The 144,179-nt window shown below is 35.0% G+C and overlaps 1 protein-coding gene across 1 annotated transcript; it reads left to right on the top strand.

The window, feature by feature from the left end:
* Nucleotides 1–104,878: 104,878 nt before the first annotated feature.
* On the top strand, nucleotides 104,879–107,083 carry LOC149572826 (BSD domain-containing protein). Its single transcript, XM_089813900.1, has one exon. The coding sequence runs from the start codon at nucleotides 105,130–105,132 to the stop codon at nucleotides 106,606–106,608; it is 1,479 nt and encodes a 492-aa protein (XP_089670026.1). The 5' UTR covers nucleotides 104,879–105,129; the 3' UTR covers nucleotides 106,609–107,083.
* The last annotated feature ends 37,096 nt before the right edge of the window (nucleotides 107,084–144,179 follow it).

The following is a 144,179-nucleotide window of genomic DNA, read 5'->3' as shown; positions in this document are numbered from 1 at the left end:
TGACCAAGATGAAAAATAAACAATTTGTGAAAGAATCAAGTTTTTAGGCCAACACATTTGAATTTACAGATGAGTCAAAATGTGTAAAAGATAGGGATTGATGAGATAGCATATTTAATGTGTGAATTGAGTTTGTTAAGCGATCTAAAGTGAGGATATAATGAGAAGTTTCAAAAAAAGGAGGAAAAAATGATGGAAAAAATGAAGGGTAAAAGCATAGATCAGTGTCACCATTTAGGACCTTTAAACCGATTTTGATTAAATTTCATTTCTCTATCAAAACTCAACTTTTTATAAAAACTAAAAATATCCTTTTATAGACCTTGGATTCAATATCATCTTTATATAAATTTTATAGTGTTTTGATTAGTTATAATATGTTATAATTTTGAAATATTATAAGTAGGTATTTTAACACTTTAGAAGATGCTCCCTCAAAAAAGGGAAAATTTTGTAGTATAAAAAATAAATAAAATTATATTTATCCCTAGAGGAGAGAGTCCTCTTCAATAATATGTAATTTATTTTCAAAAAGGCGTAGGTTTGATTGGAGGGTTTTGACAAGAGGAAAATATTATTGGTTTCTAATAAGGTTAACCTCTAGTACTTATAATAAAGAAATTATACATCAAAACCCAATATTTCTTTTTTTGTGCCTTAGCTATACATGTCATTTATAACATATTTTCAAATCAGAGCAAAAAGAGATGATTTGCATATACTTGTTTGATGGGAACTACACCATCTATTTTTTGTAGTTAAAAAGAGGACTTAAAAATAAATTAAAAATAAATAAATTCTTGCTCAATAAATTTTTAGAAAATTATAGGCATAAAATTCATCCAATTTCACATGTTTCATCAGTTTACACCATCTTCAAATTCTAAACACAAATGTCATTTTTATGTCATTAAAGTTGAATAGTTTACGTTCTAGGATCCTTTTTCTTTAGAAAAGTTGACAAAGGTTTGTGCTTTTACCTCAATGAATCTGATCAAACCCTAAGATCTACAATTATGTCCAAGAGACAAAAGATTAAAAATGTCTATTTAAGGAGACATAAGAGATGTTTTATATTTGTTGTTGGATTGATGAATTTGTGGAGAACAAGTGAAGAACGAAGTTGCAAGGGAAAAGTGAGAAGTTGGTATAGCAATATTGCTTAAAGTGTTACCAAGCAGATAAGAGATGGAGAATGTGATTAAGTCCTGTCAAAAAACTAGAAATGAATTGAATGGAGATTTGAACTTGCAAAGTGAGTTGTATTTTATTAGATCAACCTAGTTGTTACCTTCTAACCATTGTGACAGTAAAATCCTTTAATCAAGATTGACCTAACAGTTCATATTTTAAATCCTTTAATCAAGGTGACATTCTAATGTGATATTTCAATAACCTCTAGCAAGGCCACTCCTAACAGGGTGATTAAATCCTTTAATAAGGTCACACCTAATAGTGTGTTTAATAACCTTTAACAAGGTTGACTCTTAACAGAGCTCACTTTAGAAGAGTGAAAAGTGGTAGCATGTTACTTGGTAGTTTTTCCCAATTTGGGTTTCCACATTAAATCCTGGTGACATAATTGTGTGAAAGTTGTTTTCATGTTTCATGCTATTTACTATTATATGTTTCTGTTATTCGACATATACTAAAACAGAGAGCTAAGTGATAATATGATAAGTTGGATTACTGATGAATTTCTATATTGGTCAAGTGGACTTATGAGTTTGATTAAGTTATTTGAAGTTGTTAAAAATTGTATTGGTACATCTGGACCTGAGGATAGCATATTGACCCCCACCCCGACTTTTAGTTATTTTAATCATTCTAACACACGACATGAACCAAACGAACCACAAATCCTAAAACATGCATTATTCCAAGCTTTCTACAATTCTTTATCCTTGCAAACCTTAAGTCTAACTTGCCAACATGTTACATTCAAAATACAACAACTACCTTTGGCATATAACTACAACAAAATAGGTCAATAGCGCCTAAATTTGTGTCAATTTTTAGTGCATTTTTTTCTTGTAAATAAGCCTCTATGACAATGACAAAGTTTGTGTCTGAATACATTGAGAACTTAGCGTCATATTTATCCTTGTAGGCTATGCCACATTTTGTACCGAATTTGATGCCAATTGTTGTACCACAACCTTGTGCACACAATTTATTGCACTAATAAAAGAACTGACCAATTATGGCACTTGGTAACATGTATGATGCTAGAAATGACACACGATTTGGCATCTGATTTCACATCTCTTGGTGCTTTTGGATTTACTTCTAATTATGCTTCATTTTTTTGTTCTTGTCATGTTTCTAAGTTTTCCTTCTATTATAATGTCTCGTGTTGCTTCTAATTTTGTATATATTTAGCTTCTCATTTTGATTATGGGGTCGCTTCAAAATTGCTTTCATGTTTTCTGTCCAGTTATGCTTCTATCATAATGTCTACTATTTATTTTGGTTTTGATTTTGATTTGGCTTCCTATTTTTCTCTTGTTTGGCTTCCACTTTATTCCCTACCATAATGTCATTCGTTGTTTCTCATTTTTCTTCCTGGTTTTCTCTCCATTTGCTTCTACTTTTGTTTCCATTATAATGTCCATTGATTCTTCTAATTTTGCACCACATTTAGTTTCTCGTTTTACTTAAATTTTGCTTTTATTGTAACATTATTTTTTCTTCAAAATTGGATTCCTATTTTTCTTCTAGTTATAGTTCTAATTTTGCATCAATTTTGGCATCCCATTTTTCTTTTCTTTTTTGCTTCCACTATAATGTTATTTATTGCTTCTCATTTATTTTCCAAGTTCACTCCCCATTTTTCTTTTAGTTTTTCTTCCATTATAACTTTTGATTTTTGCTTTGAAGTTGACTTCCACTTCCAATTTGACACCTATAATGGTGTCGTGTGTTATTCACTCTATTACTTCCTATTTGACACCTATAATGGTGTCATGTGTTAGTCACTCTATTACTTCTAATTTTTCTTCTGTTTTGCTTCTAGTTTGACATGTATTATGGTGCCACTAATTACTTATATTGTTGCTTCTAATTTTGCTTCTTGTGTTGCTTCTAGGTTACTCCCAGTTTTGCTTCCAATTTTTCTTTTCACTTGGCTCCCTTTTTGCTTTCATTTTGCAAGGCCAATTTTCCTTTTTAACTCCCATATTTTCTTATTTTATTGATTCTCATTTTGTTTCCATTTTGATGTTTTTTGTTGCTTCTAAAATTGCTTCCAATTTTACTCCTTTGTTTGATACTAGATTGCTTCTATTTTGGCTTCTAAGATTGATTCTGCTTTGGCTTCATTTGTTACTTCATTTTGCACTTCTTAAAAAGTTTCATAGATTATGTCCATTTCTATTTATTAATATGATTTTACTCATGAAATCCATGTCAATACCAAGAAGGAGCACATCAAAATATTTATAATTTAATTAAATATATCCATCCTCAGTAGAAAAATAAAATCATCATATGTAACAAATACATCCAAAACATATTGACCATTTTGAATATATATAAATTGACAAGTGAATTATGATAAGATCATCATGTATAACTAAAACAAGTGAAAGTCAAATATGCTAGTAGATCAAAAAATTTCAAAATGTCACATGTCCAGTAGTCAACATAAGTAAAAATGATATCAGTATAAATGATATAAATAAAAATGATAAATTATGTAACTAAAAATTATACAAGTCAAGATGATATATTGAAATCATATAACTCAAAATGGTACATGTCCAAATGTATCAACTCCCCAATATGGTACTACAAGCCATGAAAATGGTGCATATGATGGTAATCATGAAAAGAGGTATCCTAATGATATATCAGCAGTTGTCAATAATGTAATATATATGATCATGAATATAGTTGGCTACTAGGAGTAACTGCCTTATCATCATCATTATCACCATTATTTCCATCCTCAGCATGATCATTGTTGTTACCACCATCTTCATCGGCTTTGGTGTATTCTGCATCAACATCATCATCATCATCCTATTTAGCATGATCTAGACAAGAACCATCAAATTCAAAATCTATATCTTGATGATAATAATCATCTTGAAAGATTACAGTTCTACCCAAAAATTTATTCTTTTAGTAAAAATTTATTATTTATGTAATTCAAAATAATAGTTTTTTGTTATATATCTAATATGAAAATAAATGAAATGAAACTGTAATAATATTTCTCGAGTCAACAACTAAATTGGACTGAGACATATTAAGATAATTGTTGTTCTTAGAAAACAAACTAGAGGTTACTATAAATTTCCTTGGCTACAGGAATAGTCACATAATATAATTCCAATGGTTGTAGGAATACTAGTTACAGAACAAAGTTCATGTTAAACCATGAAAAATTCAACTCATTCTTATTGTTATCTTACATCATGGCTTATGGTGAGTTTTCTCTCAAGAATAGACAACAAAAGAACCATATCAATTATCATTTCACTAAGAACTAAATCCACTTGAGAATTTTTGTTAGGTGGAACTCATACATGTATGTATATTTTATAAAAAAATCATGCGAGCCTTGTGTCGGTCAAAATGTCAAAAATAAAATCAAAGGGGAAAAAAACATATGTTATTTAAAACACCACAAGAAAAGTAAATGCAAAAGAAACCTTTAAAAAACTTCAATGCTTAAAATAAGAATTTTATGAAATATTGTTCATGGTTGCCTACATGATAGGCATTAAAGGACTTGTATTCTTTGTTGATTGATTTGGGAAGAGTCAATTTTTATGATTATTATTGAATGTCAGTTGGGAAGAGGAAATAAAACCAAAAGATGTTGGAAGCTTGTGGTGGAGTATTGGAAATTTGGCAATTTGCTAGTCACGCCCTCACTAATATTATGGAGGTTACCTCCTGGTGGTTATGAGACTGTGTAGCAGTTCCTAGATTGTAATAAAGTACAAGGTGAGTTGTAAATGTTCCTAGACATGTCAAAAGTTGGAGATGTCAAAGGGTAAATAGATGTTTCCTGTCGCATCCTCATGATAGTTTTTGAAGGGAGTCACTTGCACCCACAACCCCACAAGTTGATGTTTATGATGATCATGATGGTTTCTTGCATCATCATCATGATTAGTGGGGAAAATATTTTCCATTTGTGAGCTTGTGAGGAAGAATAAAATTTCATTGTGTTGATATTTTATGGGACTCAATTTTCATTTGTAGAGAAGCAAGGATTATATGTGTGGCATGCATATGATGGATTAATGCATAGTATGGTTACATGCCATAGTTTCATAGGTTTAAACTACATTTAGGGTGGACGGTTGTCAAGGATGCGATGAATAAAAGGTAACTCGTGATGAGTTAGTCACAACTTTGCGATAAAATTTTAAGACAATTCTTTAAACTCAGTTGTGCAAAGTGGTGACACATGTCTAGGGAATTATTGAAGGGAGTGAGTAAATTTTGGAAAATTAGAATGTAGATTGACCCAATTTTCATGTCTTTTGTCATGTGAATCAAGACTACCATGCTATACAATTCTAGACTTTTTTACTACATTTTAGGGATTGCATGGTTTTTTTCTTGTATTAATCAAAGTTGAAAAATACAAATAATAATAAATAAATATGGGTTTCATAAAAGAGACATCTGAAGGGCATTGCATATAGAGAATCATTACACCTTGTTGTCATTCCTTTTACGAGATGTTATAATACCCAAGAATGTTTTCTTGAGAAGATTTAATAGTTGTGAATTTCAGTATAAAGATTGCTTGTATTAGAAAGTTTTGGTAGTTGGTTTGAAGCCTAGAGGAATGTTATTTATAGGTTATTGTGGATGATATTTGTAGTTGTTTCCTTTTGGTTAGATAACTTTCTGTGTGTTTGTGATGTTGATAGTGAGAAATTTGATGAGTGGGGTTATATGTTGCTTGAGATTGATATGTAGGATTTGAGCAAAAGTGCATAACAAATCCACAAAGCCGAAGAAAACCTACATGCAGAAAACCTGTCACGGAGAAGAAAAAGACAAGAAGAGGCAAGGGTTTGATCTCAAAAACTCAGATGAAGAAGAAAAATATTAGTCAACAAATTCTATAAATTTACAAAGAGATCAATCCTTATAAAGGAGATCAAAACTTGAAAAGGGTAACCTAAAAGCCTAAAAAAGCTAGGTTGTACAATATAATTAATAAAATATTAATTATATGTACCTACAAGATAACTTAAGCAAACTAGAGTAATAGGCAACTTAATGAATTAAATCAAGGTGATTTAATTAATAAGTGAAAACAACTAATTACTCTAACACCCCCCTTAAGCGAAGCTGAAGAGGTAAGCTAACTTGGCACAGCTATGAAAGGAGAAAAGTGGGTCCTGGCAACAAGGCCTGATTAGGTATCCAATACAAGGAAATCTCTGTAAACCGAAGAAATAGAGAAAACCACATGGGAAAAACCCTACTCCAAAAAGAGATAGCAAAGAATGTTCTAGAAGAAGGAACAAAGAGAGATCACGAAGAGAACCACTGAAGCATGAAAGCTATAAAACTCTGTCAAAAGGTGCTAATCTAAAGAACCTCCATGGAAATAGAAGGCACAAACTAAGTGTGTCTATATGGTAGATGATCCATCTCATCGAAATGCATAGGTATCTAGCCATTGCAATCGCCTAGTATGTAGGATCAGGTACTAAATACATAGCTCACACTAATGAACCATCGAACCAAAGAAGCATTAGAATCAACAATATAATGCCCCCTTAATACAGACAGGGTGAGGTGATAGGCAACTGAAAAGATGGGCCAAAAATCTCCTACAACACAGGAACCAAACACATCAAGAGTGAGGTACAGACACCGATAAAGGCACGTGTCATCGACACATCATGGGGCTAATTTCATGGAAGGGACACTCACTTGACAAAGGAAGAGGGCCTAAATGACAATCAACTATCCCACCCATGGCACTTTATAAAATAGTGTGAGTACAACAAATCACAATGATGAAAAGGATCTTGAAATGCAAGAGTGGCACTTTATCTCAGTGTGTTTGCATAAGGATGCTTACAATGAATATCAACAATGATTAGAAAAAGCATAAGGCTAGTATAATAGAAAGTACAAGCCAAAATGAAGCATCTAAAGCAACAAAATCGATCCCCAGACCTGAAATAGCCAGGATATCCACTAGCATGCAAAAATGTAGAAGGATGAATAAAATGTGCCTAGAGCAGAATCTGGAACAACAACTAGCATCACTAAAAAGAGCATAGAAAGAGCTTTCCAGTGATATAAAGAAGTCTAAAATTGGAGATCGGATGCTCAAGATACACCTCCCAGAGTGCAAAACAAAACATCCAACTTTGACTGCCAAAATAGGCAACCAAACTACATCAAAACTCAAAAACACCTGTACAAATATCTCCATCTTGGAACCAGCTTTTTGACGCATTTTTTGGATTGAAAAAATACGTCTGTATGCTCAAGTTACGAATAAAAAACCGCTAGGCCCTCTGAAATGCAAGAAAAATTATTATTTTTTAATAATAAATAATAATAAACAAAAAAAAAGGCACCAGTCCCGCACCACCAGTGGAGCGGCAGCCGGGTTGGCGAGAGGGCGGAGGGCCACCTCAAGCGAAGCTGCAGCAGGAGCCACTGGCAAACCACCAACGATAACTGATAGCGGTTCCGCCACGATTTTCTAACCATCGTGGCTAAAAATAGAGCAAAAATAATTTTTTTGCAATTTAAAAAAAAAATACATGCCTTAGAGTGCGTGTAGAGGTCATACGATGTTGCACGATAAAAAAATTTGCCTCCCAGATCGACATTGTCCAAATCGAACAAATTTTATATAGAAACGGGGGTTCTGACACCTTCTGAATCCATACGTGATGTCTATTTAGCCTCAAATTACGTTGAAAATTAGTGATCTCCCTATTTTCTCAAAAAAAATTGAAAAAACACCAGATCTGATCTGCCAAACCCTTGTTCTCCCTTTTTCTTGAAACATCGAACAAGCTACAACAAATCTGGCTCTGATACTATGTAGGATTTGAGCAAAAGCGCATAACAAATCCATGAAGCCCAAGAAAACCTGCATGCAGAAAACTTGTCACGGAGAAGAAAAAGACAAGAAGAGGCAAGGGTTTGATCTGAAAAACTCAGACGAAGAAGAAAAATATTATTCAATAGATTCTATAAATTTACAAAGAGATCAATCCTTATAAAGGAGATTGAAACCTGGAAAGGGTAACTTAAAAGTCTAAAAAAGCTAGGTTGTACAATATAATTAATAAAATATTAATTATATGTACCGACAAGATAGCTTAAGCAAACTAGAGTAATAGGCAACTTAATTAATTAAATCAAAGTGATTTAATTAATAAGTGAAAACAACTAATTACTCTAACATGATATAGAGGAAGGTCATGTTGCAAGAATTATATAAAGATCATGGGTTAATGTTGCACTTTGTGATTACAGGAGTTGTTTAAATGTTGAGGGGAATTGTAGGGATTTTTTAAACTTGATAAGCCCTTTGTTGATGTAGTGCCTCTCATGTTTGTAGTCTGTACCTTGATGTTATTTTGATTCAGGAGATACTTGATGCTCTTATTATATGTACTTTGTGATGACCTGAGGATCGAATGTTATACCTTGATTCAGTATCATAGATATTATACTACTATGTTGTTCAGTTTATCATATTTGCATGTTGATGCCACTTTGAGATGATAGTAGATCTATGATGATATCTGATTATCTAGTATTTGGACATGTTTTCTGATTATGTTATGTGATGGACTTTATGCTATGGTGATTTACTTCATTCTTGTCTCTTTATGCTTTATTCGAACATGAGTGATGTAGATGGATTAATTAGGTATTTAATGCATTATTACTTTGGTTATGATATTAAATGCAATTGCACTTGATCATGTGTTTTAGTGTGCAGGAATTATATCCCTAGTAGTGGCACATGGAGTTAGTGATTTAGCTATTCATATTTTACCAATTTCATCCATGTATAATTGACGTATCCTTATTTTAGTTTTAAAAAAAATGCCAGTGATTATTAAATCCTAACTCATTTGCATTATGTGATTAGACCAAGAAGTGTATCTGTGCATTTAGAGGTTCGCATTGTGACAAAGGTTGTTTAGTGATTTTTGTGATATTGGGTTTTTAGGCTTTAAATCTTCTCAAATTTAATTTCTAGTAGCTTTTCCTTAGGAAAATTCATGTTACGAGGAATAACATATTTTCATTTGGGTTGATTCAAAGTCTAGCTAGTCTAACTGGCTATTTACCTTAATCAACTATTCACTCAAAAAGTGAATAAGTATTCAAAAAGGGATTTTATCATTCACTTCTCATTTTTTGAAAATAGAAATTTGAGAGCTTTTTTGAGAATCCTCTTCTAGAGGATCATGTTTTTGTTCATTATGAGAGCTATGAGTATGGGACCTTCATGAGGTCAGTCTTGTTGGATTCAGTTCAGGGAGACCTTGCTTTGTCGTCACTTTCGGCAATATCGATAGGTTATTTATTTTATCGACTGATTTTGGTTTTTGTCCTTTTTGCTATCAGGTAGGGCCTTTCCATTTTATTGTTATGGTAGCAGTTTGTTAGGAGGCTGAGAACTAGTGTTCCCCTTCATTTTTCTTTGCTTGTTCTGCCTAGTTTGTCGAGTATGAACATTTTTTCAATTTTTGGGATGAGGGTTTGGGGTTTTGCATCGTTATGTTGGTCATTTTTGCATATGGTGTTCGAACCCAAATATTAATGGATTTTTGGGGGTTTTGTACCCAAAGATCAAATGGGTTTTAATTTTGAAGTTTTCCAATTTTGAGGGGTTTTTACCTCATTTTGTATGTCGTCCTATTTTCTCGAGTTTTTTTGGCATGAGTTGGGTCATGGACCTAGATTATCCATTTGGATGTCAGTCAGACCTTTATTGCACTTTTATGTTACATTAGGATTTGTGTTGCATTCGTCATCCCTATATTGTTTTGGTTGAGTAACTTTCTGAATTGCGTTCTCATCTAGTCCTTATGTTATGATCTTCGTGATGGCGGTGCACCACACACGAGTACATGCATGTACATATGTTAGGTGACTTGCGAGGCTCGATCTTCTGTGGTACTTTTGGAAGTTACGATCATTGGAGCTAGCTTGGGAACTTGCATGCGTACGGGCACTTATCATTGGATGAGCATGGGTAGGGTAGGGTAGCATATGGAGGGGGCTTCTGTCTCACAGCCTAGTGATCATGGAACCATAGGTTGGCAGAGGGAGCTTTAAGTAAGTGATAACTAAATAAAATACTAGGTGGTAATAACATTTAAGATAATAAAATAGTGATTCAGTGTGTGAGCCTTCTGTTGGGGAAGTTGACTCCACATAGATTTGAGCTTGGGCTTGTCATTGCCAAATGACTCTCCATGATGTCAGCCCCTACTTAGTAGCCCATTAAGTGTCTAACCAGAACCTATAGTTATGTATTGTCTATGTTTTGGGTTCAATCATCATATTGTCTAGTGTGAGTGTTAGCCATGGATGTTTGTTTGTGTGTGTTTGTGGTTGGATCATTATCTCCATCAGCACAACGGGAGTGGACCTATGGGTGCCACGTGGTTGGGAGACGTAGCTACCCATACCACTGCTAGGGACTGGTGTACAAAGATGGTCTATTATTCTAGTGCAATCGTTGCTATATGTTTTCACTTGGTACTTCGGGCTCTAAACTATGCTTTCTTGTGATTTATGCTTTCATTAGGATGCTTGTATATCATGTTTAAATGATGTTAGTTATTGCCAAATTTCCTTATTATGATGATTAGCAAATGATAGATGATGTTATTTGTATTTGTAGGATTATCTTATGCTTTATTCCTAGCATGTTAGATTCCCTTATGCTTATGTTGTAGCATGTTTTAGTAGTGACGTCCTTATATGGTAGTACTAATGATCTGGTCGGTAGCTTAGGATGTTACATGTGGGGGATGGCTAGGGTCCACGATGGCCTTATGATGTTATTATGGTTGGGAGGAACCATGTACTTAGTTTGGTTGTATTGTTCATTAAGATATTATTTATGTTTATTGCAATGTTGTTTTAAGTACATTGCAATGTTACCTTTTGTACTTTCCTTTACTGCTTATTAGATGGTTAGATTGTATTTCCATCTTTCAGTATTGTGTTTGAGTGTTCACACCTCAATTTGTGGATTTGGTACTCCCTGGTGTGGAGGTTCTAAACTCTCTTCACCCCTTTTGGTTGTCCTTAAATGTCTCTTGGATTTCTTGGGCGACCATGTGTCACCATGGGGTGATACAATAAAGTGTTGCACACCCATTAGAGTTTTGTCGTGCGTTCCTTGATTGTGTTGCACACCTCTTAGAGAAATATCATGCGATACTTTCCAATATCACACCACATTGAAGAAGCATCATATGATACTTGTAAAGTATCACACACCCTTAGGAGAAGTGTCACTGAAACCCTGAAAGTGTCGCACCTCTTCTTGAGAAATGTTGTGCGATACTGGAAAGTATCGCCTAGTGTTGATTTAAATTATCGCTTAGTATTTGCAAAAACCTATCTAGGCATATAGTGGACACTTTTCAGTAAGATTCAAACTTTTTGGAAAGTGTTTTGGCTACCCTCTTAGGTTTTCTTCAATCCTTTAGTGTCACATTTTGGATTCAGAATATTTTGATTCAAATTTAGTTTTGCATCTTTTGTTGCGATCTTTGTGATCCTCATATGTTGTCTTTCATGTGCATTCATACTTGTTAATTTTTTTTTATCTTGGCTTATATTTATCCTTGTTTCCAAGGATCTCCAGGCAGGGCATTACATCTAGTATTAGAGCACATGTTGCAACATTGGGATCTCTGTGTTAGGCTTCCACTATGGTTTTTTTTCCATTGTGTATTGTTATATTATGGTTGATACTTTGATATCTTGTCATTTCATGGTTTTGACTCTTATGCTCATGACCTGGTTGTTTTGAAATTATCTTGTTTTTCCCATAGTGATGCCTCCTACACATAAACCTGGTGGTCGAGGTCATACCCATAGTGGTAACGGCAAAGAAGAACACCAAGAAGAGGGATGTCAAGAAGGAGAGGGAGAACAGGGTAATAACATTAATTAGAATGGCATGGGGGCATTGATGTCAGTGCTTTAGGAGATTGTTTCTTGGTTGGGCCCTCATGTAGAGGAATGCCGACAGGATCATAACTAGGAGGAGGGGTCCTACCATGGGGATTCCCATCACTCAGAGCATAGAGAGGAGGAACATGAATGTGAACGTGAACATTCTCTTACTTCACTAGGTGGCAGAAGGCACCGTTGAGGTGGTAGAGACTACATCAGTAAAGATTACATTGAGTTGGATATCATGAAGTCTCTTCATCGATCCAAACTACCATTGTACGATAGTAATGGAGGTGGCCTCAAGGCAGAAACTTGGTTATTGGACATGGAGTATTGCTTCACCATGTACCCATATGGAATCGACTTGAAGGCACATTGTGCTATTATGTAGATGAGAGACCACACATCTATATGGTCGAATATTGAGAGTCAAAAGCTCCAGATCAACATTGTAGATCTCACCTTGAAGATCTTTGAGGAGAGGTTCCAAGAGAGATTCTTATCTCCTCAGTTTAGAGTGGCTCGTGCTAATGAGTTCCATGTAATACGACAAGGGAACATGATAGTGGATCAGTAGAAAATCTTGTTCTTTGAGCTTAAGCAATATTCTTGTTACAACTATGATGATTTACTCTTGGCTCATCATTTCATCTGAGGCCTTAAGGATACCCTCATTGGAAAAGTCTATACGCATCAACCTAGGACTCTTGCTCTCGCTATCGAGAAGGTACGTATAACAAAGGAGAATTTGGCTAGAGGTTTCAATAGCAGATCTAGTTCTTAGAACTAAGGTGGCCGCGAAACAGGTTCCAACTTTGTAGGAAACTATTATTCTTGTAGCTAACCTAGCCATAAATCTTTTGAGTGCTCCATCAAACCTTCTTCAAGACCTAGTATGGATGCAGCTAGATCTGAGCCTATTGTAGGAGATGCTGGTAGGAATCACCGAGTCTTTGTGGTGGTTAATAATTGTCAAGTAGATCATTAGGTTACAGTAGTTGAGGCTACAGGTACAGCATGTTATTTCACTTCAATTTTTTTTGACTCTAGTGCTTCAAATTCTTTCATATCATCATCTCTTGTTCAACAATGTGGGCTAGTGGCAGTGCATCAAGTCAATAGGTGGCAGGTAGAGTTAGCCACAAATTCCAAAGTGGTTGTTGACTCATTGGTTAGGAGTTGTGTTTTGAATTTGGGTACGTTAACCACCATAGTGGATCTATGCATTCTACCTATGGGATTGTATGACATTTTGTTGGGCATGGATTGGTTAGCCACCCATCAGGCGAATATTGATTGTCATTGTAAGATGATATAGTGCATTGATGACATAGGTGGGTAGGTGTAACTTTTGGGAGTCTCGAGACCAGTTTCACTTTGGATGATCTTAACTAATCAACTGAAGAAAAGTGTGTGGAAGGGTTGTCAATTATTTCTTGCTTTTTTCAGTGATCTCGAGGAAGCCAAGAGCCATACGATGACACTTGATGATCACCCACTTCTTCATGAGTATGTAGATGTGTTTCTTGATAAGATTCTAGGTATGTCACTGTAGCGTAACATTGATTTCTGAATTGATCTTGTACCAAACACGGAGCTGATTTCATGAGCTCCTTACTGCATGACTACTCAGGAGTTGAGTGAGCTTAGATTGCACTTGGAGGAATTGTTGGCCAAGGGCCATATTCATCCTAGTGTAACCCCACAGGGTGCACTAGTCATCTTCATGAAGAAGAAGGATGGTTCTTTGCATTTGTGCATCAATTACCAACAGTTGAATAAGGTGATGGTGAAGAACCATTATCCTTTGTCGAGGATAGATGACTTGTTCAATCAGATGAAGGAAGCATGAGTGTTCTCAAAGATTGATCTTAAGTTAAGATACCTTAAGCTTCATATCTAGGAGGTTGATATTCATTGAACAACTTTTCATACATGATATGGGCATTATGAGTTCATAGTTGTACCCTTTGGGTTAACCAATGCGCCATTAGTGTTTATGAGTTTGATGAATGGTGTATTTCACACTTACCTCGATCAATTTGTCATTGTATTCCTAGATGACATATTGATCTATTCAAAGATTGTTGAGGAGCATGATGTCCATTTACATCAGGTGTTGCAGTGCTTGAGAGACCATTAGTTGTATGGCAACTTGAGTAAATATGGGTTCTTCTAGTCCAAGGTGAATTATTTGGGACACATCATCATTGATGATGGAATTGCAGTGGATCTAGAGAAGATTCATGCTATCATGGATTGGTCAGTACCCAATAATGTCTCTAAAGTTCATAGTTTCATGGGATTGGTAGGTTAGTATTGTCACTTTGTGAAGGATTTCTCACGAGTGGCTCATCCCATCACTTCTCTTCAACAAAAAGGGAAGAAGTATGTTTGGTCATACTAGTGTGAAACATCATTTAATGCTCTCAAGGAATGTTTGACCAGCACACCAGTCCTTGCAGTGCCTAATCCTGTAGGTGATTTCATGGTTTGCACAAACGCTTCATTGAAAGGCGTGGGTGCGGTGTTGATGCAGGATGGTCACGTAATTGCATATTAGTCTAGGAAACTCAAGGACTATGAGCTTAACTACCCCACTGATGATTTGGAACTCATAGCTACAATGCATGCCCTTGTCCATTGGAGGCATTTTCTTTTGGGACATAGGTTTGAGTTGCATAGAAATCATAGGAGCTTGCAGTATATCTTTACTCAACCAAACTTGAATGCACAACAATGTTGTTAGATGGAGTTCTTGTGCGAGTATGAATTTGATGTTCATTACATTAAAGGGAAGGAGAATATTGTCACGGATGCCCTAAGTAGGAGGTGACATGAGGTATCAATGATATCTTTGGGAGTAGATTTGCAAAGCTATGTCTTGGAGGCTTTGCCTAGTGACACTTGGTATCAGAAGGTTAGGGTGGAGATTGAGTCTAGTTTTTTAAGGTACTTGCTTGAGTCTAATAGGCTACTACAACAATTGGGGTGTATCTGTGTATCTGTGTTGGGTGATATTCATACCTTAGTTTTGTTAAAAGCGCATCGTGCACCATATTCCACACATCTTGGTGTTAAGAAGATGCATGCTAATCTCAAACAGTTGTACTTTTGGGCAAGGACGAGGCGTGATGTTTCTGATTTTGTTGCTAGATGTCTTTAGTTCCAGAGAGTGAAGGCAAAGCATCAACATCCGATGGGTCTTTTGTAGCTGCATACCATTCCAGAGTGGAAGTGGAATATGATATCTATAGATTTTATCACAGGGTTGCCTATGTCATCACAGAGACATGATTGTATTATGGTGATAGTGGACAAGTTGTCCAAGGTACCACATTTTTCACCCACGAGAACATCCTACACAGCTTCTTCTATAGCACATGTTTTCTTAGAGGATATTGTTTGTTTGCATGGGATCCCTCATCGGATTATTTTGGATAAAGATCCAGTGTTTACTTCTGCATTGTGGATGTTTTTGTAGCATGCTTTGAGCATGCAACTCAATTTTAGTTCGGCTTATCACCTAGAGACCGATGGTCAGACTGAGAGAGTGAATCAAGTTTTGAAGGATATGCTTCGCATGTATGTTATGGATAGGCAGGTGAAGTGGGAGGACTATTTGTACCTTGTTGAGTTTGCATACAACAAAAGATATCATAGTTCTCTTGGCATGTCACATTTTCAGGCCTTGTACGGTAGACCATATCGTACCCCTTTGAGTTGGGTTCGCTTAGAGGACTGAGTTCTTTTGGGTCCAGAGATGCTTTAGGATATGGAGCAACAGGTTGTTTGCATTAGGGAGCATGGTTACTGCTGAGGACAAGAAAAAGGAGTATGCATATTCCCATAGGTTGGATCAACACTTTTCTGTTGGTGATAGGGTGTTTTTGCGAGTGCCTCCAAGGAAGAGCCCCATCCATTATGGGAAAGGCTCTAAGTTGGTGCCACATTTTGTCAAACCATTTAAAATAATTGAGAGGACTGGTCATGTTTCTTATTGACTAGCATTTCCACCTAGCCTATCGTGCATCCACGATGTCTTTCATGTTTCTATTTTGAGGCAGTATATTCTGGATGTGACCCATGTACTTGATTGGGATGCTTTGTAGGTAGCGGAAGGGCAACTTACTTTGGAGCCCATTCATATCCTACAACATTGGAGGCTAACCTTGAGAGGTTAGGACATCGAGCAAGTAAGAGTCCAGTGGGACTTGAGTGATGAGACCTTTGCGACTTGAGACAATGCTACACAATTGAGGGGATTGTACCCTTACCTTTTATTTGGCTTCTAGGAGTAAGCTTATGCTAGTGGGGGAGGATGTAGTGCCTCTCATGTTTGTAGTCTATACCTTGTTATTTTGATTCGGGATATACTTGATACTCTTATTATATGTACTTTATGATGACATGAGGGTCAGATGTTATACCTTGATTCAGTATCATAGATGCTATACTACTATGTTGTTCAGTTTATCATATTTGCATGGTGATGCCACTTTGAGATGACAGTAGATCTATGATGATATCTGATTATCTAGTATTTGGACATGTTTTCTAATTATGTTATGTGATGGACTTTATGCTATGGTGATTTACTTCATTCTTGTCTCTCTATGCTTTATGTGAACAAGAGTGATGCAAATGGATTAATTAGGTATTTAATGCATTATTGCTTCGACTATGATATTATATGTAATTGCACTTGATTGTGTGCTATAGTGTGTGGGAATTATATCCCTAGTAGGAGCACATGGAGTTAGTGATTTAGCTATTCATATTTTACCATGTCATCCATGTATGGTTGAAGTATCCTTATTTTAGTTGTTTAAATTAAAACCTTTCGGTGATTACTAAATTCTAACTCATCTGCATTTTGTGATTAGACCAAGGAGCATGTCTGTGTATTTAGAGGTTCGCATTGTCGCAAAGGTTGTTTAGTGATTTCTGTGATTTTGGGTTTTTGAGCTTTAAATCTTCTCAAATTTAATTTTTGGCAGCTTTGCCTTAGGAGAATTCCCATTACGAGGAATAACCTATTTTCATTTGGGTTGATTCAAAGTCTAGCTAGTCTAACTGGCTATTTACCCTAATCAACTATCCACTCAAAAAGTGAATAAGTATTGAAAAAGGGATTTTATTATTTACTTCTCACTTTTTGAAAATAGAAATTTGAGAGCTTTTTTGAGAATTCTCTTCTGGAGGATCATGTTTTTGTTCTTTCTAAGAATTGTGAGGGTGGGACCTTCACGAGGTTCGTCTTGTTGAGACCTTGCTTTGTCATCACTTTTGGTGGTATCGGTAGGTTATTTATTTTATTTGGCTGATTTTGGTTTCTGTCCTTTTGTTGTCAAGTAGGGCCTTTCCGTTTTATTATTTTTGCTTTGTTTCAACTTTTTTTTTCTAGTAGTAGTTTGTTAGGATGCTGAGAACTAGTGTTCCCCTCCATTTATGTTTGTTGGTTTTGCTTGGTTGGTCAAGTATGAACATTTTTTTAGTTTTTGGGATGACGGTTTAGGGTTTCACACTATTATGCTAGTTGTTTTTGCATATGGTGTTTAAACCCAAATATTATTGGATTTTTGGGGGTTTTGTACCCAAAGATCAAATAAGTTTTAATTTTGAAGTTTTCCAAATTTTGGGATTTTTACCTCATTTTGTATACCACCCCATTTTCTTAGGTTTTCTTGGCATGAGTTGGGTCATGGACCTGAATTGTCCGTTTGGATGTCGATCAGAGCTTTATTGTACTTTTGTGTTATATTGGGATGTGTGTCACATCTATCATCCCAATTCTATTTTTGGTTGAGTGACTTTTTGATTTATGTTCTCATCTAGTCCTTGTGTTATGATCTTAATGATGGTGGTGGGCCACACATGAGTACATGTGCGTACATCTATTGGGTGACTTGCAAGGCCCGATCTTCTGTGTTACTTCCAGAAGTTATGATAATTACCACTGGGTTGGGAATTTGCATGCCTATGGGCACTTATCATTAGATGAACATGGGTAGGGTAGGGTAGCATATGGAGGGGGCTTCTATCTTGCAGCCTAGTGATCATGGCACCATAGGTTGGTAGAGGGAACTTTAATTAAGTGATAACTATATAAAATACTATGTGGTAATAACATTTAAGATAATAAAATAGTGCTTCAGTGTGTGAGCCTTCCATTGGCGAAATTGAGTCCACACATCCAAGCTTGGGCTTGTTGATGCCAAGCAACTCTCCATGATGTCAGCCCGTACTTAGCAGCCCATTGAGTGTCTAACTAGGACCTGTATGCATTATCTATGTCTTGGGTTCAGTCATCATACTGTGTAGCGTGAGTGTTAGCCATGGACATTTGCTTTTGTGTGTTTGTGGTTGGATCATTATCTCCATCAGCAAGGCGAGAGTGGACTTACGGGTGCCACATTGTTGGGAGGCATAGCTACCAATACCATTTCTAGAGACTGATGTGTAGAGATGATCTATTGTTCTAGCATGACTGTTGTTGGATGTTTTCACTTGGTACTTTGGGCTCCAGACTATGATTTCTTGCGATTTATGATTTCATTGGGATGCTTGTATATCATGTTTAGATGATGTTAATTATTGTTGCATTTCCTTATTATGATTATTAGCATATGATAGATGATGTTATTTGTATTTGTAGGATTATCTTATGCTTTACTCCTAGCATGTTATATTTCCTTATGCCTATGCTATAGCATATTTTAGTAGTGACGTCCTTATATGATAGTATCGACGATTTGATCAGTAGCTTAGGATGTTATGAATGGGGGACGACTAGGGTCCATGATGGCCTTATGATGCTATTATGGTTGGGAGGAACTGCGTCCTTAGTTTGGTTGTACTATTCATTATGATATTATTTATGTTTATTGCAATGTTGTTTTAAGTACATTGCGATGTTACCTTCTATACTTTCCTTTACTACTTATTAGATAGTTTGATTGCATTTTCATCTTTCAGTATTGTGTTTGAGTGTTCATGCCTCAAATTATGGATTTCGTACTCCTCAGTGTGGAGGTGCTAAATTATGTTCATTTCTTTTTGTTGTCCTTAAGATTCTCTTGCATTTCCTAGGTGACCATGTGTTAGCATGGGGTGATTCAATAGAGTGTCGCATGCCCATTAGAGTTTTGTCGTGTGTTCCCTAATAATGTTGCACGCCTCTTAAAGAAATGTCATGTGATACTTTCCAGTATCATACCACCATTGAAGATGTGTCGTACGATAATTGTAAAGTATTGTACACCCTTACGAGAAGTGTCACTTAAACCTTGGAAGTGTCGCACCTCTTTTTGAGAAATGTTGCGCAATACTAGAAAGTATCACCTAGTGTTGATTTAAATTATCGCTTGGTATCTATGAAAACCTATCCTTGCAGAAAATGAACACTTCTCAGTAAGACCCAAAAAATTTTGGGAAGTGTTTTGGCTACCCTCTTAGGTGCTCTTTAATCCTTTAGTGTCGCATTTTGGATTCAGAATGTTTTGATTCAAATTCAGTTTTGCATCTTTTGTTGTTAGTCATTTTGGTCAGTAGTGGCATTTGGAGATCCACTGGTGTCAGGTTGTTTGGTTAGTCTTCCATTGCGATCTTTGTGATCCTCGTATGTTGTTTTCCATGTGCATTCATACTTGTTAAGAATTTTTTTATCTTGGCTTATATTTATCCTTGCTTTCGAGGATCTCCAGGTGGGGCATTACAGTTGAGATCTATTACAAAACTTATTGAGTTTGTTGAGGTTTACTAGATATTTGCAAGACTTAGTAGTGTGGACTTGTCTAGTTTTTAGTCCTCGAAAAGTATTTTGTCATGTCTCTTCTAGATGGAGAGAAACATTAGTCTTGACAAGGTCATGATGAAGGGGATGACTCCAAATTCTTGATATATAAGGCTCATGGGTTGATGTTGCAATTTGTAGGTGAAGCGATTTCTTAAATGTGAAGTGTGACTAAAGGGAATTCTTAAATTTAAAGGATGAATAAAGAGATTTCTTAACTAAAAGGCACATCCATCAGTTGTTATGGAATTGGTAGGGTTTATTAGGTTTCTAGTCCCTTTAGGCTACCCCTTTTTTTCCCATTAGATCGAGGAGGAAATTGAGGGATGGTTGCAAACTATGAACTTGAGATCTATTATCTTGCTCCTCTTGTAAGGGGGAGATGGTGAGAATCATTATTCCTTTACCTCATCATAAATCCCTCTTCTTTTGTTTCTTTGGGAGCCAAATTATAAATACTATGATAGGGGTATGGCTCAAGGGGATGAATCACTAGCTTCTATGGATTCTAATTCCTCTCTTTTAGATTTAAACTTCATTGATTTGGATTTCATGCATGAAATTGCTTACAATATTCATCAAATAAGGTTTTTAATAGACTTTGCAATCATTTTTTATTATTTCATCCTTTATTTATCCATAGGTGAAAGGTATATTTCCTTTATCTCCTTAAGAATTAGAAGATTTCTCAAGAACAATATATGCATTTTCTTAATAGGGAAGTTTTTTGCTCATTTGTGATTACTAAGCAGGAAGAGAGTTAGGAGGTATAAAAAAAGGATTGAGAGGATTAGGAAGAGGATCACCAACTAAGGTCCTCACATAAGCCAAAGAAGAAATAAGCCAACCACATGAAGACCTAACCAAAGGTTTGAAAGAAGAAAAGGATGTATTTTTTAATATCATAATAGCATAAGCAAGCATGGAACGAAGAATCGTAGACACTAAAATGCAAGAAATTGTCATATATCTCATAAGAGATATAAAAAGATGCAAGACATCAAATATTAAGAAGATATCCATTCATCAAATCATTATAAAGATATTCATATTAACAATGCAAAGTGTAATATAAGAGAGAACTTAAGAGAGACAGATATAACTTCAAGAAAGGGGTATAGGATATTGGGTTCACCAATAGAGGTGAACACCCAATGCACACAATCTAATGTTGATAAGAGAGGGGGATATATTGGGTTCAACAAAATGTATAATGAAGGTGAACACGTAATAGTATGCAAGGGAGTTGGGGTGGGGGGGGATCTTACACCATAGAATAAAGATTTATCTTAGACAGGTTCACCAAAATGTATAGGGGTGAGATGGATCCACTACCCTATGCAAATATGAAGTGTGAAAACCAAGATTCACCTCCTAATATAGGCCCAATTAACACAAGAAAAAGTTTCAATTCATAACCTAAGCAAAAAGGGTAAATAACTTGGGATTACTTCTCCCTCACCTCTACAAAGAGAGGGTTTTATGTAGGTTGATACATAATGTAAATATAAATCTAAAGGAGTGGATATATGTATTGAAATAGAAAAGGGAAGAAAACTCACCTTATAGAATACAAACCTATAAATATGATGTTAGATGATATCAAAAATTGTTGAAAATTGGGTTCTAGAACTGAAACTATGTGATCTACAAAACTCATAAATCATTCAGCTTCGAGACAAAGTCAACATTTTGGGATGGGAAAGAAATGTGTCCTACTCTAAGGATGGGGAAGAAATGTGTCCTATTCCTTCTATGCTTGGTCATGAAACTAATTTCAAACCTCTGATATTTAGCAAAATGGGTATCTAGATCTATACTTTGTTATACTTTTAGAAGCGTTTAACCTACAAGAAACAAGGTTTTTGTTTGTTGATAGGGGGTGGGATTTCCTTGGTCAGACCCCATTTTAGGAATTAACCTTGAAATCGAAATACAAATAAAAATAGTAGCAATTAATAGAAGTAGATCTAACATGAAACAATGCAAATCTATGAATATGATCTTGAATTTATAATGTGATCAAATGTGTTGATACAATACCCTTGACTCAACTTCAAAACCCAATCAAAACTTCTGTGAATGAATGTGCTTGAAATTCACCTTAACAATGAATGTATATCTTGGAGAGATGAATGTAGAAGATGTAACAAAAGGTCTTAAATGTATCAAGGGAGATATTGGATATTGAAAATACCATGAAAGACCTTGCATAAACTCCTTCAATATCTTGAATGCTTGAATCCTTGATCTTCAATGGAGAATTTTCTTGAACACCTATAACACTTGTAGAATGCTTGAATATGTCTTCATGCTATTATGCTCCTTAATGCTAGATGAATATTGGATCTTAATTGATAATATTTCTTCTTGACACACACACTCTCTCTCTCTCTCTCTCTCTCTCTCTCTCTCTCTCTCTCTCTATATATATATATATATATATATAAGTAAAATGAAGCAATTTATTGTTCTTATAAAGGGATTTAGAATGAACTTTTTCTCGATGACCAACTGGGCAAAGAGATGATGTCACAAATCAACCCTAACACAAGGTCTAAGAAGGGGACCCAAAATAGGTCTTGGGACCGAGATGCACTATGTCCTAGTCCTAGGATAGGAATGTAATATGTCCTAGTTCTAGGGCCTAGAAAACTATGACATTCCATAATGTATTCTAATTTTGAAATATCTAATGCAGTCTTTGAGAAAAACCCTTTTTTGACGTGAAAAAGGTTTTTTATGATTGGAAGGTGAAAAAGGACATCACATACATAGGTCCTACCCCAATTTTTGTATCATAGAATAGGAATACTAAGGAGGATACATTAGATACTACCCCAGTTCCATTTAGGAGAGATAAGAAGAGATATGCAAATGTATCCTAAAAAATTATCATAAAGTTACATTGAATAGATGCTAAACCATTGCTAAATTGAAGTGGTTCCAATTTAGGATGATGCACTAACTAATATTCAGGGTAAATGCACCACTTCATGATATATTTTACCTCCTCCTTCAGAGAAAACCTCTACACACAAAACAAAGCAATGATGTTTGTATTTGTGTCCCCATAAAAATCCAAAATCACATGCTCCACACCTAGAAGAGCCTTGACCACTTACACAAAGAAGAGATGTTAGAAATGAGAACATGACTTATTCATTCTACCACGACGTGTCATTTAAAGGTCATTTGTTTCTTAGTAGAGCTAAATGTGAAATTTACTTCCATGAAACCTCACTTTCCTTCCCACCTCACAACCTCTCTATTTTATTTATGTCTGAGAAATGTTTGTTGGGTATGTATGTCAAGGAATGTATAGTACCAACATTCACATGCGTTGAAGGATTGATAAATCTAGGATGTACCTAGAATGTTTGAAAGAGTACATGCATCTACTACATTGTCCATAATAAATAAATACATCATTGAACCCAAGATTAAGAACAATCTATCCTTCACTCCAAGTATCACATCAAAGAACATCAAATTCAATTTATGTGATTCCCTCGTGAAATCATTTTTTCTCCACCTCACCAAGCCATATATTACTAATCAAATTGGTCCACCTTCTACATAACTACCCCATCAATTGCCAACTTAGCAATGAATAGACAAGAGTGTTTCCATCCCAAAAAATATGCGAAAATTGAAATTTTTAAAGTAATCCATTTTTCCTTATAATGTCATTTGCCTTTTGCAAATACCAATCATGTGTTCTGTCGAACGTAATGACATTGACAATAATTTGACAATCCCCTTCCAAATGTAAGTTTTTAACAAACAACCTTTGCTCAAATTCCACCCCCGGGAGGTATGTATGAGATTTGATGTTATTATTGGTATTAGTTTTACTTTCAATAGCTAAGTATTCATGCAACCATTGCAAATATCTTCCATGACTATTCTTACAACCATTAGAATTCTATTCATCAATAGAATAATACTTTAATTTTATGTATTTGAGTTAAGACTTTGGAATACGCATCGAGGGGGCTCACTTGGTGAGAATTCCACTTTTTTTATTTATTTATTTTTATGTTCAATAATTAGTTTTAGTTTTAGCAACTATCTATTCCTATAGTCATTCCAACTTTGTTCTATGAATGTTCCTATAACCATTTGAACTCTATTTGTGATTATTCTTGTATTCATTGGATATTTTTCTTGTAAGACAAGAAAAAACAACTTGACAAGGTATGGAAAAGATTCTTAACTTCAAGCTTGATGAGCTTGGGAGGGTATTTCTATGACATAATTAATTTTGCATAATGAATAAACCCTTAATACATATCATCATGTGCACACACACAAAGTAGATAATTTAGAGACTTATGGTAATGTACACCCCTATGATATGATTTCAATAAAAAAATCCATTGACACCTTGCAACTTCTAGTAAAATAAAAAGAATTTATTACAACACTAGTAGACAATGTACTATTGGAAATCATTTAGGTCAAAAACTTCTTCCACATTATCGAGAATTGGTATTGATTTTCTAATAAGTCCCTTGTGCATAAACCTTGTTATGACTATTCTTCTTTAAAATTGTTTTTTGGGCCTCAAAATTATTATTTTCCATGTTAAATTCAATCTCACTTCAAGTAGCACTTATTGTACCACTTCCAATAACCTTAGTTGATGAGAAGTATTTACAGGCTCTTCTAATAGAGTGCTAGAATTCCTACACATATGACACTCATTCTTCCACTCATGTTCATTGACAGACATAACATTTGCTTTCCTTGAGTAGTATATCTCCTATATTACTTCTGTTATTACTCAACATAAAAATTAAAAATATTCCACTTTTGATTTTATGAAACTAAATCGAAACATCTATAAGATCGATTAGTGCCAAAATTAGGGCAACAAAATCAAATATAAAGCATTCCTCACTATAACATCTCAAGCATGTCTTGAATATCTTAAGAGAATTGTATCACCTAGTGAAGATAAGATCACCAATATGTACATTGCATGACCATTCTTAATAATCCATTTGAAGACACTTTTTTTTTGTTTCATTTATCAAAACAATTACACTACTCCAGAATTAAAATGCCACAAAAAATGAGATACACGACAACAAAGGTGTTTGAAATAATACTCCAACATAAATGAATGAGTCATCAAATTAGATTAGGTGTCCAATATGTTTGATTTAGTTGTTCATAATTCTTAGTACATTGTCAAATAGTTCCAATTAGTTTTCAGTCATATTAGTTTGTTGTCATGTGTATTACCATAATTATAACATCTATTTCAAGTCAAATGATTCTATATATTTGTAAATTATTATAATGAATAAAAATATGCAATTAAATCTTCTCTATAATTTTATTTCTCCTATTCTATTATAACTTTATTTTTATTATAATATAAGAGATAGCTTCCTATTTAACAAAAAGTGTGCGTTCTTAAGAATATTTTTTTGTACTACTAGAGTAAGTTAGAGAATAAGCTATCAAGAGATGAGACTCAGAGTGGAATCACCATATCCTTAGATATGTGTCAACACTTTGCAAAATTGTAATCCTGAAGAATTATCTTCAAAATTTATCACAAGACTGTGACTAACTCACTATAAGTTACATTTTTTTGCCGCATCCTTGCGACTTGTCCACCTTAACTACAATTTAAACCTACAAAACTATGATATGTGAATATATTAATGTGCTAACCCATTAAATTCATGCTACACATAACATTCTTGCTTCCCCACATGCAAAAACCAAGTCCCATAAAATATGTAGTAAGGCCACAACAAGCCATCACCATAATATTTCATTCTTCCTCATATGCTCACAGTTGGAAGATGTTTTCCCACTAATCATCACAAAGATGCAAGATATCCTCTTAATCATCACAAACATCAATAAAAGGGAGACAACTAACAATTTTAGAGTCAGTTATTGCAAATTGTAATATTGGGTGTTTTGGATATGAATAAAAATCAAATAATTTTTTTAGGATAGTAAAATTAGAGAGATTTACATTAAAAAAACAACTCTTTGAAAATCAATCTTCCTCATAAAAATTGAGAGAACAAAGAACACAAGCCCTTTAATCCCCACTATGCAGGAAGCCATGAACCATATTTCATAAACTTCTAAAAAATATAAAATCATTAATAGTTCTACATTAATAGTTTTTGTTAATAAGTATATTAGTGACATACAATTGACTAGATATCTATGTTTTAGTGGACTATACTTATTCAATCTTTATATCTTTTCTTGGTAACAAATTGATAGTTTTATTAGCAAAATTAAAGTATCTTTAAATAAAAAGTAAATATTTTAACATCTTACAAAAACTCCAATTACAACCTTCATACCACCCCTATCTACTAAAAACATTTCAAAACTAGTTTTACAAATTATAACTCTAACTCTGCACCACCTTTTCCTCAGTAATTATAGAGTTTGCAATATATTAATAATAAAATAATTATAGGGTTTACAACCATTACCCTCCTAACGATCATTACAACGTTACTTCCATAACTAGAGTAAAACCACTAAACAAAAAACAACATAAAAAAATCTAAAGAGTACTTGGGCTCTACCTTGTTATCTCATGCTCCACAAATTCTCTTTCATCCCCTTACTTGTAGCCTTTGTGAGAGTCTCCTTGGAGGGGGCCAATTGCCTTGCATTCCCTTGCCTGCAACCTTATTGAGTGTCTCCTTAGGGGGGCCTTTGTCATCCCAAAATAGTGTTTCAATTATTTAATCTTTTTCATCCAACTGCCTTATTTCTAAGACCAATTTAAGAGTCATCCACCCCCTATGATCTTCTTTAAAATGATCTTTATGCTTCTTATCATTCAACATCTAGATAAAAGGGTAAATTTAGTGTCTTCCACTACCTCAACATTTATCGAGTTGTCACTAAAATTCATGCCTAGTCCATGAATAGCTCTTCCAAGAATGGAATCTAAACCTCCAAGAAATTTTTTCAGAGCTATGGCCTGGATTATCATCCAAATATTCTCCATTGGCTCTCCCAATTGTGGACCCCATGCCATAATTATGGATTACATATCCATGTTTTTCATATGCTTCTTTCTTACCTAATTAAAAATACATCCTAGAATCAGTGGCATAGAATCAACCATGGGTCACTAAAAAAGAACATGCATTTTAATCTCCTCTTCAACATCAACAAAATAAACAAAATTTGTTGCGTTGCTACACTAAGGGTGAAGGATGTTTCCATATTCTAACCATAGTACCAAAACACTTTACCTACATTGATAATTATAAGAAACATTGGGGAGATTAATCAATTTTTTAGGCATCAACCACAATAAATGCCATGTCCCCTTGTTATCATTTTAGATGTCTCACCACTAATAATTCATCAAACACATTTAGCACTCCATTTAGCCTTCCACCTTTTAGAATGTTTCTTTATTTTTTTTCCCTTTTTAATAGTTAACTATTTTATAGTTTAAATTCTCCAATTCAAATTTCTTTTTTAGTTACAAAGGATAGGTCCCAATAAGATAGGGTGTATCCTTCATTTCACATGCAAAATTCTAAAGTCATTCATAAATTCTAATTCAATAGCAATAAGATCTACATAATTATGCAAATGCCAAGCTTCTGATGCACCTTAGGTACAACTGTATGAATAATAATTTGGGAATCCCCTTCAACATGTACTTTTGATACCCCTAAACTTCTTTCCACTTTGAATGCCACCAATGTCACCTCTCCTTATGCCACATTGTTAGTTACATCGTCTAGTCTCTTACCATCTAAGTTATAGTGTTACCTATCCATTTCTAAATAATAAATATGACACCTAATGGAATAGGATTTTCCTTTGAAGCCCCATAGAAGTTTACTTTCCACTACCCATCCTCTCATTTTTCCTGTAGACTTCACACAATCAGATCAAATACAATAGATATTGACTTAGTCTAACTAACTATTGGAACTACTGATCCAACATAAATGAATTAATCATTAGATCAAATTAGGTTTCCAATGTGTGTGAGTTATCTATCCATAGTTCATAGTTGTTAATAAGTTCCAGATAATTTCAATTCATATCTAGTTTTATTTTGATTACACGGGCATAATTATAGGACCTTGTTGAAGTCAAATAACTCTTAATATTTTTAATTTCCTATGAGGAATAAGAAGCTACAAGATTAGTTTCTCTATTTTTAATATGATGTTCTATTTGACTAATACCAAGTCCATTCATGAGCATTCAATCTTTATTTCTTTCATTTATAACAAATATCAAAACCCTAACAATGGAAGTATTTTTGAGAATTTGCTAATTTAAAGATTTCTTTTGCGTTTAATTTCCCTATGCTATTTTAAATGGCATAATTTTTTTCTCACTAATTCTACTTTTGAGTGTTTTGACTGATACAAGGATTGGACAAGATGATTTTATATTATTCAAGTAAATGTAGGAGCTTCACCTAAAAAAAACTCTTAATTGGATTTAGTGCTGAATGGAATTGTAATTTGTATGGTTTTTTTGTTAGCTACTCTTGAGAGACAAGTCAACATAAAGACATGACACAAGATAACAAAAACAATGATCTGCAATTTTGTGGTTCAATAGGAACTTTGCTCTGTGACTATTCCTGCAGCCTTTGGAACTTCATTTTATGACTGTTTCTACAACCATTTGAACTTTATTATATGAATATTGTTGTAAGTAAAGATAAACAAATTAACTTCATGTTGTTTGCTAAGAACTATGTTTCTGTTGGAATATTCAAATAGGAAGAATGCTTCTGAGGCGGGGGGGAGGGGTGAATCAGAAGTGTTGTATTTTGACCATTAAGACTTTTAAACTAAAAGTAGATTGCATGCATATGAACATATCAAACAGTTATGAGAAACACATAAGCATCACCACATAACACTTGAGATTTTGGTAACCCAGAAACCCTCCAAAAATAAGAAGGTAAAACTGGGGTGGGGATGATACCCACAAAATCACTGCGGTAATAATATTTAACCACTTCTGATGGTCTGCCCTGTTAAAGGCCTGCCCTGTTAAAGGCTTTACACTGTATCAATAGTGACCTGGTTAAAGGATTTACAAACACTTTACATGAAGTGTCACCTTGTTAAAGGATTTAATCACCTATTAAAAGGATCTAGAAAATAGTTGTTAAGTTAAGCTATCACCGTAGGGTTTTTCATTCTAATACAATTGCTAGAGAGTATTAGGTACAATAAACCTGATAGCTTACAATCCTTTGTTTGCTGAATACAGGCACTTGATCTGCTTTCTCTAATCTTGATCCTTTGAGATCTAATACTCTTTATTCTGAAATAGTGTTCCTTCCACACCCTTGTACATCCAATTTTTTCTTTTCTAATGAGATTTCATCTTCCTTATAAAGACATTCGAAGACTTAGGGTTAGGCATGGATCTACGATCCATATTGAATCTTTGCTTCCCGCTCATTCCTTGCACTTTTCTTATTGGTTGCATGCCTTCTCCATTTTTCTTATTGGCTACATGTAGATTGCATAGGAAATACAAAATATTTGATCTTATCATTTAATCCTTCAAGATTCATCATATGTCAACCATGAAAACGGTTTACATATGAATCAATGAAGTTACAAACTCATATGTACATTCTGTGTTACTCGGCACTTGCTGATTCCAGATGCTCGGCACTAATATCAAACTGGCTTACTCAGCTCCTGTTGCATTTTTGTACTGCTCAGCATCATCTGTAACTCGGCACTTAAATATCACTCAACACTTGTATCATGCTTGACACCTAGAGTCATTCGGCACTTGAACTTCACTCGGCACCTGATCTTCACTCGGCACCTGAAGGCTACTCGACACCTAAAGATCACTCGGCACCTGAAGTCTTTCCTGACTTGGCTCGTGTTGTGGCTCAGCATACATGGTGTACTCGGCTCCAATATAGAAAGTGGTTAAGTGTATTGGCACTCAAGTGTCAAAAACCATTATGAGGTTAACAATCTCCCCCTTTGACATGAGTGACAAAAACACTTAACTGATCTTATGAGTACATTAACTAATCTGCTTGGTATATACAGAGGTTTTAAAAACCTTTAATCAAAATTTGTGTAACTTACAATATATATACCTCAAAATTATTGTAACTCCCCCTAAGTTGGTTGTTTGTGTCATTATCTGTATATCATGCTATCTCCCCCTTAGTTAATAAGATATATATCTCCCCCGTTTTGACACTTATGTCAAAGGATTTTAAGGGTTAAGACCATATTTCACCAAAAATGTGTTGTTTACCTCCATAATCATCCGAAGAGCTGCATCCCAATTGTTCAGAGCAATTTCTAGTGACTTGTGTTGGATGGTGGTCTCTGCAGCAAGATGAATAAGTCCATCTAAAGTAGAAAGATTGGGATCTTTCTTGAGAACTATTTCTGCACAGACTTGTTCCTTATGGAGTATTTCCAAATGTGGGGTAATGGAGGACTGGAGCTATATCAGTTTTGCCTTGATATTGGCCTCATCTGTTGTTAATACAACTATTTCTTTCTGAGTGTGAAGCGATTGAGAAAAATGCTTCTCACTTTGAGCTGGATCGTTTGGTCGCTGCATGCTTGAAATATTTAAATTTCTCTCCAAGCTCAATATATTTTGGCTTGTCTCCTGTGTGAAGTATGAAAAGTCACACAATTTTTTGTACAATGAGAATATATTCTCAAGTACCTTTTTCACTTTGTCTATTAGCTTTGCCAATTCAACTTGGGAGAGTGCAATTTGACTTGATACTTGCTCATTTACTTTTCCTTGGAATTTCCTTTCAGACCATTCTATAAGTTTTGCATTTGTTTCTTGGTCTTCATTTGTCAACTGGTCAACAATATCTGATAATTGCTCTATGATATGCTTTGACTCATCTGATGACTACAAACTGAAGGCATCCATAAAGATGTCCTTAATCTCATGTAGTGTTTGCTTTTATTTATACTCCCTCCTGAGTATCTCTTGTCTCTTTCTCCTATTTAGCACTTCCTGCACCTCATTGATTTGATTAATGGTTATTGTTTTTGAGTCATAGCCTAGTATGACTATCTCCTCATCTAATTCAGGCTCTCCATAGTGAAGTACCCTTGCAACTTTTGTAGTACTAGATACTGGTGCAGATATTTGCAATGGCTGTTGTGAAGGAGTTCCCGAGGTAGGCAAATTTATCAATGTTTGTATTGCCTCTTGCTCTTTAGGGGTTTCCTCTATTTTCTCCTCCTATTGTCTACTACCTTGATCAATAATGGTAATCTTAGGAAGTGCACCTTGTCTTTGTGCTGTAGGATCAGATGTAATAGTCTGTCCTATTTGTTCTGTTTCTTTTTCTACAGCTGCACTCGGCTTCTGTATTGAGGTGTCAACTATGCCTAATCAAATAACTGCGGTCATTTGAGGTTGACCACTAGTAGCTGTAGAGATGATGGAAGGTGATTCTTGTGGATTCACCTTATCTCTAACTGTGCTTTCTACTAGTTTTTGTAATTCATCCATACTGACCAATACTGAATCTATACACAATCTTGCTTGCTGTGTAGATTGGTCAAGGATTCTTTTGAGGTCTTCTGCAGTTAATGGATTGATGTTCTAACCAGAAGTGTCAGGAACATCTTTTATAATTATAGTTTCTGCAAGTGTGATGGGTACATGAGGAGGGCTAGAGGGTGGCAATTGTGTCTCTTACACACTCTGGTTTGGTTGCTGCTCTTGCTTTGCTGTTGCCGCTACATCTTGTTTTTGAGTCTCTTCCTCCTCTCCATCTTTCTTTTCTTCTTCCTTCTTCTCTTCTTCTTCTTTCTTTTCTTCTTCTTCTTTCTTTTCTTCTTATTTCTTTTCTTCTTCTCCCTTCTCTACTACTGTCTTCTCTTCTCTCCTTTTTCTTCTCTCTTCTGGTGGAGCAACAGCTTCTTCCTTGTATTCTTCTTCAAGAAAATCTTCAATCTTTTTGTACAAGTTTTTCCATGATTTCATTGTTCTTTGAACAATTTCTTCCATCTTGTTTTGGAGAATGAAGAATGCCCTGTACTTAGGTGTAAACGTAGTATTATGCCTTTTGACTGCTTTCTTTATTTGTTCCTTAGTCAAATCAGGCAATACACTTGCTAGGGTTGATTCCCTTATCTTCTTCTCCATTTTCAAACAAAAATGCCATCTGTCTTCTACAATTTTAGACAGTTCTTTTGGCAATTGTCCATCTAGTTCAAGAGGAGTGTACTTGAACTGTGCCATCATTCCATAAACTATTTCTTCTATCCTATTATGTTCTTCTTTAGTAAACTTATTGAAGTCAACTTTATTTAAGTTGCTTAAATCACCATTTCCAATCTTTTTACATAAAGTATCAACTGAAAAATGGCTTACCTTTTCAGATTGATCTTCTTCATCAGTATCGAGTTGAGCCACATATCTTCTTCTTTTCCTCAGCTCATCCTATGTTTCCTTGATTGGTTTCTTCTTTGTAGCTTCCTCTTTAGCCTTTTTAGTGGAGGCCCTTGTTGCAGCTCGAGTTCTTGGCTTTTGAGGTGATGGCATAGCAGATTTCTTTGGTTTTTGTTGAGCTGGAGGTTGTTCTGTTGCCTTCCTTTTCTTTGACTCAACTTCAGTTGGTGCTTCCTTGGCTTCTTCTTCCTCTGCACCTTCCTCCTTGTCTTTACCTAGGCCTTGGGTCAATTCCATCAGGCCTTGTTCTTGTTCATCTTCATCATCATCATTGTCATCTTCATCTTCTTCTACTTCAGCCTCAATTCCTTCACCAAATTTCTTTTTAATCTTCTTCAACAATTTGTCTTTCTTCTTTAATGTGGAGGTAGTCTTTAACTCCATATTTATCTTTGATCTTACCACATCATAAGTGCCAAAGTGTGGAGCACTTTTATCTGTCTCTTCTGCCAATAATGCAGTTATTGTTGCAGAAGCTTCATCTATATTGATTTCATATCCAAATGGCCTTAGCCATCTCACCCTTGGAATTACTGCTTGAATATAGGTAAAATCAATGTCAACTAAGAAGCACAAATCATTAGTATGTTTTTCCACTAAGGAAACTGGTATTCTTGATCTTTGCTTTATGGATTTCTTGAAATCCTCAAAATAACTTGTCATCAGTGTATCAAAATTTTCTCCCATCTGTTCTATATATTCATTGATTTGGGCAATGATAGTTCTATCATTCCTCCATGTAACTTTGCCGAAAGAGGGAAACTCATTCTAAACATAAAAGAATATACAAACTATAATTGCTCCAAATTTGCATTGAGCACACTTTGTCCTTCTTATGGCAGCTAGGTTTTCAGTAATCTGTTGTAGTTGTAGTTTTGCAAGATCATAAGTATGATCCTTTTTCACCAATTTGTAACCTACATATACTGCAATACATGGCACACTATTGAGTCTACTAGATTGATAGAACTTATGGGCAATGACTCTAACAGCAAACTCAACTAAAGGATCCTGGATGGTGTGAATTGTCATTCCTCTTTTATTCCACTGAGCACCAGTGTTCTTTTCAATAATCTCCTTCGATTCACTTCTCAAAGTTTTGAACCGATCTAGGGTAGGATACCTAGTTACCCTATGCATGATTCCTTTGGTTAATTTGATGGGAATATCTTCCAACCAAAGACTTCCACCATGAATTCTGCTTAACATAAGTTTAACCCATTATGTCTTGAATACGGTGGGAAAGCTCAAAACTCGGGTCAAACCCTTTCTTTCAACAATTTTGAATTCATCTTTTAAGACTCCATCTACACACAATTTCTCTTAGGCTTGCCTTATTTCCATATCTCCTAGGGCTCCTATCTTACAATCGTAGCATCTTCTCATGTCTTGAACCATTACAACTTTTGGCAGAATTTGGAAGAGAGCTCCGGCTGGGTCATTTTTGTATGCAACTTTAGGAATGGGACGAAAATTAGGTTGCTTGACCTCATTGGACACTAACTGAACTTTAAACGACTCTTTGTCCTCGATTTTCTTAGAACTTGACGCCATTTATGCAAACTAGGGTTTCCTTTTTACGAAATATGAAACTGCGTAGCTTGGCACAAATGAAAATACCTCAAGATTGATGAAAACGTGTTGAGAGATGTTGCAATCTGCTTGAAATGCTGGATTCTCTTCTATGAAGTCGCTCTGCTCTCTTTCTCTTCTTTGCTTCTTGATCATGATGAGGAAAACTGATTGGAATCACGATAATATACCCTATTTTCATTACATTAAATGCTCAACTACCAACTCGACTTTTGATGGATTTTAACATTACACGGCTTGTACTACACTTCCACTTTACTCAGCTTGCATTGGAGTTAACCAACTCGGCATCAGTTATCAACTTGGTTGCTGTTAGGAACTCGATATGTGTTGGAGTTTAGCTCGGCATCCAAAGACAGCTCGGCAATATCATTTAGATCTTGTCTTGACATCTTGTCTTATGTAGATTTATACTTTGCATTGCTTCTTTGCCTTGGGACTGATGTGTGATATAACTTTGTATATCAGTCCCATGTACTTCTCATGCTTAGTCTGATGAAGTGTGAAGTGATCCCTCCACTTGATGTGTTGCACTCATCTTTCCTTTTCCAAGTCTTATTCATTTGCCCCCTTATATTTTTGACATCAATCTTTTCTTTTCCCTTATTTTCTTTAGTCTTGGGTGCCTTTAACCTTGTAGGACAGTTTCTGCTAGTATGCCCAGTTTTCAGACAACTGAAACATGTAGTTTGGCTCAACCATCTTTTATAGTTTCCCTTGAAATGTGTTCTTATGCAATTCTGGGGTGTATGTCCATATTCCTGACAATAATGACAGCTATACCTGGTGTTGTAATCCCAATGATAGTGACTTTAATTTCCTTTTGATTTTGCTGGTTGATTTGATGTCCACATAGGCTTTGATCTGCATTGAAATGCTCTATGTCCATACTTCTTAAAATTATGACAATGTCCTTCAAATCTTTGAGTCCTTGTGACATTGGATCTACAATCTTGTGTTATATGTCCTTGCATGTTGCACTTATGATAGCAACTCTTGCTTTTGGGTGTATTTGGCTGATTGAATCTCCTACTCCTGCAAGTATTAGTAGTATGTCCCTTTTTATTACAATAATGACAAGTGGGTTTAGAATCCTTACCTTTGTCACTTCTTTGCTCAACATTCTTTGATGATTCTCTAACTTCAGTGCTGTTGTATCCAAGTCCTGATGTATCATGGGCAACTTTTGAGGATTTCAACAACTGTTCAAAATACTTGATGGCTTCACTTGACTTGTTGAGATTCTCTGCTACCTCTTTTTCTCTGTTTAATTCATTCTTCATTTGTTCATTCTGCATCTTCAAAGTAGAGATCTCAATATCTTTCATATTGAGTTCATGATGAAGGCTCATCATTTGGGCAAGTGTATCCATCTACATGTTTGAGATCCTTCTTAATTTAGTACATTTTTCTTCAACTCTATTTGCAAGATTTCTTTTGTCATTTTCCATCATGATTTTGTCCTCAACTGCTCTTTTCTTTTGTTCAATGATTTCACATAACATTATAGCCTGTGATTCATGTTCCATCTTGAGAGATCTTATCTCTTCTGCTTGAACTTTCTTTTTCTCCATTAGTTCTGCTATTGCTGCATCAAACTCTTTGTTGTCTCCATTGGCACACAGTTTTGTGGTATCAATCTCCTTGTAGTTTATATCATTTTCAGCTATGGCTATATCCTTCCTTTTCTTCAAGGATTTTCTCAATTCCTCCCTTGCTTCCTCTACTTTGTGTAGAGCCAATTGCACATCAATCACTTGATTGTCAATAATCTTCCCAAGTTTGAAGACTTCCATCTTTAGATCTTTTTCTCCAAGTTGTTAGACTTCTTCTTGTGAGAACCTTGCTTTGATACCAATTGTTGGAATATTCAAATAGGAAGAATGCTTCTGAGAGGGGGGGGGGGGGGGGGGGGTGTGAATCAGAAGTGATGTATTTTGACCATTAAGACTTTTTAACTGAAAGTAGATTGCATGCATATGAACATATCAAACAGTTATGAGAAACACATAAGCATCACCACATAACACTTGAGATTTTGGTAACCCAGAAACCCTCCAAAAATAAGAAGGTAAAACTGGGGTGGGGATGATACCCACAAAATCACTGCAGTAATAATATTTAACCACTTTTGATGGTCTGCCCTGTTAAAGGCTTTACACTATATCAATAGTGACCTGGTTAAAGGATTTATAAACACTTAACATGAAGTGTCACCTTATTAAAGGATTTAATCACCTATTAAAAGGATCTGCAAAATAGCTGTTAAGCTAACCTATCACCATAGGGTTTTTCATTCTAATACAATTGCTAGAGATTATTAGGTACAATAAACTTGATAGCTTACAATCCTTCATTTGCTGAATACAGGCACTTGATCTGCTTTATCTAATCTTGATCCTCTAAGATCTGATACTCTTTATTCTGAAATAGTGTTCCTTCCACACCCTTGTACATCCACTTTTTTCTTTTCTAATGAGATTTCGTCTTCCTTATAAAGACATTCAAAGACTTAGGGTTAGGCATGGATCTACAATCCATATTGAATCTTTGCTTCCCACTCATTCCTTGCACTTTTCTTATTGGTTGCATGCCTTCTCCATTTTTCTTATTGGTTGCATGTAGATTGCATAGGAAATACAAAATATTCGATCTTATCATTTAATCCTTCAAGATTCGTCATATGTCGGCCATGAAAATGGTTTACATATGAATCAATGAAGTTACAAACTCATATGTACATTCTGTGTTACTCGGCACTTGCTGATTCTAGATGCTTGGCACTAATATCAAACTGGCTTACTCGGCTACTATTGCATTTCTGTATTGCTCGGCATCATCTGTAACTCGACACTTGTATCATGCTCGACACCTAGAGCCATTCGGCACTTGATCTTCACTCGGCACCTGCAGGCTACTTGGCACCTAAGATCACTCGACACCTGAAGTCTTTCCTGACTCGGCTCATGTTGTGGCTCGACATACATGGTGTACTCGGCTCCAATATAGAAAGTGGTTAAGTGTATTGGCACTCGAGTGTCAAAAACCATTATGAGGTTAACAATTTCTAGTATCCATTTTATTCTAATTTAGTTGTTGATTCATCTAATATGATTATGGTTTCATTTATATGTTAGAATATTTGATATATAACACAAAATATTTTATTAATTTAAATAAATAACACCTTTACATCAAAGCAATTTTGTTTTCTGGTAGAAATTAGGTCTTCCCCAAGAAGAAGATAATCCTAACGATAGAGATCCAAAATATTTTGGTTCAGATCTAGTTCACAAGGTAGGTGATGATGATAATGCAGATATTGAGGTCAATGATAATGATTGCTATGATGATGATGATTGTGGTGGTCATAATTATGATAATGAGGAAGCTATTTATATTAGCAAGTGACACTCGTGATTATATCAACAATATATATGAATCATTGTTGATATATTATATATTCAATTTGGGGGCCTATAGTACCATATAATTGAGTTGATACATTTGTACATGTATCATTTTCAATTATATCATTTCATCGTGTATCATGTTGACTTGTATCATTTTTAGCTACATAATTTAGCAATTTTATTTATAAAATTTATAAATGGATCTCAACAAGCATTTATTTCTAGTGAGGGGGTTTTTCTTTATGCTTCTTGGTTATCAAGCTAACTGAATTGACTAGGGTATGAAGTAGTGTTGCTTCCACTAGAGCTAGAACCCTAATGAATGGAACTGAATATGCATTTTCATTTGGATCCTAATGGTATAGAATTGAAAGTGTTATTGATGGTGGCAAAACACTTCCTAGCTTTGGCTTGGCTCCTATACCTAAAGGATGTGAAATGACACTGATCATGCTAAGGATGGGCCTTGATCTTGATTTGGTCAAAACCCCTATTGTTTCTTGTGTATCATTTTAAATTATGTCAACTATTGGAAATGTATTGTTTAGACTCATCTTTGGTCTACTGTGTTGGTCCCAGTTGGTACTAAGAAGGAGGGTGAATAAGTACAAACACTCCAACCAGTATGTTAAACTATTGTTCAAATACAACAAAATAACCACTTAACTACTAAAACTATGATAAATGTCATAAGATAAAAACATGTAATCTCACACATAAAATCATATATCAGGTGACACACATATTTATATGTGGAAACCCTTGATGAGAGGATGAAAATCATGTTGGGAGTAATATACCCACTAGCACTTAATAATGCATGTAAATTGTTGCTCGGTCAAGAGCTACAATTGTTCCTTCTTAGAACACATCTCATTAGGAATGTATATAACCTATTAGGGTTACCTTGGAGCCTATAAAAGACACTTGGTTATAAGATTTACAAAAGCTTAGTATTGAAGCTTATCCTGTCAAGGGCTAAAACTAGTTGCAATGGTGAGAAAGTAATCTAATGTGTGATCTAAAGTTAGTCTTTCCTTCTAGATATCCACTATGTTTCCTTGAAGATTATTTGATCTTCCTATTTCCTCTACTTTCTCCATGAGCTCTTATGTCTCACCTCTTACTACATCATTTGGAGTAGCTTGTCTCTTGTAGCTCTCCCTTTTGCAATTGTGTTCTTTGTTAGCTTACACTTCAAACAACAAATCTTTTCCCTTACTCCTTAAGCAATCAATCGACTTCCAACCCCTTCAGAAAATAAAGTTTGAGCACCTCTATGCACTCAAAAAAGTCATGGAATAGTTATCCATGATAAAATTCTTGTTTCATTTCAAATTTTAATTCTATGTTCGAGTTGTTCACTGAAATTTTGTGACCCCTACTCCTAGGGTCTAAACTGGTGAGCCTATGTGTAGCCTTTGTCCTTGATTTCTTTTTACATTTTCTTTTTGATTTTTTCACATCCATTCTAAATGGCCTTGTGCCTTATCACATCTATGGTGACTCACCTCAAACTTAATCAATAGTCAACTATCCTTCATATCTATCTATCTGTAGGTGGTGGCTTAGACTGCATTAACATACAAATGTGTATGCATATTGGTTCAATCTTCTACCAATGGTAGTGTTATCTTGCAATGTCCTATTTTGTGCTGACTGATTGCCAATCAATGACAACACCATTTTACAAACTTCATTCCAATGAGACTTGTCAGTTCAACAATCTCCCCCTTTGGCATTGATGGCAAAACCTTTATTTGAACATCATGCAAATCACACTTGTCTCTCTTTTTTAGAATCTCATTCTCTTTGTATTCATCTATTTGTACCAATAGTGAGCTTTACACTTGTGTGTGAACTTATTCATCTCATGAGTTTCTTATTTTAGATTCCCCTTGAGGATGTGCTTCCTTGATCATTCTATATGTCTTTTTCTTGAACCCCCTTTTCCTTTGTCATTCTTTGCCCTTGTTCTATGACACTATTTTCCCTCTTTCTTTTTAATAGCTAACTATTTTTCAGTTTCAAATTTTTGAAGTCTTCAATTCGAATTTCCCCTTTATTCCCAAAGGATAGGTCCCACTCTTATAGGGTGTATGCTTCATTTCACATACAAAATTCTAAAGTCATTCATAAATGCTAATTCAACAGCAATAAGATCTATATAATTATGAAAAGGCCAAGATTCTAATCCACCTTTGGTACAATTGTGTGAATAATAATTTGGGAATCCCCTTCAAGATGTACTTTTGATACCCCTAAACTTCTTTCCACTTTGAATGCCACCAATGTCACCTCTCCTTCTACCACATTGTTAGTTACATCTTCTAGTCTCTTACCACCTAAAGCGGTAGGGTTACTTGTCCAGTTCTAAATAATAAATGCTACACCTAATGGAATATGATTTTCATTTGAGGCCTTATAAAAGTTCACTTTCCACCACCCATCCTCTCATTTTATCTATAGACTTCACAAAATTGGATCCAATACAATAGACATTGGCTTAACCCAACCAACTATTGGAATTAATTGATCCAACATAAATGAATAAATCATTAAATAAGATTAGATGTCCAATGTCAGTGAGTTAGCTTTCCTAGTTTTTAGCTGTTAATAAGTTCCAGTTAATTACAATTCATATCTATTTTTATTTCAATTGCACAAGCATAATTATAAGACCTTGTTGAAGTAAAATGAATATATATATATAATTTCCTATGAGGAATAACAAGCTACAAGATTAGTTTTTCTTTTTTAAATCTAATGTTCCATTTTACTAATACAAAGCCCATTCGTGAGCATTCAATCTTCATTTCTTTCATTTGTAACAAATATCAAAACCCTAAAAACCTATTAAGCCACTGTAAATTAACTGGCAGATTTAAGAATGGAAGTATTTTTTAGAATTTGCAAATTTTAAAGATTTCTTTTACTTTTATTTCCCTGTGGTATTTGAAATGACATGATTTTTTTTCTCACTGATTCTACTTTTGAGAATTTTGACTGATACAAGTATTGGAAAAATGATTTTATATTATTCAAGTAATGTATGAGCTTCACCTAAAAAGCACTCTTAATTAGATTTAGTGTTGGTTGGAATGGTATTTTGCATGTTTTTTTTTGTTATCTACTCTTGAGAGACAAGTCGACATTAAGACATAATACGAGATTTAAAAAAATGGTTTACAATTTTGTGGTTCAATAGGAACTTTTCTCCATGACTATCCCTGTAGCCTTTGGAACTTCATTCTATGACTATTTCTACAACCATTATAACTTTATTCTATGACTATTCCTAGAAATAAAGATAAACAAAGTAACTTCATGTTGTTTGTTAAGAACTATGTTTCTATTATCTATTTCATTCTAATTTAGTTGTTAATTCATCTAATATGATTGTGGTTTCATTTATATGTTAAAATATTCGATATAACACACACAAAATAATTAAATTCAAATAAATAATAACTTACATTAACACAATTTTGTTTTCTAGTAGAACTTAGGTCTTCTCCATGAAGATGATAATCCTCATGGTATAGATCCACAATATTTTGGTTTGGATCTAGTTCTCAGAGCAGATGATGATGATATTGTACATATTGAGGTTGATGATGATGATTGTAGTGATTATGATGATTGTGGTGATCAAGATGATGATCATGAGGCAGTTATTTCTATTAGCTAGTGACACTCATGATCATATCAACAATATTATGCATCATTGTTGATATATATATATATTCAAGGCATGTAGTTCCATATTATTGAGTTGATACATATGTACATATATCATTTATAATTATATAATTTCATCATGTGTCATCTTGAATTGTATCATTTTTAGCTACATAATTTAGTAATTTTATTTAAAATATTTGTAAATAGATCTGAACAAGCATTTACTTTTGGTGAGGGGGTTCTTGGTCATCAAGCTCACTAAATTGACTAGGGTATGAAGTAATGTTGCTTCCACTAGAGCTAGAACCCTAATGAATGGAATTGAATATTCCTTTACATTTGGATTCTAGTGATATAGAACTGAAAGTGTTATTGATGGTGGCAAAACTCTTCCTAGTTTTGGCTTGGCCCCTACACCTGAATGATATGAAATGACACTGATCGTGTTGAGGATGGGTCGTGATCTCAATCTGGTCAAAACCTCTTTTGTTTCCTATGTATCATTTTAGCTCATGTCCAATACTAGATATGTACTATTTAGACTCATTTTTGGTCTACTGTCTTGGTCCCAGTTGGTACCAAGACGGAGGGTGAATAAGTTCAAACACTCTGACCAGTTTGTCAAACTATTGTTCCAATACAACTAAACAATAAGCACTTTTCTAAAATGATGATACATTTCATAAAATAAAAACATTTAATCTCACACACAAAAGCATACATCAAGTAACACATGGATTTATACATGGAAACCCTTGACGAGAGGATAAAAACCATGGTGGGAGTAATATACCCACTAGCATTTATAATGCATGTAAATGGTTGCTCAATCAAGAGCTACAAATGTTCCTTCTAAGAACACATCCTGTTAGGAATGTATGTAACCTATTAGGGTTACCTTGGAGCTTGTAAAAGATACTTTGTTAGAGGATTTACAAAAGCTTAGTAGTGAAGCTTTCCCTATCAAGGGCTAAAATTAGATGCAATGGTGAGAAAGCAATCTAATGTGTGATCTAAAATTAGCATTGTCTCTCCTTGTAGATATCCACTACGTTTCCTTGAAGATTCTTTGATCTTCTTGTTTCCTCTACTTTCCCTGTGAGCTCTTCAGTCTCACCTCTTACTACATTGTTTGTAGCAACTTTTTCGTTATAGTGCTCCCTTCTGCAACTTCATTCTTTGATAGCTTTCACTTTGAACAACAACTCTTAGCCCTTACTTCTTCAACACTCAACCAACTTTTAACTCCTTCAAAAAATGAATTTTGAGCATCTTGATGCACTCAACAATTTTAGGGCATAGTTACCCATGATATAAGTCACACTTTATTTCAAATTTGAATTGTATGTCTAAGTTGTTCACAAAAAATCATGACCCCTGCTCCTAGGGTGTAAACTAGTGAGTCTATGTGTAGCCTTTGTCCTTGATTGCCTTTTCCATTTTTTTCCTTTTCTTTTGTCACATTAATTCAAAATGACCTTGTGTCTTATCATATCCATGGTGACTCACCTCACACTTAATCAATGATCAACTACCCTTCATATCTATATGTTGGTGGTGGCTTAGACTGCATTAACATATGCATGTATGTGCATATTAGTTCAATCTTCTACGAGTGGTAGTGTTACCTTGTAACATCTTGTTTTTCATTGACCTATTGCCAATCAATGACAACACTATTTGACAAACTTCATTTCAATGAGACTTGTGAGTTTAACAATCTCCCCCTTTGGAATTGATGCCAAAACCTTTTTGACCATCATGAAAATCACACTTGTCTCTCTCTTTTAGAATCTCATTCTATCTGTATTCATCTATTTGTATCGGTAGTAAGCATTCTACTAGTTTGTGGACATAGTCATCTCATGACTTTCTTCTTTGAGATCGTCCCCTTAGGATGTGCTTACTTGATCATTCTATATGTCTTTTTCTTGAACCATCTTTTCCTTTTTCATTCTTTTCCTTTTTTCTATCACACTATTTTCCCTTTTTCTTTTTAATAGTTAACTATTTTATAGTTTCAAATTGTTGAAGTCTCTAATTTAAATTTTCCCTTTAGTTGCAAAGGATAGGGCCCAATTCGATAGGGTGTATGCTTCATTTCACATGCAAAATTCTAAAGTCATTCATAAATGCTAATTTAATACCAACGAGATCTACATAATATGCAAACACCAAGCTTCTAATGCACCTTTGGTACAATTGTATGAATAATAATTTGGGAATCCCCTTCAAGATGTACTTTTGATACCCCTAAACTTCTTTCCACTTTGAATTATAAAGTAGTAAGTTGATTTCTTAGATCTATATTTAGATCATATGCTACATCAAAGGCTAGTTCTACAATGATGTCTCTCAGGACTACTAGTGTTTTGGTCCTTTGCAACCTTTTTCTCATTGTATTGAACTTCTTATGCCTCTTGAGGAGTTGTTGATACTCATTGACTTCTTCTAGATCCATGTCTTTTATGATTGGTTTATTCTCAGCAATGATGGTATCTAGAATCTTGTTTTCCACTTTTATATTTATATCTTTCTCGAAGAATTATCCTTGATCTCTAGAGCTTGATGATGATGATGATGATGTAGTCACATATCTTCTTTTTTATCTTCTCTTCTTTGCATGTTCTCCTCCTTCTGTTCTAGAGACACCTCTTGCACTTTTCTTGCTCCTTTGGCCAAGTGTCTTACTTTTTGACACCTTGAATCTTGAGGTGTTGGCCTTAATATTGTCATTTCTTCCTTTTCAATTTGGGCTTCTTCTATTATAGAATCATATTTATCTTTCTTCGATGACTTTTGTTGTACTTGCTTCCTCTCTAAAGACTTTTCTTCTTGGGATTCTCGTTTTTGTATCTGTATAAACTTGGGTGCTTTCTTATTCTCATCACCATGCTTTGGTGATGACTCAACCGATTTAGTGACAACCCTAATGGTCTCATCAATTTTTCATTGAGCCATGATTTCTACTGACTTGAATATATTTTTAGTAGCTTGTACCGATGGAGTGTTGTCCAATTATTTAGTGTTAACAGTTTGAATTCTAAGCTTGCTTTCCTGCAATTGAGGTCCTATAGATTTCTCTCGAGTTTCTTTTGTTGCTCCATATCCCTTTTAGGAATAATAGTTTCTTCCCTTCATCCTATTTTACATGTCATTGTCTCTAGTCTTATACTTTGTAATTTTTTACTTTTTTTTCTTTATCTACTTCCTTGTTTCTTGAACCAGATGGTTCCTTGATGCTTCCTTGTGGTTTATTTTTCTTGACTTGGTCATCTATTTTATGAGCTTTATCACGTCATTGTTTAGATATGCTTGCTTCAACTTCAATGACAGGACCAATTGGTATCTCAATAATATTCTTATGCATAATAAAACTACTCAGTATACTTATATAAACATTCTTTTGTGCATTTCTACCATATTTTGACTCATTTTGAATAAGGATTCATACATCATCCTTCCAAATTTTATTGTACCCATGCTCCACTTTTCATTAAGTATTTTCCTCAACTCCCTAGGTAGCCAAACTCTAATGTCTTCTAGTTTCCCACCAATTTCTTTCATACTTGTAAGAATTGCTCTTATAATTTTATTTTTGTAATCCTTAGAGAACTTGCAAAATCTAATCTTCAATATAGAGTAATTATGTTTCTTTATGATTGTATGCACACTATCATTAATTAAGAGTGTGGAAGACTTCTTCTTACCTTTCTTCACTATTTTAGCTGTAGGATTTGAGCAAATATGTCAATCAAATCCATGAAGCCCAAGAAAACCTATCACAGAGAAGAAAAAGACAAGAAGAGGCAAGGGTTTGATCTGAAAACTAAAACATTTTATTCTGATGAAGAAAAAATATTATTCAACGGATTCAATAAATTACAAAGAGATCAATCCTTATAAAGGAAATCAAAACCTGAAAAGGGTAACCTAAAGCCTAAAAAAGCTAGGTTGCACATTATAATTAATAAAATATTAATTATATGCACCTAAGAGATAGCTTAAGAAAACTAGAGTAATAGGCAACTTATTTAATTAAATCAAAGTGATTTAATTATTAAGTGAAAACAACTAGTTACTCTAACTCCCCCCGTCCCCTTAAGTGAAGCTCAGGAGTTAAGCTAACCTAGCACAACTATTAAAGCAGAAAAATGGGTCCTGACAATAAGGCCTGATTAGGTACCCAATCACAACAAAATCTCTATGAAACTGAGAAATAGAGAAAACCACATGGGAAAAACCCTACTCCAAAAAGAGATAGCAAATAATGTTCCAGAAGAAAGGAATAAAGAGTGATCATGAAGAGAACCACTGAAGCATGAAGAAGCTGCAAAACTCTGTCAAAATGCTGATCTATAGAACCTCCATGGAAATAGAAGGCATGAACCGAGAGTGTCTATATGGTAGATGATCCATCTCACCAAAATGCATAGGTAGCCAACCATTGCAATCGCCTAGTATATAGGATTAGGTACTAAATACATAGCTCACACTAACGAACCATCAAACCAAGGAAGCATTAGAACAAAAAAAAAAAAAACCCTCTTAATGCAGACAAGGTGAGGGGACATGCAACTGAAAAAGTGGGCCAAAAAACTCCTACAACATAGGAACCAGGCACATCAAGAGTGAGGTACAAACACCTATAAAGGCGCATGTCATCAACACATCATGGGGCTAATGTTGTGGAAGGGACACTCACTTGACAAAGGAAGAGGGCCTAAATGACAATCAATTATCCCCCCCATGGCACTTTATAAAATAGTGCAAGTACAATGAATCACAATGATGAAAAAGATCCCAAAATGCAGGGAGTGACACTTTATCTCAGTGTGTTTGCAAAAAAAATGCTTACAAATGATATCAACAATGATCAAAAAAGACATAAGATTGATACAACAGAAGGTACAACCCAAAACAAAGCATTAGAAGCAACAAAATCAATCCTTGGACCTGAAACAACAAGGATATCCACCAAAATGCAAAAATGCATAAGATTGAATAAAATGTTCCTAGAGAAAAATCTGTAACAACAACCAGCATCACTAGAAAGAGCACAAAAACAAATTTCCAACAATATAAAGAAGTCCCAAATCGAAGATCGGATGCTCGAGATACGCCTCCCGAAGTGCAAAATAGAACATCCAACTTTGACTGCCAAAATAGGCAACCAAACTATATCAAAATACAAAAACACCTACACAAATATCTCCATCTCAGAACCAGCTTTTCGACACATTTTTCAAATTGAAAAAATACACCTGTATGCTCAAGTTATGGAGAAAAAACTGACTGGGCCCTTGAAAGATGCAAAAAAAAATTTATTTTTTAAATAAAAAATCTTGCACCACACCCACACTGCTAGCGGAGCGGTAGTTGGACGGTGGTCAGGCGGAGGGAGGGCAGAGCTGTGGCGGAGCCGCTGCGGGCCGTTGGTGGACCGCTAGTGGTAACTGCTAGTGGTGGCCGTCAACAGCTTTGCTGCGGTTTGCTAATTGCGTGAGAAAAAAAAAATTGTAATTTTTTTGTAAAATTCTACCTCAGATTGCCTGCAAAGGCCGTATGGCCCTGCCTAACAATTTTTTTTTTCCTTCTAGATCATCGTTATCCAAATCAAATAAATTTTATATGGAAACGAGGGTTTTGACGCCTTCTGAATCCATCTGTGATGTCCGTTTGGCCTCATACTGCTCTGAAAATTGGTGACCACCCTATTTTCTCAAAAAAACTCGAAAAAACACTATATTTGATTCATCAAACCCTTGTTCTCCCTTTTTCTCCAAATATCGAACAAGCTACAACATATCTGGCTCTGATACCATGTAGGATTTGAGCAAATACGCCAATCAAATCCACGAAGCCCAAGAAAACCTGCATTTAGAAAACCTGTCATGGAGAAGAAAAAGACAAGAAGAGGCAAGGGTTTGATCTGAAAACTAAAAATTTGTATTCAAACAAAGAAAAAATATTATTCAATGGATTCCATAAATTAGAAAGAGATCAATCCTTATAAAGGAGATTGAAACTTGAAAAGGGTAACCTAAAGCCTAAAAAAGCTAGGTTAAACATTATAATTAATAAAATATTAATTATATGCACCTACGAGATAGCTTAAGAAAACTAGAGTAATCGGCAACTTATTTAATTAAATCAAAGTGTTTTAATTAATAAGTGAAAACAACTAATTACTCTAACATTAGCTACCTCTATATTTGTCCTAGTCTCTAATGAGCCTTTCTCTAGTTGTGATGGTGGTGATCCCCTCTCCTTCACCTGTCCTTGAGACTTGTGTGCTCCTTGAGATTTTTGCTTCCATTTCTTTATTACTCATTAATTTGGCTAGTACATCCTTGGATGGCCTTGGGGCTTGGCTTCTCATTACCCTCTATGTTGTTTTTCTTCTCTCTCTCTCTCTCTCTCTCTCTCTCTCTCTCTCTCTCTCTCTCTCTCTCTCTCTCTCTCTCTCTCTCTCTCTCTCTCTCTCTCTCTCTCTCTCTCTCTCTCTCTCTCTATGAAATTTGTTTCTTATCTCTAAACCAGTGCCAAATCTTGGAAAAATTGACCTTTCATTCATTGTTAACAATCATTTTATGTTTGGATTTTCTTATTCTTCTCTTACCTCATATGCAAAAGGTTTGAACCAGTGGGTCTTTGGTTGTACTGCACAAGTGATGCACTTATCTGTGCTTTCCAGAAAATAGATTTTAATTTTTATATTTTACAATTTATCTAGTGGGAATCCTTTCTCATTGATGCGTTTTCTTTTGAAAATTCTTGATTTACTCCCATAGCATGACATTTTGTTTACCTTCTAACTTCTTATAAAGCTTACTTCTGTGTGCAGTTATAGGTTGATCTTCTCTCCACTTGTACTATAGGAACCATGAGAATTATTCGCTAAGGTAGTGGATTATGCAAACTAGTATAGAACAAAACCTTATAATTTGACCTTTATGATCCTTTATGATCTTAGCTAGTTTCTCCATCATTTTAATGTGCAAGCATCTATATAGCTCAATCATCGACTTGTTATGAATGGCTTGGTATGCCCCATAGGCTTCACTACTAGGTATTTGATCTTCATTGCTATAGTAATATAGTTGTGACTTGTTATGATGTCTACAAATCTTATCTTCAAGTCTAGAATTTCATCTACTATGCATCCCATTGTATCTTGGGTCATTCGCCCTTTTGTGATTGTTGTCCTTTACTTCATCAATATAATATTTGGGGACAAATTAATTCCATTTGCACTGAATCTAGTTATCTTTTGTATTAAGGTTTTTGTAATCTTATAAGTCTTATCTATCCATATGTGTTTCTCATAGACATGATTTAAGTTATATCTTACCCATTCTTCATGGAATGAATCAGGTATGTCTATCGCTCTACTCAAGGTAGACTTTTCTAGCTCCTTGTGTTCATGTTTTATAACTTCTTCCAAGCGTAATGAGTCATACAACTTTTGTATTGCCTTATCACCCAATTCTTGTACGTAACCATTTAAGTGTGTACTTACATCCCCTATACATAAAACATCATCATGCAAAGATGACAATCCTACTCCTTCCACATCTTTTCCTTTTAATATTATGCCCTCTTGTCCAGATGATCGCATTGTCTGTTGTTGATCAAATTAACCTTGTTCATCTCTTCAGCCATTGTGCTCTTGCATCATTCTTGATTTTCCACTAGACTGAGTTACATGAAATTTCTTTTTTAATTTGTTGTTGGCTTACTCACAGTTCTTCATAATTTTACTTAGAGAGTTAGGGTTTTACAAACTTGAAAGCACAAGTGATTTTAATCTTGCATAGTGACAAATGACTTGCAATGTGTTTGTTTATGTCATAGAATTATAACTTTAGGGTTACAAAGATTTGTGAAAATCTTCACCTTCTACTAGACCTAAGTCATTAATGCTTTCAATTCATCATGCAACACTCACTTTTCATCCTTTTTTCTATGATCAATGAGTCATGCTTACTTGCCAGTGGAATGATCACTCAACATCATTAATTGTTACAATGTGACTTATTGGTTTAAATGAGGGGGTTGGCTTTTAAAATTCCCTTTGTCCTTTCTAACGCCTTTAAGCTTTAGCAAGCTTAATTTTTTGTGAGCTTTCACCAATGACTAGTGAGCTTGCAACCTCATCAAGCTTGACTGCCTCTACTACTTTTCTCTTATTTGTCCACATCTTGTTGAAGTCCTTCTCAAGTTTCTCTATCATATTTCTCTTTCCTTTGCCAGTTGGAGACTTGTTGCTTGGTCTTCTACTACTTCTACAATCTCTCATGAGATGAACAATCTTATGGCACTTAAAACATGTCACTCAGGTACCTTCCCATGGTTTGATATTGATTCTTTTGTTCATCCTTAGCTTGTAGTGTGTTGTTGGATGACCATCATTCTCATAAGTCATGAAGAATGTTGTAGGAAACTTGTCCCTCCCAGTGGAACTCATTTCCTTTGGAGATGTCCGGTTAGATCTTACTCTACTATCCTCCTCTTTATGCTCATACTTGCTATAGTAGTAGCAACATCCATCTCTTCTCTTATCATTAAAATGAGATATGCACTATTGTGTTAAATGGCCATATAGATGGCAATTATTATTATACCCTTAAAAGATACATTGCTTGAGAGGTGTCATGTACTTAAACCAACACATGCTAGATGTATGTCCTTTCTTACCATAGTAATAACATGTAGGTCTAGCAGTTTTCTTACCTTTCAGAGATGTTCTTCCTAGCCTTCTATTGTTCAGGTTCTCTCTTGCTGAGGTTACACTTTCTTCAATCTTGTTATCACCTATGTAACTAAGACTGGTGGTACTCTTGTTTCTACTCTGGGATCTTAGTTGTTCATCTATTTTCTTTGATCTTTTGTTGAGCTTTCTCTACTTTTTATTCCTTGAACATTTTTACTCCTCGGCTCTTCAATTAGCTTGAGCACTTGCTTTGTTAGTTGTGTGAATTATTCCATGTGAGGGTGGCTAGTCTCCTATCTCATCTACACTAGTTGTGCATCCTTCCTTTGGGTTGTTGCTATAGCTTCATCTCTTGTCGAGATGACACTATCTCATTCATCTTGAACTTTTCTCACCTCTCTTGTCAACTCTTCTTTCTCTCTTCTCATTAGGCAATGGTTTGTTTCAACTTCTCATTCTCATTCATTAGGTTAGATATGGCTTCTTTTGATTCTTCAAAACTGCTACAATCTTTGAGTTGTTCTATGACTTCATGATTCTCACTCAACCTTTTCATTAGTTTCTTCCTCTTGGTCAGGGACTTCCTTAGTTTGTCCTTCAAGTTTTTGATGGTGTCGAGTGCTTCAGCAACTTTCTTTTTTAATTTGTAGGATGCCATCAAATCTTACATACAAAAGCATACATCAAATGACACACAAATTTATGTGGAAACCCTTGATGAGAGGATGAATACCACAATGGGAGTAATATACCCACTAGCCCTTATAATGCATGGAAAGGGTTTCCGAGTCAAGAGCTACAATTGTTCCTTCTAGGAACACATCTGATTAGGAATGTATGTAACCTACTAGGGTTACAAGAGTTTGTAAAAGCTACTTGGTTAGATGATTTACAAATATTTTTTTGAGAGATACCTTGTTAAAGGATTTGAAAAAGCCTACTATTGAAGTTTACCTTGTTAAGAGCTACAACTAGATGCAATGGTGAGAAAGTAATCTAATGTGTGATCTAAAGTTAGCAGTGTCTTGCCTTGTAATTCTCTGTTGCATTTCCTTGAAGATACTCTAATCTTCTTGTTTCCTCTACTTTCCTTATGAGCTCTTCAATCTAACCTCTTACTATGTTGTTCAGAATATCCTATTTGTTGCAGTGTTTCCTTCTATATCTATATTCTCTGCTAGCTTGCACTTTGAAGAACAACTCTGATCCCTTCCTTGAGCAATCAATTGACTTCCAACCCCCTTCACAAAATGAAGTCTGAGTGACTTTATGCACTCAACAATGTCAGGGCATAGTTACCCATAAAAAAAAGTCTCATTTAATTTCAAATTTGAATTATATGTTTGAGCTATTTATAGAAAACTTGTGACCCCTACTCCTAGGGTCTAGACTAGTATACCTGCCAACATTTTTACGAGCGTATGTGTAGCCTCTTTCCTTTCTTGCTTCTGTTATTTTTGTCCATTTCTTCTATCATGTCCATTTTGACTAACCTCATGTTTTGTCACATCCATGGTTACTTACCTCATCAACTATCCTTCATATCTATCTACTAGTGGTGTCTTAGACTACATTAACATACACATGTGTATGCATACCAGTTCAATCTTCTATCAACAAAAGTGTTACCTTGTAACATCTTCTTTTCCCTTGATCAATTTCTAATCAATGACAACACCATTTTACAAACTTCATGCAAATGAGACTTGTGAGTTTAGCATACTGGCATATTGGGATTTTTATTATTTTAGTTATATATGATGATCTTGTTAGTATTGAATTGTCAATTTATATATATTGAATGTGGTTGATGATTTTTGGATAAATATTTATTATGTATTAATATTTTAATTTTTTGCTCAAGATGGATGTTGTTAGATTTAACTAAATCGTAGACATTTTGGTGTGCACCTTCTTGGTATTGACATGAGTTCCATGATTGGAATAAAATATGTTAAATTAATAAGAAATGGAATTAAAATACAAATTATTTTTAGAAGTTAAAAAGGAAGCATAAAAGGAAGTCAAACTTGAAGCAAAAACCTAGTGTTATCTAGGAAGCAATCCAAATAGTAAACAAAAGAGTAGTAATGGAAGCAGTTTTAGAAGCAACAAAAAATGAATCAATATTAGAAGTGAGAAAATATGTCATAATGGAAGCAAAAATAAAAGAAACATAATTAGAAAAATCAAAATCAAATCTAGGAGCAAAATTAGAAGCAACACTAAGAGCAAAATCAAAAGCAACAAATGACACAAAAGTGGAAGCAATAAAAGAAGAAAAATGGTGTTGAGAATTAGAACCAAAAAAGGACATTACAATGGAAGCAAAATAGAAAGCCAAAAAAGAAGCAAAATGAGAAAAAAAAAAGGAATCAAAAGAAAAAGGAAAAGTAGAAGAAAAATGAAAAGGAAAAGTAGAAGAAAAATGGGAAGTCAATCTACAACCAAAACTAGAAGCAAAATGGGAACCCAAAGCAAAAGAAAAACAAAAGAAAAATAAAAGAAAGACAGGAAGCCAAAGTAGAATAAACACTAGAAGAAAAATGAGAACTAAAGTAGAAGATAAAATAGAAGTAAAATGAGAAATCAATGTAGCAATGAAGCTAGAAGCAAAATGAGAAGCAAAAATAGAAGCACAAAAATTATAAGCAAAATGGGAAGCCAAAACAAAAGCAAGGAAGGATGTTCTAATAGAAACTAAATTGGAAGCATATCAAGAAGAAAAACTAGATGCATGATTAGAAGTGAAACCCAAGGCAAATCTAGATACCAAGAAGGAGGTAAAGTGGAAGATAAAAATAATACCATATGTGATATCAAATCTAGAATAATTCAAATATTGTTTTGGCACCATTTTTGGCATAATCACACCTATAGCCTAACATTTGACATCTACTATGGCTCAAAATATAGTGTTAACTATGGTGTACACTATGACACCAAACACTAGAAGTATTTGGGCATTGACTTTACCACTGTCGTAGAGGCTCATTTTTTAAATCTAAAATTGCACTAAAACTTGACACTAATTTAGGCACTACTCACTTGTTTTATTGTAGTGATATCTATAAAAAAAAAATGAATATATGTTTTTATTAAGAAAACAAGTTTTGAAGGGACCCTCAAACCCAATATAAAGCAGGTTTTAGATAAAGGGACCTAAAACCCTCATTAAAGATATTCAATCAGTAGTACCAAATGAAACATGGCACAAAGAAGATGGGACAAAAATAAAGAAATGGGATACAAAAAGAACACATCCCCAACAAACCATAGGTTTTGAAATGATCTTGAAACCCCATACACTAGACAAAAAGAAATTGGCAATAAAGAAGGTACAACATATGAAGCTCATTCTGCTTGCAACATGGAAATAGAAGATTAAGATTTTCCTTTGGCTCCCTTCTTCTAGGAGTGCAACACCATACAAATTGTAAAGGGGTCTTTTTATGATGTTTTCCAATTATAGAGGTCCACCCCTCCTGCACCATAGATGCCTTCTTCTTCCAATCTTGGGAAACCAAGTCTTGAGACCCCAAGGTAATAGAGGAAGAACCAACTATAGAAGGACCAACAGAGACAACAAATCCAATAGCAGTGCCAACAACAACAACAACCACATATTCAGGAATAGAATTGACACTGCCAAAGTAGAAGAGCCAGATACAAAAGAACAATCAGCACCATTAGAACCTTTTGGTGAACCAACAATAGGAGGAGAACCTATAATAGAACCACAATAATATAACTAGCAACATCTTGATTAGAAATAGGACCAGATCTAGCAGTGGAGACAACATTAGGCTAACCAACACTGGAAAAACTAACATCTAGGGTGATAGGAGTAGGTTGCCTAACATTAGAAATAGGGTTAGGAATAACACCATTAAACTTAGAAGAGACCTTTTTTTCTTATAAATAGTGTAGTGTCCAGCAGAAGCACCCTTCCACCAAGAGGTGGACTTCTTATTCTTAACCCTATGTAATCCTCATTAAGCAGCTAAGTGAACTATTTAAAAACATTTCCTACACTTGAAGGGAATCCATTCATAGTCTAGAGTCTGAATCCAAGATCATCTTGAATGTTCCAACATAATGATTTCTACTAACCCTTTTGAGATATTCATCTCTACCAAAATGTGCACACATAAGTGGAGTGCATCATATCATCAGACAACTTGTCCACCATCAAAAAAATTCCAAGAGCATTTCCCACATCCTCCAGAAGGGTATCAACCCAAAGATGAAGAGGAAGATAGGGAAGCCTAACTCAAATCAAGATCTTGTTGAAGATTTTCAAAGTGGGAGAAAAATTTGGGAACCAAGGTTTCACAACCAACATAAAATGATTTTCCTATGTGAAAGAGGAATTGCACAAAATTAAATCCTTGTCTTCAAATTTTTTAAATTTAGCGACAAAAAAACCCTTAGCGATGGGGAAAATGTGAACTATACCCAAAATAAGAGGTTCCCAATAATTGGAGATCCATCGATTCAAGTCAAGAAGACTTGGCCAAAAACCCATGAAATAACAAATAACCCCACGATAAGAGAACTCAGAGGAAGATTCCTCAATTAATATCACCCTTTCCTTGTCCAAAGAAATTTGAACATGCCTAGCAATTGGAAAAAACCTCCTAGCATTCAAATTTGATCCACCACCAAACCCAACCCCCTCAAGAAGATTGGTCAAAGTGTCAGATGAGACCATACCAGTATATGATAAGGTTACAACAACACCAACAGAAGGAATGGAGCTAGGCAGGACCCTCCCACATTGCAACTCAATACTAGTAGACATAGAAGCTCCAACAATGAAAGAGGCCCTAGCAAAAGATCTAGGCTTAGAGGTATGCAAAGGCCCGAAGAACTTTGAAGCTTTGATGGTCAATAAAACCCTAGCCATCACACCCATAGATGCACCAGCAGGTAGGAAACCCTTAGAGGCACCATTAGCCAAAGAGGACAACACAAACTTAGAAGAAAATAAAGCCCCAACCTTAGCAGATGAAACACCATTTGAGCTAGCAACCCCAGCTAGGTCCCCAACCTTTAATACAGTGTCAGGAGGAAGAGGAAATCTCACCAAATCATGACTAACCTTAGTAAACACCCCAACAAAAAAATCCATAATGCCAATAGATTCTAGAAAACTAGTAGAAACCAGCTGCACAACACTAGGCACTTCAACACTAGCAAAAACCCTAGTTGCCATGGTATCTCTTGCACCAACAAAAACCCTAGCCAACCAATGGTAAAGTGACATTATAAATGAATATATGTTATTATTAACTCTTGAGATTTTATGCCATGGATATTGATTATGTTCCAGAATTTAATTATATATGTATTGATGAAACATTTTTGGTTGGATTATGTTGATGATCCATTTGTGTAACTAGAAGTATTTGATAGAGTTAATAGTTTAGTTCAATTATGATTGAAACTCTTGTTCTTCTCTTGATTAGTTGAAATAGTTGTCAAATACACATCACCACACTTGGAAGTCACCTATTATTGATTATTTTGTTGTTCAACATAACCTTTAGTTATGTTTTAACTTAGATGATCATTACCTAATTAAAGATAATGTCTTCTATAGTTTAAATTCAAAATAAGGATGTGTATATATATATATCCTTGTAGTTAGTCATTTGAGATTTAGTAAGCACTATTATAGGAGTCATTTTCATTCAGTTGTAATCTTTTGAAGACTTATTCTACATCCTTACAAGAGCCAATTTAATGGAAACATCTAGCAGATATGAAATTGTGTTTAAGATCCCAACTAGAGGAAGAGAAGGGCTAGCTTGACCAAATAGAAGAAGTGTTGATGTGTTGTTAAACTATAGATTCATATAAGAAGTGAAAAATAACAAGCAGTTAATTAAACCATTTTTGTTTGCACTCTTATCCTTGAAATGCTCAATTAAGAGGAGATTAGGAAGAAATTCAAATTGAAAATATGTGGAATAGAAATGTAATATGAATTATGGAGTTAGGATTAGATAGGACCTTTGATTTTTGTAAGAGTATGTAGATTTCTTTTCAAGCAAGTATAGTTAGTTTGAATTTCCAAACATCTAAGTGTATTTTTGTTAAATGTGTTAGCTAATTAAGTTAAAGCAAAAATTCATAATGAAGCTTTCCAATTATGTTAAATGTGTTTGTGCCCTTAAATGTCTAAATCAAGATAATGTTAGGATGTTTTTAATTATATATATTTTTAAAAAATTAACAGAGTTGATTTTGGAGGATCCCATTCGACCAAACCAATCATTATTTTTCAATGTAATACCCAATAGCGTCACTCCTTATCATAGACAAACTTTGAATACACCTAGTTCAACATTGATATATTGGTTAAAAAATGCATGTTTGACAACAACAACCTTGCCCATTATTTTTGGCATCATTTTAAAGGGATAAAAAAGATCTGGTTAGATATTATACCATAGTGTTGATAAGTAGTGTTGTTTAATCCATTGATGAAATGAGATAAGGATAGTTTTGGCAGATATCTCACTAATCAATTTGAAAACCATTTGGAAAACATAGGCTTTAACCATTTTGGAGAATCACAATAAGAAAACTTTGAGGAAGAACAACAAGAATATTTTAAAGAAGAAATAGAACAAGAACTTAATCAACAAGGAAACATGGGTGACCAAAATGATGTAGAAATTGAAATTCTAAGAGAGACCCCCTTATGGTACATTTCAATATCTATTAATCTTGAAAGCAGAGATGATAATCCTCCTCTGATAAAAATCTCACCCTATGTTTTACCAACTTTTAGAGAAAAGAATTTTATGAACCCTGGTCAATTCCTATTTTAATTCAAAGCCTCATGTCATCCTTATTACTATACCATAGATAATCACAAGTTAACATTGTTTCCTTCCACTTTGAAAGAGTCAACATTGAGATGGTTCATGGGACTTGGAGCAACCTCAATTTCTACTTGGGTTGAAATGGAAACCACATTCTTAGATAAGTATCAAAACTACTTTTGGGTAAGAGATAGGAAGGAGGAATTTTTTTGAATGACCCAATTAGAAGATGAAATTTTGGAAGATTATGCTTATATGTTCTAATTTAGCCATAGAAGGTGTGCTAGTGGCCTAGATTAAGAGATTAGTAAAATATTTTTTTAGAAGGAATTGATAAGGAGTCTAGAGAAAATTTTAGCCTTATGGAAAAAGGAGTTATTAATCAAATTAATTTGGTTGACATTGTGGAAATTTGTAGAAATTACTCTAAGAAAAGACTAGGAGTAAGAATTTTTAGAAGAAAAGGGATGAGACCTAATATTTCATAAGTGATGGAGGAAATGTCAAGTTTTAAAATTAATATCCTCCTTCACCTTAATAGTCAATGTGATAAAAACAATAGTGAGCATTTAGCTATATACTATTCTAATTATAAGGGAAAGCATCCCTTGAGAGAGTGATCATTAAATCAGGTAGATCTCTATGAAGTTTGTCAGAAACCTCATGTTGATATAAGGGGATATTATTGGTTATCTTTGAGTTAGAATTATTATTGACTTGATGGTTTGATCATACGTTTTATCATTGATTTCAACATATGTTTTATAGTGGTTAGACAAACTCAGATTATATATGTTGCAGTATATTAATCAGTATAGTACAAACAATGTGCAATGGTCCTAAGTATGCAAACATGCATTTGTGTTGAAGTTTGAGTATATAACTTATATATATATATATATATATATATATGATTTCATCTTTTCATGTGTTGATTGGAGCGAGTAACAACTGATTTGATGAAGACAAGTTAGAGGCCAGTGACAAATAATTATGCCAGAGACACTTGCATTATTTTGCATATAACATAATTGTGAGCTAAACTTAAGGTTCATAAGTTGAGAGAATGGTAAAAGAATTGGATTGGTGCATGTCTTTATATTTTTTGGTCATTTAGTTCATGTTATATTGAGTGCCAGTGATTTACACGTAGAACATCATTATGGTAGCTGACAGGATGATGTAGCATGTTAATTAATGTGACAAGCATTAATTATGGATCTTGGAATGTATCTTATGAATTATAATTGTTGTGTATTTTCTTAAGAAGGAGTTTATGCCTCCACATAGTTTTATTCATTTATTTGTTTCCTAACAGGATGAACTAATTGCTTGTATGTAGCTTGTATAAAGGAAAGCAATTTCTTCAATTTTAGTGCATAGAATGATCATTATATGGACAAGCCTTGATGATGGATATTAGAGAAGAGCTAAGGTATTGTCAAAAAAAAAAATGAGAAGAAGTATGAATAGAATATATTATCATTCCTATTATACATCAATGGAACTATAAAGGTAATTGAGTTGTCAATCAGTCAATTCAATCAAGGTCAATCTAAATTTCTCTCTATTAGGCAGCAAGTCTCTTGAAAGTGGGTTTAACCTTCTCTCTTTGGATAGTGTGTTCAAGTAGTGAGCCTTTTGTTATCATAAAATTCAAACAGGGTTGGGAACCTTTTAACAAGAGTTCAATACTTTAATAGGGATAGATGTACTATATGCATTATATTGACTCCTAACAGGGTCAAGTCCTCTAAAAGCGATATTTCTATATTAGTACACGATCTTGTGGATAGCATACCATTTGGGGTTTCTCCCTTAAGAGGGTTTTACTTGAGAAAAAAATCCTTGTTTAATGGTGTTGGATTTCTCATTATTGTAGATTTTTATATTATTGATTGATGATTAGTTTAAAACACTTGCATTTCATAGTTATTACTCATAATTGATTCACCCCCTCCCCACATTATATATGAGGTGTGTTAGTCTCAAAATGGTTATTGACACTTGAGTGCCAACACACTTAATCACTTTCTACATTGGAGCCGAGTACACCATGTATGCCGAGCCACAACATGAGCCGAGTCAAGGAAGCCTTCAGATGTCAAGTGAAGATAAGGTGCCGAGCATGATACAAGTGTCGAGTGACATTTGAGTGCTGAGTAATAGATGATGTTGAGCAATATAGAAATACAACAAGTGCCAAGTAAGCCAATTTAATATAAGTGTCGAGCATCAGAGATCAGTAAGTGTTGAGCAACACAGAATGCACATATGAGTTTTTAACATTATAAATTCAGATGTAAATCATTTTTATGGCCAACATATGATAAATCTCAAAGGATTAAAAGATAAGATCGAATATTTTGTTTATCTCATGTAATCAGCATGCAGCCAATAAGAAAAATGGAGAAGGCATGTCGCCAATTGTAAATGTGCAAGGAATAAGTGGGAAATAGAGATTCAATATGGATCGTAGATCCATACCTAACCCTAAGTCTTCGAATGTCTTTATAAGGAAGAAAAAATCACATTGAACCCTATGGTGGATGGATGAGGGTGTGCAAGGAAAACTAATTCTTAGAGTGAAGAGTATCACATCACAAAGGGTCAAGATCAGAAAAAGCAGATCAAGTGCTTGTATTTAGTAATTGAAGGATTGTAAACTATCAGGTTTATTATACCTAATACTCTCCAGCAATTGTATTAGAAAGAAAATCCTATGGTAATAGGTTAGCTTAGCAGCTATTTTGTAAATCCTATAAATAGGTGATGAAATCCTTTAGCAAGGTAACACTTCTTGTAAAGTGTTTGAAATCCTTTAACCAGGTCACTATTGATACAGTGTAAAGCTTTTAATAGGGCATGCCTTTAACAGGGTAGACCATTAGAAGTGGTTAAACCTTATTGCTACGGTAATTTTTGTGGGTATCATCCCCACCCCAGTTTTACCTTCTCATTTCTAGAGGGTTTTTGGGTTACCAAAATCTTAAGTGTTATGCTTATGTGTTTTTTATAATTGTGTGATATGTTCATATGCACGTAATTTACTTTCAGTTAAGAAGAAAAAAAAAAAATTAATGGTCAAAGCACAATACTTTTGATTCACCCCCCCCCCTCTCAGAAGCATTATTCCTATTTGAATATTTTAACAATTGGTATCAGAGCTGCAAGGTTCTCACAAGAAGAAGTCTAACAACTTGGAGAAAAAGATCTAAAGATGGAAGTCTTCAAACTTGGGAAGATTATTGACAATTAAGTGATTGATGTGCAATTGGCTCTACACAAAGTATAGGAAGCAAGAGAGGAATTGAGAAAATCCTTGAAGAGAAGGAAGGATATAGCCATAGCTGAAAATGATATAAACTACAAGGAGATTGATACCACAAAAATGTGTACCAATGGAGACACTAAAGATTTTGATGCAGCAATAGCAGAACTGATGGAGAAAAACAAATTTCAAGCAGACAAGATAAGATCTTTTAAGATGGAACATGAATCTCAGGCCATAATGTTATGTGAAATCACTGAACAAAAGAAAAGAGCAGTTGAGGATAAAGTCATGATGGAAGATGACAAAAGAAATCTTACAAATAGACTTGAAGAAAAATGTACTGAATTATCAAAGATCTCAAACATGCAGATGGATACACTTGCCCAAATAATGAATCTTCATCATGAACTCAACATAAAAGATATTGATATCTCTACTTTGAATATGCATAATGAATTGAATAGAGAAAAAGAGGTAGCAGAGAATCTCAACAAATCAAGTGAAGCCATCAAGTACTTTGAACAATTGATGAAATTTCCAAGATCAGCCCATGATACATCAGGACTTGGATACAACAGCACTGAAATTGGAGAATCATCAAAGAGCGTTGAACAAAGAAGTGACAAAGGTAAGGATTCTAAACCTAATTGTCATTACTGTAATAAAAGGGGGCATACTGCTAATGTTTGCAGGAGTAGAAGAATCAATCAAACAAACACACCCAAAAATAAAAGTTACTGTTACAAGTGCAACATGCAAGGACATATGACACAAGATTGCAGATCCAGAGTTACAAGGACACAAAGATTTGATGGATATTGTCATAATTGTAAGAAGTTTGGACACAGAGCATTTGAATGCAAATCAAAGCCCATGTGGACATCAAATCAACAAACAAAAATAAAAGGAAATGAAAATCAGCACCATTGGGATTACAACACTAGGTATAGCTGTCATTATTGTTAGGAATATGGACATATACCCTAGAATTGCATAAAAACACATTTCAGAGGGAATTATAGTAGGTAGCTAAGCCAAACCACATGTTTCAGTTGCCTGAAAACTGGTCACATCAGCAGAAACTGTCCTACAAGGTCAAAAGCACCAAAAATTGAATCAAACAAGGGCAAAGAAAAGATTGATGAGGAATACATTAGAACAAACATGAAGAAGACATGGTAGAAAAAGAATGAATCAAGTACATCCAATGAAAGGGTCACTTCACCCACAAGGTCAAGTGATCATTTCTCATCCAATTAATCTCAAGATGAGTCTATGGGGTTGATACATACAAGGAAGTATCATACATCAGCCCTAAATCATGACGAAGCAATGCAAAGTATAAATCTACATGAAACAAGATGCCAAGACAAAATTTTAAACGATGATGCCGAGCTGTCTTTGGATGCCGAGTAAAATCCTAGTGGAAGCTGAGTTCCTAACAGCGATCGAGTTGATGACTGATGTCGAGTTAAGAAACTCCTATGGAAGCCAAGTAAAATAGAAATGTAGTGCAAGCCGAGTAATGTTAAAAATTCTTCATAAGTCTTGTTTGCAATTGAGCATTTAATGCGATGGGAATAGGGTATATTATCATGATTTCAATTATTTTTCCTCATCGCGATCAAGAAGCAAAGGAGATAAAGAGCACAGAGCGACTTCACAATAGAGAATCTAGTATTCCAAGCAGATTGCAACCTCCTACAACGTGTTTTCGTTGATCTTGAGGTATTTTCATTTGTGCCAAGCTACACAATTTTGTATTTCTGTGTAAAAGAAACCCTAGTTTACGTAAATGGCTTCGAGTTCCAAGAAAACCCTAGAAAAAGAATCGTTTGAAGTCTAGCTAGTATCTAATGAGGTTAGGCAGCTTGATTTTTGCCCTATTCCTAAAGTGGCATACAAAAATGACCTAGCCAAAGCCCTTTCTTGCATACCCCCAAATGTTGTCATGGTTCAGGATGTAAGAAGATGTTACAATTGCAAGATAGGAGCCCTAGGAGACATGGAAATTAGAGAAGCCTTTGCAAAGCTGTGTGTCAATGGAGTATTAAAAGATGAATACAAAATTGTTGAAAGGAAGGGTTTGACACAAGTTTTAATTTTTTCGACCGTATTCAAGACAAAGTGCATCAAACTTGTATTGAGCAGAATTCATGATGGTAGTTTGTGGTTAGAAGATGTCCCTGTCAAATTAACAAAAACAATAATTCATAGGGTAACTGTATATCCTACCCTAGATTGGCACAAGACGTTGAGAAGTGAATCCAAGGAGGTCATTGAAAAGAATACAGGAGTGGAACAAGAGAGGAATGACTATTCATACCATTTAGGATCCTCTAGTTGAGTTTTTTGTTAGAGTTATCACCCACAAATTCTACCAATCTAGTAGACTCAACAGTGTGCCATGTATAGCAATAGATGTAGGTTACAAACTGGTGAGAAAGGATCATACTTATGATCTTGCTGAACTGCAACTACAACAAATAAATGAAAACCTACCAGCCATAAGAAGGACAAAGGGTGCTCAATGTAAATTTGGAGTAATTTTGGTTTGTATATTCTTTTATGTTCAGAATGAATTTCCTTCTTTTGGCAAAGTTACATGGAGGAGTGATAGGACTATCATATCCCAAATAAATGAGTATATAGAACAAATGGGAGAAGATTTTGATACTCTGATGACAAGCTATTTTGAGGATTTCAAGAAATCCATGAAGCAAAGGGTGAGAATACCAGTTTCCTTAGTAGAAAAATATATTAATGACATATGTTTCTTAGTTGATATTGACTTCACCTACATTCAAGCTACAATTCCAAGGGTGAGATGGCTAAGGCCATTTGGTTATGAAATCAACATTGATGAAGCATCTATAGCAATAACTACATTGTTGGTAGAAGAAACAGCTATGAGTGCCCCACATTTTGGCACTTATGATGGTGTAAGATCAAAAATAAATATGGAATTAAAAATTGCCTCCACATTGAAAAAGAAAGATAAATTGATGAAGAAAATTAAGAAGCAATTTGGTAAAGGGGTAGGGGCTGAAGCTGAAGACGATGATGATGAAAATGATGATGAAGAGGATGAACAAGAGCAAGGCCTAATGGAACTAACTCAAGGCCTAGGTGAAGACAAGGAGGAAGTTGCTGAGGAAGAAGAAACCAAGGAAGCACCAACCCCGGCCAAGCCAAAGAAAAGAAAGGCAAAAGATCAGCCTCCAGCTTAGCCCAAACCAAAGAAAGCTACCATGCCATCACCCCAAAAGCCAACAACCAGAGCTGCAACAAAGGCCTCTACTCAGAAAGCTAAAGAGAAAGCAACAAAGAAGAAACCAATCAAGAAGACACAGGATGAGCCTAGGAAAAGAAGAAGATATGTAGCTCAACTTGATACTAATGAAGAAGATCAATCTGAAAAGGTAAGTCATTCTTCAGTTGATATATTATGTAAAAAGATTGGAAATGGAGATTTAAGCAATATAAATAAAGTTGATTTCAATAAGTTCACTAAAGAAGAATATAATAGAATAGAGGAATCAATTTATGGAATGATGGCACAGTTTAAGTACACCCCTCTTGAACTATATGGACAATTGCCAGATGAACTGTCAAAAATTGTAGAAGACAGATGGCATTTTTGTTTAAGAATGGAAAAGGAGATGAGAGAAATAACCCTAGCAAGCATACTGCCTGATTTGACTAAGGAGCAAATAGAAAAAGTAGTCAAAAGGCACAATGCCAGGTTTACACCTAAATATAGGGCATTCTTCATTCTCCAGAACAAAAAATGGAAGATATTGTACAAAGAACAACCAAATCATGGAAGAACTTGTACAAAAAGATTGAAGATTTTCTTGAAGAAGAATACAAGGAAGAAGCTTCTGCTCCACCAGAAGAAAGAAGAAAAAGGAAAGAAGAGAAGATAGAAGTAGAGCAAGGTAGAGAAGAAAAGAAGGAAGAAGACAAGAAACAAGAAGATGAGAAGAAGGAAGAAGACAAGAAACAAGAAGATGAGAAGAAGGAAGAAGAAAAGAAAGACACAGAGGAGGAGACACAAAAGAAAATTGAAACGAGAATAGCTGAGGAAAAGCAACAACAAGATCAGAGTGTGCAAGACACACAAATGCCACCTTCTAGCCCTCCTCATGTACCTATCACACCTGTAGAAACAATAATTGTACATGATGTTCTTGACACTTCTGCTCAGAACATCAACCCATTAACTACAGAGGATCTCAAAAGAATCCTTGACCAATCCATGCAACAAGCAAGACTATGTCCAGATCTAGTATTGGTCAGTATGGATGAACTACAAAAACTAGTAGAAAACACAATTAGAGATAAGGTAAATCCACAAGAACCACCTTCCATCATCTTTATAGCTACTAGTGGTCAACTTCAAATGCCAATAGTTGTTTCAACAGGCATAGTTGACACCACAGTTTAGAAGCCAAGTGCAACAACAGACAAAGAAACAAAACAAATAGGACAAACTATTACATTTGATCCTACAGCACAAACACAAGGTGCACTTCCTACAATTACAATAACTAATCAAGGTAGACAGTAGGAGGAGAAAATAGAAGAAACCCCTAAAGAGCAGGAGGCAATACAAACATTGATAAATTTGCCTACCTCAGGGACTCCTTCATAAAAGCCTTTACAAATATCAGCCCCAGGATCAAGCTCTACAAATATTGCAAGGGTACTTCACTATGGAGACCCTGAACTAGATGAGGAGATAGTCATACCGAGTTATGACTCAAAAACACTAAACATTGATCAAATCAACAAGGTGCAGGAAGCACTAAATAGAAGAAAGAGGCAACAGATACTCAGAAAGGAGTATCAACAAAAGCAAACAATGCATGAAATTAAAGATATATTTATGGAAGCTTTCAGTATTCAGTCACTAGATGAGTCAAAGCATATCATGGAACAATTATCAGATATTGTTGAACAGGTGACCAATGCAGACCTAGAAACAAATGCAAAACTCATGGAATGGTCTGAAAGAAAATTTCAAGGAAAAGTTAATGAGAAAATATCCAATGAAATAACACTTTCTCAGATTGAATTGGCAAAGGTCATAGACAAAGTCAAAAAGGTACTTGAGAATATATTCTCATTATACAAAAAGTTGTGTGACTTTTCATATTTCACACAAGAGACCAGCCAAAAGATAATGAGCCTAGAGAGAAATTTGAATATTTCTAGCATGCAGCTACCTAAAGATCTAGCTCAAAGTGCAAAGCATTTTACCTAGATGCTTCACACTCAGAAAGAGATAGCTGTATTAATAGCAGAAGAGGCCACCATCAAGGCAAAACTATTATAGCTCCAATCTTCTATAACCCCACATTTGGAAATCCTCCATAAAGAACAAGTCTATGCTAAAATAGTTCTCAAGAAAGACCCTAATATTTCTACTTTAGAAGGACTTATTCATCTTACTGCAGAGACTGCCCTCCAGCATAAGTCATTGGAAATTGCTTTGCATAATTGGGATGCAACTCTTAGGATGATTATGGAGGTAAACAACACATTTTTGGCGAAATATGGTCTTAACCCTTAAAACCCTCTGACATAAGTGTCAAAAAGGGGGAGATAATAAAAAAGGAGGAGGCAAGATAATGGGGGAGACAAGATAACAAAGGCGGAGCGTAATATACAACATCAAAAGGGGAAGACAAGATAACAAAGGTAGAGCGTAATATACAACATCAAATTTTGTTTACCAAGATAGCACTGATAATGGCACAATCAACTTAGGGGGAGTTACAATACTTTTGACGTATATATACTGTACATTAACAAATTTTGATTAAGGTTTAAAAAAAAAAAACCTTTGTATATACCAAGCAGATTAGTACATATACTCATAAGGTTAGTTAAGTGTTTTTGTCACTCATGTCAAAGGGGGAGATTGTTAGTCTCAAAATGGTTTTTGACACTTGAGTGCCAACACACTTAATCACTTTCTACATTGGAGCCAAGTACACCATGTATGCCGAGCCACAACATGAGCCGAGTCAGGGAAGCCTTCAGATGCCAAGTGAAGATCAAGTGTCGAGCATGATACAAGTGTCGAGTGACATTTGAGTGCCGAGTCATAGATGATGCCGAGCAATATGGAAATACAACAAGTGCCGAGTAAGCCAGTTTAATATAAGTGCCGAGCATCAGAGATCAGTAAGTGCCGAGCAACATAGAATGCACATATGAGTTTGTAACATTATAAATTCAGATGTAAATCATTTTTATGGCCGACATATGATAAATCTCAAAGGATTAAAAGATAAGATCAAATCTTTTGTTTTTCCCATGCAATCAACATGCAGCCAATAAGAAAAATGGAGAAGGCATGCAGCCAATTGTAAATGTGCAAGGAATAAGCAGGAAATAGAGATTCAATATGAATCATAGATCCATACCTAACCCTAAGTCTTTGAATGTCTTTATAAGGAAGACGAAATCACATTGAACCCTATGGTGGATGGACGAGGGTGTGCAAGGAAAACTAATTCTTAGAGTGAAGAGTATCACATCACAGAGGATCAAGATCAGAAAAAGAAGATCAAGTGCTTGTATTCAGCAATTTAAGGATTGTAAGCTATCAGGTTTATTATACCTAATACTCTCCAGCAATTGTATTAGAAAGAAAATCCTATGGTAATAGGTTAGCTTAGCAGCTATTTTGTAAATCCTATAAATAGGTGACAAAATCCTTTAGCAGGGTAACACTTCTTGTAAAGTGTTTGAAATCCTTTAACCAGGTCACTATTGATACAGTGTGAAGCTTTTAATAGGGCAGGCCTTTAACAGGGCAGACCATCAGAAGTGGTTAAACCTTATTGCTACAGTAATTTTTGTGGGTATCATCTCCACCCCAGTTTTACCTTCTTATTTCTGGAGGGTTTTTGGGTTACCAAAATCTTAAGTGTTATTCTTATGTGTTTTTCATAATTGTGTGATATGTTTATATGCATGCAATTTACTTTTAGTTAAGAAGAAAAAAAAGTTTTAATGGTCAAAGCACAGTACTTTTGATTCACCCCCCCCTCTCGGAAGCATTATTCCTATTTGAATATTCCAACAAGGTGTGGACTTTAGCTACTAAAAATAGGTATCAAAGCTTGTGGTCCTCTATGAGTAGGAACCTTAACAACTTGAGGAGATCTAGGATGGTTTATAGGAAGAAATGTATGAAATTTGATGTTGATAACTATGATAGCTAGAAGAACAAGACGGGAATGCATTTGATCTACATGGGTATTGGTTTTTGGATGATTACAAATATTTTTTTTAAAATTATAAAGACATAGAATGAACTATCTTCATGCACAGATAAGGAGAATAATCATTAAATATAACATGATTTCTAACGAAGCCTTAATTAGTGTACTATTTGAAGCATAATTTCCTTTAATGGCTCCAAATTGTATTAGACTCTCTCCTTTGTCAAATAATATATATTTTCATACCCATCTTGCATTGCATATCAATCAAATTGCCACACTAACCCTTAAAACATATGAAAAAATACTGATAAGCATAGTGTCATATAATACGTCTTCATGATAGTTCCAATTTTGAACTTTAACAAACATTATTTTTTAACTAAATCTTTAAGGCATTTTTGTATCCAAGCAATATGGTATGGATTTGGATGCCTCCTTCTCTCTAGTTTCAATTTATTAACCATTTACTCTAAAACAAGGTTATCAATACTACCACCATCTATAATAAAATTTTAAACTTTAACATTATACTTACATCTTGTGTAAAATAAATTCTTCCTTTGTGTTGGCTCCTTCTCGTCATTTAGCAAGCCTCTTATGTTATTAAGAACCTCTTTTCTCTCAACATCTTTAGAATGTGAAGTCTGAATCCCTACATCTACATGTGCAACTCATCTTTTTCCCTCTAGTCTCCTATTTTTCCTCCCTTGATCCTGGGAACAATGATAGGCTCCATGTCCTTATTCTCTACATTGGAAACATGTTTCACAAAAACTTCCTCTTCCTCTTTCTCTTTGATCTTCACTACAATCTCTTTCATGTTTATTGCTCTCAAACATCATGTTTAGTTTCTCTCCTATCTTCAAAAAAAATTAATATAAATCTTCAATGGTATATATTCTTTCCATTATCAAATCTTCTTTAATACTCAACTTCAACTCATTTATGTAATGAAATTTTTTCTCCTTGTTAGCTTTAGAATGACCTATTCTGATACGTACTCAATATAACTCTTTCATATACTCCTAGAAATATTTTATTGCCTGCTTTAACCCTTGGATTTTCTTTGGAAAACTAAGTTCATAGTAAACAATAATGAAACATTTATTTAATTTTTCTTATACCTAATCCCATCTTGTTATCTTCTCCTTTCATCTTCTATTTCTCTCTAATAGAACTTCTTTCCACAATTTTTTTTTCATAGCCTTTTAGTTTGATCTTTGCAAACCTGACACTCTTAATATCTTTTAGTTATTCACATTAAAAATGCTCTTCCATATAATTAATTAACTTTTTGGACTAATATTTCCAACAAAAAAAAGGAAATTCAATCTTTGGCCTCTTTGCAATCTTAAAAATGGCTTGAAAAAACTTAGCCTCATCCTTTGTTTTTTGGTTGCTTCTAGCTCTTTTTCAAATTTTTCGTAGTTTTTAGATTGTCCTTAGTTTCATATTTTCCCCTATACCAACTCCATTGTCTATCTCCTCTTTTAATGTTTGTACTTGTCTCTAAAGGGTTCTAAGATGCTCTTTTTTCACGCCCACAATCTTCCACCATAATTCCTTCATGGAGATAATTTTCATATTTTTCACTCAAACTGATAACCATGGTATAGGTGCAATTACCCTCATGTTTAGCAATATATTTACACACTCAAGAACTTTTGATCTAATGATACTTGATGAAGGGAACTTCCCTTACTCGCCAAATGCACGCAAAATAGTTCAAAGAAATAAACAAAAAGTTGCAAGAATAAAAAAACATTGCTTTATATTATCCTCAATGAAATGACATTATAACACTTAGAAGTATAACATGCTACAACCACATGGACATTATTATTAAAATAATATAAAAGTTAGAGCCACCATATGCATGATCAGGACCATCCCTTGTGATTTTCATTTTTCCTTCTTTATATTGGGAAGTTCAGCCATCCCAGAATGTCATGGAAAATATAAATTCACCTTTTTTAAGGCTAAAACCTAATATATTATTTTTCCCATTTTTGGATATGCTGAGAACATATGAGAATAAGTTTTGATTCTTAGTGGTTTATTTGAAGATTTTTTTATTTTTCCTGTATAGCACAACTTGTAGAGGCCATCTGATCATTGGATTTTCAATAATCATACATTGTCAAAAAGATTGTGGAGAGATCTACACAATGATTTTGTTGGATCCACAAAATCCAACCTTTTAATTCAACCCAAAACTTCTAAGGGTATAAAAAAAGTATATGAAATTCTTATTTAAAACTTTTCCTAGAAAATTTTAATATCTCCCAAATGCCATAAGATATCAAGATAATTCCCTAATCACCAACTCCATTTCACTATTTAGGATGTCTTTGAAATATTGTATGCAAAACTAATTACTTACTAACACTATTAATCCTACCAAAATAGTAAATCTATGAAAATAGTCATTAAAGACAATTAGATGTTGCTCCCTCCCAGACTGTTGAGACCAAGAACCTTGTTGATGTGTTTGTCCCTTTTAAGGGGAGGAAATTGACATGGAAGAACATGAGTATGAATACAATAATGTTGGGGATTGCTAGGGAGAATATTGACCTTATTGCTGGTGAGGTGGAACTAGGTAAAGTGGAGCTCCAAGAATTAATTGATCCCTCTATTATTATTTTGAGTGATTACAAGAAGGAGGAGAATATGGACCTTCTTAAAAATGCCATAAATAGTCTCTTGGATAACTTTAGGTCAATTAAATGGTCATTCCACCAAATTTTGGACTTCAAAAGATAGAACGGGATCTCTGAAGGGGAGAATTAATGGGAAAAAATCTTAAGATGCTCCTGAGAATGAGGACCCTTATGTGGGATCATTGACTGATACAAAAAATTTCTACAGGCTATAGGCTAGGGTGTTGGAGTTGGACAAAAAAGCTAATATGATTGAGAGTACCCTCAAGAGCATTGTGGACCAAAGCTATAAAATTCTCAAAGTTTCCAATGAACATGTCATTTAATCTTGATCAATAAGTTGGAAGGTAGTCCTAGGGAAAAAATCCATTTTCTCTGTTTCTAAAGATAAAGGTGCTACTACTAAAAGCAAGGAAGGGTCTGGGAGGAGGACCAAAGCTATCACAAGGAAAATGGCAGCGGGGCTTCTTCAGACATTAATCAGATCACAAAAGCTATTGAGAAGATGGATCAGCTGGAGGAGAAGGCTACAAAGATGATAAAAAAATGGGTTAGTTCCCATATTGTGTCCTTCTATCTCTGAATTTGTGTTTTGTTTGTTGTTGCCAAGTGGTTATTAGTAGGGGTTCTGTCCTTTGTTGTTGGCTCTTGTTTAGTTATTGGCTATATTCCTTTTTTTCATGTTTTGTCTTGAGGGCTTAATGATACATCTTTAATTTCTCTATGTTCTGGGTTTATGGGGCCCTTCCAAACATGTTTGTCTAATTAAAAACAATTAGACAATATTTTTTGGGCGATGCAAGATTTCTCTTAAACCATAGTTGTTCCTACATCAATTAGATGTAAGGAGAGATGATAAGTGTTAGAGACTTGAAAGCAAATTCCTTGACCTTGTACTTATAATAAGCTAGAAATGAAGCATCATATTGAGAATGTTGGATCCTTACTAGAACAGGCCAAAATGATTTAAAAGGAAACTCCCATAAGGTACAAGGGGATGATAACCAATATTTTTGAATCATGCAAATGGTACCCTCATGGAAAAACTTTAAACACTTGTACATGATTAAAGGGATGAATCAAATGGATACCAACTAGGGATTGCCCATCTTGACCCTGTAGAGGTTATAATTATGAAAAAATAAATAAATGTAAAAAATGCTCTAGGTCATACCTAGAACATCAAGTTGGTTTACTCCAAATGGGAAAGTGATAGTCCATTACAAATTTGGATGGTTGAAGAACACTCATTGTATCTTGCATAATTTAGGCCACCAACAAAGAGCACATCCTAAACTATTTGATCAAGCCAACATGTGGGATCAACCATAACATATCTAATGAAGGTCTTATTGATAAATTTTGGGATGTAAAAAGGAGAAGGATTTATGAAATATGATTGTCTAGCTCGGAATGGATGTAATATTCATGTTAGGCACCCTCTACTAGGATCTAAGAGAGAGAAAATAAAGTTTAAAATTGAAATTATAATAGCAAAGGGTCAAACCTTGACATTGATAGGTGGTGACAAGAGGTGTTACATTGCATGGGTGGTAGTTGCAACACTTTAGCAATCATTGATGTCAACAAATTCACAAGATGAGTATGTGTTGCACATATGTCTTTGCCATGCACACACCACTTTAGCTTACTAAGTCATCTTGCTAAAAATTTCAATGGATGGTGACAAGGTAAAGTAGAGAGACATAGCTTGGTTGATGTGGAATTTCACATTTTAGGTATGTTAGTAGTACCATTACATAATGGTAAATTATACTGTGGTGCAAATTTATGACATTACATGCTGCTTAAGTGATTTTTCAATTATTATTATAAGTCGATAGGCTATTATACAACAAAATTTGATTGGTAAATGTAATGTCTCATATAAGAAAATAAAAACCAATGCCCGAAAAGTTTTGGCAGATGCTAAAAGTAAAGAACATGAAACCAAAAACTAAATTACAAGACGATAAGCCGCTCTCCCTCACCCCAACAGAAAAAAAAAGATAAAAGAAATTTGCTACTAAAAAACCACTAACAATAGTATATGTTTTTAGTTTATTATTTATTTAGCATTCTTAAAAAAAATTTGATAACAAAAAAATAATATTTCTAAATAAATGATTAATTTTAAAACTACTATATTGATATATTAAATGGTATGATTATTTTTGTATTTTGCTTTGTAAATTTTATTTCTAATAAGTTAAATTTTATTTTAAAATTAGACTTTTAAAATAAAAATCAAATCAAACATTCACTATAACAAAATAAAAATTATTAACACTTTGTTTGTATACTAATTTATTTTTAAATGTTGTATCTATATTCTAACATAATGTAGGTGATTAGTATTAGGATCCATTTAGGGTTACAAGATTAAAGGTTGGAGTGAGGATTATAGTTGTACCAGAGTGAGGGTTAGCATTTACGATTCAATCACAGTTGAATTTCCTAACTTTTAAACTAGGATTAAGAAGTATTAGGGGTAGGGGCAATTAATATAGGTATTAAGGTTGTTGTTAAATTATAGTTAAAATGTATTGTACATATTGGATTCTTATCACTATTCTTTAAATTTGTCATTTATAATATATTATTTAGCTATATGTTACTATCGACCTAACCGTTGCACCTCATTTAGATGCAAGTGCTAGTTATCTTGCTTTCTAGGCATCTCTTGTGTGATTTTGTGAAGTGACCTTGTGTTGCCTCATATTTTTTGTGTGGATATGTATACATTTTATAAATAAATAAAAATTGCCACACATACTCATAAAACCAATAATTTTTAGAATGATTTAACAAAAAAATGAAAGGAAATTTAATGTCATATTAAAGAAAAAACATGTTCACAACACCTAATGCATAATGCAACCTAAATCTTCCATAAATAGTGTATAGTTCATTTATGTGGGTCTTTATAAATTTTAATTTAATTAATTCAAAATTATATTCTAAAACTAAATATACAATTGATTAAATGAACATACTTTAAATAGAATAAACAATTTTAAATCAAAATAATTTAAAAAATAATTTTATAATAACTACAAAACATATTAAAATCATATAGACATCAATTTAATCATAAGTGTTTTATAGTAACTTAGCCATGATATATATCAATAATATGGTGCTTTATAAAATTGCAAAAACAAACCTCATACACTATAGGTATAACGAAAATAGCTTAAATTCCAAAGCTATCTATTACAAGAATTTAAATAAAAATACATCACACACAAAAATAGCTAATTTGCAATTGATTTCCTATGCTAATGAAATGATTTTTAAATTTTTATTTTTAAATCCCTTAATTATAACAATGCATGTTTATTTTCTAAAAATGAGGTCACAATTAATCATTTATTAAACTTCATACTAGAAAAGATGAAGCACCATATATGTGGATTCACACAATTTTCTTGTTCTAAATGAAGGAATGAGCATAATATGAAAATCTTCAACAAAAAAGTATGCTTCTTTCTTATAAAATTGAAGAGTGCACAAATACATAAATATGTGAATGTTGTACACATAAATATAATCTATTGTAAAAATATAAATTTTGGATATAAAATCTTGTAATTTCATAAATCTTTCTTGTAAGGAGTGAAAATATTTTTTTTTCATAAATGTAAAGTAAAAAATAAAAACCATCATTAATTTCTACAATATTTAAGAGATGCAATGATTATATACAATGCAAAAATACAAAAAATATATAAATAAATAATATAAAAATTATAAGTAAAATAGTTTCTTATTCATTGTAATTATATACTTATAATACTAAAATTACATATAGTAAGCATTAATGAGAAGAGTGAAAATAAAGTAGGAGTCTATGAGAAGGTTAAATCATGTTTTATTTAGCTCTTGTTAAAATAAAATGTATATTCTCTAGTTCTTGGTTCATAGCTAAAAATGTTCAACCTAAAGATTGATCTCTATCAAAAACAAAAATAAAAAATATATGATAATAACAATTAGTTGTAAACCACTAAACTATTTTTGTATTTTATAAAATAACTAATATGTAAGATATCCTCATATATAAAGAATAAAATATGCAATCTAATATTTAAGTGACTTCATATATATATGTGTAATTTAATATTTAATCACACAACATATAAATACAATTATATAGAAAATTAAGGGTCAATGAATGATTATTTACAAATAAAAGATTGAGTATATACTTGTTTAGTCTTTAGGATATATTTTAAAGAAAAAATATTAATGTATCATTAATAATCGTAAGAAAGGAAAGTTGACATATATGATACAATCAAGAATTGTAACTCAACTAAATAAGTATAATTGAGTACATTGATAATATATGTTCTTGATTATAGTGTCTTCAAATTATTTGTAATTTCAATTTTAGGCAATTCTTTCTCACACACACGCACACACACACATTCTCAATTAGACTTTGTAACAATTTTTTTAAATATTAATATTTGTAACAATTGTTTAGTTACTATAGCATTCAACGAATGCTATTTTTTTTCCTTCAACTAATCAAAATATAGAATTTTTGTAATTGTTTGTACTTTTATAATGTTTATAATTTTCATTTTTTTAGTGAACTTTATTAAAAATCTTTTATTTCATTTTATTATTATTTTTATAATATTTACTTATTTCAATCAAATATTTTTTTCTCAACTTTAAACTTTTCTATAAACTTCTAAAAAAATCCAGCATTGGTTGGTGGTTTTAATTAATACATATCTTTGAAAACATATAATATTTTCCTAAAAAAATTATGTCCACATATTTTCTTTAGTTCCATCATATTATGGAACATTCAAGTAATTTAGTATGCAACTTATACTTTAAACGGTGTTGAGAAAAATGAGAAGATAATAGAGCATGATTGCCTACAATAGAATTTGAATTTATTAGGTTAATTAAGCTGGGGAAAATCGTGGAGGTGTGCATGATCAATAGTGTTGGTGCCGGAGATGGAGATTTGCTTTTAGTTTTAGTTTTTAGCTTTCTTTTATGTATTATAGAATTACAAATTTACTTAACTTTTAGTTTTTGCTTCTCTAAATAACATATCTTTTGCTGCTTCTAGTGACTGCCATTATGTTAGAAAGGATATATTAGGACTTCAGTAGCCTTGTGTCAAATTTTTGTGTTGGAATGATGAAACCATAAAGATTGGTGTCACTGACTGTCACTGGTGTACTCTTCGCCCAAAACTACTTAATTAGGTAAATTATTTCTCTCAAATGAGTTGTATATTTTAAAACAATATCATATACACATGAATATGACTTATCCAATTGTTTAATACTCCTTTTTACATGGTACACTGGAAATTTGGAATTTTCATGTGAGCCTTTGCTGGATTTTGTTGTAGACAGAATCTATTTGTAGGCTTTGCAAGTCTCCTAAATTTTTTGCTTTCAGAGGGTAGGAGTGGGGAAATATCTATAGAGAAAGATTGTTTCTTGTAGTTTTCAGAAAGCCAAAGGAAGAGTGGTTTATTTGACTTTTATAGGCAGCTCCCCAAATCATGTATCCTGTGTCTATTGTATTACCATAATTAATAAGGGTGCAATCATCTATATTCCCCTGCATTCCAGTAAAGCATGAATGAGCTATGAAGATGGTCTTTGCTCTGGCACTTGACTATGCAATAATTGAGGACCTATTCTTCACTCTTCCTTTCAATTTTGGCATTTTTCTCGTTCTATAATTTGATCACCCAAACAATCTATTGGTCCATTGATTGGGTAGTTGTGGTCCATAATTGCTTCTAGACCTCAGGGAAAACTTTGGTTGCTACCTAATTTTGGCATTTCTCAGCATTTTGTGAATAGATTTTTTTCTTAATTAGCTTACAGAGCTGCTAAGATAGAAACGTTCTTGTCAAGATTATTGGTGATGCTTTAAGATCAACAAACAAAAGCATAATTCTTCTCTACAATGTTTCATTCACCTTTTTTGTAAAAGAAAAGTGCAGCCCATAATTAGTGGATCTCGACTATTTTTCGACCTACCAATGCTCTAAACTCATCAATAATTTTGAAAAAAAACGTTTCTCAAGGTGAAGGAATAGCAAATAGTTGGGTTAGCCATTTAAAGAGTAAAATCACCATTTAGCATTATTTTTAAATACAAAATAGTGCATGAACTATTTCTAGTTTAATAGGAGATTCAACTTTTGTTACGAATCTTATGTTGAATACTTTAGTTTTTGTAATTGATTGTCACAATATAAGGAGCATATAATATTGACAGAGCCAATTGGTAATCATAAATGTTTTTATATATGATCAAATATTATGATATTTGGGGGGCTAAGGGGGTATCAAAACATGATCGATACAGAGGGTCAAAATTTTTGTTGCACTGATAGGAGCAAGAAAAGCCTGTGGGAACATCAGTTTATAATTGTAAGCAAGGACAAGTGCCTCAATTTCATAGACAAGTTTTTTTTTCTATATCAAAGTCATACATAACCATCATTATACATATGGATGTTTAAAATAATGTAATTTTTTGAAAATCTCAGTTTAATTCATTATTAAAAATATATCTATAAATTTCATCAATTCATTATTTGTAAAATAAAGCATAAATTTAATAAATATTTTTCTTTACTATTTTCTAATGTTATGTCTTTCTAATTATAAATTGTCATTTCACAAATCATATTAATATTATTTCTTCCTATCCAATTCAAAACACATCAAAATTACTAATAGCATGAACTAGATGCAATGCCTGCTTGTTTTTTAAGCATCAATGTTCGATATTATCCAAGAGAAGAAAATCAAAAGAAATCTAATAACAATAAAAAAAGAAGAAAAAGAAAAGAATGTAATTTGGTGTTCACAATTGAAGATTACTAACAACTTGAGATAGATAGAAACCTTTAAATTTTATTTTGTCTTAAAAAGTAGATGGATTGTGGGCACTATAAAGTTTGGGTTTCTCTTGTTTTGTCCAAATGGATATAATGCCACATAACAACTAGTAACGTTGACCTAAGTTATCGCTTTCTAGTTGTTTGGGAAAGAGACATGCCCGTTAGTCCACCTCCAAATCGAATGACAATCTTCAAAGGTAATCAAGAAGTGAATTAATATGTGTGTGTGTGTGTGTGTAATTTAGCATTTAATGTCATGATATATGAATACAATTGTATAGAAAATTAATGGTCAATGAGTGATTGCTTACAAATAAAAGACTAATTATATACTTGTTTACTCTTTAAAATATATATTTTAAAGAAAAATAATTATTGTATCATTAATAATTGTGATGAGGCTAATTATTGCCTCTATTTCATGATAGTTTTAAACACTTTGTTAATACTTCGTTTCGTTTTCATCAGGACATTTGTGAACTTATGTTTACCTAAACCAATGATTAACCTATGGGTAGATAGTATGTCATCTTTTGGTGCAGGGCACCTTGGAAAGAGCATGAGAGAAGAGTCATTTAGACTCATGAAGATCCAATTGATTGTAATATGGCCAATAGAGCCATTATGTGAGGTCAAATGCTCTATAAGTGCCCAAATATGTACTTTGCCCAAAAAAGGCAAAATAGGCTTAAAGGGCTTATGCATGAGGTTTAGTGAGGGTTTAAGGTGTTTATAGGTTAGGATAGACTCCTAGGAACCTTTAAAAGGTTAATAAATGCATAAGGATGAGAGGTTGTCACAGTTGACAACCATGTTGTCAACTAGATAACAATTTTAAACATTAAACTAATTTACAACAGTCATGTAACTGACTGTGATCGGTTTGAGGGTAAGTTTCAACAACAAACCAATTTTGAAAAAGGTTGTTTTCTTGGTGAGTGTGAGTTTTGGAGGGAGGAAGAGTGGTAGATAGTTTTAGAGGTTTTTTTTTGTGGAGGAAAGCAATGTAAAACAATGTTTTGAATCATTGAAGTTAAATTCTTTGAAAACTGTCAACTTATTATCCGTGAGGAAACAGTCTTTTATTTAGCATGGTTAAGCTTCTCTTTTGAATGAAATATAGATTGGAAAGGATCTAAAATAAATAGGGTTTATATCTTTGATAATTTCCATGCTTTGGTGTATTGTTTTGTAAGTTGAAAAAATAAGAATACCATTCAATTTGCCGACTGTTCCTAACAAAGATTGTGAGCAATCACAATTTGTTTTGTAATCACCATGAATATATGAGACTCCGCCACTTACTATGATTAGTGTGACTATGGGGAGAGTCCATTTAATGTATGATATGTATCCATACATGTTTGCATGCAGATTTTTTTTCAAGGATGGATGGGAGGTTGAGTAGAGGATTCAACAATGTTGAAGAAAGTTGTAGATGACTATTCTAGAAAAATGCAGTCCAGTGCAGGGGTGATATCTCCCAAATGAACCATTAGATCTTGCTAAATTTGATATATGCTTTATAAAACCTAGTTACGCACATCTCCACTAGAGGGATTGTAAAAATAATGTCTCCTTCAAAAGTTATAGACACCTGTATACGGGTCTATATAGAGGACAATGATTAGGCAGTTTTTCATGGATTCCATTCAGGAATATGTTTTAGGATTTTATAAAGGGATTAGGAATTGTGTGGGTGTGTGGAAAATATTAAAAAAGGGATATTATAACATGTAATTTTTTTGCAAAGTTGTTTGGTAAAATTTTGGAAGAGTATTGGGAGAAAACACTCACTATTGTACTTGGCAGGACTGTACTAGACCGGCAGTTTGGAGAAGAAGGCTAGAATGGATGCAAGAAAGAGGTTGGAACTTGGTATGCGGATGAATAAAGTATGTTGGGATCCTTAGGGAGTCAGGATCACCACTGTAAACAAGATTCAAGGGTTTGGTTGATGAGATTTATTGGTTGGAGGGTGTGCTAGTATGGGGCATGAAGTATGATTGAATGGTTTGGTTTGTAGTGGCAAGTGTAAACAAGGTGTGGAGTCTAGTGGAGTCCAATATGATTGGTGTTAATCTATAATAGGAATCTGGAGTGGAATGGGTCTTCGAGTGGTCATTTGAATCAAGATGAGGGATTTGTTACCAAGAAAAGGAGGAATGAGTTATTATTCTTTGAAGAAATTGTTATTCACCATTTGTCTTTGCATCAAGTGGTATTAGAGCACAGAAGACTCTTTGGGAGAAGAGGAGGAGGAAAACTAAGGTTTTGAAGACTTAGAATCCCTTGTTGAACCTTCAAGTTGAATTATCCTCTAAGAGTATTCCAAGGTGGCGATTCAAAGTTGAATGGATCTTAGTTTGTAGAGGAAGTCAGATTAAAGGGTAAAATAAGTTAAAGCCATGATGAAAACAGATTTGGAGATGCATGGATACTCACAATTCAGAACACAATGCAAATGTATGGGTAAGGTTTGCAAAATGGTCATTTCTAGCGATTCATTTTTCAATTTTTTTTTAGTTGAGATGGTTGAGAAGTTGAACCTACAATAACTAGTGCATAGAAGACCTTACATGGTACAAGGATTGCATGATAGACACCAAGTTGAGGTTAGGAGGCAAGTATATGTTCCTTTCAGCATTGGAACCTATGAGGATTTTGTTTAATGTGATGTTATTCCATTGGTAGGATGTTGTTTGATCCTTGGGAGGGCGTGGCAAGTAGAGAAGCATACATTGTATGATGGGGCATTGAATAGTTACACCTTCAAGCACGGTGGAAGTCAAGTTATACTGAGATCTTTGAAAGAAGAGGCAGCATCATGGAGGATGCCAACAATTTTTTTGTTTGAAAGAGTGGGGTTCCTAAGACAAAGGGAACAAGAAGAAGACAAGGTGGATAACAAGATAGCAATTGATTTGGTACATCAATCCTATGATAAGGCACAAGGAGTTGTGGATCCAATAAAGATCCTGGAGGAGAGAGTATTGGAAAGCAAGGTTCATGTGAAGAGCCAAGAAAGCAAGCAGAGAAGCCTATGAAGGTGAACCAAGAGCAATCAGGGTATGACGATGATAAGACAGTGAAGATGGTGATAGGTGAGCCACAAATGGAAGAGGCTCAAAAATATGAAAAGACACAGATAGAGGTGAAGATTTTAGAAGATGCTGGGGTAATGAGTGAATGTATGGGTGTAGATATCCAAGTTGGGACAGTCATGGGTTCCTTATATGTTATTTTTAAAAACAGAGAGGATAGGGTTTTTAAACAAGTAAGTGATGACATGATTGAGTGCCAAGGAAGATGGCATTGTGGGAATGAGTTGCAGGAGGTCTCAAGGATGACATGGAGCTTAAGGGATGAAGAGTTTAGACTCTTGGAAACAGAGATGGTGAAGAATGCCACAAGTTGGCACATGAAGATAACAAGAAAGATTGTTTGGCCCATTAAGAGGTTGACTAAGAAGAGGAAGTTGCTTATGGAACCTACTGAGATAAAGGTTCTAGAGGATGATTGTGAGGTAAAACATTGTGTTGAAGATGGTGGAGTAGCAAGTCTATAAGGACTTGATAAAGAGACAGATTTATGGGATGAGATGAATGCCATAGTTGAGGAATGGCAAGAGAAAGGTGGAGTGATGAGAGACTGCCTACAATAGGGGCATGAAGAGGCAGAAGTATATGGCCATGAAGAGACCTTAGAGTCAGGGTTGTCCACAAGGACAAAGAACTTGCAAGAGACGTGGGATCAGATAGGGGAAGTGCTGAAAGAAGTGGATGAAGGAGTGGACCACCAAGCCTTTGATTTGGAGACTATGAAATATTTGATTAGTTTTGTTTCTAACATTGTTATGACCGGTTTGCAGGGGTTCTATATTATTCATCATACACATGATGATGTTGCAGACATTTGTGATTTGAAGAATGCAAGAGTATGTGCTTGGCACATGATATTTGTTTGCGGGTACAAGAGGTACATTTTTATGGAAGATCCTCATCAAGAGGTAGATAAAGACTGGAGGAAGAGGAAGAAAAATCCCCAATCCAAAGGGACTTGGATTGATTGATCCTTGGGAGCATGGTGTAGGGCACCCTGGTAAGAGCATGAGAGGAGAGTCATTTAGATTCATGAAGATCCAATTGATTATAATATGGCCAACAGAGCCATTATGTGAGGTCAAATGCTCTATAAGTGCCCAAATATGTAATTTGCCCAAAAATGGAAAAATAGGCTTAAAGGGTTTATACGTGAGGTTTAATGAGGGTTTAAGGTGTTTATAGGTTAGGATAGACTCCTAGGAACCTTTAAAAGGTTAATAAATGCATATAATGAGAGGTTGTCATAGTTGACAACCATGTTGTCAACTAGATAACAATTTTAAACATTAAACTAATTTACAACAGTCATGTAACTGACTGTGATCAGTTTGAGGGTAAGTTTCAACAACAAACCTAGTTATGCACATCTCCACTAGAGGGATTGTAAAAATAATGTCTCCTTCAAAAGTTATAGACACGTGTGTATGGGTCTATATAGAGGATAGTGATTGGGCAGTTTTTCATGAATTTCATTCAAGAATATGTTTCAGGGTTTTATAAAGGGATTAGGAATTGTGTGGGTATGTGGAAAATATTAAAAAAAGGGGTATTATAACATATAATGTGTTTGCAAAGTTGTTTGGGAAATTTTTGGAAGAGTATTGGGAGAAAACACTCACTGTTGTACTTGACAGGACTGTACCAGACTGGCAGTTTGGAGAAGAAGGCTAGAATGGATGCAAGAAAGAAGTTGAAACTTGGTATGTGGATGAATAAAGTATGTTGGGATCCTTAGGGAGTTAGGATCACCATTGTAAACAAGATTCAAGGGTTTGGTTGATGAGATTTACTAGTTGGAGGGTGTACTAGTATGGGGCATGAAGTATGATTGAATGGTTTGGTTTGTAGTGGTAGGTGTAAACAAGGTGTGGAGTCTAGTGGAGTCCAATATGATTAGTGTTAGTCTATAATAGGCATCTGCAGTGGGATGGGTCTTCGAGTGGTCATTTGAATCAAGATGAGGGATTTGTTACCAAGCAAAGAAGGAATGAGTTATTGTTCTTTGAAGAAATTGTTATTCACCATTTGCCTCTGCATCATCTTTTGCCAATATTATATATATGATGCAGTATTTCATATAATTATCAAAATGTGTGTTCTTATATTTGAATTTAATTTGATAATGCTTATGTGCAATTATCTCTGCATTACAACTAACTTGTTAGCAATGAAGCTGAAGATGATTGGAAGAAATCAAAGATGAACGTTGAAGATAGCCAATATCATTCACAGAGAAAAGAACGTTGAGGTTTAGCCACAGTGGAGAAAAATCATAACGGTACCAAAGGACACAACTGCGAGTATGGAGGAGCTATGAAGACTTACTACATTCTCTGCATTTATCATTATGTTAAGTAGTTGTTTAGACTTTATTATTACCGCCTTGAGCAGTTATCTTTTCTTCCTGCCTTGAGTTGTTATTTTCCTTCTTTCTCTCTTGCAGATTTATAGCTAGATTGTTTACTTTTCTGTTTTGGAATAAGCATCAATCTTCTATATATAGGGATCAGACCAAGTGTGTTAGTTTAGTTAGAAGGAGAAAGTTTATGAAAACAAATTGTTAACTTTTGCAGTGAGTTATTTTTACAATTCTATGTATTGTTTCCATGTAATGAATTTCTGAAACGTAATGAAATAGTTTTTTGCTTCTATCTTGTGCTAGTAGATTAGTAGAATCCAACCAAAGGGGCCCACTTGGGAGGTGGATTAGATTAGAACAATATTGATTTATTTCCAAGCATTTTTAGTATTGCAAGTAGAAGTTGTAAGTTCCTTCCTATAGCATCATACTTTGTGAATGTTCCTGCAGCATCTATGAGAACAGTTATAGTAGATGAACTGAGTTGGAATATATGTTAGCATTTTATTGCATTTCCAATATTTGTTTTAGTAAAGAGTTAAACATGTTAGTTTCCTGCAACAATAGTGTAGGTTATTTTCCTTGCATTTTACTTTCCTGTAGCATAAGCATAATGACTCATTAAGAGACCTAGTGCACATACTGTGCCAACCATTTCAAGTATACATCCCTGGGTTGACAAGATTAAATGCACCTCATAGTGGGAAAAATAGTCCTTACATTGAATATATTTTCCTAAGCATGGCCTAGAGCATGATTATTATACACCTATTGTGAGGCGGACCATTTTTGGTGTCGTTGCCGAGGATGGTGTCAAGCTAGGAGCATTCTTGAGTCATAGTTCTTAGATAAAGTTTTTTTTAGAAATTTCCAGTTTTAAAACTTTCTTCACTAGTGTGAAGAGTTCAATTGCATGCATCGAAGAGGAAGATGATGAGATGAATACGACAGATTTCTTCCATGGGAGGCTGTTAATTTGAATGAAGAAATTGAAGAAGAAGAAGTTGAGTTGCCTTTTTGAAGATGCAAGTCTTGTTTTTCCTATAGAATCATCTTCAAGACTAGAACCTATAGATACAAGTGGTCTTCAACCTGTAACGCCCTGCTCGGGAACCCAAGAGAAATAAACCTAACATGTTACAATGTTTACTGAACTATTTTTTTTTTTTTAAAGTTTAAACAACATCAATATAACATTAATGCGGAAGCAATAAGAACATACATATCAAATACACATTTGCAATTACAGATACAATTTCAATTCCTCAAGGATTCCTTTACGTTGAGTCACATTTAATAATTTTAAATTAATTAGTTTAAGTTTTAAGTACAATGTCACATGATCATAAAGAAATAACAGATACATAAATCGCATAAGAAAATGCATAAGTATAAACAATACAATGAAAGTACATCCAATCAATAACATCCACTGCACATGTCGCAGGGTATGTGAAAATAGATACTGTACAACAGAATACATGATAACATATATACATCATCTGAAAAGAAGTCTGTAAGATAAGAAATAAGAATGATAAAGGTACATCTTCTACAACGAACATCCAACAGCTAGCAATGTGAAGGGGGACCCAAATGGTAAGAAGGCACTACCTCCCGACCGCGTGGTTACCTAGTCTGGCTTCCACTCCCACCGTGCAGGGAAGATAATGAACGATCCACATAGGGCTATCAAACATAAAACATTCCTAGGCAAGGTACCCCTAATAGCCAAAACTACCTCAAAGGTAACACATACTACTCAAGAAGATAAAATAATCCAAAAGTAAGAACACTCAATCTAGTACCGATACCACATAACCAAACATCATTCACAAACCAAGTATAAACCAAATACCAAGATCACAAGATAAAGTCAACGAAAGATAATCATCTCAAGTCAAAAGCCACATGTCAAAAGTACAACATCCATGAATCACCAATCATCCTCAATGAAAGTAAATATCCATAATAAATACATCCGACAATAGTAAGTACACCACATCCAACAATAAGTACACCACATCCAACAATAAGTACAGCACCAGAGGTACACAAAATCCACAAAGATCTACAGAGGAGACTCAGGCTACATACTAGGGAGTGTCATCACATGGCTGCTTGAGTTACCCTGGACTGATCTCTTAAGAGACCTCAGACCCTCAACTGTTGAGTTACCCTGGATTGGTTACTATGAACCCCGGACCCTCAACATCACACATATGGAAACTAGAAAGCCCTCTCAAGAAGATGAGGCACTCATCTCATTCCCATCCTTAGTCTATACAAGCACTAAAGGCATGGGTAGATCAAATATCTCTAACTTATCTTTTTAGTGTGTTTACCCCCCATAAATTTTACTTACTAGATTATCACTTATAACATAACTTGCATTAGGTTACCCTGGCACTGACCACTTTGGGTCCTGGACCCCTATGCAAGCCACTCCCAAGTCACGTACCTAGACAACCTCTCCTAAGCACATAAAAACATAGTTGTGTCCCATACCACAACACCCATAAAGATCAAACTCGGTTCCTTAACAGGCAACCTGATAACAAGAAGGTTCTCCCATTCGAGTACACATAAAAGCTCCACAAATAAAACTCATAAATATAATCTCAAATATGAAAGTCAAAACACATCATGACATCCAATCACATAAATGGTAAAACAAAAATTTGACAAAGCCTCTGGTGTACATCCTAAACTGGTCAAACTAGGTCAACTCCAAAATCCACAAGTAAAGACAATACATAGAAAATAGTACAATTTCATAGTTGGGTTTGATTTGAAAAGACATAAAAAAAAGGTCAAAAGTAATGTTTTCAATTTGCATTACAATGAACGTTCAAGTGTAGGAGATTCTCGATTTATTTTACCCATTAACCCATTCATTATTCGACTTAAATAGGTAAAATTACCATCATAATAAAAGTCATTTCCTAGTAGAATAATCTAGAATAATCGTTTTATTCCATTTAGGTTATTAAAAAAAAAAAACAATTCATTGATTTTAAATAAAATAACCATAATTTTAATAAAATCAATATTATTAAATATGATAAATTAATAACCTCATTAACTAATTCTTATTGTTAATAGATCCTAATTAAATCAAGTTTAATTAGATTAATTAATAATTAATAAAGTTATTTAATTTTATTTAATTACAAAACATTTATATAAATTAATAGTTTAAAAAATTTAATAAATAATTATAAAATTTAATAATACAAAAATGTTATTAAATTATAAAGTAAATTTATTACAATGTAATTTAAATACATTTTAAAACGTATTAAAATTTAATTAAATAAAAAAAAAACAAAATATAAATAGCTACATGTTTCGGCGTGTTTAAAGGCCCGTCGGCCCGGTACCTGCGACAGCAAGTACCCTGCTGCGCGCAGCAGCAGTACCGGCTGCCGCGGCAGACTCTGCCGGCAGCAGGTACGAGGGGGGGTATAACCCCACCCCATTTATTATATATATATTTTTAATTTTAAGTTTTATCAAAATAAAACTTTTAAAATTTATTTGCTATAATATGAAATTTAGTTTTATTTTATTTTAAATAAACTTTTTAAAATACATTACCAATTAAATATATATATAAATTTAGTTTTACTTCCTTTAAAAATTTCTATAATATTATCTTAAATAAATAATTTATTACTATTATTATTATTATTATTATTATTTTAAATATAAAGAAATACAGTCTCATAGAGAAAATAATTCTCACCATTTGAATTTCAATCTAAAGTCTTCTTCTTTTTTTCAAACCCTATTCAAATCAAATTCTAATTTCTTCAATCTATGAAACTAGAGTTTTCTTATTGCTTTTCTAATCCCTACGTACACAAAAGATATAGACACACACCTAGTAAATTTACAACATTAAATGTTCAAAGTTTTATCACAGAGAATTTATGATTCTACTATCCACAAGCACAAAGAAGACAAGAACGAAAGTTGCATAACTCAATTACTGATCAAAACACAAGACCCTACCTGTATCGATGCTAACCTCTAACAACTAGATGCAAATTCCTACCGCAAGCAAAACCTTTCAAGCCACGTAAAATTCTCTTCTTTCCAAAACCTTCGAGTTGCTCTCCATCAACCTGTGTGTGCCTTGAAAACCTGTGTTTGAAAAACTCTCTCCCTAATAATGACCCAAAACCCTCTAATATAGAATCTAATTACCCCTTAGGGTTTCTATCTCCACAACTCTAAAATAATAATTATTTTATTTAATTAATTCTTCATGCACAATTAATTTCCTTTTTAAATTAAAATATTCTTTTATTAATCCTTCATGCACTTTAAGTGAATTATTAAATTGCTTTATTTAATCTTTCCACTTTACTTTAATAAATTTATAACTTTAATCTCATGCACACTTTAAAATATCCTTATTAAGTTCACGTATTTATCTTTTAATTAATTTCTTATATTTTCAACTCATGCATAAATCATGCGAACTATAATCTTTTATGATAATTAAATATCTTTTCACTTTTAATTTCATTTTTTTAGAAACTTAATTGATAAAATATTTATTAACTTAAATAACAATAATATTTAGCATTTATTTAAAAATGCACTCTAAATATATTATTATTAAATTGAATAAATATAATCACGTTCTAAATTTAAACTTTATTTAACTTTTTAATATATTTAGAACGTTTAATTTGATAAATATTTATTAACTTAAATAACAATAATATTTAGCATTTATTTAAAAATGAACTCTAAATATATTATTATTAAATTAAATAAATATTATCATGTTCTAAATTTAATCTTAAAACTTTTATCTTCAATTTAATTCTTTATATTTAATTAATTTCTCAATTAATTAAATATAATTAAATATTCATAATATCATAATAATTCTCCATTAAATTAAATTATTAATTTAATCTATTAATTAGACTTAATTAATAGAAATTCATCAAAGACTCACAAAACAACATACGCACAAAATACTCACGGGTTTAAAAAGGGTAGACAGTCTGTTACGAGTCCTCCTTGTAGGACAAGTTTTATAGGCTTATGGCTAGGATTGGACCTGATCATTATCTTCCCATTCTCACCATTTGAGTATTTGTAATAGGGCACGCTCATCCTGGCAATTCAGGGAAGTCGATGCCCGATACCTGCATCCTACATAAAAGACGAGCATGTACATGTATATAATATATCTAAACTCAACAGACAATGGCGGGGAGTGGTTCATCGTGTAGATCCCGACTAGCAGGTGACTACGACTCCCTCCCTTAACCACATCAAACACGTCAGACAAAAAGATAAAATAAACACGTGTGCCATACACATGCAAGTATGGGGTAAGTATCATCAAATGCGTACATATAATAATGCATCTCTATCAATGCAACATAATCATCATTAAAGACATCATGTTAACATTTTTATAAAAGAAACCACATTTACTAACTAGGATCATCAAAATATCATTAACAACACATGAATGAAATCAACTAAGCAACAATTATAACCGATATATTTGTAATTCAAGACATGAAATAATATCATAATATTGTAAATTCAGTATCTCTAAAACTAATCAATGCATAAAATCGGCCTAAGGAATCTGACAATGATAACAGAAATGCGAACTAGGGGCAGGCACTACACAACCTTTACTGAAATTTTGGCCAGTTTCCTTGATAATACTACTTTAAATCCACCAGTTGTTAATAATCGAGTATCTAATGTTCCTTTTTAGCAACAACCTCATAATCTAATACCTCTAGTAATGGTACAACCTACTTTTCCATTTCCTCTCCCAAGCCTCATAAATACTGATAATCTCAAGAATATACCTGCAACTGCTCTTCCAAAGTTCTATGGCCTTGCAACCAAAGACCCTAATACTTTTTTGTTTGAATTTGACATACTCTGTCGTAGTTTTGACTACAACACTAATGCCCATAAGCTCAAATTATTTCCAGCAACATTGAAAGAATAAACTCTACAATGGTTCATGGGCTTAGGAGCCAATGCAATAGGAACTTGGGATGAAATGCAAACTTTGTTTCTGGACAAATATAAAGAGTATTGTAAAGCATCTGGTTCAAGAGGAGATGATGTCTTCAAGATGTCATAGAAGGAGGAAGAAACATTGGAAGACTATGTTTCACGTTTCTTGTATACACTATAGAAGAACCCTCAACATGTGTTGTCTGAGGATTCACAAAAGCTAATCTTTCTGAGAGGTGTGAATGATAACTGTCTAGAAGCATTAGACTTGATGGCTGGTGGTGATGTATATCAAGCTTCTTGGGATGACCTCAAGAAGATCTATCAAAGCTATTCAAGGTCAACCATGAAGAAAGGCTGTGGACCTCGTTCCACAGTCACTAAAGGAATTAGCCAAGGTATTTCAAAGCTTGAGATATCAAACCTATTGTCAAATTTCAAATAGGACATCATCAATGATGTCACTACACATCTTGACACAATGACTGCAAAGAAGAAGTATGCAGAAGCTGAGTTACAACTAGCTGAATACTGCCCTCATTGTCGAAAGCAAAAGAAGGATTACCAATGCAAACTAGTTGTAAGCATGGAGAACCATCATCTTCCAACTGAGTACCTCAAGATAGATGGAGATGATGAGCAAGTATTTTTTGTTTCTCAACACTAGCCATGGGACCAACGTCAAGGTATGCCTCAAGACCCTTTGCAAAATTCAAATTCATATGGTAATCAATGGCAAAATTGTAATCCCCAAGGTCCTCCACAATATCAACCTAATTGGAATAATGTTGAGAAAAACAATCCACAACAACCCCAATGGCCTCAGAATTCTCAACCATCCTGGCCCAACCAACAAAACTACTGGCAAAACCAGCAAACCCAATAGCAACCACCTCAAGGGAATTGGCAGTCTATGAACCAATGGAGGGGATCTCAATAGTGACCTAACCAAAATACCAGTACTCCACAATTACCACCTCTAGTTCAACAACCTGCTCTAATGCTACCACCTACAAATCCTGGACCTCAAAAGCAGACATAGTTACCTACACAACCTTAGCCAAATCCAAATAGCCAACAACCACAACAATATATGTATAGTGTCGATGCTTAACAATATCTTGCTTACACTCTGAGTGTTGTAGATAAACACCTGAGATTTGGTACAACTTTACCGACACCTAAACTGCTTCTTATAACTGAAATACCAAATACTCCTGCAACATCAAAACCTCAGTCGCTAAAGCGATTGACCCAACCAATGTCACCATTTCAACCCAAGCTCAACTAGCAGTTAAACCTCATTTCCTAGAAAAGTTTATACAAAGTAAACCTATACAAATAGAGGAACAACCTTTTGATATTGTTGATCAGTTGAAGAACATACATGTTCAAATACCCCTGTTCCAAGCTATTAAAGATGTTCCAATCTATAGAAAAGCCCTTAGAGATGCCTACCTAAAGAAGCCTAGAAGGAAGAAAAAGGACCCCATTATAGTCCATGTTGTGGGACAATTGGTTGACATTATGCTAGGAAAATTGATCACACCAAAATATTTTGATCTAGGTAGTCTAGTAGTGAATGTGAACATAACTGGGTAGTCTGTTAAAAGTGATTTAATAGATCTTGGAGCTGCTATAAATGTCATGACCAAGGACACTATGAAGAAGTTGAAAATAGAAGGATTAAGGGCTACTCCAACAATTCTGCAACTTGCAGATAGTTCTACTGTCACCCCTGATGGGATGATAGAAAACATAGTTGTAACCTTAGATTCTCTAGAGTATCCTGTAGACTTCATGATTCTATCCCTCAAAGTTAATCTATTTGGTTACCCTATCATCCTAGGTCGACCATGGTTAGCCACAGTTGATGCAAATATAAGTTGTAGATAAGGGAATATGCCCATATCCAATGGCTAAGCAACAAAGAAATTTGATTTATATCCTCCAGCACAACCATTACTAGATTTGAGCACATCTGTTTGGCCAGATTTAGGGGATGAAGAAGAAGAGTTAAATTCTATAGTACAACTCATGATGTTACATAGACAATCTTTTCTAAAGCTGCAGGAGGAAGATTCAGTATTTTAGAGTATTCTTATTAGCAATTGTGTGGTAGAAAAAGATGTATCTAAAAGTTCTATGTTGGAATTAATCACATACGAGGAATGTGATGAGAATTCTACTCTGCTCAAAGAACTTGACATTCTTCGTCCACTTTTATCATGTGAATTAGAAGCAAGTCCAATCTCTGAAGTTGCTATGATAGAGTCTACAACTACTATTGAACTGTCTAAAGGTCATAATCTCCATGTTAATCCTAAATTAACACCCACACAAATGGAACAATTAACAAAGTTGCTTCAAAGGCATGAAAAGGCCTTTGCATGGGACTATGGTGATATGAAAGGGTTGAGTCCTACATTGTGCACCCATAGGATATACATCAATGAAGGGTGTCTACCACTCTGTCAACCCCAGAGAAGGATAAATCCAAGCCTTAGAGAAATAGTTAAAATTGAATTGCAAAAATTGCTTGATGTTGGTTTTATTTATCCTATATCTTATAGTATATGGGTGTCACCCCTAGTCGTAGTGCCCAAAAAGGGAGGAAAATTGAGAATTTGTGTAGATTACAGAGAATTGAACAAGGCCACCAAAAAGGATCACTTTCCTTTACCATTTATAGACCAAGTTCTAGACACTCTAGCTGGAAAGAAGTATTTCTCTTTTCTAGATGGGTATAGTGGTTATAATCAAATCAATATTGTTCCTAAAGATCAAGAAAAAATCACATTTATATGCCCATGGGGTACTTTTGCATACTTTGTTTTACCATTTGGTCTATGTAATGCCCTTGCAGCATTCCAAGGAGTTGTTATTAGCATCTTTGTTGATATATCACATGATTGTATGGAAATATATATGGATGATTTCACAACATTTGGAGTCACCTTTGAGGAAGCAATGATGAATCTTGAAAAGGTTTTGGTAAGGTGTCAAGAACATAATTTGGCACTTAATAGTGAAAGATGTTTCATGCTCTTGTAGGAAGGTGTCGTACTTGGTCATTTCATATCAGTTGCAGGAATACAAGTGGATCCAACTAAGATAGAGGTAATTCAAACATCGCCCATACCTACAAAATTGAAAGATGTAAGATCTTTTCTAGGTCATGCTTGATAATATAGACATTTTATAGAGATTTCAACAAAATAGTTATTCCTTTGTATAAATTACTCACAAAGGAAGCTAAATTTAGTTGGACATTTGAATGTAATGAAGCCTTCCTGCAGCTTAAGAAACTTCTCACTACAACCCCAGTTTTACAAGACCTTGATTGGAATATATATATATATATATATATATATATATATATAGACACACACACACACACACACACACACACACACACACACACACACACACACATGCTTCTAACTATGCCAAAGGTGTAGTTCTAGCACAACAATCTCAAAATCTTGAAAATGCAATATATTATATTAGCGAGAGCCTTCATAAACCAAAATTAAACTACACAGTGATTGAAAAAGAACTGCTAGAAGTAGTTTATGCCTTGAACAAATTTTGGCATTACATAACTGGCTATCCCATATTTGTTCATACTGATCATGCAACAATTAAATATCTCATGAATAAACCTACTATAACAGGCAAGTTAGCAAGATGGTTACTGTTGTTGCAATAATTTGATATAACTATCATTGATAAGCCTGGAAGAGCCAATGCTATAGCTCATTATTTATCAAGAATCCATCATGATGATACTGACACTACTCTAGTAGATGATGCATTTCCAGATGAGCATTTATTTCATATTACTGTTCAAACTCCATGGTATGTAGACATTGCTAATTACCTTGCAGCTAATAAAATACTAGAACATTTTTCTTACAAGGAAAAGAAGTTGCTTGTAGAAAAAAGTTTTCATTTCTCTTGGATAGACAATCTCTTGTTTTACATTGGACTTGATCAAGTTATGAGAAGATGTGTGAGAGAGAATGAGACATATGACATTCTACATGTATGTCATAATGAACCATGTGGAGGACACTTTGTAGCAAAAAGAATAGCCTTGAAAATCTTGACAACTGGTTATTATTGGCCTACACTTCACAAAGATGCAGCCAACTATACATGAAAGTGTGATATGTGTCAAAGGATGGGCTGACCAACAAGAACAGATGAAATTCCTCTTAACCCACAGATGGCGTTAACACCATTTGACAAATGGGGCATGGACTTCATTGGTCCAATTGATCCTCCATCCAATGGGAAATCCTATATCCTTGTGTGCACTGATTACCTAACAAAATGGGTTGAAGTCAAAGCCATGAAGCATGCTCATGATGAAAAAGTTGTAGAATTTATGTATGAAGAAATTTTTACTCACTATGGTGTACCCAAAGAGTTAGTCATGAACCAAGGTGCACAATTTACCTCTAATATGATCTCATAACTGATGAAACAATATAACATCAGTCACCAGAAATCAAGTCCTTATCACCCTCATGCTAATGGGCCAGTAGAGGTCACCAATCGTGAGCTAGAGAACATCCTAACAAAAACAATTCATTTACACCCTAGGGATTGGACCAACATATTATAAGAAGCTATTTGGGCCTACATAACAACCTGGAAGACTACTACAAGATTCACACCATTTGAGCTCCTATATGGGAAAGTAGCAATGTTCCCCATTGAATTTGAACATAAAACTATTAGAATTCTTTAGAATAACTAAGAGGGGGGGTGAATTAGTTATTCAAGGTCCAATAATATCCAATACAACTTTTTCTTCTAATCTGTAATGGCACATAACTGAAATTATCATGCATGCAATTAAACATTAAACAACCATGAAAGGAAAACATGCATCACATCGTACCACTAAGGATTTTGGTGACCTAGAAACCTTCCAGGAATAAGAAGGTAAAAATGGGGTGGGGATGACACCCACAAAATAACTGCGCAATTGATTTCAACCACTTCTAATGGTTTGCTCTATTAAAGGCCTGCCCTGTTAAAGGCTTTACACACTGTAAGATGTGACCCTGTTAAAGGATTTCTACACCCTATTAGGAGTGTGCCCTATTAGAGGACTTAAGAACAGTCAACTTAGAATGTCACCCTATTAAGGGATTTACATAGAGCTGTTAGGCCCACCCAAGTCCATGGGATTTTCAGTCACCTTCTCAAAAGAATATTCTATTCCTCTCTAAGGATCTCCTATCCTCCTCTTGAGGATCTCCTATCCTTCTCCTAAGGATCTCTTATCCTTCTCCTGAGGATCTCTTATCCTTCTCCTGGGGATCTTCTATCCTTTTCTTGAGGCTTATCCACCTAGCTGTTAAGCTAACCTAGCAATGTAGGATTTCAATATCTAATACAATGGTAAGAGAGTATTAGAAGGGTTTTGACTTGACAAAGATTGCAACCCTAACTGTGAAAATTTTAGGTCACTCTTCAGTTCTTTTTTTTGCTTAGCTTTTCTTCCTTGTAGTGCAGACAGCTTGTTCACCCTTCAAGATCTGTCTCCTTGAGTTCTTTCACTCGTTATGCCAATGCACTCTATGGTCACTTGATCAACTCAGAGCCTTGATGCTTTGTTCTTACTCCTCTTGGCTTCTTCGCACGACCACACTTATGACCAACTCCCTCTCATACATGCACACTTGATCTCTGACCTATAACTCCTTATAAAGAAGTTATGTTCTTCATTTCGTACTCAAATCTTAATTTGATCTTGAGAAAACGATATTGTTTTCCCTCCAAATTGTTTCTTCTAGAAACTTCATGATAAGTCCACTAGCATTCGCCTTGAATTGGTTTGCATGGTTTACATAAAATTCTATGACATCTACTCATCATCCTTATCATCCAACTAATTCACAAAATTCGATGTAACAACCTTATTGCTACTGATTTGGTGAATCTTTGACTTAACAAATAATGCATCAACTTAGCATCATTGGTTTACTAATGCTTGGCTCCTTTTGTGTTACTCAACTTCTATTGTTATTTTATTGATGCTCGTCACCTGAAGTCTTTTCTTGAGTTACTTGGCACTTGAACAATTACTCGGCACATGAAGGATTATGTGTTACTCGACACCTGAAGGATTCTGTGTTACTCGAAACCTGAAGGATTAATCGGCACACACTGAAGTTGAACTTGCTCTGCTTCAACTAAGAATTTTCTCGGCACTGACTAGCTAGCTCGGCTCTCTCAAATGAACTTAGTTGGGCTTTACAAATGACTTACTTAATCCTTACATCTTTGATGTGTCTCAGTGTGTCCATCCTCTGTATCTTAGAGTATGTCATCAATACACTATTTCATCAATAGCTTAGCTGATCCTTATACTTCATTACAACATCATAACTTCAACCTTTCTCTAGGTGCTCTAGTTACATCTTATTGATTGCCACCTCCTTGACAATCAACCAATTGATAATATTTGGATCACTTAAGCAATTGTCATTCCTGCAAGTAGCAAGTTTGACATCAATGACAAAACAATGATTGAAAACATTCTTTACCAGTTCCATTATTCTTCATTCATGATCTTTTCAATCATTTCCAACAAAAACTTTGAGAACTGCACTAGAGTTAGACATTGAACTTCCTGTAGCACAAAGAGAACATCTTCTGCATGTTAACTCTTTGGATGAAATGCACAAAGCTGCTTTGGAATGTACTGAAATTATACATAAACAAAGAAAACAATGGCATGACTCTCACATCATTAATAAACAATTTCAAGTTGGTGATTGAGCACTACTATATGATTCTAGATTTAAAGATATGTCAGGCAAGCTGCAGACAAGATGGCTAGGTCTGTATGAAATTAATCACGTCTTTGACAATGGAGCTATCCAATTAACTACCATTAATCCAATGCCTTTTAAATTATTAGTAAATGGTCAAAGACTCAAGTTATATAAATGACCCTAAACAAAAGAGGAATTCCTGCAGTAGTTCCAGTGGCCAAATTCAAATACAAACCAGGTAACTCTTCCTGTAGCTGAAGGTGTTAACCTTCCACCTGTTGCTCTTCAACACTAATTTCTTTGTGCATGCTCATATAATGTAATAAAAAATTTATGCCCACATAAAGTTCCAAATTTCTCCACTCACTTTCTCATTTCATCTCATTTCTTTACCTTCCACCCACCCACTTTCCACGTCATCATTTTCTAATTCTTTCAATAAACACCGCAAGTTTGCTGATGGATGCTGTCACTACTCATGTAACTTCTGCCACCTTTTGGTATGTATGACGATCAATTAACAGGTATAAGATTTTCAAATTATTATTCATTTATAGAATGCATATTTCATTGATTATATTTAATACTGCATTCTTTATATTCTGGCGGCGTTATGCCAGTTCCATACCCCGTACTAAGTCTGACAAGTGTGGACACTTGGCCATATTTCATAGGGGGGCAGGGAAGGTTACTAAAATTCAATGACATTCCTATTTATTCATAAAGATTTTTCCAATTCTTCATATTTCCTTAAGTACACAAGTGTTTAGGTGTCGTACCACTTATTTTTGAATGATTTTATTGTCAGGCTGTGATGTGACTTGTATTTAAATTTTAAGTGATCTAAATCTCATTTTCGGATGATTTTCACACACATCCATGATTTACTCTCATTAAAGCCATATCATTGCTCATAACGAATTGTTATGATATTAATTCCCTGTCAAATGAAATGTGAAAATGGGTCTGTAAAACAACAAAAGAAGCCTGAATTTGTAAGGGGGAAATAGTGCAAGTAGTGTAGATAGTGAAAGTGTTAAGCATAAATGGGTGGACAATTGCAATAGCGAGAACTAGTGGAGCATACCGTTTTCCTCTCAGATGTAGTGGTAGTGAGGAGATTTAATGCATGTGGTTAGTTAGGGTATTTCTTAAGTTTGACTGCATTTGATGAAGACACAACCACATAATTCACAAGGATGTTTGATGAAGGAGAAGCTTTTGTATGGGGCTTAATGGTGGTTGCTACAAAAGAGTGTATAGCATAAGTAACTAGGTTACCAAAAATAGGAGAACATTATCCCAATACTCATGATGCAAGATCAGCTAGGGCTCAGTTTGTCATACCAACCGATCCTCAAATGGATATTACCAAGCAAGGTTGCAAAAGAACATCTCTTTTGCCGCCATACAACGAGCTGGCCATGCACATTATCAGGTACCTCACATGCGAAGGAGCATTTTCATATTTACATGCACATCATTTTAAATTGCTCAGTTGTATAAGGCATAATGATCTAGTAAATGTTTCCAATTTCTTGTACAATATGTTGTGTATTAGTGTGGAAGAAACCCAGAAGGGAAAGGACAATTCTGTCACCCATCATACCCTAATTAAATTACTCATAGAAAGATCACTTAGGGATGTTTCTTCCATGTCATGGGTAGAATTTGTCCAAGCTAAAACCTTACAACCCTAGGCAACCCTTCATGAATAGCCCAATGAAGAGAATGTAGTTCACACTAATGAACCTATTGCGCAAAGCACTCAAGAGGTTGAAACCAAAAATGTGCAAGGCAATGTACAAGAAAATGTGCAAGAGACTGTGCCTTTACCTGTTCAAGAAATCTAGAAGCCTACCTCTAGCCGAGCAAAGAGAAAACAAAAATTGCAAGAAGAAATCTCTATTTCGGTAAAAGAAGAGCCAAACCCTACAGTCGTGAGGCAAAAGAGAACTAAGAAAGGTCTTGCAGCAATTACTCTTGCAGTAGAGACACCAAAAGAAAGAGGTAGGCAAAAGGTTGTGATACTAATAGAAACCCCTATAAGAAGAAGTCCCAGAATGAGAGGAAAAATTTCTAAAGAATCCCCCTCATCCAAGCCATCTACTAAAGAATCCCCCATACAAATTGTCCTGATCACTCTCCTCCTCACCCTGAAACTACAAACATTCCTAAAAACCGTAATGAGGAATGTAGGGTTGAAGTCAATGAAAATCCAAATGATACCCTAGTAGGCCAACTAGATACTTCAAGCTGTAGAGATGAAACAATTCCTAAGCAAGTTTATCCAAACATTGCCCTAGTTCCCTATAAATCAACATGGCTTATTGATTTTGTAGAGCATTTATGGAGGGAACAAAGAAAGAGGAAAATAAACCATGAAGAAGACAACGGTTCCATTACCCTACAGAAACTCCTTTTCCAGTTGTTTGGACAACATATGTTTGCTGAGGCCTTATGAAAAGAGGAGAGAAAAAGAATGAAGAAAGACATAGTGTCTCTAAGTGTAGAAATTACAGATTTGAAAGAGCAATTGGCAAATAAAAATCAAATGATGGATCATGCCCTCAAATTGGCTGATCAAGCACTTGCCTATAGACCGCCGCCATGGATTTATGCTCTCTATTTAAAAGAACAATTTCTCTTATTCAAACTTATGCTAACCCTTAAGAATGTAAATGCAAAATTTAAATCAATCCAGAAATTTTATGGTTTATATTAGACTCTACCATCCCGGCAGCAAAATTTGCTCTGTGAATTATATGTGCATAATTTTGTTATCCCTTCAGAAACCCAATGGAACCCTTTACTCTATAGAGGGGATATACATCTAAGGGCTTTGATGTCCTGGATGTCTAATGAAGCAAACTATGATAGGTAACTGAATAATTATAAAGATGAGGAAAGAACAGAGCCCTTGCCATTAAGAGCTAAGAGTAGCAAACTAGAAGAAGTTCTTAGGAACTAGTTCAAATTAACTTATGGGGATAAGAATAAGGGAGTAAGGGATAAAATCTTTGCTGCCAGAACCAAGGCTTATGGTGATTATGAGAACTTACCCTACTTTACTTTCTAGAGAGCTATGGTTGGTGCTAGAAGTAGATGGGCAAGATTACCTAAGTCACTTAAAAAGTCAGAGCCACATAATCCCATCAACTTAGAGGCTTCCCTTCACCGAGCTCCAAAGTATCTAGAGTTAGGGAAATAGGCTAGACTAGAACTATGGTGCCCACTCACTATGCAACCTCCAATGCTCATGTGGCCTTTATATGACATTAATGCTGACAGACTTGACAAGCTCCAGGAGGACAACAAAAGGGAGGTTTGGGAAAGAACATGAGGATTCTATTATACCTTCAAGAGCAGTAAGAAAGGAAGGATAGAAGTGGGGGAATTAAGGTCATTGACTAGGAAATGCCATTCTTGAGGACAAGCATCAGTTTACCAGGGGGTAGATGATGAGGCTAATTATTGCCTCTATTGCATGATAGTTTTAAACACTTTGTTAATACTCTATTTCATTTTCATTAGGACATTTGTGAACTTATGTTTACCTAAACCAATGATTAACCTATGGGTAGATAATATGTCATCTTTTGCCAATATTATATATATGGTGCAGTATTTTATATAATTATCAGAATGTGTGTTCGTATATTTGAATTTAATTTGATAATGCTTATTTGCAATTATCTTTGCGTTATAACTATCTTGTTAGCAATGAAGTTGAAGATGATTGGAAGACTTCAAAGATGAATGTTGAAGACAACCAATAGCATTCAAGGAGAAAAGAATGTTGAGGTTTAGCCACAGTGGAGAAAAATCATAACGGTACCAAAGGACACGACTGCGAGTATGGAGGAGCTATGAAGACCTACTGCATTCTCTGCATTTATTATTATGTCAAGCAATTGTTTAGACTTTATTATTCCTGCCTTGAGCCATTATCTTTTCTTCTCGCTTTGAGTTGTTATTTTCCTTCTTTCTCTCCTGCGGATTTATAGCTAGGTTGTTTACTTTCTATTTTGGAATAAGCATTGATCTTCTATATATAGGGATCGGACCAAGTGTGTTAGTTTAGTTAGAAGGAGAAAGTTTATGAAAACAAACTGTTAACTTTTGCAGTGAGTTGTTTTTACAATTCTATGTATTGTTCCCATGTAATGAATTTCTGAAACGTAATGAAATAGTTTTTGGCTTCTATCTTGTGTTAGTAGATTAGTAGAAGCCAACCAAGGGGGCCCACTTGGGAGGTGGACTAGATTAGAATAGCATAGATTTATTTCCAAGCATTTTTAGTATTGCAAGTAGAAGTTGTAAGTTCCTTCCTGTAGCATCATACTTTGTGAATGTTCCTGCAGAATCTGTGAGAACAGTTATAATAGATGAACTGAGTTGGAATATATGTTAGCATTTTATTGCATTTCTAGTATTCATTTCAGTAAAGAGTTGAACATGTTAGTTTCCTACAACAATAGTGTAGGTTCTTTTCCTTGCATTTTACTTTCCTGCAACATAAGCATAATGACTCATTAAGAGACCTAGTGCACATACTATGCCAACCATTTCAAGTATATGTCCCTCGGTTGACAAGATTAAATGCACCTCATAGTGGGAAAAATAGTCCTTAGATCAAATACATTATTCCTAAGCATGGCCTAAAGCATGATTATTATACACCTATTGTGAGGCAGACCAAATTGTAAGAAAGGAAAGTTGACATATATATGATACAATCAAGAATTATATCTCTTAACAAGCCTAATTCTTGCTTTTACTGCCGCAAGGAAGGACATCTCATCAGGGAATGCCCTCATCGTAAACCTCAACCCCCTCCTACTACTACTATGGAACTCATTTCTACCAATCCCCTTTATGGTTTAACCCCTGAGATTATTCCCTTGTCATCCTCCCAAGATCTGCCCTCCCAAGTTGAGGCCCCACACACCCATTCCTCTTCACACACTCAACAAACTCCTCCCTCACCAACCTCCACTAATGCATCCTTTAAACATGTTGTTCTTTCTGAAGAAAGACTTCCTAAGAAAAGGAAAGATGTGGTCCCTGCTATTGTTGATCCACAACCCTCTTCACCATCAAGATCTCAACCTTCTCGTCCGACAAGCCCTTCCTCTCATGCATGTTGCCCTCCTATGGGATCCCCTCCTTTGAGTCCTATAAAACCACAATCTCAGTCAACCTCTAGGGAGAGGACTCCTATGGTTGGATCCTCGAAAAATAATGTTTTATTATCTGAAAATTGGTTTAATACTCTCCTCATGGATGAGGAGATCTTTGATTCCCAATGAACTGCCGAATTTAATCTTAGAACGTTAGGGGTCTAACCATCCCATCACGATAATACCAAGTTAAACAATCAATTTTTGAATAACCATTCAGATGTCATCATGCTTCAAGAAGTAAAAGATAGTCAAATGTGTCTCAATGCAACTCTTGCTTGCATATGGAAAGAGGCCATCTTCTTCCATACTAAGCATGTTGATGGCTCTAGGGAGCAGTGTTGGGTCTGGCCCCTTAGTTAGCTAAGTCCCCTATTGCCTCTAGTTTTGATCCTAATAACAATTGTGTTTGGGCCACTGCTCTCATTCAAATAGAGCTTATTGGTTTCTGCTCTATTTATGCCCCCAACTCCCCTTCCAAAAGAATCACTTTATGGGATTGGATGTGTACACCATTGCCTATAGTTGAATGGGTTCTTGGAGGAGATTTTGACATGATAGACACCAAATAGATCGAAGTTGGGACTGCCAAACCCATTTATCACATGTTGAGTTTGAATATTGGACTTTGGCTCATAATTCCTTAGGAGTGCATGACCCAATCATGGGAAAATTGGATTCACATAGGCCCCACTAATTCACTTGGAACAATTGTTGTGAAGGTTTTTTGCGAAAGATGTGTCACTTGGATAGATTCTATATCTCACCAAATATTTGTGGAATCCCTATTGACTCTGGGCATTTTGTTAATCTTGACTTGATGACAACACTCTCAAATCACCTTCCTATTCTTACCACTCTTTCCCTTAGTAAGGGAACATCTCTCCCTTATGAGCTCCCTTACAAACCCAACATCTCTCATTTGCAAAATCGAGATTGCATTGATGACCTTCTTGCTACCTAGAAAGTTGAACCTAAACCTTAGAATGATAGATGAATAAGCTGGTGGGAATGAACAATCTTACGTTGTATACTCTTCCATTGGGACTATGGTAGAATACTAATTGCTAAGCATTAGAGATTAGAGAAATCTCTTAAAGAGAAACTTAGTAAAGACAAAATTCTAGAGAACAATCCTGGAGACATTCATGCTCAACAATCAGTAGCTCATATTGAAAACCTTCTCTGCAAATTAGCAATTTATAAGGGTAAGGGAGCTCAAACAAGGGCTCATTTACAATGGATGAAAGATGGTGATAAGAGCACTATATTTTTCTTCCAATATCTACAACACAAACACAAGAAGGAACACATATCAATGATTAATTCTACTGATAACGTTCCATAGACCAGCCATGAATCTATCAAGAAACTATTTTATGAACACTACAAACAACTTTTTACAGATGAATCAAGTAATGACTCCTTACTTCATATTATGGAGGAGAGCCTAGCTGGTTGTATTCCTTGTAAAATAGCACAAGATTATAATGCCTTCCTTGATAATTATCTTACTTTCGAAGAAATTGAAGATGCTATGTATAAATTGGCTCTAGAGAAGAGCCCAGGGCCAGATGGTCTGCATGTGGAGTTTTATCGTGCACTTTGGCCTCACATCAAGGAGGACTTCTATAATGTTTACCTTGAGGTCATCGAAACAAGATCCTTGGGACCTTTTATTAGTTAAGGTCTCATTAAGCTTATTCCCAAAGGCAAACTAGAAAATATTGTTAATGGTTAGAGGCCAATTACATTGCTTAATACTATTATAAGATCATTGCAAAAGCTCTATCTAAAATAATTAAACCTATCACACAAGAAATTGTGAGGCTTGAGCAAAATGGCTTTCTTAGGGGTAGATTCATCTTAGACAACTTGGTGCTTGCTTGGGAAGCTACAAAATGAGCTCAACAAACATCTCAAGATATTTTGATTCTAAAACTTGATTTTGACAAAGCATATGATTGTGTAAGATGGCCTTCATTCTTAAGATGCTTCAATGATTGGGATTTGGTTCTATCTTTTGTGCCCATGTTCGTATGCTCTTCATGGATGCAAATGCTAGATTGGCGATTAATGGTACCCTTTCCTCACAATTCCCTCTTCAAAAATCAATATGCCAAGGTTGCCCTCTTGCGCCAGTCCTTTATGTCCTCTCTACTAATGCCCTTGGTAATCTCCTTCAACATGCTCAAGAGACTCACCGTATTCATGGAATCTCCCTTCCTGGAAACTTAACAACCCTCAACTCCCATTTTGTAGATGATAGCATGATTTTTCTACAAAACTCAGCTAAGGATGCCAATAATTTGTTGGATGTCCTTGATTTCTATAGCACGGTTTCAGGTTGAAAAATTGCTACTCACAAAATTGTGGATGGCTCGTCCCAACTCTCATAACCCATGGCTTCCTAATGATTGGACAGAGATAAAACATGGAGTCATTACCAAATATCTTGGTATCCCTTTTGGAATTGGAGTTTCATTGAAAGATATGTGAAGATTGTTCTTATTTAAATTCAAATCCAAACTATTGACTTGGTCAAACCACTTTTTATCCATGATTGGTCATATTCAAGTGGCTAATAAATTTCTCTTAGCTAGCCATGTTTACATCTTTTCATGTTGGTTATTGTTTAAGCTTGTTATAATCAATTGACTCATCTCATTCACAATTTTACTTGGTCCAAAAGGGGTAACCAAAAAGGTATGCCTGCTACGTCATGGTCTCATTGTATCCTTCCAAAGGATAAGGGAGGGTTGGGCATCATAGACCCTCACACTCAAGGGATTTGCTTATAAGTGAAATAGATCAATAGAGCCTTGGATGAGACTGCTCCTTGGAAGAGTCTAGTCAGATATAGAATTCAAACAACCACTGCTAGTAATTCTTGGAGCACAATTCATTGGAACGATAAGCTTCTCCTTGCCCCATTCTTTAAACTTCATGGCTGAGCTACTGTTAATTTTATTTGGAAGGCTTGGCAACTTGTTTCAAGTAAGTTATCTTGGTATGATCGATCCTTCAGCCACGAATCTAATTTTTCCTCCTCTTCAATTTGGTGGAATAAATTAATCCAACACAATGGCATCCCTTTGGCGAGGATATCCAGGTTCAAAGCTAAATGTCTCTTTAGGAAAGGCATTCAGGTATTTAGAGACCTTTTGGACTCCACAAACTTCACTTGAAAATTGTGGCCTCAACTCAAACAATGTTTTAATCTAACCATTACTGACAAGGTGGCTGTAACATAACTCCAAATGCTAGTTCCTCCTAATCTCTTTATCCTTATTTCTTCCAGCAGTCACTCAAGTTTTCTAAAGGACTAGAGGTGGCCTAACGGTAGTAGTATTAGAGCTTTCCCTCTCAAAGTTCTGTATAGGAAGCTTCTACCTAACTTGGCAATTTCTTATCATCTCAACACTATTTGGAAATGTAAATGAAGTTAGTCTCATTAGAACAAGCTCAGTCTTCAAATCGAGAAAACTAAAGCCGATGCTCAATCACAATTTACTACTTGGAAACTTCTCCACGCCAAGCTTCCAATGGGCTCTCATCTTAAATTCCTCATTCAGCTACCACACTGTCCCTTTTGTGGTAAAGACGAATTGTTAATCCACTATTTTTGGCTTTGCTCTCATGTAAGATTGTTGTGGGTTGCCCCTTAAACCTCCATAACTATGTTGTTCAATTTCACTTGGTTGTGGAAATATGCTCTTCTTGGATCCTCCCACATCCATAACATGAGTGCTAACTCCTGTAGGTTGATTATTATTAAAAATATTTGGAAGATTCAATGTCAAGCTGCCTTTTCCCACTCCTTTCTCCCATTGGAAACATAAATGCAAGTTGTATGCTCTAATATTTTAACGTCAACGACTTGGCTTGTCTCCTCTATTTAGGACATCGAAGCTAACTTACATGCTAAAAAATTCCATGCGTTGCTACAAAATAGAATCAAGACAACCTCCTCGTCCATTCTAGACTTAACTTTGCAACATGTGTAGAGATGACTCAATAAGATGGGAGTTCCAGCTCATTGGTTGAGTGGCTAGTGATTTGGAGAGCGCCATATCATACTACATTGTTGGCCGACCCATGTTTATCCAACATTTGCTATAGTGATGGTTAAGTTTGATGTCATGAGCATATTCTAGTGCTTATGTCGTAATGATGTTGTTCTATGCTGTAACAATGTTGTTTTGAGATTCTTAATCCAATTAGAAAAAAAAATAAAAATAAAATATTTTAACTCAACTAAACAAGTATAATTGAATACATCGATAATATATGTTCTTGATTATAGTGTATTTAAACTATTTGTAATTTCAATTTTCAACAATTCACATCAAACAATTTTTTTTTTTTTTTTGGTCTGAATTAGATTTTGTAACAATTTTTTTTAGCATTAATATTTGTAACATTTTGTTTTTGAGCATCAATGTTTGATATCATCCAAGAGAAGGAAACCAGAAGCAATCTAATAACAAAGAAAAAGAAAAGACTGTAATTTGGGGTTCACAATTGAAGATTACTGACAACAAGGAGATAGATAGAAACCTTTAAATTTTATTTTGTTTTAAAAAGTAGATGGATTGTGGGCAATGTGAAGTTTGGGTTTCTCTCGTTTCTTCCAAATGGTTATAATGCCACATGACAACTAGTGACGTTGACCTATGTTATCGTTTTCCGATTGTTCGGGAAAGAGGCATACCTGTTACTCCACCTCCAAATCGAATGACAATCTTCAGGGGTAATTAAGAAGCCACCCAAACGCCTTCCCACCTAGGGTTTCCTGCAAATTCCCTTCTGCATCAAAATCCACAGCAGCAAGAAAAGAATCCTCAAGTTTAAAGAATTTCATCTCTTCAAATTCGACTGTAATTGATCTAGATTTTCTCCCAAAATACTCTAAAATGAATTTTTTCAAGACGGCATTTTTTGAAGCGGAGGATGATTCACCGCCGCAAAATACAGAGAAGGCGGACAGGGAATCTTTGCCGCTGCAAAATGAAGAAAATGCGGACAATGATGCGACGGATGGCTGGGAAAATGAGGAGGATTCGGCTGAAGAGGAGAACAGCGGGGGAATTTGGAACTTTGGAGGGCTGGTGAAGGTTCTTACTTCAAAATCAGAGCAGGTAATCGACGCCTATCGGCGTGATCTGGATGAGTTTCGCACAGGGCTGAAGAAGGAGACGGAGGCGATCCGCGAGGTTGCAAGCCGCGCGGTGAAAGATCTTCCCAATTCTCTGGAAGCCGGCGCGTCAGTGGCGCAAGAGTCGCTGGAGAGCGTTGGCCAGGTCATTGATGAATTCGGCAGCACTGTCTGGCGCGGAACCACCGATATCTTGGCAGAAGGTAAGGATTTAATCTCAAAGCTTGACGAGGAAAAGGAAAATTACAGTAATGATCAGGTCGAGTCGTCTTCTTCCTCTTCTGTTTATAGTAATGTAGGTGTCCAGAAATACAGTAGATTTGAGGCTCAGATTAGAGCCATGCAGCTTGATAGCAACACTTATTGCCGGGAGCCTGAGGATGCTGAGGATTTCGAGGCTTGGAAAGCGGAGTTCAGATTGGATGAGAGGGCAGAGGAGGTAGAGACTTTGTGCAGGGAGAATGTGTTCATGGAGGAGGTCAAGTCCAGGCTCGTGTCAAATATTGTGGATTACGAGACCTTCTGGACGCGGTACTTTTATCGGCTACATAAATTGAAGCAGGCCGAAGAAGCTAGGGCTGATCTTGTGAAGAGAGCTATTATTTCACCGGACGATGAAGATCTGAGCTGGGAAGTAGATGACGAGGAGGAGATTGAGGTGAAAGAGGATATTGGAATGAACAATGTAGAAATTGGCAAGGATTTGGGAACGAAACCAGTGATTAGTGAGGAAGCCGGGGAGAATTCTGCTCAACTATCCCAATCTGATGAAAATTTGGCTGGTAAACAAGAAATTGTAGAGGCGGCGGGAAAAAAGCCAGAAATTGCCGAAAAAACCGTTAAAGAAATGACCGAAGAAACACGGTCTCTTGAAAATGTGATAGAGAAACAGAAGGATGATGAAAATTTGGCACAGGAAGTAAAGACCAAGGAAGGAAATGATGAGAGTCCAAAGGTTGATGATGAAAGTGGTGAACAAACCTTTATGGAAGTAAAAACAGACCCTGCAGAATCTAGCAAAAGTAGTGAGTTTTCACTTGTTTCTAGTAAACCGTCATCCGCTCATGATGAGGACGACCTTGGCTGGGACGAGATTGAAGATCTCAGCTGCGTTGATGAAAAGAAACTGGCTGCGGGAGGAAGCCCCCACAGGGCAGATATCCGCAAAAGAATCAACGCTATTGAGGATGACGAGGATTTAAGCTGGGATGTTGATGACGATGACATCAAGCCTTGACGACTTAATAAAATGATGGTTACAAGTTCAACTTAGTTACCCGAAGGCCTCTGTTTAGATCCTATCCTTATTATTATGTGGCTTATTTCCCAATTGATTGTTTTTATCCAGTTTGCAACAGTGCTTGAAAGTATTTGTAAATATTAAATGTACATTGTCTTCTATTTAAGTGGGATTACTTGGATATTAGGAGTAATAGAATTGTTGCATAAATTCCTAAATCTACTTTTAGTTGATTCTTTGGAAGCGTTGGGAAATGCTTTAGAGAGGTTTGCTTTTTGTGAGAAGTGAATGCAAACCCTGACTTTGATGTATTCTCAACAGCTTTTACAAACTGGTATTCGTAAAAGGTCATATGTAAACACAGATCAGATTTCTTGTATGATCGTTGAAAAGACTCAATCTGAACTTCAGATTATCTTCCTTTTAGCATTCATATTGCAAAGTAATTGAATGCAGCTGGATCTTATCATCCCTTATGGCCTTATGATATATTTTTTTGCAAGACAACAATCGATATTTAATCTGGATTACATCTATTATAGCTATAGCCTGGAAGCAATTTAGAGAATGCATAGGTATATTTTTTATTAGTATTAGACTAGAAAGGAGTACAATGCACAGCTTTTATGTCACAATTGTTGATCATCATCATCGTAGGAAATTAAATGTCCGTAATATATTTTGCAACTTTCTACTTTGACTAAAATTCCTCATTGGATGCAAGTTCAAACTGTTTGGTAATGATTCCTCTTCAAGAACAAATTCATCTCTGAACATGTCACACCTTGTCCAGCCCTTCATGACACTTTTGCTTTTGCTTGTTCTTGCACTTTCTTTCTGCTGCCCTTTCTATTGATTCCACTTCAAAATTCTGATTTCAACTTCACTCCATATTCTCGATGATGCAGTAAGAATTGCATCAATATTATCTAATTCAGATTCAACAAGTCACCTTCTCTTGTGTCAAATAAATTGTTTTCTTATAAACAAGGTCATTGAGGTTCTTCTGTCAATCTTGCGCTTCTATGAGTAGACTCAATCATGTTCCAATTTCACTCCCTCACTTCTATTTTATATAATTTTATAATACATGTATTTAAAAAAAATAATGGTTGACATTGGTGATTTTATGTGCTCCAAACAGATGGGAATGCATCCTGATGTTTCAAGGATTTTTGTGAATTTCCAAATATAGTCATAAAATAGGAATTTTCCTGTGGGTGCCAAAAAATTTGTTTGACATTATCTAATTCAGCTTTAACAGGAATCTGGAATGTCCTTCACTTATGTCAAAAGTATTGTTTTCTTATAAACTGTCACTGAGATACTTATTGGTCAATCTTGCAGTCTCAAACATGTTTCAATTTCACTCCCCAGTTTTGTTTTTATATAGTTTTACAAAACATGGATTTTTTAAACACTGTTTGGCATGGGTGATGTAATTTCTAAACAGGCAGGTAATGCATCCCAGTGTCTTAAGAATGTTTTTGAATTTACAATTACAGTATTAAAACACCAAATCAATAAATAGAACTGTCCCCTAGATGCGAAAAACATTGTTATTAATGGATGCCAAAAAGAGTGTTCAACATTATTTAATTCAGTTGTAACTGAAGTCTCCTTCCCTTGCATAAAAAAATTGTTATCTTATAAGCAAGGTCATTGAGGTTCTTTTGGGTCAATTTGTGCTTCTGCAATTTCATCCCCCTCTTCTATTTTTATATAATTTTCCAAAACATGTATTTTCTAAAGCAATGGTTGACATGGCTGATGTTTTACATTCCAAACAGATGGGAATGCATCCTGACATCTTGAGAATGCTGTGAATTTCCAATTAGAGTCGTATAATAGGAATCATCCCTCATTTAGCATTGGTGCATATACACCTTATTACTGACCCTTCGCTTCTTCTGTCCCCCAACCTTGGCCCACCTCCCTCATGTGGAGAAGCACTATAGCTAACTGCATATGCAGAGATACAAACATTAGTTAACCATACATGCATAAGCATCACACGATTCTAGTATTGTGACAATTGAACTGAGATTGCCATACACAATTTCTTCTTCATTGATTGTCTAAGAGATAGAGTAACCAAGGCTTATGAGTTGGTCAACAAAAACCTTTGATAGTACATGGACCAACAATAATACTTGACCACTGACTTGAATGAGAGTGCTAGTTGTTATTAGATATCAAATCATCCTCACCTCAATAAGAGTGAAAGGGAGTTTTTATTATAATCCATGTTTACCCCTTTTAGAGCATTAAAGAGAAAGCACCTTTCTATTATTCATTCTATGACTTGGATGCATCTGCCTCCCAGCTTTATACATGTGTTGTTGAGTACAAGCCAGCTAACAAGCATTTGCTTGTGTTCATTCATTAACTAGTAGCCACAGAACCTAATATTGATAGTAATGATGATACATTTGAAGATACATATAATGTTGAAGCCTGATCAGTGATAGTTGATTGTAGACATATTTGAGTTATAATATATTTCATATTCATGACATTTGGATTTGAGTTTGACTAATTTATATTGTTTTTAACTTTTATGGTGGTTTTGTTTATTGTTTGATGCTGCTTGTTCTAATGAACTTAATTGCTACTGCAAATTTCTATATATGTTTATGATTTTTAATTGTTTTTATATGGAGGAACCTAAATGAAGTTCCCAAACCCCCAACACCCATTTTTTTTGGGACTGAATCTGTTGATTGAACCCCTGACCAGGATCAGTAACTTGAATCTCAGTCCTGCTACTGAGTATAAAGCTTATTGTTTTTATTATGCAATCGTAAGGCTGGCTAAGCTTCACAGTTAATTAAATTTAAGCTAAACAGGTAAAAGTTAAAACTGACCTTGTTATTTTGTAAACAGGAAGCATGATTCTTTTGGGATTTGTGTTTTATTTTGTAGCTTTGGGAGTAGTGCAAATGTAATACTAAGGGATGGATGATATCTTTGGAGAGGATCTATTTGGATTGTTAAATAAAGAGCTTTGTTTGGTGCTGTTACCCTGATAAAAATGATACCACAGAAGAAATTACTCTACCCACCTTTGGCAGCCTGCATCATCAATCTTGCAACCATGTCCGCAATCATGATCAAGACATTTATGCCTCCTAAAATGTGAACTGCAACCTTTCTTTCCGACAATGTCAGGGAGGATATTGGTCCATAATGGATTTCTTTCCAACCCTTGTTTCATTCTACAAGATCTCTCCTTACTTCATCACATGAAGTATCTTTGTTGCCAAGTCTTCAGCAAAACCCAATTTTATCTGGTTTATTATGGATTTCTTGGGCACATTTAGGAATTCAACATTCACAAGGTCCTTGCTGTTAATGTTTTGAACCAGAATGCAAAATACAGAAACACAAAACAGACAATGCAATAAATTATCCCGTGAAAACCTTCCACTTGAGGGTGAAGAATTCAGCCCCACAAAAGGTAGATCCTTTGTTATATTCTCAAAATAAATACAATGTTCTCAAGCTTATGACTGTTAACTCTTAACAGTTAAACAATAAGCCTTATTCACAGTTCATACACATTTGCTATGCATACACAGATTAAACAATAAGCCTTATTCACAGTTCACACACATTTGCTATGCATACACAGATTAAACAATAAGCCTTATTCACAGTTCATACACATTTGCTATGCATATACATAACATACAACTGAGCATAGCCAGCATCACCTTTTGCTTAGCATCTACGAGCTAACAGCACCAAATGAATCTCTCAGATTACAAAAAGAATAAGTGTAAGTCTTATCGTAAATGATCTTATGCAGGCCATACATCACTGTCTTAACCACAAAACATGATACCAAGCAAAAGGTTATCCAGTCTGAACAAAACTGAGATACCAAAAATCAGATGTCGTAACACAAGAATGTATACAATTAAAGCTCTCAAACCGCACAATAATATCACATATATGCACCCGAAGACCACAATCCTGCCAATCCTTCTTTACACAGCGCAAAAATGACTTAAGTCATCATTGGAGCCTAAGAGGTATCACTCGACACACATAAGAAGAAACATTCACTGTTAAGCTACCAAGTCGATACAAATCCTCATGAGACACAAAAACCACACGGGGAAAGGAGAAAGATCAAAAACTACAATCGCTTCAATAATAGTGTGTAAGAGGCAACAGAATCTTATGAGAAGGATCAAGGCAGAAAACTAATGATTTCATCATCACAAACAGTGTATAATCTCGCTGCAAGGCAATACCCAAATAAGGCAACATCATAAAATGAAGGAATTGCTCAACATAGCTGATCAAGAAATACTGAGCTCACGATAATCATTAGCAGAGAAGATTGCACAACCACCGCAGGCACAATGATGTCTCCTGTAGCTACAAAACATGAACACTGTCTTAGCAAAGGAGATATCATTTACAGATTTCATGTCATGGAGTCTCTCAACATGACAAACACAATATCTATACTCCTGTTAACAACAAATCTTATCATGGATTCTCTCCACGTGATATTGTCATTTCAACATGATGTTCACCTGGCTACTTCTAGAGGGAGAATAACACAATCGTCATGGAGTCTCTCACATGACATCCACCATGGCTACTTGTAGAGTTGGAACAAAGACTTTTGCCTCAAACTTCTTTCGCAGAGAAGAATGCATTAACAAGGGCTTGCACCTCTAACTTCTCTCGCAGAGAAGAATACATTAACAAGGGCTTGCACCTCAAATTTCTGTCGCAGAGAAGAATGCATTAATGAGTGATTACGGCTCAAACTTCTCTTGTAGAGAATAATGCATTAACAAGGGTTTGCACCTCAACTTCTCTTGCAGAGAGGAATGCAATAATTCACCTCAAATTTCTTCCTCTCAGAGAAAAATGCATTACAAGGACTTCCACTTTGATTTTCTCTTTCGTAGAGAAAAATGCATTAAGCTTGTAATAAGAACAATTGAATGCTGACTCTCTCCCAGCAAGGGCAACATTCTTACAACTTTGAATATCACAATAAAAGATGGATAACTTTGATGTTTGACCAAATAAGGATCTTTTACAGTCACACTGCTACACAAGCTTGTTGATCCTCTGCAAAGTACTTGGCACTCTCCATCTGCCACTCAAACTCCCTCTGAATCTTCAAGCTCTTTCATCAACCTTCCAACTTCCTTGTATAATGATTGCCTACAATGCTTGCCTTAGAGGACTGAGTTTCAACATACACCTCCGAACCTTCTGACATGCTAAAGTCTGATACAGTCTTCCTCAACCTTATTCCAGACAACCCTATTCTGGAGCTAAAAATTTCAAATTTAGATTGGCTGCACAAATCTGTTCTCTGCAGCTGAAGAGTTTCCCTCTGAATATCATACCCTCCTCTTAGAAGTAGTGAGGATCACAATGATAGGAACTCTGCTATTTAGCGTCTTCATCTTTCTCAATTTCCTTCCTGAAGCAAACGTTTTGTAAGTCTGACCCAACCTGGTTAGGAGACATCAATTTAGTCTCATGACTGCAAGCTAAGTTCTCATGAATGATCATATCTTCAGCTGACATGGCCTCCACACTGGATGCTTAATTTTTTTCTCCTTATGCAATTTCAGATAAATAATCCACCTTCATTTTTTTCCTTGAACCATCCTGGAAGCATTTAAGGGAGATATAGTAATAGTTCATAGAGTCAAACTATGCTTAAGAGAATATATGATTCAATGCTAAAAGCTTACACAGTGTGGATTAATATTAACTACATGACTAATATTCAATCATTCAATGGTCCAATGATGAAATACTTATCTCTTTGTTGTTGATTAATTAGCAATGCTCCTTCAGATTTCAGTCTTCACATATGCTGAGAATAGGAACAACAAATGACCTGAGCTTCCACATCAACACCCGCTCAGGGAAATCAGGATAGCTTCTGTGACGTGTCCGAAGAATCCCCTTGAATAGTCCTTGAATTCTAACAGCTACACAACCAGCAGTAATTTCTAGGACAAGCTTCCATCCAGAAAGCTCCTCTGTCAGTTGGGCTTACTCCATAAGAGAATTGAAGATAGGAAAACAGAGCACCCTAACACCATCCATCTTCAAGTATGCATTCCATCTGTTGCACCTCCTGATCACACTGTACTAAAGGAATTATAATTTATTCTTCGACAAGCAGGCTGAATCTCGCTTTACACTACAGGGGAAAACCTCAAACCTGACGACTTCAAACTCAGATTTCTTCTGAGAATTAGCCTGGCCAGTAATTATCGTCCCATCATCTACAGATCTAATCGAAAATTGAACTCAGTATCCTCATACTTGAAATAGAAGTCTGAAATACATCTAATATGAAATATGCAACAATACACAGTGGGACAGCAATCTAGAGCAAGTTTATCTATTGCAGAGTTTTTGTACAGCAGCAAGATAAAAATTCCGAGTTCAGACTCACTGCAATTGTCTGCCACACCAATCCTTCAACCACAACGAAATTCAAAGAGAAGTATTGCACAAAGGATCCCCCTTAATCAGCTCTCAAAGGGAACAGTTATCAGCATAGTACTAGTACCGTAAACAAATAAGTTTTAAATCAAATAATACTTCAGATTGTCATGACAGCTCTTTCCTCAGCAACAACTGAAATATGATTCTTCCTGTACTTTATATCCTCCACATCCACACTAGAAGTGCTCGGCTTTGGTAATTTGCTATTTCGTGCTCCATATCCTTTCCAGCAGCCTCAAAATCATTTAACAAACTGAATATAGGCAGCCAATAATACCCCGTCAATTATACAACTTTTTTAATGCCCAATGGCCCTACCTTCAAAATGGTGAGTTGACCCCAAGAATACCCCATATGGCTTACCAGACATTTCCAGATTTGCAGAGAAATTAAGCATAGTCTTTTCTCCATGATAAGACTTGGTAGAAGTAGCCAACCATATGCCTTGAGCACTCAACTAGAAATCACATGACTTGGCAAGCCAAATTGTTAAGCTAGGTTAAGATAAATAAATGAACTCGAGATTTGGCATCCAGCATTATCTTCTCTGTGGTGGCCAGCATTTTTGTTTTTGCTTCTCCATTTAAAAAACCATTAGGTGTCCACCTTAGGGAAGGATGTCAATCCAAACTACAAAAATTCTTAAAATTGTCTTTGAAGGATACCTCACAATTTGTCAATCTTCAAATAAAGCACAATGAAATACCAAGACAATTTCTGGGAAGAACATTATCCGAGGTAGATCTTCCACAACCAAAGCCAAACTTCTCCAAGAAGGTTTCTGTCCCGAGGATGCTTGAGATGAACTAGGTCAAATCTCTACAACTACGAGGGTTTTCATATGGAGATAATAGACTTCAACATCACAATTCTTCAAGAATCCAATCATCCTATTCTTATTCTGGATCTATACTTCAACCTGGTAATGTTTTGAACTAGAATACAAAATACAGAAACACAAAACTGATGACACAGTAAATTATCCTGGGAAAGCCCTCCACATGAAGGTGAAAAGCCCAGCCCCACAAAAGATAGATCCTTTATTGTATTCTCAAAATAAATACAATGTTCTCAAGCTTATGACTCGAGTATAATCTCGCTGCAACGCATACCCAAATAAGGTAACATAAAATGAAGGAACAGATCAACATAGCTGATCAGGAAACACTGAGCTCAAAATAATCATTAGCAGGGAAGATTGCATAACCACCGCTGGCATAATGATGTCTTCTGAAGCTACAAATCATTAACACTTGCTTCACTGCTCTGAGAACTTGTGCAGACAACATCTTGTGCATATTTTTCCCTGGTTACAACAGGCAATCCTGGATTATTTTTTGCATGTTCAGTAGTTTTTTAACATTTGCCAGGCCCTTAACTTTGCCATGATAAGAGATTCTATGTGCAGACATAACATGTTGGGGATATTTTACTCCAGTTACAAAGTTCAATCTTGTAGGGTCTTCCCATACAGGAAGTTGCTTGAAGACAGTACAGGGGAAGAATTAGTAAGCAGTTAGTCATCATTCACACCCACTTGAATTTACCCACTTGAATTTTATACCCCTATTAAAATTCCAAATTCCATTGAATGATTATGTATATTTGTTACCGGGCTCCTTGGAAAAGGCCTGCAATCTGGTCCTGGTAGGGTTCTAGTTCTGGTTCTGAGCCAGTTCTCCTTGAGTTCTGCCTGGGAACCCAGGCTCCCTGGAAGGATCCAGGCAGAAGCCAAGGAGGATTCGCAGGAACCCACAGAGGTCCATGCCTGTGGGTGCTAAAAAATGGGTCCCACATGCTATAAAAAATATTTACTAAACCTTAAAAGTCAACAGAAACTGTAATGTCGACCTCTAAAGCATGCCTCTGCTCATTTTCTGTCATATCATTCTTCATATCATTCTTCTCTCAAACATATTTGAATATTTCACTATTTTTGTGTAGCATTTTTTCTAAAGTTGAATGCTATAGATGTCTAAGACAAGCATCAAAGGCTCACGATTCGTTTATTTAAATTTTAGGTTTTCAAAATTTAGCTTCTAACTTCTTAATAGTTATTTAAATTTTTGTAAGGAAGTTTTGAACGAATTATGAATGAATTGAACATATATGAATCTACAATGTTATAGTTTCAATGTATATATATTCGTTTATTTAAATTTTAGTTTTTCAAAATTTAGCTTCTAACTTCTTAATAGTTATTTAAATTTTTTTAAGGAAGTTTTGAACGAATTATGAATGAATTGAACATATATGAATCTACAATGTTATAGTTTCAATGTATATATATTCGTTTATTTAAATTTTAGTTTTTCAAAATTTAGCTTCTAACTTCTTAATAGTTATTTAAATTTTTGTAAGGAAGTTTTGAACGAATTATGAATGAATTGAACATATATGAATCTACAATGTTATAGTTACAATGTTATTTAAATTTTTGTAAGGAAGTTTTGGGAACTGGAAGCCAAGCAAACATTTTTTTGCTGAACCCACGCATTGGAACCTGTTTACACACATATACATATGTGTGTGTATATATATATACACACATTTACACACATATATACACATTTACGCACAAATGTACACGTGGAACTAGAACCCAAGCAATTTTTTGCTGGACCCATGTACCCAAACCTGTATCAGAACCAGGATCGGTAACTTAAATAATATAGGGGTTCAAACATCCACTTCAATGATTGAAGATGTACATGCAGAGGGTTGGGGAAGGTGCATGAAACGGTGAAACCTTCCTAAAGATCTATTTGCTGCTCAATATCTATCTCAATCTGCTTGCATTTGTATTTTGCTTACCATCATGATCATTTAGGGTCTCTAATAACAACTTGAAGCTTATCTTTGTAAGGAAGGTAATCCTTGTGGAGAAATAAGTTAGCGATTCAACAAATCAATGGAATGTCAGAAGCCTTCAATGCCAAATTACTATAGAAGGTGTCTGCTGCCACTGTGTTGGTGTATTTAACACTGATGCGTCCTTGCAGTCAGCAGGGCCAAGGATAATTCACATCGTCTTGAAATTGAAATCTATTGTCATGTTGGAAATTATTTTCAACTGCCTTGTAGATGCAGGGCTTCTGAAGTAGATGACGTGTATCCATAGAAGAGTGCTAAGCCTTTTAAGGTTTATAAATTTTTAAATTAAACCATAATAAAGCGTGCCTGAGATAAGAGACATAAAATAGTTTTAGCCACAATGATAAGGTATACCCCGAGAGGCAAAAGGCCTATTGAAATGACACATATTTCGAAAGGGAGCTTTGACATGCTAAAACGAAAGTAGTAAGGGCAAAAGCATTTTTTCTTTCTTTTTGTTAGATTGGCTGGAAAGGCAAGGCAGTCACTTTTAGAGGCATTTGGTTTTGCTACCGGTGGAAAATTATGTGTGTTTGTATGCACATTTATATTCCCTTATTTCAGTCTTTTGACCGTTACGTGTTCTGCTGGGGTCTTTGCCCATACGATCTTCAATGCAATGCAATCTTTAATATTATAACGCAATCGACATAAAAGAGTGAAACCTACTGGACTTCATCATTACCTAAGTATACAAATGAATAATTTACAGTTCTATATCACCCTTCCTTTCCCAGAACAAAAAAACTAGCAAACACAGCCATCCTTTACAACACAAACATGTAGCGAACCAGTGCCATCCCAAGTTCGGACAAAAAATAGATAGCTGTGCTGACCACCACAGCATGTGAAGATCAGTTGAAAACAGTTGGGCTTTCTCCACTAACTTCCAGACGCATGCAAATCATCTTCTGCAAAAAACTTCAATTGGATGGCCTTCACATTTTGTTTCAAACTACCTTCAAACATAAATGGCAATCTGAGCTTCATGTGGCCTTTTGGGCAATGCATCAAGTCTTAATAGGATAAAGAAGGCAACAGAAAAACTGCTAGAAATCTCCAAGAAATCCTGTTTGTGAATTTATAAGTCCTTACTATAAGATGCAAGACATCATTTTCCTTGTTAAGTGCTTGAAACTTCCTATCACAGGGCTTGAATTTTCTTCACCTGGGTTCTTGGTGCAAGTTCCCTTCCTCATTACCTAGGATGAAGGAACAGATGGTTGTCTCAAGGAGCTGCTAGACCAAAACGTTGGGCTTCAACTGGTACCTGCATAGTTAAAACCCTTTGCATAATGCAAACTCCATTAATGCATTTTTTGTGTTTTTGGGTGTTTCAGATATGGAAGATTTGAATTATACCTATGTCTGGATATGTCTATGTATACTTTTGTGGCTAAGGGCATAACGTAGAAGGGTGAACGGTAGAGTTGAAACGAAAGATTTTTTTAAATTACATCTTGCTGGTGCAGTCGTAAAACACCCATTAACAGAAACTACAATTTAGTGAGAATTTAAGCATCTACATAAAAGCTCAAGACCAAACGTACATTTCACAGGGAAACCATCTATTAGCAAAAGCTCTGAGCAAACTATTTCACTAGACCAAGACTATCAAATTTCATTCAACTAGCAATTTGACAGCAAATCTATTCTTAGGGAAAGAAACCACACAAGCACTAAAACACTTCTAGTATCACCAAACTTCAATGAAAGCTCTACTATTGTGGTAGCCCTTAGAAACTCTCTCTTAAATTCCATCCCTTAGAAATTAGTAGTGAGCCCTTTATGTAGGCCACAAATTACAATGGATGGCCAAGATTAAACTAAATCAATGGCCCAGAGTTCACTATCACAACCTTAATTGTTTTTTTCTTTCAATCTTGGCTGTCCATTGTAATTTGGAACCTATTTAGAAGGCTCTATTCTCATTTGTAATTTGTAATTTGAGATGGTGAATTCTAGACCATTGATTTTGTTTCAATTTTGGTTGTTCATTATAATTTGAAGTCTATATAAAGGATTCACTTCTCATTTGCAAAAATCTAGAGATTGTTGCTAAGAGTTACCAACATGGTAGAGTTTCCCTTGAAGTCTCATGACTACTTGAAGTGTTTTGAAGCTTGCACGGTTTCTTTGTTCCCTTGAATAGATTTGGTTTGATGAATGAGTTTGATAATATTGTTATAGTGAAATCATTTGCTCTTACCTTTTGCTATTAGATGATTTATATGTGTAGCATAAGGTTGGTTTGAGCAATGTATCCAATGCTATTAGATGATTTCTATGTGTTGTATAAGGTTGTTTTGAGCAATGTATCTAGTGTTCGGCTTTGATAATCGAATGTGCATTTTTCCAAGATGATGTTTATTTGTGGTTTGAAAATTGTTTACACAACTCTTAAAGATTGCAACTTCTTTGTGTAGTTGTTGAATTTTGGCAAAGGAAAGTGTGGTACATTTCACTTGGCAATTTCTCACCAAAATTCTTAGGATTATAGTAGAATTTTCAATCCTTATCTCATTTACTTTCTTCATATTTTGTGACAACCCCCAGAAAGTACTTTAATTTTCATATCATTTGAAAGCTTCCCAAAACTAGTATTGTTTGAGATGTCTTGATAAAACTATATGAGTCCCTTTGTGTTACCAACATATTATGACAACCATTGAGCTTATCCACATGTCAAGACCTAATAGAGAATAGCCTTGGAGTCTCCAGTGTGATCTTTCTTGTAATATTAATATGCATGAAGATTTTGATCAAGAGTGGATAAGATACTTTGGTATTTTATTTGATTGTTGGTACGGTCATAAAAAACCATCAACACATCCATAGGCCAAACCAACTTATTTGACCAAATAGAAGCCCACAAGTCCCTAGTGTAGAGGTCTTATAATGGTGGAATCTCCTCTTGAGATCAAGCCTTTTGCAATTGATTTTGATGATTAAGTTTGTAGTTATCTATAGCCTTATCTCCTCAAAGAAAGTACTTAATGTTACAACCATGAGACTTACTGATCACACAGGGTGATTAAACCGTGTAATGAAACCTAAAGGGGAACATTGACGGTTAGTCCAACAATCCCTCCCTTAACATTACTCGAGGAGATTCGAATTTGTGACCAAGCTCTGATACCACTCGTTACAAGGCAGGATTGCCGTTGGACTAAAAGATCGACTTGTTAATGCCTAATACAACTAGTAGACTTATAGAACACAAGAGACGATTAAGCCATGTTATGAATTCTGAAGGGGAACGTTGGTGATTAGTCCAACACTTAAATTATCAACTTGCAAAATTCGTAGTTGGCACAAATGTCTCTGTAGATTGAGCATTCCATGATGAAGTGCTTTTCTATCTCCACCTTTTGCTTCTTGTGAAATTGACCCTCTTTTTCCCTACTAGACGAAAGAATTTGACAGGTTTATCTATTGAGGATGTCATTGACATGTTGATAAATGATGTAGAATTCATGGATCCAATTTTATTATCCCATGTTGCCATGACCATGTTTACAAATATTTGGGACTATATCTTATATCTAGTTAAAAGATAGTTTTACATAACTATGATAACTTTGGTATTTTGTAGAAAGACATGGAAAAAAGGCCTTATTGACATGTTGACAAAAGATGTAGAAATCGTTGATATAGTAAAAAAAATGTCACCATAATCTTATACCACCATAGCTATGTCATAGAAACATGCAGGACCTAAGGCATTGAGCCAATTAAAATATTTATACTTATAATACTTTCAGTGTGTTGAAAACATATGAGGCAAATCTTGCAGTCTACTTATTGAGTTGTAATTAGTTGTATACTTTTCCCTTTTAACTAGGGGAGAGGGGCCAATACATGCTTAGCCTAAGTTCACTCTTTTCAAAATGCTATTTGAAAACTTTAAATTATTCTCAATATTTTTACATCTTATTTGTCATGTCCTCTATTTGAAAACAAAATTTCAAGTCCACATGGTCAAATATGATACCACATAAGCACAACTTTTGTGGTTGTGTAAAAAATGGTCCCAAAAAAAAAAATGATCTATAAGTCATGTTTAATGGGGCATTGATGTGGTACAACATGAGTGGTTGTTTTGGATAAATTTCCCTCTTTTTTGGTTATATGTATTGATGGGACATTTTTAGTGTACCATTATTAGGTCCATTTTGTTTACGTAGTGGTCTAAAGTGGTCATCTAAATATCATCTATTGGACATTGCCCATGCATTGGCTTTTCTCTCCTACTTGTAAGTGTCTATTATTATTGTAATTTTTTCTATATATGAAAAACTTGTTATAATATCTTTACATGCCTAGGCCATTGTGATCATGTCACAAAAAGATGCATTTATAATGCCTAAATTTACATATAATTGCTATATCTCAAACAACAAAAGAAAGTTGGATAAAATATGTAGTAGGCACATATTGTTCTTCTAGTGCAAGGCTTTGTTTGCGTTACAAACTTAAGGCTTTAAAGGAAGCCATACTTTAGTGACTTACAGAGAAATTGTGGCAACATGTTTAGAATCCTATTATAAAATTGGTAGGACTCCACCTTTTACATGAGGAACGACTCCATTAATTTTCTTTGTTAAAATTGTCTTTCAAGTTTCATTGTATTCAACCCCTGAGACAATGGTTACATAAGTGATCGAAGGAACATTGCTTATAGGGTAGTGGTGATATTATTGACTTGTGTAATCCAGTTGAATTCATAGTCCTTGATGAAGTACTCTAGGGAGGTCACTTATTCAAACACCATAGGAGTCCTTTTGGATTTTGGTGATCATGTGACCTTTTTAAGGTTATGTTGTGAATGAAAAACACAGTGTTTTTGTTGCAACATGATACAAATTGTTTGGTTCATAGTACTTCCGTGGAATTTTTTTAAAAATACCCAAAAGAGGGATAAATTGGTTAACACATTTTATCATCATCAACCAAATTTTTGCTATGTATGTTTGCATTAGGGAGTCATCTTTGTTGGTCCATGGTTACTAGAGCAACTCATTTAACGGGCATGAGTAATATAGTAATTAGTAGCACATCAATAGGGAAATCCCAATGCATAGCTAGTGAGTAGCAAACTCATCCCACATGGAAAAATTTAATAGTTCGCTGTCATTTTTTTAAAATATCTTTTCTTCTTCATAAGCTTAAATCTTTTAGGAATTATTATTTTTAATATCTATTGAGTTATATTTAACTTGACTTCTTAAGGTCATAATGTAAGGAGCCAAACTCCATTTGACCCCAAAGTCATGTACTTTTTGTAGTTCATGAAGATTTCTAATATACTTTTGGGTTTGAGTTCTTTGAAGATGCTTTGCCACTCATTGAAAGACTTTTCTAAGGTATTGATGCATGACAAGATGAAACAACCTATTTTGGTGATCCTGATATTTATAAGGTATATTGTTCCCTCGTTGTTGTCATCCATTGAGGCTATATTGAAAAGTAAGGAGTTGTGGATAATAGATGAGAAGTTGATGAAGTCTTAACAAGCGAAGATGACTAATCCCATATGTCAATTATGCTAAGAGTATTGTTGGAGACAATCACTTGAGGTATTTTCATTTAAAGAGGCCAAAACTTCTAAGCACATGTTTAATAAATGTTTGAAATGTTTGATAAGTTTGAGGGTGTTGACTAGATATTCACTTTTGTTGAGGGTTACTTGTATGAGATAAAATGTTTCCTATCTTAGTTGTAGCTATATTAGAAAGAGGATAAGTAGAAGGGCAATGATTAATGCGATTTGTCTTCTTTAGGGTAGTTGTATCATTCCCCTTACATATACTAGGGTTTGACTTTAATTGTTTGGCGATGTTTAATTATGTATTAATAATTTTACTTAATAGAGTGGGTGAAATGAGACACACGTGTGGGTTGGTACATATAATTATTTTACTAATTTTTGATTGTTAAAAAATTATCAACTTCTTAGCCATTATCCACAACTCCTTACTTTTCAATGTAGCCTTAAATGATGACAATGCTCCTTACTTTTCAATATAGCGAGTACATGCTCATCTTAAGTTCACACTTTTCAAAATGCTATTTGAAAATTTGAAATTATTCTTAATATTTTTACATCTTATTTGTCAAGTCCTCTATTTGAAAACAAAATTTCAAGTCCACACGGTCAAATGTGATGCCACATTAGCACACCTTTAGTGGAAGTGTTAAATAGGCTCCAAAACATAATAAGATCTATAAATCATGGTTAATGTGGCATTGATGTGGTATAACATGAGTGGTCATTTTTGAAAAATTTCCCTCTTTTTTGTGATATGTATTGATGGGACATTTTTAGTGCATCACTATAGGTCTATTTTGTTTACCTAGTGGTTTAGAGTGCTCATCTAATATATCATCTATTTGATATCACTCATGTATTGGCTTTTCTCTCCTAATTATCAGTATCTTTTATTATTATTATTATAATTGCTCTTTTTTTCTATATATAAAAAGCTTGTTATAATATCTTTACATGCCTAGGCCATTATGATCATGTCACAAAATAATGCATGTGTAATGCCTAAATTTAATGTAATTACTATAGCTCAAAGAGCAAAAAGAAGTATGATAAAATATGTACTAGGTGCATATTGTTCTTCTAGTGCAAGGCTTTGTTTGCGTTACGAATTTAAGGTTCTTAAGGAAGTCATACCTTTTTGCCTTACAGAGAAATTGTTGCAACATCTTTAGAATCCTATTATAAAATTGTTAGGACTCCACCTTTCACACAAGAAATGGTTCCATTTTCTCTGTTAAAATTGCCTTTCAAGTTTATTTGTGCTCAACCCCTAGGAAAAGGGTTACATAACTGATCGAGGGAACACTGCTTATAGGGTAGTGGTGATATTATTGACTTGTGGAGTTGGGTGTACTCCAATTGACTTCGTACTCCTTGATGCAATACTCTACTGAGGGCACTTTTGTCCTTTGGATTTTGCTGATCATGTGAGCTTTTTTAGGTTATGTTGTGAATGAATATGTTAGTGTTTTCGTTGCAACATGACACAAATTGTTTGGTTCATAGGACTTATGTGGAAGATTTATAAAAGTCCCAAAAGAGGGATGAATTGGTTAACACATTTTATTGTCATAAACCGATTTTTTGCTATGTATATTTGCATTAGTTAGTCATCCTTGTTGGTCTATGGTTACTAGAGCATCTCATCTCGAGGACATGAGTAATATAGTAATTAATAGCATGTCAATAGGGAAATCCCAATGCATAGTTAGCGAGTAGCGAATTCATCCCACATGGAAAAATTCAATAGTTCATAGTCATTTATTTAAAATTAATTATTATTTTTTAAGATTTTCTTCATAAGATTAAATATCTAGGAGTTATTATTTTTCATATCTATTGAGTTATATTTAAATCAACTTCTTAAGGTCATAATATAAGGATCCAAACTCCATTTGACCTTAAAGCCATGCACTTTCCATAGTTCATGAAGATTTCTGATAGACTTTTGGGTTTGAGTTCTTTGAAGATGATTTTCTACTCATTGAAAGACTTTTCTAAGGTATTGATGTATGACAAGATGAAACAACCTATTTTGGGGATCCTAATATTTATAAGGTATATTGTTCCCTCGTCATTGTCATCTATTGAGGCTATATTGAAAAGTAAGGAGTTGCAGATAATAGTCAAGAAGTTGATAAAATCTTAACAATTGAAGATGACTAATCCCGCACAAAGGTTAATTATGGTTATAGTATTGTTGGAGCCAATCACTTGAGGCATTTTCATTTAAAGAGGCCAAAAGTTTTAAGTACATGTTTAATAAATGTTAGAAAGGTTTGACGAGTTTGAGGGTGTTGACTATCTATTCACTTTTGTTGAGTGTTATTTGTATGAGATAAAATGTTTCCTATCTTAGTTGTAGCTCTATAAAAAAGAGGATAAGTAGAAGGACAATGATTAATGAGATTTGTCTTCTTTAGGGCTAGATGTGTCATTCCCCTTGCATATCCTAGGGTTTGGCTTTAATTGTTTCGAGATGTTTAATCATGGATTAATCATTTTAGTTAATAGAGTGGGTAAAATGAGATGCATGTGTGGGTGGGGACATATAATTATTTTATTAATTTTAAGAGTCTTAAAAGTATTATTGTGACAAGATAGTGTTGAAGATGCTACAATGTAGTTGTTACATTATTTAGTGGGCAAGCATTGCAATTAGTACTTTATAGGAGAGTACTTTTGAGTTACATTTATCCTCTTTGGTTTTTATGGTCAAAGATGTTTGCAAGAGGCCACTTTTTTACAATGGGTCATGAGAGCTCTTATCACAGTACTTGGGGACAATTTTTAAATTGTCTTTTTATGATTTTTTTGGGTACTTTAAATCTATATATTGATGGCTGAGATAGAATCCTTATGCATTTGTCTCTTGTAAGATTATGTTGTTAAATTATTCCTATGTTTAAAGTGTTGATCTACTTTTCTCTTGATAGAATAATACATTTTAAGGGAAGTGTTGTAATTAGTGCTTTTTGGTAAGTAATACATTGGGTGTGTGGTGAATGTGGACTTTTTCCTGAATGTTTTTTAAAAGGATTTTTTTATCACTCTTTTATATTGCTCCCTTAGCATTGCATCATTGCACTTATTATTGTTGTTTTCCATGTGCAATTTTATATGTATCATTGTCTTGATTAGTTAAGAACAAGAAGGGCCATAACTCATTACAAGAAAACCCTTAAGGCAAATGGAATGAATCTAAGAAGAAGTGAGATTGGGAAAAAGAAGTGAAAGAGACAAATTTTGATTGGAGTTAGAAACTGACATGGGTCTTGACCCTATATGATTAAATTCTCTCTCACCACTCCCAAAAGAGTAAGGGGAGAACAAGGACCGTTTATACTATAGACAAAAGGCCATGCAATGCTATTATAGTGACATTATTACAATGGGAAATAAGAGTTGATACGCCCAATGGGGGATCAACAATCATTGAGGAAGAGGGGGTTACAGATAGACCCAAGATGGTTCTCTATCACAGGAGGAGGAAAAAGCTATGTATAATAAAAAAAAGCTAGCAAAGGTGGACATGAAATAGGGGAACCCACTGCAGGAACATCTTGACATGACACAACAAGAGTACATTGGGATCTTCTTAGCATGTAACAACCATGAAAAAGCTCTTAACAAGATCTTGTGAAGAACAATTGTCATTCAGAAAAGAAACCTCAATAATTTGATAATCTTCCTTGACATCTTCTACCAAGTAGTAGTACTTTTTGTTGGAAATATAAATGAGAAAGTAAGTTCTGAGGGGGGGGGGGGGGGGTGGGGAGGGGGGTGTATCTATACTTAAATTTTTTACCACAAAAACATTTCACCATTCATCCATCTCATAACTTATGTAATAAACTAAAATATATCTAACATGCATCACATCCATAGCATAATATAAATCAACACATAACACAAGATTTTGGTTATCTAGAAACCCTCCAAGATGAAGGTAAAACTGGGGTGGGAATGACACCCACAAATCTTCACTACAGTAACAATAAAGTGTGGTGAATTATGGCTACAAAGTTTTGATCACAATCTATGATCTACCTTGTGAAAGATCTCTTGTAAAAGGCTTACAAGACTGTTAGGTCTTACCTTGATTAAAGGATTTAAACTCACAACTAAGTAAGCACTTTGTTAGGAGATTTACAAAAGTCAGTTAGGACTGCTTTGTTAAGAGATTTACCTTGCATCACTTGTCAAAATGATTCAATATTTGATCCTTCAGTTAGCACTTTTTGCTAGCACTAGTACATTTGAGGGTAATTTTTGATGATAGACCAATTTGGCTTGTCAAATTTATTTTTTTAAATAAAAATTGATCCTAATAACGTTGAAATTTCAATGACAGTTAAGTTTGGTGTTGAACTTTCAACATTGTTGGGGATATAAACCAAAAAAAAAGAAAAGTGAAACTTCGTTTCATCACACAGCAAAGTGCGGGTGGGAGGCTTCATGCGTGACCAATTAAGAGCTTTTTAGTGCCATCAAGGTAAGGTTGATGAAGTAATTTTCATTCTCCTCGTCATCTTCTATTTGGAACTTGCTTGCAAGGTAAGGTATTGTCCTCTTCTGTTTGCAACTTGCTTAATTTCAACGTAAGGGTTCAAGGTATTTTTCATTTTCATTGTAAGGGTTCAAGGTAATTTTTGTTAGCAACTTGCTTAAATTTAGGGTAAGGATTCAAGTTATAAAATGGGTCTATGCCTTCATGGTATAAAACAAATCCATATTCTCTGCACAAGACTCTCACTAGTTGCCATGTAATGTTATTGTTGCCACTGGTTCCCATGACTTCGTTACTTTGGCAAAGACCAAAATGTTAGAAAACAGAAAGAGTTAAAAGTGCAAATCAATAACATAATAATAAAATAGAGAGTAATACTGAATAAGAAAAGATGATAAAGCTAGGATACACGACCTCAGAAACGTCTGATATGCCAAAGCTTGAAACGAAGAATCCTAAACTAGTAAAACATCTTATACGCAACCCTCTAAAAAGGGTGAGAAAATGATCAATAATTAATATTATTATCCATATGAACAAAAAGATCATATTTTTATCCACTGAAAAATTCAATTGCTTTTTAAAAATTTACCTAAATATTCTAGTTCCTAAATTTTCATTTGAAAGTATAGTTAGATAAATGAGGTGATAAAACTGCATTTGTAGATGTATGTATGTATGTCTGTGTATGTATATGTATGTATATATATATGTATGTATGTATGTATGTATATCTATGTATGTATATATGTATGTATGTATGTATGTATGTATATGTTATGGTGGGATGAAGATCGAATCAACAAGAGTAAGGAAAAAGCAAAAATCCATAAGTTTCAATGTAATGAAATGACCATTAATGCCTCCATCACCTAGAAGATTGTTGAAGACCTACACTATCATTCAAGGTGGTTTGAATGGTCTTAAAATATCAACAATAAGGTGATTCAATTGGTTCTTCCCTTCCACAAACTCATTGTGCTCATAAACTAGAAAATGCACAAGATAGGCCTAGTAGCCCTGCCAATTAGGTCTCCAACAAGCTTCTAAAATGCATAACTTTTAAGACTTCCAAAATACTAAGAAAACATATAACCTTTCAGATGCCCTTTATTGAATACAAATTGGAAACAAGCCATTCCATGAGAATTAGGAACTTACATTCATGGAATGACTATTTCTATAAAAAAACATTGTTCCTATCAACATGAGAATTTACACTCCTTTCTACACCACTACTATCTACAATGTTTTGGTCAATACCGTTGTGACCGACATTGTTCTTTTTGTACTTGATACCAATGTGATGACTGTTATTTGGCTCTTGGTTCTTCTATTTTTCAACATTCTCCATGTCTTCCTTTGCCATTTTATTACACATATTAACCAGTCATTATATGTTACATAATACCTTAGGAAAATCAAATGAAGTAGAAATAATTTCAGATGTTTTTTCTAATCTTCAAAATTTATCCCCACTTTTTCTTTTGCTTGTCATCATCAGGGCTTTATCACCTTATGAGATTTATTCTAGATTTACTTGGAAACTCAGGGATCATCCTCACCACATCGTGTGAGTGACATATATGGTAAATTTTGGTAGTAAGAGAAGGCATTGATAAATTATTGAAATGATCAGTCTTTAATTTTTCACTTTTTTCTTTGCATTTTTTAATATAGACTTTTTTTTGCATCAAAATTTTAGATCAAATTTATGATTCGTTAATTAGAAAACATTGATAAAAACAAAAGTCTATACTATAAAATCCAACCACATAATACCAACAATGTTTAGAAAAGTAGAAGCACATTTCTATAGGTTCTATATGCCATTTTGTTATAAGTAGGTTTATAACTTTGTAATATCTTACCATCAGTCTTACTTGCATTAGAGGGAATTCCAGACTATTTTTTCCCTAAATTGTGAACATGATCACTTTTTGATTCCCATGTTATACGCTTGGTATCTTTCTCCATTCTGAGTCTTCTAGCCCAAACCGCAGCACCATAATCATCATCATGAGCCATAGCACTCAATCCATATTTTCCATTGCCATGTAAAAAACCCTTCAGTTTACACATAAGAGAGCAATATATAACATCCTTTCTATCATTCACCATCTTGTCTAGTCTCTTCCTCTTCTCACTTCCATATTCCACCATGTCTTAGTCTTCTTACCCCTCAAAACCCTCTCATAAACAACACATCTCCTAATGGGTTTAAAGGGTCTATTACTCCTTAGAAAATAAGTAGGTTCCCCACTTAACATATATGGGTAATCACAGTCTATCAACACATCCAACAGTTTGACTATTGAAACTTGAGACTCAGATGTTGAAGGAACAATATAGATAGGTGAAATTTGTTAAAACACAAACCAAGAATTTCTTTCCCATCCTCATACCCTTCTCCTCACCAACCATCAAGAGTTAAAACACCACTGATATAATCATGCAAGTTGCAGATTAGCTAGGTTGATTACAAATTCCTATAGAATTGTCATCAGATTAGGTACAATAAAATGAAGAATCACCTGTTCCCAACTAGCATTAACTTGACTAGTCTATTTAGAACCATTGATTATTGCCACAAGTTTTAAAGCATAACTATATAAGGAGTAAGTTAGGATGTAGATGGGTTAACCTTACATTAATTGTAAACTCTAACAAAAAGGTTGCACTAGGGTATTGTTGTCACAAAAGCTTTCACCCTTGTCCAAAGTCTTTACCTAAGGACAACTTTGTGAAACATGGAAACAACTTCCAAGCTGTGGGACTTGAACTATGAGGTTGAGTCTTCAGAGAAGGCCAAATTCCTTTACTATTAGGATGCACCTCACTACTCTTGGAGGGGAAAAGGGGAGAAGGCATGCATAAAACACTTAACCTAATCTATCCTAAGGAGGTGATGCACCAAAATAGAGTGTTCAAACCAATCTCTGCCCATACATGCACACTTGAACTATTATGACACCAAAGATATATAGATTCAAACTTGTTTAAATCCAACAATCACATGCAGATCATACAACCAAAATGAATAACACAAGGAAGAAGAGAGTTCACTTATTATCATTCATAGGTCAAAAAGAAATACAATCATGCAAGTTGCAAATAGCCACAAAACATTGAAGAGAGGCAAATAAATATTGCACAGTGCATCAATGGCTGAAAGAGATAAGGAAGAATGTCATTAGGTCCAAAGGAAAAGGGAATTTATAGTGCACTTGCAAAGCAATATCAGAGAAAACAGAGAAGAGTCAACCAGAACTAAGGATTACAACTTTTCTTTTATAGTTCAAGCATAACTAATATATTTTTGATTGAAAGTTACTCCACAACTACTGCCATTAAGTTCTTAGAGAACAATCAAGGCAATCCAAACAATAGATTTCAACCGATACACTTGTGGAGCATGAAAATCATGGAAACCCTGACTTGGAAGAACCCCTGAAGTGATATAAATGATGCCATTAATCATTCTAACCTAGTAGATGGATAACTAGGTTGTGATCAAATGTAATTTGCACCATTACTAGCCCTTGCATTCATTCAAAGTGGTTGAGGTAGATTGTGGAGATTGGATTACACAAGAAAACTACCCTTTTCCTTGTTTTTGGTTTGCCAAAATATCAAAATCAATAGTCAAATGGGTCTAGCAACAAGAAAGCACCACATGGACCAATAGTATTATTTCATTCTGGCAGCTCACGAGGTCTTCATGTGTTGACAGTCATATTATATAACCCTTTCCACCCTTTCTTTACGTTCATTGTGGCTGAAAAATATTAACTGTCATGCCAACATCTCATTTCTAACTATTTGTAGCTAACTCTTTGTGAATCGTGGGCCATATTAACATGTGGCAGCTTCTCACTTTGTCACATGAAATAACTACCTTGCATCTTTACAAAATGACAAAGCGATAACCATGGATCTCATCACATTTGACGGTTCCAAAAAATGCATTAATCTTGTTAGCATAATAACCAATTGGAAACATGGCCCCATGCCAGCTCATCTGACACTTTGATCCACCTCACCCATGGCCCATAAAGAAGACAGACCCACATGCCACATGCACACTCTCTTTCTCACATAATTTAAAGTCCTTGCATCTTGAGAAATCAACAATCCTTAAAGATGATCTTGATTTGATAGTGAATTGAAAACATTGAAGAGGCATTGGCCTACGAAGCAAATGTGAATGAGAAATTTTCATTTGGACCCATGTCATAAGACTCACCAGTGGCAAGAAAGAAGATGCACCCCAAACACATGTTGGTTCATCGCTTTGTTGCATGAAATGAAACTCATGCACTTCTGGAAAGCGACAATGCGACAACCATAGATACTCCTAGATCTAACAAAGGAATATAATATGGGTCTGCAGAGATATTTAATCACACATGAAACTTAGGGAAAGATACAAGCTAAGGTTTAAAAAAAACATTTTATTGTGCCCTAACATTTGAATTTTCAAATATGTGAACATTACTATTTAAATTCAAATATCTCCATTTTGGTGGGAGGGCGAAATTGGTCAACAGGTATTATAGGATTGCAATTATAGAAAACCCCTTGATTTGCCCTAGTGTGTGTATGATGGTGAAGAGCTGTATTAGGTGAGTAAGTCTCACCAGTGGTTATAGGAATATAGCTACATCAAAACAATTAGAAACCAGAACTACATATTTGTTAGAGTGAGTAGTTCAAGGGTCCTAATCCCATGTATACGGGTATGTAGGCATCTTGGTAGGAAAAGTATTCCTCTACTGTGCAGACACCTTGGACATAGTTAGGTAGCATGGATTGTCACAATGTGGTATGCACTTTCTCCCTTACCCGGTGGATGTAATAGTTCAAAAGCTTTCTACCAAGTTGAATGAAGTCTAGAATCAATGCTAATGCTATATTGTTCAAAATCAATGACAATATTTATATTGTATAATTCATTTTATTTTTATAGATTGCATATGTACTAAAGAGATAGTAATATTTGATTATTATCAATTATATACAAGATAATATTAATTCTTGTATGTTTATGTTTTTTATAATTTTATAGCCCAAATATTTTCTTCTGAAGAAAGTCCATGCCTAACAATATGAACCCAGAACAAAATAAGGTGACAATTGCTAGATTGTGGTCTCAGTTCAAAAGAAACAATGATGGAAAATGTTATTGTCCTTGCAAAAAATACAAGGGCTTAAAGAATGAAAGAATTCTAATTACAACAACTTAGAGACATTGTAGGCAACACGATCACATTGAAGGGGGAAAGGGTTTTTGTCCTTTGGTGACTGTGAATTTTGAACTGGTGGAACATGGAGGTGTGAATATCAAAGTAGAAGGTAATGCTCCCATGGAAGAAGATGATCATGAGGCAGAGAACACAATTCAAGATGTTGGTATTGGTAAACCTTATAATGTGCCAGAGAATAAGATTGAAGAAGATGTTACTGACATAACTAATGAAGACAATGAAGATGATGATAGTTGTGCATCTAATGATGATGATGAAGAGAACCTTTATATACCTATAATTGAAAAGGCATACTATAAGGAAACACGCAAGAAAGAATGTAACAATTTCCACATAACCCATAACAGATTTGAAATAAACATGGAATTAAAATTCACATGCAAGAGAATAGACAACATACCCACAAAAATGTGACACATGATATACCCTGGGAAACCCTCATTGAGGGAAAAACCCAGTCTCCAAAAGCATCCATCACCATGTATTATTCAGCAAAAACACTATTGCAATACAACCATGGAAGCCTTCAAAGCCATAGCCACAACTGAGCAATCCATGTGAACAAGCATGAATCCACACATCCCATGCCATGCTTCCAACCTTCACAAATCCTCCTTTGGTTAACCTGTCAAGCCTTGTCCTACTCGACTCTTTCCTTTTGCCTTTCTTCTTGTTACTTACTTACCCAACAACTACCCTTGTGGCTACTTATATAGTAGCAAGTCTCACAAAACTACCAAGTGGTATTACATAAACCATGTGCTACCTAACCCATTAACCCCACATTTAATATTGGAAATTTAATTCTTTTCTCCAATATTAAATAATTACATAAAATATTATCACAATATTACAATACAACTCATCACATCTATCTCTTGGGAATCTTTACATGTTGTATGTCCATCTAGGTGCAACATTACATAATAAAATAAAATAATACAGTATAAAAATATTATGTAATGTGTGCAACACCCATTATCTCAACAATCTCCCACTTGTCGTATACGTTGCATAGGGTCAATCTGTAGCCACATAAATGAACAAGGGAACAATCCCTCCCAACACATCCACCATCATGGATCAAAGTACAAAAAGTGCTCCGTCTTGGTACCGGCAACAAAATCAAAGTATCTAGCATCTCAAACATGAATGATGCCACCTCCTATTATGCCACTACCACTGGACATACATAAAAGCCATCCAAAGATAAAGCCACCCAACCTATCACATTAGAAGATCCTAAAATCTTGTACCAACTAAAATACCAATCACAAAAACTTGATCCAAAAATAATCACATGTATTTGTAGTTGTCAAAATATCCATAGCTAAAATAACACCCACAACAAGTGCCAAACCCATCCAACTATCCATACCTCCAAAGGTATACCAAGTGAATTTCACATCATCAACATATCCAATATGTAACCTATAATCACAAGCCTCAAGATCAATACCTACCACATATATACCAAGAAGCTCCCACTGTAAAAGATAATGCCAAATCTGTAACTAATCCACTCACAACATCTCAAAGAAGTGAATCCATGTAGTCTCAAGGACATCCACAATACATAAACCAATAACTTACAAGAACAACTCTCATAACAAGTCTCCAATGCTCTCCCAAGTTCTGCATGAACAATAGAGGAAAGAGATAAAGGAATAACCATGTCATCTTTCACATGACATACATGAGCACAAACCAGTGATCACAATCTCTAACTAATCTCAAATCCAATATAAGTGAAACCAAACATCTAGAAAGATAACCAGGACCAAAGAGACACTATGCAAATCATAACTTGTATCATGTCCTTCTACACACACCTCTAGATGTAAACTGTGCAAGTATGATCTCCTCCATAAAACCCCAACAAGAAGCCTCAACAACACCCAAATCATACCATACAACTAATCATGGATGTACACCACTCACAAGAAGATCAACTCATAAACCATTCCAAATCCAAGGAATATGCCCAATATAAAACCATCTCCCAAACTCAACAAGAAAAACAACATATGCAAATGGAGATAACCAATGCTAAAACATCTCTCAAATGAACCCTCCAGAAGTAACTCATGTACCATAGCTCAAGATCCATATCTATGAAAGACAAACATAAACATAATGCACCTAACAAAAACAACGGACCATATCTCTCAAGTAGTGAACTGCTAAGTAGACCAAGAGTGGAGAATTATAATTCTCATCAAGATATCCAAGTCTCCAACCAAGACTCATCTAAGAACAATCTCCTCTCAAGTCCATATCAAGTGACTATCCCTTAGGCTACTTGCTGAAACCATCAACCATCCCAACAAATGCTTCTCTAATCCAAGATAAATCAGCATCACCATTGTCTCTAAATATCCATGAGCACCTATAACCAATCAATCTATGACAACTCCAAATGTAACATAGCAATATCATGAAGTATCCAGCTTATGATCAATGTACTCGATACCAAGAAACTAAACCAAGATCAATGTCAAAGTTCCAACCATGGTCTTAGGAACATAAAAATGACAACATGATCTAACCATCTCAACCAAAGAGATAACATGCTCCATATGAACATACTATAACATGTCAAAAATCTAAACATGTATCAAGAGTATACCATGAAATAATAATGAAACCATCCTCACACCAAGGATAACATGTCAAATGAAAGCATAAACCACACCTTTACCAAGAACCCTGTGAGTCCTAAAGATGCAACCATCTCTACACACCATGAAGAAAACCATCTCCACATACCATGAAGAACCATCTCCACACACTATGAAGATAACCAAGAACCCCATGAGTCCTCAAGATCTTACCATCTTCACACACCATGAAGATAACCAAGTGCACCATGCAAATTTCAAAGATGCTTCTGTAGCGACAAGATCTAAGACAAACCTCCAACATCTACAAACACTCAATAAATATATCATGCCAAAAAACTCCCACTCAACTGTGGTACCAAGTAATGTATGGCATCATAAAATCCATCTCCTACATGAAAATCCTCCAAGTCTACACTCACACAACCAAAGTGTCAGAACCAAGTGAAACCAAGATCTCCAAACCAAGAACTAATCCTGCATTGTCACAAGCTCCCACTAAACCATGTATCCAAGATATCCATGACATCATGAGGAAAAAATATATCCAAGGTATCAAACCATCAAAGAACTCAAAGTGCACATCATGAGCTCCTCAAAAGAAACCAAATAACTGTGAACTTCAACCAAGAAGATATACCACCATAACCAATTCAGGAATCCAAACCAGCGAACAATAAGGATGTACCTATATATCATATTATGTCATGCCAAAATCCATGGCACCATGATCACATCCATGAACTGATCTGACTCTCAGTATGTCCAACTTGTCAACATAAAATAGTGAACCACAATCTTCCACAATGATTGTACCTGGTAACAACATTTCATCCCTTCTACATGAAGAAAAAATTTAGTAAATCATGTGACTTAGGGCATAGACGACCCAAATCCAAACAACCCATTTTTGAGGATGCCCGCGAGCCCACTGAGCCATATATGTCGATACAGGGGGCAGATTACCTAGGCAAGCCTGAGTAAGATAGATCACTAGAGGACCCATCTCGATGACCTAGTTTCCATCATATGGAAACCTTGGTGAGAGATAGAGGATTGGGATGACGCTCCCAAGGAGCTAGGTTGGATGTTCTGGTCATGGCCATTGGTAGACAGGACCACATAGATCATTAAGCAGTTTGCTATCACATGGGTTTGGAGACAGTATGGGAGGTCGTAGGATATCTCCTAGGTATTTTGCGCCTATGTGCAGGTAGCCTGAGACCTGACGTGAGGATGGCTAGCAAGATTAGATGCTGGGAGATCCATGATTGATGTGTGCAACCTAGTTGCGGCATAGTGGGACTACCTTTCAAAGGTAGCAAATGCAGGGGTGATGCTGGAATATTAGGCATATCTCATCAGTCACCCCTTCCCACACTTCATAGATCCTCTAGGGGTAGCAGCATTGAATACATATTAGGCACCAGTACAGGGGCTTGTACAACAACAACAACCACCACAACAACCATAGCCACAGGGTCCACCACCATAGGTGAGACAGAGGATCAGAGGGTGTCATAGTATGCCTGAGATTCTGGGGGTGCACATCCTCCTGCCAAATCAGATATGCTGCCTGCTGTTGCTGCTGCTACTGGAGGTGATGGTGCAGGCCACAACTAGCCACATGATATGCTTAGCACCGATTTTGATTCTAGCTATGTATTGATTGGTGTGCCAGCACCATTTTTTGATCAATAGCACTCGAGTAGCACTCATTTTTTATACTGTTACATTTTTTTTTTGATATATAAATATGAGATTTTGAGTCGAGTAGCATTGTTTTCATGTCATTGTTAGTGTCTTTTCTTTTGATGTACATGAAATGTTTTATGCTTATGATTATGAGATGCAAATGTGATGTTGATGTGTGGCTTTAATGCATATGAAAGTAAATATGAGATGCTTATATAATGATTATGAGATATGAAATGTGATGTAATGGATGCATGTTTGATGTGATGTGAGTTGATTATGTAATGTAAATGACATGATTGTATGGATGTAATGCATATGGAAATGAACTGACATCTCATGAAGTGTTGTATGTTTTTTCTTGATAGTGACAGGTATCCCCTTGAGGAGCACATGAATACAAACCAAAAAACCAAATACTTGTGCAGTCATGGAGAATCCTGATACGTTCGTAGAAATCTACAATCCCCCATTATGAAGGATGGAAATAGAGTTGCAATTGAATCACGTGCTCATGCAAGTGAAGTATGCAATGCAAGAGTATGTTAAATGCAACTCTAGGTCTAGTTACCAAGCCTTGACAATTTATCGTCATTGAGCATAAGACGTAATCCCATATGTCATACAATTCTCACTGACATTGCAATCATGGGGATATAAATAGGACATATGTTATAAGTTTGTTGGGGTTAAATGTAAGCATTCGAGGCATAAGAAGACATAATGACCAGAACATTTGTCCCTTTTATCGTAGCAAGTTAACATAAGCATCAAAACATAAATGTTAGGATGACTAGAATGTTTCTTGTATGGCATACACACAAAGCACACAAGAGATCCATCTTATGCTAAGTATTTAGTAAGTATTCTATCTGCAATGACCCTTGCATTCGTAACTTGAGACATAAGTGTGCTAGGTATACTCGCAGTGACCCATACGTTCACTTAGTAGGACGAGTATCAATATTTATTGTAGCATGAATAGTTCACTCTAATAGACAAGGAGAAGTACCAATGTTATTGATGTATCCATATAAAAGGAGTCAAGGTACACCCGACCATCCAATACGAGATGGAGGCTCTTATAATGGACACCCCTCTTATAGGAATATGTCAACTTATTGGAACTAAACCATGAATAAAAAATAAAGAAAAGACCATGCCCCCAGTTATTACTTCTCTAGTCAGAATGACATCATCGAGTTGCTTGAGGAGACATGATGAAGCGAAAAGAGAAACAAAGAAAATGCTCAACATATCTAGATAAATATGTTGTTTTGAGTTCAATGTTTGTCATGATTGAAGTCAAGTGTCAGCGTCCAAAATATGGATAAAAGAAATCTCTTCAGTAGGGTGACAATAGTAGGTAGACGTAGTCAAAATGATTGGTGATTGAGGTCAAAGAGGAATCTTCAAAGTGAAGAACCTAAAGAGGACTGAGCAATAGTAGATAGACATAGCCAGAATAACTGGTGACTAATGCAAGAGAGATCTTCCATAAAGGAATCTCAAAATGTGACCCGAGCAACAGTAGGCAGATAGCTAAAAGAACTAGTGACTATTGCGAAAGAGATTCTATGAGGAGGATCTTAACAAAGAGTGACACTAGCGATAATAGGTAGACACAACCATAACAATTGGTGACTGTTGCATAAGAGATTCTATGACACTGAAGGGGAATACCCTTGAGTTGTTAGAAGACTCAATCCATGGATACATGAGTAGAAAGCAGAAAAAGCAGTAAAGCAATTGTACAGAAAGCCAGGAGATGTGTGGCGAGATAGAGCATTAGGAACAAGAGGCACCTATTTACCAGGTTTTCACCTTCTTGGCAAAGCTTTCATTTTTTTGCTACCATGGTGTCTGTTTCTAGGTTTTCACCAATGGCACTTTTCTTGTTTTTCAATTTTTTTGTATTTTTCTCTTTTTTAAATTTTTTTTGTTTGTATTTTTTGGATTTTTCAATTTTCTTGGTGTTACCAAGGTGCCTATTGCTAGCTTTTCACTAGGGTAGCAATTTTTTTTAGGACTTTTTCAGATTTTTAGGATTTTTTTTCAGGACATATAGATATGTACAAAGAGCTACTGAGATCAGATCAATTGTAAAATTGCTTCAAGTGGAGAGTGTTGATAGGTTCCTTGAGCACTTCTCCCTTGGATGTGGAAAACTAATAAGCTCTGAATCCATACACTGTAGTAATGATGTAAGGACCAAGCCAGTTTGGTTCAAACTTCCCTTTTGAGACTCGTTGTTGTTGATTCTTAGGGTTCTCTCTCAAGACGAGATCACCCAACTAGAAGTCATATGGCCTGACTTTTCGATTGTAGCTTCTTGACATTCACTGTTGATAAGCTCACAGATGATCACACACCACTTGTTGACATTCATCCAATAACATTAGCTCTTAAAGCCGAGCTATCTTGTAATCTTCATCAGTAACAAGGCCTTTCATAGAAATTCTCAAGGTAGGAATCTTGACCTCTATTGGGAGCACAACATCCACCCCATAAACCAAAGCAAAGGGTGTCATACCTGTTGGAGTCCTGATGCTTGTCCTATATGCCCACAAGGCTGGATTAATCTAGAGGTGCCAGTCTCTCCTAGATTTGCTAACTGTGTGATGGAGGGTTTTGAGGATCATCTTATTAGAAGCCTCAGTCTGCCCTCAGTCTGGCCATTACCCTGGGGGTAATAGATAACAGACCAATGTTGTATGATTTTGAATCATTTGCATAGTTCATTGAGGTCTTTATTTTTGAACTAATATAGTTCATTGAGGTCTTTATTTTTGAACTATCCTCCATTGTCAATAATGATTGAGGATGGTACACCATACCTGTAGATGATGTAGTTTGTGATAAAGAGAGCTACAATTTTGCCGTTGGTGACTACGAGAGGTACTGCCTCTACCCACTTCGTGAAGTAGTCTATAGCTGTGATAATGAACTTATGTCCATTAGAAGAGGTTGGGTGAATCTGAACTACCAAGCCGAAGGCCCATCATTGAAATGGCCACATTGTAGTAGAGGGAATCAACTCTTTAGCTAGAGCGTAGATTAGATTCCCATGGAGCTGACATTGCTTGCAAGACCTAGCATACTTGATAGCTTCTTGCTCCATTTTAGGCCAATAGTAACCAGCTCTAATGAGTTTGTGAGCTAGCATCAGGCCATTTGAGTGGGATCTACAAATGCCCTCATGAATGTTAATTAATGCATGTTTGGACTCTTTGGGTTCTAAACACCTAAGGAGTGTTTCGTTCAGACCTCTCCTATACAAGTCATCAGCAATAATGACATATCGCAAAGCATTTCAGATAAGGTAACATTTCTCATTCTAGGTCAACCCTTCTAGAATGGTTTGATTACGGAGGTAAGAATAGATGTGATGGTAGTGGAATGAGTCTTGTCCTACAATAGAACAAATCATCCTAGAGTCAAGGGTGTCTTAGGCTAGGTAGTGTAGTGCTTCCACCAAGAACTCATGTTAGAGATCATTTTTAGGCATCTATAGCAAGGCGACCAAAGTAGCCATAGCATCAGCCACTTTATTATCTGCTCGAGGAATCTGCTGGAAGGTGATGTGTGCGAAATACTTCTTCAAGTCATCAACCATGCATTAGTAAGGAATTAGCTTCTCATCCTTTGTTTGATACACACCATTAACCTAGTTGATTACAAGCTAAGAGTCTCCAAAGATGTCTAACTAATCCACTCTCCATTCAGCTGCAATCTTCATGCCATTAATTAAAGCCTCATATTCAGTAATGTTGTTTGCACAAGGAAATAAAATCTTGTATACTTTGGGTAATGAATATCTCTGTGGCTTTATGAAGAGTAATCCAGTGCCAGATCCTTGTTGTGTGAAGGACCCATCGAAGAACATAACCCATGTTTGGTGTGTGAGTGTCAGAATTGATTCATCAGGGAAATCAATATTCATCAGGACAAGACTTTGCATAGGTGCATCTGCTAGCTAATCTGTGATTGCTTTTCCCTTGATGACCTTTCTTTCAACATACTGGATGTCAAATTCACTGAGTATCATGACCCATTTAGCCAATCTTCCTATAAGAGCTTCCTTATCTATCTTGGCTATCAGCCACATAGTGTCGGTAAGCATATAGTGTCTCAACTTCTGGGAAGCAAAGATGACTGCCAAGCAAGCTTTCTCAATGATATTGTAGTTTCTCTCATAAGAGATCAGTGTACGACTCAAGTAATAAATAGTTCTCTCCTTGTTATCGTCATCCTCTTGAGCTAATAGAACTCCCAACAATGTTTTAGTTGTTGAAATGTACAAAATCAATGGCTTCTCAGAGATAGGAGGCATAAAGATTGGTGGATTGGCAAGATATTGTTTGATCTCTATTAAGCTTTGCTCACAATTGTGACTCCAGTTGAATTTCAAACCCTTATATAAATTCTTTGTGAAGGGTTGTGATCTATTTTCCAACTGTGAGATAAACTTTCAAATAGATTGGAGTCTTCCTTATAGACTTCTCATCTGGTTGATGTTTCAACATGGAGGCATATCCATAATTGCTTGAACTTTCTCCAGATCCACCTCAATTCCTTTTGCAGAATGATGTATCCCAACAACTTTCCTAATGTGACACAAAATGTGCATTTCTTAGGATTGAGCCAAAGACTAAATTTTTCCATGCAATCTAGTATGGGTCCCAAATCTTGCAGATGAGTCTTGAATTTTATGCTTTTGACCAAGGTATCATCCATGGTCTTATGATGTCATGGAAAATTGTAGTTACTACTCTCTGATAGGTTGCACCAGCATTTTTCAAGCCAAGTGGCATTACATTCCAGTAGAAGGTTCCCCATGCACATGTAAAAGCAGTCTTCTCCTGATCTTCTGGCATAATTTTTATCTGATTGTAACCATAAAACCCATCCATGAGTGAATACATCTCATAGCCTGCTGTCATGTCCACTATCATATCAATGTTGGGAAGTGGAAAATCATCCTTTGGACATGCTAAGTTGAGATCACAGAAGTCAGTGCAAACTCTGATAGATTTAACATTCTTGGAGACTGGGACAATATTAGATATCCATTTGGCATATAATCAATTGCATAGATGAAACCAACTTTCGAGAGCTTCTCCAGTTCTGCTTTGATGAGCAATGCAACATAAGGATGCATTTTCTAAAGTTTCTGTTTAACTGGTTTAATGCCTGGTGTGATGGACAAGTGATGTATGATAAGATCAGGACCCAGTCCTGGCATGTTAGAATATGTCCAAGTAAAATTTATCTTCTTCTCTCAAAAGAAAGCAATGAACTCTTCCTTTTCTTCAGGGGATAGTGATTGTGCTAGATGTATCATATGAGGATGTTCTTCTGTACCCAGGATAATTGGCTGTGTTGGCTCTATCAACACTGATGATCTCTCTTGAAAGTGACTTGGAAGTGCATCAAATATCTCATCCATGGGTGCCTCAGAGAGGTTTTCACCCTTGGATACGTCTTTTGTTTTTACTTTTTTGGGTTCCGCCACTGCCACAATATGGTTTTCACCATCGAACCTTTTGCATTTTTTCTTTTTAATTGTATGACTGAGATATTTTATGTTGGCTCTGTCATGTTGATGCTTTTCTCAGTACTCGAAGATGTTATATGTTCGATAGTGTTTAGGTAGCAGGAAAGAGCATAGTCATTCTAGAATGTGGGGACTTCACTAGATGCATTAGGGTTCTAGTCTATAAGCTTAGGATGTGTGAGTGAAAGAGTAGTGACAGGTTCGATTGCATTCACGATATAGTCATTAAGTGCTTGGACTAGCAATTCAAGACCTATGGTGACTTTGTCCACAAGTGTGTTCGAATGCCTTTAAGTACTAACGTCAGCAATTGACGACTCTAGGACACTAGTTGGATCAGACCCATTTGACCTAACCCTAGACATTTCATCCACTTTGATTTGGTTTTCATAGACATGAACTTGGTCAATGTCTTTATCAGTAGTCGCTTTTGAAAGAGAGTCAAACTCATATTCCTTAGAATCAATGCTACCTAGTGAGAGACTATAGAACTCCCCAATAGTGATAGGGACATACTCACCTTCATCATTTGGATTCTTACATAGGTACTCAATACATAATGACTGGCTAGACTCTCCCTTTTCTGAATGAGTTTTGGGTTGATCAGTATTATTCTCAAAAGAATCACTAATATCATCCATAGTGTTGACACGTGGCATAAAGTCATTTGACTCAGCAAAGAATTTAGCAAGATCATGAGGGATAGGATAAGGATAAGGACCCTCATCATCAGATTGTTCTTCTTGAGTATCTGATTCAGCTTGTGACTCATTTCCAGATGAATTCTTAGGTTCCGGTATGAATTTGTTAGCTCCCAGATGAAAGGGAACCTTCTTGAAGCCTAAACTAGTTGTATTATTATTTCTTTGAGCTATTTCCTTGATGGGATCAATTAGGCCATTCTTATTGCACCTAATGGGGCCAGTTCCCTTGTAGCCAAAATGCTTCATGGGCCTAAGACCAGGCCCATATTTCTCAGGAGTGATCTCTCGAGCTTGCTCAGTTAAGTCTAATGGAGTCTCTTCTCTGTAAAGCCATGCAAGAATGACTTTGTTTTCACTTTCATCCTCTAGGGGAACTGTAGCCTTGAAAAAAGTGCCATTATACTTGGTTTGAGGTGTCAACACAAATGGCTTCTTTTCCTCTGAGGGTCTCCCATAATGATGAGGAGACTCTAGAAGAGATGTTAATGACAAAATTGGTTCAATATGGTACTCTCCCATCCCAATTTTTTTAGTTTGAATGTTTGCTTGATTTGTTTCAACTTATTATCATGATAATAAGTGGATTCTTGGTTAGCAGGGACAAAATTTTTAGCAGCTTTGAGCATATTGCAGGTATAGCTAGTAGTGGCAGGAATAGTGACCTTAGAGCCATGAAATGATAATTTGACACATTGGTGGTATGTGGATGGCACAACATGCATCTCATGTATCCATGGTCATCCTAGCAAAATTTTATAAGCCAAGGGAATGTCGAGCACTTGACAAGTGACATCCCTTTCTATAGGATCAACGTGAATGGGTAAGATCACAAGACCTAGAGACTTTCATTCAACTTCATCATATGTTTCGATAGTGATCTTGCATCAAGGATCAATAAAGTCCTCAGAATAATCCAATTTTCTAAGAAAAGTAGTAGAGACAATGTTTAGGCTAGTGCCATTATTGATGAGTACCTGACAAACGCGTGTCTGATATACCATGACCTTAATGTGTAGAGGTTGATTGTGTAGGTGACTTAGTGAGTTATCATCCTCCTTAGAGAAGGACATAAAATAAGGTGAGGTTAGGTGACCTACCATGGATTTAAATTTCTCAAGATCAAGATCTTCAGGAATTTTTTCCTTAGTGAGGGCTTTGTCCAAAATCTACTTGTGAGCAGGCGAGATTTTAAGCAACTCAAAGATGGAGATTTGAGCATTAGTTTGTTTCAATTGATCAAGAACACTATAATTGGTTGCTATTGAATTTTTTTTGAGTTTTGCACCTTTTCCAGATAGATCAACAAGAGCTTTGTCTTTTTGTTGTTCAGGATCGAGAGTAGAAGGCACAGGTCCTTTGAGCACCAACTTGGTGTGATAGTGGGTAACAACATTAGTACAGTGTTGTGAAGATGTGTTATTTGTTGTGTTGGAAGTAGGGCCCCTCAAGACAAATGGTATCTTGGATTTATTGTTATCTTGTTTTCCCTTAATGGTAATGACATTACAATATTCAGAATCCATAGGTTTAACCATGTTGATCACATTATCATCATTGAAATATGCATAACTGACCTTGTTTTTAGGTTTTGGTTTTGAAATATCTCCTTTTTCATAAGCTGGGAAAGGCTCTTTGAAGGCCTTGTGATCCGAGTTCTTGTTATGTCCATCTACTGCAAGTTCACCAGCATCAATCATGTCCTGGATTCTGTGGCGCAAGTTTATTTAGTTGCTAGTTTTGTGTCCCTTATTTTGGTGATACCCACAGAATGAGGTTTCATTCCACCATGGTGGGTGTGGTTGCGGGTCATAGGGGCAAGGGTTGTCTAGTGGTGAAATAAGCTTGTGTTGTAACAATGTTTTGCAAACCACATCCAAAGGTTCACCTAGGGGTGTATACTCTTTCTTAGGATGTGTGACCCATGAGTTTCTCAGTTTGTTCCTGGATGTCTTGTTGTCAAGAGGAGGCTTCTCAACATTTTTAGCCACATTGAGACCATCTATGAGATTAAATGTTGCCTTAGCAGGTTTAGGAGTGACATTGTCAACAACCCTATCATGTACAATTTCTCGGTTCTTGTTGACATATTTGGTTTTATCCTTGTTGGAGGTGGAAACTTGTTTTGTGTCCTTCTAAAGAGTAAGTTCACCCTTTTTGACCTTAAATTCCTCAATGTAGATAGCCTATGTGATCATTTCTTCAAAGGTACATGGACCTTGAAGTTGGACTCTATACCTGAAATTAGGTAGGAGATTATTAGTGAAGATGTCAAGCTTTTCCAT

This window comes from Cupressus sempervirens, chromosome 2 (assembly GCF_028749045.1).
Source record: "Cupressus sempervirens isolate cs-2001-9-10 chromosome 2, ASM2874904v1, whole genome shotgun sequence".
NCBI classification, from domain to species: Eukaryota; Viridiplantae; Streptophyta; class Pinopsida; order Cupressales; family Cupressaceae; genus Cupressus; species Cupressus sempervirens.
Note: the sequence above shows the minus strand (reverse complement) of the source record. Positions and strands in the feature narration are given on the sequence as shown.

Excerpts from the sequence above, each read along its gene's own strand:
- LOC149572826 (XM_089813900.1), top strand. The coding sequence starts at position 105,130 with ATGAATTTTTTCAAGACGGCATTTTTTGAAGCGGAGGATGATTCACCG.